Here is a 144,179-nt window from a genome sequence, read left to right as displayed (position 1 = left end):
GTGTGATGTCTCCATGGTTGTTTAATTTGTTTATGAATGGGGTTGTTAGGGAGGTGAATGCAAGACTTTTGGAAAGAGGGGCAAGTATGAAGTCTGTTGGGGATGAGAGAGCTTGGGAAGTGAGTCAGTTGTTGTTCGCTGATGATACAGCGCTGGTGGCTGATTCATGTGAGAAACTGCAGAATCTGGTGACTGAGTTTGGTAAAGTGTGTGAAAGAAGAAAGGTAAGAGTAAATGTGAATAAGAGCAAAAAGGTTATTAGGTACAGTAGGGTCGAGGGTCAAGTCAATTGGGAGGTAAGTTTGAATGGAGAAAAACTGGAGGAAGTAAAGTGTTTTAGATATCTGGGAGTGGATCTGGCAGCGGATAGAACCATGGAAGCGGAAGTGGATCATAGGGTGGGGGAGGGGGCGAAAATTCTGGGAGCCTTGAAGAATGTGTGGAAGTCGAGAACATTATCTCGGAAAGCAAAAATGGGTATGTTTGAAGGAATAGTGGTTCCAACAATGTTGTGTGGTTGCGAGGCGTGGGCTATGGATAGAGTTGTGCGCAGGAGGATGGATGTGCTGGAAATGAGATGTTTGAGGACAATGTGAGGTGTGAGGAGGTTTGATCGAGTAAGTAACGTAAGGGTAAGAGAGATGTGTGGAAATAAAAAGAGCGTGGCTGAGAGAGCAGAGAGGGTGTTTTGAAATGGTTTGGGCACATGGAGAGAATGAGTGAGGAAAGATTGACCAAGAGGATATATGTGTCGGAGGTGGAGGGAACGAGGAGAAGTGGGAGACCAAATTGGAGGTGGAAAAATGGAGTGAAAATAATTTTGTGTGATCGGGGCCTGAACATGCAGGAGGGTGAAAGGAGGGCAAGGAATAGAGTGAATTGGATCGATGTGGTATACCGGGGTTGACGTGCTGTCAGTGGATTGAATCAGGACATGTGAAGCGTCTGGGGTAAACCATGGAAAGCTGTGTAGGTATGTATATTTGCGTGTGTGGACGTATGTATATACATGTGTATGGGAGTGGGTTGGGCCATTTCTTTCGTCTGTTTCCTTGCGCTACCTCGCAAACGCGGGAGACAGCGACAAAAAAAATAAAAAAAAAATGTATATATATATATATATATATATATATATATATATATATATATATATATATATATATATATATATATATATATATATATATATATATTAATATATATATATATATATATATATATATATATATATATATATATATATATATGTGTGTGTGTGTGTGTGTGTGTGTGTGTGTAGGTGAAATCGCACTTCAGTAAGAGCTCATACAATTTTACTTAACATGTAATTTTTCTATACATGTGGCACGACGTTTCGTGGAGACAATCCACCTCATCAGGTGCCAGTACTTAACAAAGTTATCTAATTCCAAACATTGCACGTGGTTCCCGCCGTACAACACCAATCCATCCAGGCCAAGCACTGTCTACTGTCTGGTCGTAATCTATATAAGGGAGAGTTATTAAGAAGGGTCAGGTGGCGGAGGTTGACCTAGGTAGCTGGGTGTGTCATGAACATCTTCTGTTTTCATGACACGCTTCCATAACATACCTAGCTCTCCTATCTTTACATTCTAGTTAAATCCACACACATTTTCACACCCTAGTCTGAGCCTTCGATGAGGATGAACACCCGCTTGGCTCTTTTTTTCTGTTCCATCTTTTGAAAATTGAACAAGTGGAGGGCTTCCAGCCCTCCGCTCCCACCCCCTTTCGTCTCCTCCTACGACACGCTGTGAATAAGAAGGTAAAATTCTTCCTCTCAACCCCAGGGTGATACATTATATATATATATATTTTTTTTTTTTTTTCATACTATTCGCCATTTCCCGCATTAGCAAGGTAGCGTTAAGAACAGAGGACTGGGCCTTTGAGGGAATATCCTCACCTTGCCCCCTTCTCTGTTCCTTCTTTTGGAAAAAAAAAAATAATGAGAGGGGAGGATTTCCAGCCCCCCGCTCCCTTCCCTTTTAGTCGCCTTCTACGACACGCAGGGAATACGTGGGAAGTATTCTTTCTCCCCTATCCCCAGGGAGGACATTATATATATATTCTTTTTCTTTCTTTTAAACTATTCGCCATTTCCCGCGTTAGCGAGGTAGCATTAAGAACAGAGGACTGGGCCTTTGAGGGAATACCCTCACCTGGCCCCCTTCTCTGTTCCGTCTTTTGGAAAATTAAAAAAAAAAACGAGAGGGGAGGATTTCCAGCCCCCCGCTCCCACCCCTTTTAGTCGCCTTCTACGACACGCAGGGAATACGTGGGAAGTATTCTTAATCCCCTATCCCCAGGGATAGGGGATTTTATATATATATATATATATATATATATATATATATATATATATATATATATATATATATATATATATATATATATCCCTGGGGATAGGGGACAAAGAATACTTCCCACGTATTCCCTGCGTGTCGTAAAAGGCGACTAAAAGGGAAGGGAGCGGGGGGCTGGAAATCCTCCCCTCTCAATTTTTTTTTCTTTTTTATTTTCCAAAAGAAGGAACAGAGAAGGGGGCCTGGTGAGGATATTCCCTAAAAGGCCCAGTCCTCTGTTCTTAACGCTACCTCGCTAATGCGGGAAATGGCGAATAGTATGAAAAAAAAAAAAGAAAAGAATATATATATATATATATATATATATATATATATATATATATATATATATATAGATATATATATCACCATTTCTCGCATTAGCGAGGTTACGTCAACAACAGAGGACTGAGCCTTAGAGGGAGAATCCTCACCTGGCCCCCTTCTCTGTTCCTTCTTCTGTAAAAGTAAAAATTGGAGGGAGGATTTCTAGCCCCGTCTACCACTACTTTTGGTCGCTTTCTACGACACGCAGGGAATAAGTGGGAAGTATTCTTTCTCCCCTATCCTCAGGGATATATTTTTCTCTGAAGATGGCAAGGAAATCATTTTATAGTGTTAAACCCAAACCTCCCCTTGACACCAAGAACCTTTTAGTTCTCTCTTTTGATAATGATTTACTTTGCTTCCCATGTTGCTTAAATCCTTTAATGTAAATGTAGCCTTCAGCAACAACAGTACTATAAAAACATCTTAATTAGAAACTCAACAGAAAGCTCTGCAGGGTGCGTTTGTAGAGTACCATGTAAAAATTGATACGTTTTATGTTGACTAGACTGGTATGGATCTTCATTTTAGACTTAAGCAACATAAATATAGTTTAAGAACACGACAAGAATATAATGCCTTGTTTAATCATGTTCAAAATCATGATCACTGTACTACCTGGAGTAATGCCATATCAGTTATCAACTCCAACTCTTGCACCACCAGAAGTATCACAAAATCTTCTATTAGTAGATATACAAAAAATTCTAACGTTAATATTAGTGAAGGTTTATACAAATGGGATAGCTTTATTGTTGATGAAATTTCTTGTCCACATGATTAATTTTATGATACGCATGTTGCCAGATCTGAACGCACCCAATCTCCATTCGGGTAGTCAACTGTTTACCAAAAGGCGTCCTAGCTACGTCTCTTCGATGTATATCAGCTGACTTCATATTTCTTTCTTGATCATTACACGAATGTGCACTTGGGAACTTATCGTTTCATTTCCATGTGGTACGAAAGGAATATTATATATATATATATATATATATATATATATATATATATATATATATATATATATATATATATATATATATTATCCCTGGGGATAGGGGAGAAAGAATACTTCCCACGTATTCCCTGCGTGTCGTAGAAGGCGACTAAAAGGGGAGGGAGCGGGTGGCTGGAAATCCTCCCATCTCGTTTTTTTTTTTTTTAATTTTCCAAAAGAAGGAACAGAGAAGTGGGCCAGGTGAGGATTTTCCCCTCTAAGGCCCAGTCCTCTGTTCTTAACGCTACCTCGCAAACGCGGGAAATTGCGAATATGAAAATATATATATATATATATATATATATATATATATATATATATATATATATATATATATATATATATACAGAACGATGCACTGTCGCGAATTTATTTGTAAATAAAACCAAAACCCACAGATCTTGGAAACTTGATTTTGTTCTTCCGACACTTTTGGCCCATCACGGACCCTTCCCAGCTGGGAATAACGATGACAAAGAGAGCAAGAAATTTATATACATGGTCAGGTAACCTGGCATTTGACTAGCATGTGGCTTGAAAAACCTATAATGACTACAGCAGCTTAACTGACAGATTAAGGGCATGACTATACCCATTTTATTTCCCTTCGTGCTTCAACAATTATTCAATCTTTTTTAACTATTCTGTTGAAAAAGAATCGTCCATCTGATGAAATATAGAACCGAGCTAATGGGACGAGGTTCAACAGCTCTTCGTTTAACATTATTTAACAGTAAACTGAAAGCCATTGAAATTACTGAACGATGCTTCTTTTTTTATATAAGAAATAAAGGCAAGAATATGTTACACTTTGATCAGATATCAGTCACGGTTGTATAGATGTAAGATATTCCTCCTTTGTCTACAAAGACGACGAGGAACAGATCAGAAAGCTTGGTCGTATACGTACCTACCTACCTACCTCTTCCTGCACCAGAGTTGGTCGTACACCTACCTACTCACCAAGCCTCATACTGCACCATCGGGAACGTAGCATAAACCATTACCGACCTTATCTCTCAGACTAGGCTATAAGACCCGTCATCACCATCACTGTTACAAAGACCACTGTCATCACCATCATCACCACTGTTACAAAGACCACTGTCATCACCATCATCATCTCCACTGTTACAAAGACCACAGTCATCACCATCATCATCACCACTGTCACAAAGACCACTGTCATTACCATCATCATCACCACCACTGTTACAAAGACCACTGTCATCGCCACCATCACCACCACTGTTACAAAGACCACTGTCATCACCATCATCACCACCACTGTTACAAAGACCACTGTCATCACCACCACTGTTACAAAGACCACTGTCATCACCATCATCACCACCACCATCAGCAATGACTCCACCACCATAGCCACTTCGCCTACCACCTCCAGCACCATCATCACGCATCAGTCAACACAACAGATGCTCAACCACTCCCCTCACATCGACCAACCATAACTCAAGACTAGACCGCTGAACTCCTCACTCCTCAACCCAGCCCGACCCATCGCTAACTTGACATCCTATAGCACGCCTGGATCAGCCCCCTTTTATCCACCATAGCCCCTGTTATCATCACCGTCCTGGCTGCCTACAAGCCTAACATTATGGTACAAAGACTCCGGCATCAGTCGTCCAGCAGCGATAGAGTGTTGCGTGTCCCTCTGGTTCACAGAATAGCCTCACCTCCTTCACTTTTCCACGGGCGTCTCTAATGCCCCGTCTCCCCTTCTCTAGCTCGGCTAAAAAATGTGCACGTAACTAGCTTCCCGCTGGCAGGCAGGCAGGACGCAAGCCGCTTTACCTGCAGCAGCAGCAGCAGCTTACCCGACGTTAGTGTTGCTTAAATCATCAGGGACGTGTGTGTGTGTGTGTGTGTGTGTGTGTGTGTGTGTGTGTGTTAACGTCTAACGTGTTATTGATAAGAGAGACGTACTACTGTTTGAAAGTGTGCTGCGCAGTGCGCGATTATCCTTTCTTTCCCGGATGAATGTTTCGTACGACAGTGAGCCTTTACGCAAAGCGCAAACGCCTCGAGAATTACGCGAGTAGTTAATAAGATTAAACGCCAGTAAGCTGGACACTTGGGAAGGCCTGTATTTATTATACTATTTTGTAGGAAATACTTGATACTGTGGTTTACATGAATGATACTTGCAAACCTATTTTGATTTGTTATTTGTAAATCCTATTCTGTGTTGAAATCAGTCTTTAAATAAGCGATATACAAGCTATCATATCACTGGACCACGCACTTCGTCAGAGTTCCTGTTTCAAAAGAGCCTTACTACTTTCCATGCTCCAGCAGTGTCCTGTAACTATGCCAGAGTGTGGGTCACACCCAACCATCTTACATCATCACATCCTGTTCCCGTTAGACTCGCTATATTCCCTTAAACTGTTCCCGTTAGACTCGCTATATTCCCTTAAACTGTTCCCGTTAGACTCGCTATATTCCCTTAAACTGTTCCCGTTAGACTCGCTATATTCCCTTAAACTGTTCCCGTTAGACTCGCTATATTCCCTTAAACTGTTCCCGTTAGACTCGCTATATTCCCTTAAACTGTTCCCGTTAGACTCGCTATATTCCCTTAAACTGTTCCCGTTAGAGTCATCTATCCCCTTAAACTGTTCGTTACATACACTATATTCCATGAAAACGTTCCCGTTAGAGTCGTTATATTCCCTTAAACTAATCCAGCCATGGTCGCTATATATAGGTTCACACAGATACTGAATGAACGTCTTGGGCATCTTTGGTTCTCGGATACTGGCGCACTGACTTACGTCATAGCTACGTTGACTATCAGCACATATGGCATGTAATTCAGATATGGCTGCCATCTGTCGCTGCCTCTAATGACTCAGTAGGTACGAAATGGAAGCAGGAAAACGTAACAACTTAACCCCTCGAACATGATGGTGCGGTCTGTGAGTACGGCGGTACGATCCTTGAACACGACGGTGCAACCTTTGAGCACGACGTTACGATCCTTCAACACAACGGTGCGATCTTTAAATACAAAGGCACGATCCTTGAACACGATGGTACGACCCTTGAGCACGACGTTACGATCCTTGAACACAACGGTGCGATCTTTGAATACAAAGGCACGATCCTTGAACACGATGGTACGACCCTTGAGCACGACGGTACGATCCTTGAACCCAACGGTAAACACCCCTGAAGCATGACGGTACGATCCCTGAACACGACGATACGACTTTTGAGTACGACGGTACAATCCATGAACACGATGGTAAATACCCTTAGAGCACGACAGTACGATCCTTGGGTATAAAGGCCTCTTGGCCTTTGAACCTGATATCTTTATGGTTCAGGTCAAAGGCCAAATCATATGTCCAGAGGGTCGAGAAGGGCGTTGTTCGTCAAAGAATCATACCTTTCCCTGCTCCAGTGTGTCAGATTCATCAGCGTATGTAATACTTCATGACACATTACGCTAAGGTGAACTCCACCTTTAAAGGCCCGGGACGCTGGTCGGCCTCCTCCAGGGGAGAGAGGGAGAGAGAGAGAGAGAGAGAGAGAGAGAGAGAGAGAGAGAGAGAGAGAGAGAGGGAGGGGAAAAAGAGGAAAGCTTGGGAAGAAAAGATGTTTTTATCATTTTATTTATCCTGTTGTTGCCAGCACACGAGGCAAGCTGGCGGGTCTCGTTCCCAGCTATATAACTCTATCTGAGGCTCGATACTGGGCTTGGTAGTGCACCTGGGTACCTCTCTCTCTCTCTCTCTCTCTCTCTCTCTCTCTCTCTCTCTCTCTCTCTGTTGTGTTTGCCACGGCGGCGCGAAGCGCTACATAAAAAAGAAGTAACCGATTCACTCAGTCTAATCACATTTTTTATTGTTGTTTCTCTTAACTTGTTACTAGATTTAGCTGGAGATAAACAGTCTAAAGTAACTCCACAGACACGATCACATGAGGTGGAAGGTACACGCTATTCATCTGGGTTGGTTATCTCAGCTGCTGTGGCTCCTTAGAGTTACGTATGGGCTTCACTGTTTGACCCCGGAGCACGACGGTACGACCCTTTAGCATCACGTTACGACCCTTGAGCATAACGTTACGACCCTTGAGCATAACGGTACGACCCTTGAACACGACGGTGCGACCCTTGAGCACAACGGTACGACCCTTGAGCATGACGGTACGACCCTTGAGCACACCAGTGCGATCCATGAGCACAACGGTACGACCACTGTGCTTACGGATCAGGAGGGCATATCGGAGGGTCGTACCGTCATGCCTTAGGGGTTAGTTAACCTGAACGACCAGCCAGAATATTAGCGACCCCTCGACACACTGCGACAGGGTAGACCTGGTTTAAGGAATGATAAACGCATTATCTTAAATATCTGAAAATAACATATGAGGTCTACTATGATCACTTATATCAACAGTATCCCTAAGTAAATCTATAAAAAGGTAAATGACTTATGGTACCCGAAAAAATGTTTTCCTGAATAAGAGTAGAAATGATAAACGTAACAGAAAGAATATCAAGAAAAAGGGAAGATGTTGAAGTCTTCTATCCAAGCCCAAGAGAGCGAGAAGTGCATGAAGGTAAGCTAAAGGATAATTTCTGAAACATACGTTATCTCCAATGCTGAGATAAGGATGCGAATCTTGGATTGGTCAGCGATTTAGATAAAGGGTCACTTCTCAGCTACGGAGTCAAACCCGCTCAGAGCAATGACTAAAGACGAGAAATAAGCTGAGACAGAATGAACAATGTCGAAGTTAGAGCAGAGATGAGACAGAACGAGACGTAGGGATACCAGCTGAAGCAGCTGGTACACACGGAAAGAAAGAACTCAAACTACGTAGGGATGTTGGTGGCGAGGGATTCGAGACTAGGAGGCCTATTGCCAGGTGTAAGGAGAGACGGAGGTATGAAGCAGAGGGGTTATTGGTTAAGTTCTCGATGTCTCGTTAAGGAAAACGTAATCTAAGTAGACGTTTACTACACATGTGTGCTTGAAGAAGTTGATTCCAGTGATGCAGACTACGTGGGGGAAGAGGAAGTAAGAATTCTCACGTGAGTTAGGAACACTGACTGGTGCTGGTAATTGACTAAACTAATAATTGCCTCACATGAGTCTACTGTTTCCTACATCGCTCATTTCTGCATGAAAATAGAGTGAAAACTGGTCATGTTTAGTTGTCACTCAGCACTATGTAGAAACGTGTGTGTGTGTGTGTGTGTGTGTGTGTGTGTGTGTGCGTGTGTGTGTGCGTGTGTGTGTATTCTCTATTTGTAAGAATATTTAGCCATCAACACTCATCCTCACTTCATGGTCTGCCTTCGGAAAGTCCTCCTGATGTAAGTTATATCCTTAATTTTTTCTCCTAACCTCACAGTTTCCTTTCATTTCACAACATCAGAGTCTCATCATCACAACTTCACCTTCAGTCCCTTGTCTAACACGTAAGAAACTATTTCTCTCCCATAACCCTTGACCATTAGGGGTCAACTTCTCGTTATAATGGCTTGGCCTTTGATCCGAGTCTTACAGGTCAGAAAACAAAAGACCATACCGCCGTACCCGAGAGCCGTACCGTCGTACCTGAAGGTCGTACCTCCGTGCTCAAGAGGCCACAGCACTACGCTCCATTGCGATGTGGGTCACCGTACACCCCAAAGTCGAGATGTGGTCCGTCGTGGTGAGGTGGTCACACACTCACTTTGCAACGCAGTGTTCGAGTTCCCTTCCCCCCCACAGTTCCCTGCAGTCTAATGAACGACGCTTGGCCTCCCCTCTCCCGGCTCTGGGTAATCGACCCTGCCCTGTGACTGGCCTAATGACCCCGCTCGCTGATAGTCTCTCGTCTTGGGAGCCGGAGCCTAGACGGCTGTGGCTGCGAGAGAACTGTTGTATGGATATCTATGTCGTGTAGCTCAAGAGAGCTGCTGCTGTTGTACCTGGAGACCTAAGCTGCTGGAAGCTGTGTCGTTGACAGTTCTAATACCCTGGAGTCGGTATTATTAAAAGCTTTAGCTTGGAGACCTGAAACCTGGACAGCTCTAACAAGGAGACTGTAAACGAGAGCTGTAACCTATTAATCTGTGGTTGCTTTGAATGATCCGGGCCTGGACATGCAGATGGGTTTAAGACGTGCATGAGATATAGTGAAGTGGAGCGATTTCGTGTATCGGAAGCGACTAACTGCAAATGGTCTGAAACAAGGCATACAAAGCGGTCGGGAAGACCACAGAAAAGTCTGTGCTGCTTCTGTTTGGATCTGGAGAGCGTCTGGTTTTGGTGACTTATACATGGCAGGTAGGGAGTGAATATGACCATGTGAGGCCATTGTCTTAAGAGCTGTCACCCTTAAAGCTGTACCTGGAAAGCTGTGATATGGTTTCTCACTTTCCCGTTTTATATGTATGTATGTATGTAGGTAGGTATGTATCCATCTATCTATCTTTAGACCTGGAACAGAAGAATGGCCTCATATGGCCTTATATGACTTTATACAATGGTCTTCCGAAGACATTCCGCCAATCTCAGCACCTCACCTTGAATCACACATACAATGAAAATCCTCGCTAACCAACCATCCACTTGCATGAAAACTTCAACTGCCATCTCATCCACTCCAGTCGCTTTGCCTCACTTTTTTCACGAAAGGATCTCACCACTTCCTGTCTCTTCACCAAACCACTTTCCACAACTCTCTCACTTTGCATACCTCCACGTCCCAAACACACTCACATCTGCCACCCTATCATCTGCCACATTCAACAGTCCTTCACAATGCTCACCCTTTCTTTGCCTGTTACCATTTCCCCATCTGTCCCTTCGCTGATGTTCCCTTCAGTTCTCGTCTTCTGAATACTAATTCACCTACAAAACCGACGTTTTTTCTTTCTCTCACTCTCTCCTGGTACTGAATGGAGGAGCAGGCCTAGTGTACAAACAATACATCACACCTTCGTTTAAACGCACGAGCTAATGTGAACGATGTATATGCCAACCCTTTTTGTTTTCACTTTGCCATCCGACAGTAATGGGTTGGCATTCCAAGTGCAGCCACCAGAAAAACGCTGCCTTGACTACAGTGTGTGTGTGTGTGTGTGTGTGTGTGTGTGGTTTCGGTGCATTACACATGACAGCTCTAGAATGGATGTGAGCGAACGAGGCCTCTTCTTGTCTATTCCTGGCGCTTCCCCGCTAACGCGAGACAAGACGACGAACAAATATGAAATATATAATATATAATATATATATATATATATATATATATATATATATATATATATATATATATATATATATATAAGTCCTTAAGCTCTAAGAGAGCTGCTGCTGTTGTACCTGGAGACCTAAGCTGCTAAAGCCATGTTGCTTTGACAGTTCTAATACCCTGGAGTCGTATTATAAAAGCTTAGCTTGAACCAAACCGCGACAGCTCTAACAAGAGACCTGAAAGAGAGTGACCTATTATCTTGGTGCTGAATGATCGGGCCTGACAGCAGGTTTAAACGTGCAGAAATTGAATGGACGATTTCTGTATCGAAGGATACTGCAAATGGTCTGAAACAAGCATACAAGCGGTCGGAAGACACAGAAAAGCTGTCTGCTTCTGTTTGGATCGAGCCGTCTGATTTTGGTGACTCTATCATGGCAGGTAGTAGTGACATCACCATTGAGCATTGCTTAAGGCGGTTCCATTAAAGACTGCAGGAACAGTGGATATGGTTAAGTTTCGTGTATAGTATGAATGTATTAGGTAGGTATGTACCATCTATTATCTTAGACTGGATCAGAAGATGCCTATATGGGCCTTATTGAATTTATACAATGGTTGAAGGACATTCCGCCAATCTTGCAGCACCTCCTGGAATCACCATAATGAAGAATCCTCGCTAACAACAGTCGGCACTTGCATGAAAATTTTGAACTGCCTCATATCCATCGTGTTTGCCTCACTTTTTCACGAAAGACTACCACTTCCTGGATCTTTCCAACACTTTCCAAATCTTCATGGCATGACTCCACGTCCAAATGCCAGGTATCATTGCCTGGAATGCAATCTTGAGACATTGCTCTTACAATGGTTACACTTTATATCCGAGTTACCCCATTGTCATTCAAGCGTGTTCCTAGCAGTTGTCGGTTTCTGAATGATTTGCACTAAACCGACGTTTTTTCATGTCAGACTCTTCCTGGTACGAAGGAGGAGTCGGCCAGTGAGAAACGAAAAAGAACCATTCGTTGAAACAAGTAATGTAAAGATTGTTGATCCGACCCTTTGTTATCACTTGGCCATCGACAAGGATATATATATATATATATATATATATATATATATATATATATACACATAACATAGTTGTAGGAATGTATACATGGGTAGGTACGTCACCGGTGTATAAATGAAAGACAGACATGAAACTGTTTTTTTTTTTTCTCTTCCTTCCTTCGTCGAAGGTTCCAGTTAAGGACAAGAGCTGTCACAGGAGGAATATTAACGACAGTGTAAGAGAAAGGAAAGGAATGACGGAGAATCATCTGGACGTTATAGAAGAGGTGGGAAACCTGACCTTTAACGAGGGCAAGTCACAGATGTGAGAAATAGATAACGTGAGAAGGGGCGAGCAACACTGCAAAACTCAGCGGCGTAGGGAAAGAAAAGAGCATCACATTGGTCCATCCTTTGAGCTGCTGACGGCCACGTAGTCGCAGTGGCTTGCAGAGGAGTGTGTGTGGTCTAAGCTAGGGGGACACACAAGTAGGCACCTAGTAGCAGAAACGACACCAATCCCCATAAACGAGGGGAAAGAGAATCAATATTATGGCGTAGTGGGTCAACTTCTCAAGCCAGACTGAGTTGACAAGTCATATCACTTGAGACTCAACTCTTTGTGGTACGTATGTAGAGCTAGAACCTCCCCAGATGTGAACACATGGGAGTACATGGGAAAGACAGAGAGCAGGAGACCTGACCGTCTATGATGAGGTTATCTGCGGTTACATTATTAACTGCGGTAGAAACTGAGCAGATCCGAATAGTAAAAGAGGAGGCAATAAGTGTATATCTTCTATCCTCATGAGGCGTCTGCAGCACCCAGGAAGCTGGCCAGGTCCACCGCTCAGGAACACAGGTCACAATATTAACTGTGTTAGAAACTGAGCAGAACCGAATAGTAAGATAGAAGGCAATAAGTGTACATTCGCTTCCTGCCCTAGGAAACCCTTCTATCCTTATGAGGCTCCTACAGCCCTCAGGACGCTGGCTGCGTCCACCGGTCACAAAGTGTTGTGATGGCGTGTCTGGGTCTACTTGCAGAGAGTGCATGGCACTTGCATCGTGGGCATGAAGGGGTCTTGGGATAAGGGTGACACGGACGTTTATATGTAGATTAAAGTACACCCACGTCAGGAGAGGCGCGAGCACGCTTACACGTCTTGGTACACACACACACACACATACACCCACACGCTACACACACACACACCCACACGCTACGCACACACACACCACACACACACACACACACTGATGTCCAGAGTGTTATGGTCATAGAGTTGGGGTGACCATAACCCGCGTTGGACGGACGATCTTCATTACTGATGACTTCCTGGATGGCTATGGTGGCGGGAGGATATTCTCTTTAACTTCTTATATTCGGCTGCTCAGGGTTAGAGGAAGGGGGAAGAGGTAGAGGAGGAGGGAGGGAAGAAAAGAAAGTGCCGAATAAAGCGAATTAGAACTAGTAATGCGTGTTAGATTGTCTGAAAAATCATAGGGGGTGAGTCTTTTTTACCCGCCAAAGGGAACAATGGCGATAGAATTACTGAGAGAGTCTGGTTGTATGAAGATGAAAATGGATGGTACACTCGGGACACAGAAGGAAACAGGGACGCAAGCAGGAGAGAGAGAGAGAGAGAGAGAGAGAGAGAGAGAGAGAGAGAGAGAGAGAGAGAGAGAGAGAGAGAGAGAGAGAGAGAGAGATTACAAGCGATATAAAATTGATCAAAGATGTAATGCGAGACAAGATGACAAATACATAACAGTGTTAATCTGTAATGATCGTTAAGTTTCCAGTCTAAGCTCTAACTAACGGTGGATATAAAAGATCTTTTCTAAGTATATTAGTAAAATCGTGCGCTATTGCATTTATACTTAGTATATCTCCCTCCATTTTCCCTGATCACTACATACACACACACACACACACACACACACACACACACACACACACACACATAGCTTCTCTCATATACAAAATCGAGCACAATATATTTCCTAAAATATATGGATGGGTTGGTGGGCTATTCATTCCGAGAATGGAAAGAAAGCCTTTGATACTGCCACAGAAAACTTATAAGGAAGTTATGTACTGAAGCTCATGTGTTTGGGACTACGTAGATGGGTCTATGGATCACTAGATGAAACACAGCAAAAAACCCATGAGAGGGAAACCATCACTAGTGGAGACTGAGTATCACTTGGGGTCATTCAGGAGTCTGGGTCAGTACGCTATTGTTCCTCATGAAATGGTGGTACTCCGTGAAATCAGATCATACCTGAATATGTTTTACGATGATATCAAAATCATGAATGAAACGTGAAGCAACAACGAGTCTTATATGTTGCAACGAGACGAAAAAAAAAAAGTGGGGTCAGGGCAATGGCTAGTGGTAGAAATAACATACAAGAATCCATGTGGGAAAGAGACCTTAGGGCTGAGATCATCAGGTGAAACTGTGAAAAAAAAACTATTTATTAGTCACTGTCAAAATTGCCCTGATATATACGGACAGAGAAATATTCAAAGAAGATATTCAAAATATAATTTTGACCCAAGATGGAATTTGCTTCTCTGAAATTTGCTTCTCCTATCAGCAGTAACGCGGAGGAGGTGAGGCACAATGCAACTAGCAGAAATGGAGTGAAATGAGTTATGAAGGGAGGTGGGAAGTCCTCCATCTGTGTTCACTGGATCCGGGAATGTTACCGACCAGTACTTTGATTTGGGAAGGAACTTCATGACCAAAGGATGAAGATGGATGACGGCATCAAGGAGGAGAAGTGGGTAGATAATGATAGGAAGAGAAATTGATAAAAGACGAGAAGAAAGGGTGAGTAATGAAAATAAGGAGAGGATTGAATAAAAGATAAGGGAGAGAAGAAGGTGTGGAAAAGATAAGGAAGATGAAGAGGAAAGGGTAAGAGGATTGGGAGGGAATATAAAAGGAAAAAGAAGAGTAATGATATCAAATAGGGCGGTACGGGAGGAGGATGGTGAAGAAAATTACTGAGTAATAAGACGAAAGATGAGGAGCGCTGGAAAAGAGGAAGAAGTTAAGTGAGGAGGAAGGAGAGATGCAAGGCAACTGATGGAGACAGAAAATTGTGTATATATATATATATATATATATATATATATATATATATATATATATATATGTATAAGGAAAAGGACGTGAAACATATTGGGGACAGGATGGAGGAGGAGAAGAGGAAGAAGCCAGGCGAAGACAGATGAGTGGCAAGGCTCACATCGATAGGTTATCCTTCTCTCGGCCATAATGGCTGACTTTGCCTGCCTGACCCCGGTGCTGGCGCTGGCTGGTCGCTGGCCCGGGGTCGGGAGGAGCGCAGGAGTGGGCCTGAAGAGGGACCGGGAGGGACCGGCGTAAAGGAAGAGGAGTTAATGAAGAGGAGAGTAAGTGGAATAGGGAAAGCGACAGTTAAGATGATCAAAAGAAGTATGAGAAAAAGTGGAGGGCAAGATAGGCTGAAAATAGAAAGAGATAACATGGGAGAAGAGAATAGACAAGGGGGAGAAAGGTAAGAAAGCAGAAATATCATATTTGTTGTTTCACCTGATCTGAAATACGACACTGTCGTCGTGCCAGAGACAATTCAACATCAGTAGGGTACAGTTCAGTGCAGTGCAGGATTTCTGAAAGTCTACCATCATGAACGTTTCTGAAACCAAAGCGTGACACTCGAAGAGAGTTAAGGAATGGCACAGGTGCAGGTGACTGGAGATATAGAGGCATGTCTCTCGAATGTCGATTGTGGGAACGGGATTCTAGACAACGAAGGCTTTGTGAGGGTTTTACGGAACCGTTTTGGCGATATTTAAAGGGTTCTTGAGAGTATGGTAATCAAGAGAGGGTTAACAACATGAAAGAAATTCAAGAGAATAACAGATCCTCGAGGATTAAGGTAATGTCAAGTAATCAAGTAAAATGTGGATGTTGCCACTGCACTTTGCTTCTCGCTTTCCTTATGAGCTAAAAGACAGTGGTCAGCGGTGTGGAACCCTGTCATGGTTGAGTTTGGGTCTAAGTTTAAGGTGGAAAAGAACGAAACCACGGCAATGATGTCCTATGATCATGATGCGAGGATCACATACGGAAATGCGTGAAGTATCTTAGTGGACATGAGGAATTTTCTCCTGCATTTTCTTCTTCTTTTGGATGAGGACGTGACTTTTGTAGATGTATGCAGCCATTCCATAATTCTTTCAAATATTTTGATGGCAGTACAGGCTGATTTTACAACTATATGGACTACATTCACGTCTGTGTATGAAGAATATTTACGTTTCTGTGGCTCTATTATCTATGTATCATTATATATCTCTACCAACATTCTTTCTAGCTATATAATCTATATTCATGCCTATTTTCATCCCTGGGGAAAAGGAAGAAAGAATACTGCCCTTGTATTTCCCAGAAAGGTAGTGGAGAGTGGGAAACCTTCCCTTCCTCGTATTGTAATTTCTTAAAATTGGAACAGAAGAAAGAATTAGGCCAGGAGTGCCTATACCTTAGATTGATGAGGGCGAAAATAAAGATAATGGAAGGAGGGTGATAATGCTTATGCACCTGGTAGCGACAGGAGAGAGGAAAAGAGGCGAGGATATTGGTAGGAAGTGAGTGAGTGCATCAGCAAATCCAAATTAAGCAATAGAGATGGATCACTTAAATGCAAGGTTGATTAGCGTGGAACTTACTGGTATCACTGGGGGTCACAGAATACCCATTGTGAATGAAAATGGTGAACAGCCTCTGCTGAAAATGGACTGGTGACTGGGGATACCTGGTGTAGGAAAACGAGTCATGCATAAATAAACTTGAGTGATTGGGGTTCATTGTGAGAGGGTTATGCTGGATTCTGAGCTAATTGACAGATGTGTTAATGAGAGACTTTTAGATGTAAACGTAAAGGGAGAGGCAGCTGACGTGGTGTCTGATCAATTCTTAGTGAAGGCGAAGGTGAACGTTTACAGAAGTTTCAAGAAAAAAGGAAACGGCATAAGTAGGAGGAGCATGGTTTGAAATGAGTGAGTTTCGTAAAGAGGCCTGTGTGGGGAGATGCCAAGAGAAACAGAAAAGTATGGCAAAAGGCGAGTGATAAGCAAAAAAAAAAAAGGGGGAGTATGTGAGGAGTTGAGTGTATTTAAGAAAACAGTGCTTACATGTGCGGGAAAAGTGTGTGGCCTGAGAAAGTTGGAATGCGGGAGTGTGAGAAAAGATAGGGAAGTGAATCGTATGATTAAGTTATGTCACTAGTGAAAGATAAAAGTGAGAGAGTTATGCTGCTAGTGAAATATGAGAGTGAGGTTGTTACATGAAAGCTGGGAGTGCGAGTGATGTACAAGAGGAAGGTACAGAGGCTGAAAGAGGGGGGCAAATGAGAAATGGTTGAGAGAGTTTCGGAAAGCTTCCTTGTGAATAAGAAAATTTTCTTGAAGGAGGTGAATAGCTTGAAGAGAAAAGAGAAAACTAAGCATCAGTGAGAGGAACATATGAGTAAGTGGTAACAGGCGAAAAGGAGGGGAAAAGGAGATAGAATGAGCGTTATGAAGGACTGTTCACTGTGTTAGATGACGAGGTGCATGGAGGTATCTGGAGCAAGAGTGGCCTGGCAAATGGTTTGGTGAAACAAGAGGAGGTGGTAAACCTTGCATAAGATGAGGCGTGGGAAAGTGGTTGAAGAGGATGTGACTGTAGTTGAATATTTCAAGAAACGGGGTGACACTATTGTTGACTGGCTATTCAGGATTTCCAACGTATGTAAAAATGAAGGCGAGATGCCTGAGAAATAGCGGAATGCCTGAATTGTGGCACTTTATGAAGGTAAAGGGGACAAAAGTTGCCTTAGATTTCTACAAGAGCGAGCTCTTCCTTAGAAAAAGTGAAGCCTGGGAGGATTGCTTGATCTGGACCGCCAAAATCCATTTGCCAATGCACCATACGAGATACTAGAATAAGAGGCTGGATCACAAGGCAGGAATCGGGGGATATGCTTTCCAATGTACGGAAGATTACCTCACTAAAAGGGAGGAAAGGACGCATGTCTGAAGAGCCTTCTCCAAACGGGCCAAGATGATGGGGTTCTGTTGACACTTCCTCAAACTATGGATTCCTACCTGAATTATTCTGCAGGTGATGCAAAGGTGAAGTGGCAAGTGGAAGTTAGGAGGACTGTATCAGCTTACAAGGGGACCTAAACATACTCCAAAACTGATCCGATACAAGGCTGATAAACTTCAACCAGAGCAGATGTAATGAGGATGGGGCAAAGTGAAACAAGGCTTCAATATGGTTATTATCCAGCAGGAAATCAGCTTCAGGACTTAGGTGTTGATATCGTTCCACAATCTGTCGCCGGAGTACCATAGCAAGAGGATGGTTGAGGAGACAAATTGTTTCCTGGCAAATATCAGAATGGCTTTCAAGTCCATGGATAAGTGAGTATCTGGCAAGATTCTCATATCCAGTTTAGCGTCAAAATTTGAACATCCTTGTCAAGTTTCGTCACCGCGCCGAGAGAAGCACAAAGAGCTAGAAGAGGTCAAGACGATGGCGAAAAAGATGAAATTGAAAAGAGCTGAGGTACAGGGAAATTTTGCCCGCTATGGGGTAGAAAGGAGTGAGGGTTAACCTGATCAAAACATTTCCGTTTTTAACACAACTCGATGACGTGGACAGTGAACAGTTCTCCAAGAGACTCAGGGACAGAGCAACAACAGGACATAACATATAATCAAACAAGTAGCTTGTTAAAAAAAGAAAAAAACATTGTAAGAAGCACTTCCATAGTGTAAAACTGGTGGATAAATGGAGCAGAATGACCGAGGACATGGTTAATGACAGGGAATATTCGAGAGCCCTACGAGTATTAAACTTCCTCACCGTACAGCAGAAATAGGTAATTACACACACACACACACACACACACACACACACACACACACACACACACACACACCAGACCGTGAGGGTCTTGGAGAGAAGGGAGGAACATGTTAAGGTGTACACCGGTCGATGGACCGTCGTAAAAGGATTTTGCTGGCAGTCCTCACGTTTCCTTTATACAAAACAACTGCATGTGTCTTCCTCACCTTTTTTTTTCCCCTCTTTCGCTCTTTCTACCTTCCTTTCTCCCTCCTACCATTAACCTCTCTTCTCTCCCTCTCCCGCTGTTTACGTATTCCTCTATCCCTCACCCGTCTCTCTCTCTCTCTCTCTCTCTCTCTCTCTCTCTCTCTCTCTCTCTCTCTCTCTCCCCCTACCTCTCCATGCCCTCCCTTTCTGGCCTCTCTCCTCCACGTCTCCCGAGAGCCTCCCAACAAACCTAGCTTGTAGCCCCAACGACGGGCGACTACACCTTTCCCGACCAATAACTTAGCCAGGACGAGGAGAGTTCCCTAACTAAAGTTGAGTCGCCGTGCATGAGTCTACTGCCAATAGCGCTCCCTTAGGTAAATTCCCCAGCCTCTCCAATATCTCTGAGTACCTTTTCATCTCACTTTAGTATTCAGATCTTCTTAAAAGGGACAAGAATAGAATACTCCATTTCAAAGACTGCTCGTGGCATTTAACTGGTTATTTAGAGGTTTCTGGTGTCTGTTTAAGCTGGTATTGTCCTTGAAAGAATGGCAATGGACGTCTGACGTGGAGGACGTAACTAGACGTCGGAGACGAAATTCACAAGGATGTTAAATTACGAGTTCAGTCAATGGGACTGTGTGTGTGTGTGTGTGTGTAACAGAGAAAGTAGATAGATACAAAAACTGATCCAAAATCAAAGAAAAAGATAATAGACACAGCAGGTAAAGGATATGGCACACAAATTGAGAAACATATAATCCTGGTGACAGAAGAGCTCACCGAACAGAGACAACAGACTAGCATATACCTGTATAAAGATATAATATATAATGCTTTATATATGCATATAATACTGCACTGCCCTGTTATAAAACATGGCAGAATATCTAGGCTTGTCGTGTCTGACGTCCACAGAAGCAATCTGTGAGAGTTATTAAGAAATCTGATCCAACAGGTGTCAGGCATTATAGGATCCAACTCTCCACTCGCACCTGAGCACCGACGACATGGTGCAGGGTTGGGGGTCAACACAATGAGATCGCTTCCATTGATATTACAGCTTATAGGAATGAGGTCTGCTCAATGAAATGCTAAACCCAATAAAATTCTGCGAAATAAAACGTGTCCGAACGGAGTTTATCATGGCCGTGCTTTGTGTAAAATGATAAAAGTAAAGTGCAGTTCGACATGGTGTGTATTCAAACGAAGTGTTGTGTGATACACAGCATTGCAAAATCTATCATATTTGGGACACTGAGGTTTAAAACACAACGCAGCGCTTTACAGAACGCTGGAAGTAGTTTCAGTCTTTGACAATAAAACTGAATGTAGTAAACAAAACGGAAAGATAAATCTTTTTTATTATTTTTTATGATACTTGAGACGGCAAGGATAAATAAATGTTCAAATCATGGCAATATATATATATATATATATATATATATATATATATATATATATATATATATATATATATATATATAATATTTTTTTTTTTTTTTTTTTTTTTTGGCTTTCTCGCTGTCTCCCGCGTTTGCGAGGAAGCGCAAGGAAACAAACGAAAGAAATGGCCCAACCCACACCCATACAACATGTATATACATACGTCCACACACGCAAATATACATACCTACACAGCTTTCCATGGTTTACCCCAGACGCTTCACATGCCCTGATTCAATCCACTGACAGCACGTCAACCCCGGTATACCACATCGATCCAATTCACTCTATTCCTTGCCCTCCTTTCACCCTCCTGCATGTTCAGGCCCCGATCACACAATATCTTTTTCACTCTATCTTTCCACCTGCAATTTGGTCTCCCACTTCTCCTCGTTCCCTCCACCTCCGACACATATATCCTCTTGGTCAATCTTTCCTCACTCATTCTCTCCATGTGCCCAAACCATTTCAAAACACCCTCTTCTGCTCTCTCAACCACGCTCTTTTTATTTCCACACATCTCTCTTACCCTTACGTTACTTACTCGATCAAACCACCTCACACCACACATTGTCCTCAAACATCTCATTTCCAGCACATCCATCCTCCTGCGCACAACTCTATCCATAGCCCACGCCTCGCAACCATACAACATTGTTGGAACCACTATTCCTTCAAACATACCCATTTTTGCTTTCCGAGATAATGTTCTCGACTTCCACACATTCTTCAAGGCTCCCAGGATTTTCGCCCCCTCCCCCACCCTATGATCCACTTCCGCTTCCATGGTTCCATCCGCTGCCAGATCCACTCCCAGATATCTAAAACACTTTACTTCCTCCAGTTTTTCTCCATTCAAACTTACCTCCCAATTGACTTGACCCTCAACCCTACTGTACCTAATAACCTTGCTCTTATTCACATTTACTCTTAACTCTCCTCTTTTACACACTTTACCAAACTCAGTCACCAGCTTCTGCAGTTTCTCACATGAATCAGCCACCAGCGCTGTATCATCAGCGAACAACAACTGACTCACTTCCCAAGCTCTCTCATCCCCAACAGACTTCATACTAGCCCCTCTTTCCAAAACTCTTGCATTCACCTCCCTAACAACCCCATCCATAAACAAATTAAACAACCACGGAGACATCACACACCCCTGCCGCAAACCTACATTCACTGAGAACCAATCACTTTCCTCTCTTCCTACACGTACACATGCCTTACATCCTCGATAAAAACTTTTCACTGCTTCTAACAACTTGCCTCCCACACCATATATTCTTAATACCTTCCACAGAGCATCTCTATCAACTCTATCATATGCCTTCTCCAATACATAAATGCTACATACAAATCCATTTGCTTTTCTAAGTATTTCTCACATACATTCTTCAAAGCAAACACCTGATCCACACATCCTCTACCACTTCTGAAACCACACTGCTCTTCCCAATCTGATGCTCTGTACATGCCTTCACCCTCTCAATCAATACCCTCCCATATGATTTACCAGGAATACTCAACAAACTTATACCTCTGTAATTTGAGCACTCACTCTTATCCCCTTTGCCTTTGTACAATGGCACTATGCACGTATTCCGCCAATCCTCAGGCACCTCACCATGAGTCATACATACATTAAATAACCTTACCAACCAGTCAATAATACAGTCACCCCCTTTTTTAATAAATATATATATATATATATATATATATATATATATATATATATATATATATATATATATATATATATATATATGTGTGTGTGTGTGTGTGTGTGTGTGTGTGTGTTACAGGACAGTGACTGTCCCTCGGTAAGCTTATTCACCAGATGTAGTTATCAAACCAACATTCAAGAAATACAATTTGCTTGACTCTTGTAGTTCTCTGTCATGTGATTCAGTTTATGTGTAGCTTCTCAGTTGGAGCAGAGTGGGTGAGGCGTGGTATGATTTCCCCTCTCTCGAGACAGAGTAACATCTGTAAGGTGTGCATAGCGCTTCATCTGAGAGAACGCCACTCCCCTGGTCTAACACACTCTCCCCACTCATCCTCTGGTCTCACATACTCTCCCCACTCATCCTCTGGTCTCACACACTCTTCCCACTCATCCTCTGGTCTCACACACTCTCCCCACTCATCATCTGGTCTCACACACTCTCCCCACTCATTTTCTGGTCACACACACTCCCCGGACTCCGCACTCCGCACTCAAGGTTTATCTTTAGCTTCAGATCTGTCTAAGAAATACATCCTTACATCGCTACCTCAGCTGTAGGATCATCACCTTGCATCACTCTGATATGTCAAGGGCGACAGAGACAACACCGTATGCATGCCCAACACGCCGGCAAACGTCCCCGGCCAAGCAACTGTCTCCACTCTGTCCTGACAGCCAGTGTTGTTGCCGTAGGGCCGAAACACACTCCCCATTACACGAGATCCTCCTCCCATTACCACGGGGGGGGGGGGGGGGGGGTATCGGGGCGGAAGCGGAGAGTGATCGGTACGTACGTACGTACGCTCTCTCTCTCTCTCTCTCTCTCTCTCTCTCTCTCTCTCTCTCTCTCTCTCTCTCTCTCTCTCTTTGACATCACAGGACTGTGACACTCGCGTGTTTAACAGGATCCTCCACTCGATGAGAGTTTGCTTAATTCTCCTGTAACTGTTGTTATCGAGAGCGAGGGAGGGGAGGGGAATTAATCATAAGCTCTAGTTGACATTTCCCTTCGTCCTACTGGGAGGAGGCGGGTCCATAATGAACAATGGTCTCTCTAGAATCCTAACAACATGGAACCACCTGGTATATCAGGTGTCTTTGGAGTGGTGATCGGCCCGGACACTGCCCGCTGTTCGTCCCCCCTTAAAGCCACAGGGAAGTATTCCAAAAGCTTTTCATGATGAAATGGTTCACTCGATGTCACTTTCTATAGTCTCCTCTGGTGGTGGTGTTGGGAACCTTCGCGAATTGGATTCACACTTCAAATTCCACAACGAAGACAATTCTAGAATCGACTGGTATCAACCCTAAATGTAATGTTATCAGTTCTAGTAATGAGATAACACTAAAAGGTACGCATAGTTCTGTTTTTTTTTTTACGGAAATGAAATGGTATTCATAAATGCAACTGATGTAGAGATTATCAATTAAACTTAAAAGCTACGTCATTCAAGCCATTCAGCAATTCGTCGACTGTACCTTGCAGAAAATGATTAGTTATATGTGGGATATGTGAGAGCGATGAGGACAAGATGTTCCCTTCTTGGTGTTACACGAAAAGTTCTGGAAGTGAGCCCGGAGGGTAACCAGTTATCCGGAAAGTAGTCCAGTAACCCGGAAAATATCCGGATCGCTGGTGTGTAACCGTGTCCAGCAAGTGAACATAAAAGGGAGGCGCTCTACCTCCGTTACGTTTGTTTGTCTGTTTGACCCATTCTCTTTTACTTTCTCTATCTCTATCTAATTATCTCTCTATCTGTATGTCTGTCTGTGCATATATATATATATATATATATATATATATATATATATATATATATATATATATATATATATATATATATATTTCTTTTCTTTTTTCTTTCAAACTATTCGCCATTTCCCGCATTAGCGAGGTAGCGTTAAGAACAGAGGACTGGGCCTTTGAGGGAATACCCTCACCTGGCCCAATTCTCTGTTTCATCTTTTGGAAAATTAAAAAAAAACGAGAGGGGAGGATTTCCAGCCCCCCGCTCCCTCCCCTTTTAGTCGCCTTCTACGACACGCAGGGAATACGTGGGAAGTATTCTTTCTCCCCATCCCCAGGGAATGTATAAATATATATATATATATATATATATATATATATATATATATATATATATATATATAGAGAGAGAGAGAGAGAGAGAGAGAGAGAGAGAGAGAGAGAGAGAGAGAGAGAGAATCTCTTCTTCATTCAGGCTACTGTGGTTGTAAATCCACCAATGTATCGGTCATTCTACCTATACGTGTTCATCTGTCTGCCATTCACATTAACTTAAGCGGGTTAAGTCCTAAGGCAAGCACTCTGGAACCTGTCTGCGTGGCATTCCAAGACAATTCACTCTTCTCGGGGGACCCTGAGCGCTGCTGGCGTAAGGCAAGTGTACATATTCTCCACACCCCAACACTCCACTTCTTTCGTTTCTCGCCATTCACTTGCTCCCCTCCTATTCATCTTGGCCGCCACTCTCCCTCCCTATCTCTCTCCCTCGTCTCACTCTATTTAACGCCCATTCAGTCGCCCTCTTCCCCGATAATCACTTTACAACTCCAGCACTTCAAATCATTTTCACTCACCCAATCAAGGGACACTGGATTTTCGTGCGACATCGCTCTCTCTCTCTCTCTCTCTCTCTCTCTCTCTCTCTCTCTCTCTCTCTCTCTCTCTCTCTCCTTCCCCCCCCCCCCAACTGTGTCCTCTATACTATGCATACACCCCTAACCTTCTCCTGTAACCCTCCCCTTCCGTCAGTCCCAACCATGTGTGTAAAATCCTTCCCATTACTCTTCCCTATCTCCTCATCTCTCTGATTTATGAGTGCACTTCTTTCGGCTCCATTTTTGCCAAAGTCGTCTGTCATCCTGTGAACGTTGTACTATGTATTTTATGAAGGTAAATGTAAATCATGCCTTGAGCAAGCTCAACCAGTGGAAAGATATTGTAACAACTGTATTGTAAATGATTGGATGAATTCAGTCTCCAAAGTCAAGTTTTTTTCCCTCAAGTCTTATGCTTTCTTCTATCGTCTTTTTTCGTAACTAATTTTCTAGTCTTCGCTCACCTTATTCCCCTGTTATTTTTCTATCTTAATAATTATCTCTCCTACACGTTCATCTTTACCATTATCTCTCGTATCAAGTTACGCTAATTTCCCCTTCACAGCCCTCTGTCAATCATCGTTTTCTTTCTCTTTCACTCTCCATCGTCTCCCTTGAAGAGCCTCAGACTCTCTCTTTTTCTGTCCATTATACACTCTTTTATATTTTCGTTTCTCGTCTTTACTCCTTTTTTTATTCTCGAACTTAATCTCCTTACATAAGCTCTCTGGCCATCCTCTGTCGGTATCATCTCTCCACAGTTTTCTTCCTTCCCTTCGCTCCTCATCTCTGTCTCCCCTGCTTACCACTTCTCTCCCCACCACCGTCTCCCATGCTTCCTATCTCTCTCCCCATCACCGTCTCCCCTGCTTCCTATCTCTCTCCCCACCACTGGCTCCCCTGCTTCCTATCTCTGTCCCCTGCCTCACGATTCCTTCTCTAACCACTGTCTCTATCATATCCCCCCCGCCTTCCTCCCCAATACTGTCTCTCACCTCCCTCCCCACCACTGTCTCCCCTGCTTCCCACCTCCCTCCCTACCAATGTCACCCCTGCCTTCCGCCTCCCTCCCTAACCCTACCTCCTACCTCTTTCCTCACCCCTGCCTCCCGCCTCCCTCCGCACCCCAGCCTCCTGCCTGTCTCCCGACCCCAGCCACCCTCCGGGTCGTGGTCACCCTGACAGCTTTAGTACGAGGAGTTCCGGCCGCTGGTCAGCCCTGGGTGACACATCGCCTCTCCTTCCAGTCCGCTGATTTTCATACGTTACCCTCTCTCTCTCTCTCTCTCTCTCTCTCTCTCTCTCTCTCTCTCTCTCTCTCTCTCTATGTATACATGTATCTTTCTATCTGTCACTTAATCTATCTATAAATGGATAGAGAGATTGACAAAATACATAGAGACAGATAGATAGGTTAAGCCCCCTTGCTAACCAGTCTCTCTTCAGAAACAACAACTGCTCCTTACACATCTCTGTAAAAATAACGGAGAGTTGTATGGGTCTAGAGAGCAGCGTGTCCATAATGGGAGAGTTCTCTCTACCACCAGTGACCTGCTGACCACATTTGAGAAACTAGACACACACACACACACACACACACACACACACACACACACACACACACGATGATCCTATGGTCAAACCATGATCCCATATCCATGACCTAATCCAATAGCCATCAAATTATCACATAGCCATTCTTCCGTGGTCTCATGGCCATAGTAATCCAGCTGTTTGAAGTCGTTCTCCTCATCCTCTGGATTACGATGGCACAACCTTTGAGCACATCAACGCAACGACCCTCTGGGATGATCTTGTAACCTCTAACTTGACCATTAAAGGTCAGGTCAGAGCTCAGGCCCATCATACCAAATAGCCGTAGCTTCATGGTCAAGGGAGAAAAAAAAAATGATCACACAAGCGACGCTCATCTGCAAGACAAAGTGGTTCATGCATTTGTGGATGGCTGAAACACGGAATAATACACGAAGTTTCAAAACAACTTGTTGGCAGTGATTTCGACTCTTCTCTTTCAAAGAGATGTTGACAGAGAGAAAAAAAAAAATTCATTTTACATCGCAGCTTCCCATAACAACACTTCATGATTTTAAACATGTGATCCTCGCGGTATCATTCATGCACTTAGCATGGATGGTCGCGATATGTTCAAGTTTTACTCAATTAACGAGGAGTTCTTGGGATATATTGAGGTCATCTTTAATCAACGATAGGTTGATGCGATATATTGAAGGTCATGCTTAACGATGGATTGTTACGATACTTTGAGGTCATGCTTGATTAACGATGGGTTGCTACGATAGAATGAGATCATGCTTAATCAAAAAATGGGTTGTAGCGATATAATGAGGTCACGCAGTTTGATTAATGAGGAGTTGTCGCGATAGAGTGAGGTCATGTTTGATTTGGGACAGATGGTCGTGACATCTGATGGTCTTAATTTTCTAAGGTCAGACTATTGATTTTTGAATGCAATGATGTAGTGAAGCCACACCTGTAACATCTAGTAACAATGATATACCGAGGACACACACACACACACACACACACACACACACACACACCTGTAACAACCGACAGTAACGAGACATTAAGGTCAAACCTGTAACGTCTGTCAGTAGCAATATACTGAAGTAACGCCTGTAACACATGGGAGTAATGATACAATAAGGCCACCCTTGCAACACGTGGCGGTAACGATACACTGTGGCCACACTTGTAACACGTGGTGTTAACGATACACTGAGGACACACTTGTAACACGTGGTGGCAACGATACACTGAGGCCACTCTTGTAACACGTGGTGGTAACGATACACTGAGGCTACACTTGTAAGACATAGTAGTATCGATACACTGAGGCCACACTTGTAACACGTGGTAGTAACGAGACACTGAGGACACACTTGTAACACGTGGTGATAACGATACACTGAGGCTACACTTGTAGCACTTAGTAGTAACGATACACTGAGGCTACACTTGTAGCACTTAGTAGTAACGATACATCGAGGCCACACTTGTAACACGTGGTAGTAACGATACATCGAGGCCACACTTGTAACACGTGGTAGTAACGATACACTGAGGCTACACTTGTAACACGTGGTAGTAACGATACACTGAGGCTACACTTGTAACACGTGGTAGTAACGATACACTGAGGCTACACTTGTAACACGTGGTAGTAACGATACACTGAGGACACTTGTAACACGTGGTGGTAACGATACACTGAGGCCACACTTGTAACACGTGGTGGTAACGATACACTGAGGACACACTTGTAACACGTGGTAGTAACGATACACTGAGGCCACACTTGTAACACGTGGTGGTAACGATACACTGAGGCCACACTTGTAACACGTGGTAGTAACGATACACTGAGGACACACTTGTAACACGTGGTAGTAACGATACACTGAGGCTACACTTGTAACACGCGGTAGTAACGATACACTGAGGACACACTTGTAACACATGGTTGTAACGATACACTGAGGACACACCTGTAACACGTGGTGGTAACGATACACTTAGGACACTTGTAACTCCTGGTAGTAACGATACACTGAAGCCATACTTGTAACACGTGGTAGTAACGATACACTGAGGACACACTTGTAACACGTGGTAGTAACGATACAATGAGGACACTTGTAACACGTGGTGGTAACGATACACTGAGGCCACACGTGTAACACGTGGTAGTAACGATACACTGAGGCCACACTTGTAACACGTGGTAGTAACGATACACTTAGGACACACTTGTAACACGTGGCAGTAACGATACACTGAGGCCACACTTGTAACACGTAGTAGTAACGATACACTGAGGCCACACTTGTAACACGTAGTAGTAACGATACAGTGAGGACACACTTGTAACACGTGGTAGTAACGATACACTGAGGACACTTGTAACACGTGGTAGTAACGATACATCGAGGCCACACTTGTAACACGTAGTAGAACGATACACTGAGGACACTTGTAACACCTGGTAGTAACGATACACTGAGGACACTTGTAACACCTGGTAGTAACGATACATCGAGGCCAGACTTGTAACACCTGGTAGTAACGATACATCGAAGCCACACTTGTAACACGTAGTAGTAACGATACACTGAGGCCACACTTGTAACACATGGTAGTAACGATACATCGAGGCCACACTTGCAACAAGTTGGCTTCGGTTTATTCAAAGAGCCACTTCTTGGCGCTTCCCATTTATGATCAACAATACCATAAAAAAACCTAAAAAAAAAAAAAAATTCTTCCAAAACCTTTAGATATATTCTCCCATGCCATCATCACCTTTGGACTAATTCCATCACTAATAGGGCGCCGGGCAGGATCATGTGTAAAATATCGCCAAAATTTACGTAAAATATGTGCGTCTGGTGTGTGAATCAGGGCAGGCAGTGTTGGCAAATTAATGGGGACCCACACCGTGAGTGTGGCTTACAGCAGGTGTCCTGGGCTTAAAATGTGGTCGTCGTCCATAATGTATATACGACGAAAGTCGCTTGTTCATCCTGGGTTTTATTATGTACACCAGACGGAACGGAACATGTGGAAAACATCATGATAGCCTTCACACATCTGGAGGACACACTGCTAGGCGATACATTTGGTGAACATTATGATATGTTAGAACATTAAATCAAGCTTCACGTCTGGAGAACATTATACCATGCGCTACATTTGGCGAACGTTATACCATGAGTTACATTTGGTGAATATTAAACCATGCTTTACATTTCGTGAACAATACATCACGCGTTACATCTGGCGAATAACAAACAGTGAAATACATTTGGCGAATAACAAACCGTGAATTACGTTTGGCGAATAACAAACCGTGAATTACATTTGGCGAATAACAAACCGTGAATTACATTTGGCGAATAACAAACCGTGAATTACATTTGGCGAACAACACGCCATGCGTTACATTTGGCGATTATGAAACCATGTGGTACATATGTCGAACAATACACCATACGTTACATTTGGCGATTATGAAACCATGTGATACATATGGCGAACAATACAACATACGTTACATTTGGCGATTATGAAACCATGTGATACATAGGGCGAACAATACAACATACGTTACATTTGGCGAACATTGTACCATGCGCTACATATGGCGAAAGATAAACTAAGCGTTACATATGGATGAAGGTTATATATATCACGCGTTACATTTGGCGAACAATACATAATGCATTTATTTGGCGCATATCATACCATGCTTAACATTTGAGAACATTATTATTGAATCATTAAATTCAGACTACAAATGGAATTGAAATCTACATAAGGATTAAGTAGTCCATCACCTGAACACTATATCTCCATTTGCGTTAATCGTCCCGGCTGTGAACTATGCGTCCTGGCCCATAGCTGATTGGCTGGTTATTTCGGATTTAGGTCAATCGACGGCCAAGGTCGTTAATCAAGGCCACCAGGGTCGCCATGACCACCAGTCGGAAAAAGACTCGAGCGTCAACTCCAGGTCTTCAAGATGAACAAACCCGAAGACCATGTACACGTATGGTCTTCCTCCATAAGGCGTTGTGTGTGTGTGTGTGTGTGTGTGTGTGTGTGTGTGGAGTCGGTATGTGAGATATATTCTGAGTGGCAATATTTCTCCCCATAATTACTCAAAAAGATACGTGTGAAACAAAAAAAGCTTTATTCGTATCTTAACAACGGAAGTCAGGATAATGATCAATTCTTCGAAGTCATCCAGACAGTACTATATCCTGCTTATATGGGTCGGGAGTAACTTTATGAACGTTATCATAGCCCGAAGTGGAATATCGTGAATTCAAGTGTTGCTTCAAATAGCGTGATACATTCTAATGTTACTCCAAATAATGTAGTGTATGATGTCTTACCTCTGACAACACGAAACAAGTCAGCATTACCACAGATATCTTAAAGGCGAACCGGTTATAATTCAGATATAATAATATACTTCAGCTTCCCAGATAAGCTTCTCTTGCGTCCAAATCACTCAAAACTGTATCACACTATATATGATTCTCCCAATAGATAAAAAAAAAACATCATTATCGTTCAAAATTGATATATGATTTCTATTGTTTATATATTAGGCTACGCGTCAGACTCGTTTTCTCTTTCGTGGTCATAGCGAACGAGGAGCAAAATAGAGAGAACGAGAAAGAAAAAAACATGAGGAAGCGATTGCTGTGAGCCCCACAGGAGTTTGTAGACCCGACTCCTCAAGGCGATAAGGTTGTGGGGAGAGGGAGAGACGGAACCCTTGGGAATAGACGGGAGGAGGAAGAGAACTCCATGACTTCGCTGCTGCTCAAGGAAAGAAGATACAATATCCTACCCGTCAATATGCGTCGTTACTGCTCTAAGTACCTTATCATATGTCAATACAGCTTCAGGCACTGTCATATACTTCTGTCCTGTTCCCTTTACCGCAGTCTTCAAAAATAGCGTGGGTCATGCTATTTGCATTACCTAAAACATTATTATATTAATTACAAGTACTGTGAAAAATCATGTCCAGTGGAGCTCATATGACATTAATGATTACGTCAGTTTCACTGCAGGAGACGTAATATGCCACGTCATATATCGTGATCAGGAAGGAGAAGTGTCTACACAGCGTACAACGCAGTTTCCACACCGTACAAAGCATGCGTAATATAAATGCAAAGACAGCTATCTATATATACGTAAACGTATCAGTAAACATGACATAACATTTTCCATCGCTAACTCCAACTGATGTAAACATTTCATGAATATGCCTGGATGTATATAGTCTTGGCTGTTTACATAACTATCGCGATTTAATATTCATATAAAACCCAAGAAACCATCTATGAGGCGCCTGCAGCTTCCGTGTTGCGATACAATCAGAAGCAGGGAAAAAGATGAGACTCTTTTGAATCGAGAAGTCACTTTCGCCAACAGCTTCGCTGAAGATGAGTCCGGTAGCAACTTCATATTCATTTATTTCATTAATGATTACCCCAGAAACAATGTCTATGAAAGAGTGATAGTGTACCCTAAGACCTTTCTTAAGGCTCCTGCAGCCAAATGATACGCTGCTTCCAGCAGTTGGGAAATGTGGACGCCTTTTGAGTGAGAAGTTCTTTCTCTCGTGACAGTACCCCTAAGAACACAGCCTCGCGAAAGATGACTTTCAATCGCGATGTAACCTCGAACAGGCGGAGGTCGGTAACACCTAACGGTTATATATATATATATATATATATATATATATATATATATATATATATATATATATATATATATCATTACTGACGTCTGATAAACTTTCTCATCCAAAGGTAAACAAACATACTGTAGATATGACCACGACAATCAGAAATATTACTTGGAGTGCACAAGCAAACTGGGTGACATGAGGGATAAATACCTTGTTAATTACTAACCAGTTCTTAACCTATCGTGTGGCCTCGGTAACTCAAGGGTGGGCCGTTTTAATACCTGTTTCTTTCCCTACATGTCGAAGCTTTGGAACTCTCTATCTTCCCCTGTCTTTCCCAATAACTATAACTTGGGACAGTTCAAAAGACAGGTCTTTCACGTCCTCAAAAATTCTTAAATACTTTCCCTTGTCTTTTCTTTTTCCGCTTCATAATTCTCTCCTGATTTCAACAAATGCTCGGCCTTGATGTGGACTTTTGCCCGTGACTGGAGCCTTCAACATAAAAAAAAAATATCCCCTGGGGGACTGCATATTGAATATATTAAACTGGGTATTAGATGTTATATGCATGATAGATATTGGGGGTGCTTCTCACGCATACAATATTGACTGGGGAATGGAAATCCATAGGATATGTGAACTATACGTGACATTGATCCTAACAAAACACTGTCTCTTATCGTTTTAAAGGAGACCATAAGTCACTACTACTGCGTGTAGGGCAGCCACACTCGAGACACATTTTTGTTACTTTAGTTTCTCATTTAGGCACAAGAAAAAGAGGCAATGTGTCACGTGTAGGCAGTGAGGTTACACACTACAGACACACACACACACTACACATATACACACACACACACACACTCTATAGCACGACGGAAGGACCCTTGGCACGACCTTAAAAGTGTCAGGTACAAAGGCTCTGGCATCATAACGTAAGGTCCTTACCGCCGTCCTCAACGGGGTCATCGATTAACAAGATTTGTGCTTGAACGAAAAAGAAGAAAGAAAGAGGGAAAGTTTCTGATACTCTGGCTGGAGTAGGCTATATCCTCATACACACTCACAACCCGTCGTGTTACATGTCCCATCGAGTTCTACTAATACCAGAACTTTGTACTTTACAGAAAAGCCAAAGAACTATAACTCATATCGTATAGTTAAAAGCTTGTACCTGCTAAGTTGGATTTGATTATAAACTAACTCATATCGTACAGATAAAAGCTTGTAACCTGCTTAACCTGATTTGATTATCAAGTTCTTATATTCACATTGCACCGGGATCTCTCCAAATGATTTGGACGGGGGAGTAAAGACCATGTCTGCATTGAAGGGTCTGGAGATCGTCCAGTTCCTGGACCGCACATCGTCCCGTGACATCTCACCACTTGTCATCTCTCAGAGATTCTAAACATATATACAGATCAAACAGTGATGTTGCCGGACTCCATCTGCTCGAAATTACACCGCGAGTGAAAAAAAAAAAAAAGGTCACCTTTGGCAAGGCTGAATCAGCGGGAGTACATTGTCATCATCAGAGAACTTCTTAGGTCAAAGGAATCAACATTTCCCTGCCGACGGAACGAGCGCAGGCTAGGGCTACAGGAGCTATTAGGAAGATCCTGGACAACGCCATGACTCCTTCATAGATGTAAGTCCTGAGTTAATTATAAACATAAACTAATAAAAATAAACGAACCTTAATCATATCAAGGGTTTTAGAAGTATGTATTTGTACTGACGAATATCAAATCCTTGTGTTTTAGAATTATTTATCTGTACTGGAGGTTACTGAAGTTCTTCCTCTGGCAGGAGCTGATGTCATTAATTAAGGTGTTTTTGTCAAACGTGTCGGCAACGTGAATATTTGCCCTGTACGACAAGGGCCTCAAGAATAAGGTTTCCTCTTGATCTGAGAGCAGGTGGCGTCATTGAGGCTGGCACAAGAATTTCCTGGTGATGAAGGTTTGCTCCCGGTGACCTGACTGCTCTCCTTGTCTTAAAGAAGTGAATATCTCACTCCGTCTTAAAAGTGAGGGAGGGAGGGAGGGAGGGAAGGACGACGCGAATGCCCTCGTCGTCTCACAAAAGAGAACGACCGACTCTGCCCCTTTGTGAACTAACCGACCGAACGAACCACTCGACTCCCATCAACTATTTTCTGACGCATATTTTTCGGGCCATCATTCAAGGTCTATGATTTGGATCAGCTTTTCATCCGGACTTTCACTCCTCGTCTGCTCCAGCGGCATAGCTTCACTGCTTGGGGTGTGAGTCATACTGGGTTAAACGCTGTGAAGGCATGTGTATATGCATAGATGAATGCTGCTTTATGTCTACACGTACATGTGTAACTAAAAACGCATACTTGCACTAATACATACATACATATGATGATGAGATACATGTATGTATATATGAATGAATATGTACTTACACGAAAAAAAAAATCATACCTTCACTTATACATATATATAGACTTAAATATGATGATTAAATATATGTATGCATATGAATGAATATGTACTTACACGGAAAAAAATCATACCTTCACTTATACATACATACAGACTTAAATATGATGATTAGATACACGTTATATATGAATGAATATGTATTTGCACGAAAAAAATCATACCTTCACTTATACATACATACAAACTTAAATATGATTATTAGATATATGTAGGTATTTATGAATGAATATGTACGTACACGCAAGTAAAAAAAAATCATACCTTCACTTATACATATATACAGACTTTAATATAACGATTAGATATATATATATATATATATATATATATATATATATATATATATATATATATATATATATATATATATGGTGACTGAGTTTGGTAAAGTGTGTGAAAGAAGAAAGTTGAGTAAATGTGAATAAGAGCAAGGTAATTAGGTACAGTAGGGTTGAGGGTCAAGTCAATTGGGAGGTAAGTTTGAATGGAGAAAAACTGGAGGAAGTAAAGTGTTTTAGATATCTGGGAGTGGATCTGGCAGTGGATGGAACCATGGAAGCGGAAGTGGATCATAGGGTGGGGGAGGGGGCGAAAATTCTGGGAGCCTTGAAGAATGTGTGGAAGTCGAGAACATTATCTCGGAAAGCAAAAATGGGTATGTTTGAAGGAATAGTGGTTCCAACAATGTTGTTTGGTTGCGAGGCGTGGGCTATAGATAGAGTTGTGCGCAGGAGGATGGATGTGCTGGAAATGAGATGTTTGAGGACAATGTGTGGTGTGAGGTGGTTTGATCGAGTAAGTAACGTAAGGGTAAGAGAGATGTGTGGAAATAAAAAGAGCGTGGTTGAGAGAGCAGAAGAGGGTGTTTTGAAATGGTTTGGTCACATGGAGAGAGTGAGTGAGGAAAGATTGACCAAGAAGATATATGTGTCGGAGGTGGAGGGAACGAGGAAAAGTGGGAGACCAAATTGGAGGTGGAAAGATGGAGTGAAAAAGATTTTGTGTGATCGGGGCCTGAACATGCAGGAGGGTGAAAGGAGGGCAAGGAATAGAGTGAATTGGATCGATGTGGTATACCGGGGTTGACGTGCTGTCAGTGGATTGAATCAGGATATGTGAAGCGTCTTGGGTAAACCATGGAAAGCTGTATAGGTATGTACATTTGCGTGTGTGGACGTATGTATATACATGTGTATGGGGGTGGGTTGGGCCATTTCTTTCGTCTGTTTCCTTGCGCTACCTCGCAAACGCGGGAGACAGCGACAAAGAAAAAAAATATATATATATAAATGAATATGTACTTACACGAAAAAAAAATCATACCTTCACTTATACATATATACAGACTTTAATATGACGACTAGATATACGTATATATATATATATATATATATATATATATATATATATATATATATATATATGAATATGTACTTACACGGAAAAAAAAATCATACCTTCACTTATACATACATACAGACTTAAATATGAAGACAGATATATGTATGTATATATATAAACAGATACGCACTTACACGGTAAAATGCAAAAGAATCTTGAAACGTTCCCAACGGCACGTTGGCACTGTTTCTTCTATACAAGCAAAGCTTGCCTCTCTTTTATGAGAGGTGAGATAACAGGCGATGTTTATATAATCCTCTCTCTCTCTTTGTAAAGCTGCACGACACATGTGAAAGGAAAACACGAGCAGGAGGGGGAAATAACACGTACGTATATCCAGGGACATGTACCCGAACTCATGCGCGTGCATCTTTGTATCCACATGTCACATCTGCACATTCACACTGACAAACGCAAGCCTAAACATACATGATTCATTACATGCGTTACATCGCAGTATTGGCGTTACACGTGTATGCAGACGTAACGATGTTTCCCATACCATAAATTGGCATACGTCGCACAAGAAACTTTGTCTAAAAACCAGAAAATGAATCAGCTTAAGCGCCCTTTGTACAGGCTACGGCACTAAGATACAAATACGTACATCAGAACTTGCTCACAAACGTACAGAGGAGTCGAAAGACTTTACTTAAAACCAACCCAGGTGTTCCGTCTCCTCTCGGAGCTGGTCGATAAATGGGTACCTAGCTTAGCCTTGGGTGTGTTTGTGTGTGCGCCTACAAACTTGGTAAATATCTACAAGGTTAAGAGACGGGGCAACAGGAGTGTAATACCCCCTCCACGTAACACACAAAGAGTAATAACACACACACAGCTGGCCTAAGCTGGGATGTGTGTGTATACACATGGGAGTAAGGACACCTTTCCACACATACTCAGGCGCTGTTCAGTGTAAGATGCTAAAAAGCGGAGGAGCTTAGCGATGCGCTATAGAAAAGATACAAGAAACACAATAGTTAGTCTGCACTTGAAAGGCATAAGAGAGCAAGAAAAGAGTATAGCTGGATTAGAGAGGAGGAACAAAAATAAACTTTGAAGAGAATATTGTGGCGAAGGCAGGAGATGATAATCCAACACTTTTCTTGAGATTCATCAGAAATAAACTGTCATCAGTCAAAGAGCAGGTAGTAAGGCTAAATGATTAAGGGGAAGAGCTGTGGAGGATGATAGAAAAGTATGCGAGGAATGGAATGAAAAGTTCAAAGGTCTTTTCACAGTGGATGATACTCCGGCTCCAACACCAACGAGATGGAATGGGGAGGAGGTCTTGGAAACCATTGAAATAACATTCTCATGATTCTGATTAAATTCTTTCCATATGTCTTCAAGTTGTGTGCAGGAACACTTGACAAACCACTTGAAATATTGTTCAAGATGTCATTAGAGAAAACTAGAGTGCCTTGACAGTTATAAATGGCGTGCATCATACCTGTCTTTAAGAAAGGAGACTGGGAGGATGAAGTGTCCCCGGGGTGAGTGGTTTATAAGGCACTGGATATGCTTATTGGAAAACGTATAGTTGAGCACTTGCATATGAGGAACTCCCTATGCGAGAGAGAACGCAGTTTCAGGGACCGCAGGTCATGTGTGTGGAACCTCTTAGATTTCTACGTCAGTGAGCTTCGTTTTAGACATATGAAGCGGCTGGGTGGACTGTCAGCATCTGGGATGCCAGAAAGCATTTGACACTGTGCCATACAGGAGGCCGGTATTAAAGTTGGATCTCCAAGTCGGATGGCTCCTTCGATGGATAGAATATACTATCATTGTGGAAAGGAACAAAGCACGCATGTCAGATGAACTGGCCTACACCCAACCCAGGTGTTCATTTTCCCCTCGAGGTTGTTGAGAAATGGGTACCTGGCTAAGCCTGGGGTGTGTGTGTATGTGTGTGTGTGTGCTTACATATACAGAGGTAAAGACATTATACATATATACAAGGTTAAGCGACGACACGAGTGCAAAACTCTTTCCTCGTAACGGATAAATGGTAATCACACACACACACACACACACACACACACACACACATATACTGTTTCTATACATATACTCATATATACGCAGATATATCCTGACATTTAGACGTATCCATATTTCAGCCAAATACATGCCAGTACACATTTCTACACCAAGTGTAGGCACATAGGATCGCATAAAAGTTACTTCAAATATACTGTATAACGGGACAAGTTAATTAGATTTATATATGTAATCTACTCTGTGCATACAGACACCATTCTGTGCAGTGGTATAGCCAGTTACGCAATTCATCTTGCTAAACTCAGCAACACGGTCATCTACATGGCAAAACCACATTAGCACAATGAGATGGCCATGGATTAGGGTATTCATTTGGCCGTATCGTCTTAGCTACCTTAAGAAAAAAAACTGCTATATACGCTCAGGAAAAAAAAAAAAAACCAAAGCACGTCTAATGTATCCAGACACATTCATATATACAAAAATAAACACTATATACATTCAGAATTATCATAATACACACAGGAAAAAAAAATCAGGCCAAATACAGTCAATAACTGTAGTAAAACTTAAAAAAGATACATTGAATGCACAAAATATAGATAAATATACTTCTACTATCTGTACACACGAGCCCAAACTAGACGAGCACATCGTAACTACCCAGAATTAAGCCAATGTAATCCCTTAACAAAGCATAAACTTTGGCAAATCCCACGTTCATGACAGAAGGATTTTTCGCTAGTAAACCAAGCAGGACCACAAGAGCTCAGGATACCTGACCACAACCATGTATACTGCCACGAACAGTTGGCCTCGGTGTATGTACCATTGTCCAGCTCCTGTCAATACTGTGTCATATGGAAGGAATAAAAGGAAAATTCTACTTAACTGATATTTAAGCTTATGATTACGTTTCTCCTGACACTGGAAAACGCATAGGAATCCGTCTTGAAGAGAATAAAGAGAGATACTCGCTTGGCTCTTTCTTCTGTCCCTTCTTCTGGAAAGCAATAGTATAGGAGTGGAGGATTTCCAGCCTCTGGCTCAGACCCCTTGTAGTCTTCTTTATACTCCCTAAATACTGGTAATTACCACAGGACCTCTTCTATCAAGAGTTGCTGCAACATGAAAATGATGGACTCTGTACAGAGAAGTTCTTCGCAGACCTTCGACACCATCCAGTGATACAGCCTTGTCGAAGGTGTCTTTTCACTCGAGGCAAGTGGAGTTCAGTAATGTATATATATATATATATATATATATATATATATATATATATATATATATATATATATATATATTCCTCATCTTCCATACCCTTTACGGTTTCTCCCTCTCCTCGAACCTCCCTTCTTCCCATGTTCTTCCTTGCCCTCCTCTGCTTTCCTCGGCAGTGGTACTTAGCCCCTTGGAACCCACGACAACAAACATTTTATCGAAAAATATCCGCTAAACGACCAATTCGCATAGATTTTTATTATGGTGAGTGGCTGCTTTTTTTCCCTCAAATTTACCTCTGTACACAGAAAAATGGGTAAGGAATTCCAATACATATTTTTTTCTTTTATTTGTATCGCGTCGGAGGAGAGTATTTGGAGCTGTTCAGTGCAGAAAAAAAAATCTTATTTTTCCAGTGATGCATTCTAGTCAACGGATGAAATTATGAAGGACTAAAGATTGACGAAGTTAAATTCAGTATTGAGAGGAGAGAGATATTCAGGCCTGTACGCATATCTTACATGAAATTCCTTTGTTTGAAGACTAAGACATGACATTCAGCTTAGAAGTTTTCAGGTAAGTTGGGGTGTTTTTTCCTACTCCTACCACATAGATCGCTCTGTTCCTGATTTCCTCCCACTATCACAAACAGCTTCGAAAGGACCCAGAGGTCTGTCGCCTTTGTCCTCAGGAAGAAATCTTTCCAAGGATTAGGACTACTTAAAGGTCGACTTTTAAAAAATATAAACATGACATAGCTGATATACCCGAGACGGTTATGTGAGGAGGTAACATAAGGTCAATAAAGTTCTGCATGAGGTAGAGGTCGAGTGATTATACAGTAGACCAAATGGAATTAACATTTCAGATGTCACACTTGGTGTAGTGATTACTGATTAGCTTTTTTTCTTAACGTTTGCTGAGATGGCACGGGTAACTGAATGCCCTAATCAGGGCCATCTCGTTACCACTATATGCATATATCTACCATAGCCTAAACCAAGTACCTAATTTATGCGCTCGATCTGAGATGGGCAGTCAACACGTCACGATAAGTTCTACGTTGAGCAAGTGTGATACTGGTACAAGAAACCCAAGATTGTGTATCTAGACTCATGACAATATGATGATCAACTATGCGACATTTGTGAGGAACGAAAATACTTCGTTTTGTTTGGCACATTATTTCAAACATAGGCCAAAAGGCTATATGTGATGGATATACTGATATAACCAAGAGAATATACTAACCTGATATGACTAAGTCCTTCTCGAGTCAGTGGTATACCCTTTGGCGGTATGACAGTTGCAGGGTATATCTTGGATATGAATATGTCCTGGCCTCTACCTTGTATTACCACCAGTACTAATATCACTGCTTTCTATATCCCAAAGGCACATTCAAGATCCTACGGCTTGCTCAGATACAGCCTGCCATCTGTGCCACCTTGCTGTGTCAATACCCAGTGTTCGCTCCATGATTGCCTACACCCACCCCTGCTCGATGTCCTTCGCCTTCACACACACACTACCTCAGACAGGCTCTCTCTATGTAGACTTACACGAATGAAACCCTTAAAATGATCGATTGAGAAGACTGTGATATTCTTTTTCCTTCCTCCGTCTTCCATCAATCCATTAAGATGATGAGGCTGCATTTAGCTTCGCTCTTCATAGAACTTTACAACGGCAGAGCAATTCAGATCAACGGATTAAAGTTCCAAGGTTTAATTTTCACTCCAGACTCCTTGATCTAAACTTTCGAGGAGAGATTATCGCCTTGAAGGAGTTGGGACCCTTGGTCCTCAGCTTTCCCGCTCTGAGAAGGTCTTTTCTTTTTTTACTGCTGTTGTAAAGCCAATGTTCAGCTTGGTCTACTGTGAACTTCTACGCAGACCATACTTACGCTCAGTACTTTCCTCAAGTCTGTGTTGCATCACAGAGCAGGAGACTCCCCACCCCCCAAAAAAGTTTTTCCACGAGCGACCCAGAAATCCAGTGAGGGTTCCCTAGCTATGGAATAAAATCTCAGAGAGAGAGAAAGAGAGAGAGCGAGAGAGAGAAAGAGAGAATCTAACGACTAGGCGTCCACGCAAAGAAACACCTCATTCTTGGGAAAATTAATATTTGTTTCCTTATCCTTGGGTACGGGGATGAGTATGATTAATGGAAGAAGATAAAAGACTGGATGTGATCACCAGGGAGGGGGAGGTGTGATCAAGACGAATGGCGGTGGTGGTCGCCATGTACCAGGTAATGATCAACCAAGTACCTGGTTTCACACCTGTCAGCTCATGACCCCCTAGTCTTCAGCAATCACAAACACCTGTGAAAACTCGTAAATACTAATGGAAGCGAATAGTATTATAAAGCAATCCAAATTTGTGATAGAACTGCCCTATATTTGCATTGTGTTAATCAGCTATACCACTTTGCAGTTATCTCCGCCAGAATACATAAATTCTATGTAAAATGTTGCTGAAATGAGTACACGTCATCGTAATCAGTATCTCTACATTAACTGGTATAGTTGGGCTTTGGGCCCGTCGACTGTAACTGGATCACTGAGGCTGTCAAGTTGTGAAGTTAAGACACCAGCAGAATAATCATTATCACCTGCAGGTGATTAAGACAATTCTTAAGACTATACACACTCTCACTGCCATTGGTGGACTGGTGATTTTGCTATCAGGGTCAGTAAGGCCCTCAGGATCAAGTTACGACCACCACCTGTGGCATTACCAACACCTTCAGGTGTTATGGATAACTCTAAGGCTCTGTACATTCTCGCTCTCTATGCGGTCCCTCAGTCGAAGACTCTCTGGCTTCCCACAGATAACCTCGGTGAAGAATATCATCATGACTTGCCACAAGTGATTACAAAAATAGTTCGTTCTTTATTGGGATGGCCTGACCTTTGACCTGACCTTCCAGGGTGTGGTGTGAGGAAATCTCATCATATCATCCAGATAAGATATAAGAGCACCCCTCTTCCATTTTTGCTAATTGCCTATCAAACAGCTTTTTATATATATATATATATATATATATATATATATATATATATATATATATATATATATATATATATATATGCATATATTACTTGACGTAACCATATCCATGGACATCTTATCCATGGACATCTTATCCATGGCGTTTTGAAAGACAGTGAAAGATTCTGACGACGACCAGTGTCAAAGTCCAGGCTCTGACCTCCCCAGGTGGCAGCCTTCTTTGCTTCACCTACCCCGCTAAATTGGCCAGCTGCCTGACCTGTGTGGGCGTGGAGCTCGGAGACGCCGGCTGAGAGAGGAAAATCCCAGGGTTAAAACAGCGGGAGAATGGCGCAGGACTGGACTGGGGGATCTCAAAAGAGAAAGAGAGAGAAGGGAAGTTGCAAGGGAAAGTTTTAACATGATATTTTCACGTGTTTAGTAATAGGTGAGATAATTTCTTCTTTGTATATATATATATATATATATATATATATATTTATATATATATATATATATATATATATTTTTCTTTTTTTTTTTTTATACTTTGTCGCTGTCTCCCGCGTTTGCGAGGTAGCGCAAGGAAACAGACGAAAGAAATGGCCCAACCCCCCCCCCCCATACACATGTACATACACACGTCCACACACGCAAATATACATACCTACACAGCTTTCCATGGTTTACCCCAGACGCTTCACATGCCTTGCTTCAATCCACTGACAGCACGTCAACCCCTGTATACCACATGACTCCAATTCACTCTATTCTTGCCCTCCTTTCACCCTCCTGCATGTTCAGGCCCCGATCACACAAAATCTTTTTCACTCCATCTTTCCACCTCCAATTTGGTCTCCCTCTTCTCCTCGTTCCCTCCACCTCCGACACATATATCCTCTTGGTCAATCTCTCCTCACTCATTCTCTCCATGTGCCCAAACCATTTCAAAACACCCTCTTCTGCTCTCTCAACCACGCTCTTTTTATTTCCACACATCTCTCTTACCCTTACGTTACTTACTCGATCAAACCACCTCACACCACACATTGTCCTCAAACATCTCATTTCCAGCACATCCATCCTCCTGCGCACATCTCTATCCATAGCCCACGCCTCGCAACCATACAACATTGTTGGAACCACTAGTCCCTCAAACATACCCATTTTTGCTTTCCGAGATAATGTTCTCGACTTCCACACATTTTTCAAGGCTCCCAAAATTTTCGCCCCCTCCCCCACCCTATGATCCACTTCCGCTTCCATGGTTCCATCCGCTGACAGATCCACTCCCAGATATCTAAAACACTTCACTTCCTCCAGTTTTTCTCCATTCAAACTCACCTCCCAATTGACTTGACCCTCACCCCTACTGTACCTAATAACCTTGCTCTTATTCACATTTACTCTCAACTTTCTTCTTCCACACACTTTACCAAACTCAGTCACCAGCTTCTGCAGTTTCTCACATGAATCAGCCACCAGCGCTGTATCATCAGCGAACAACAACTGACTCACTTCCCAAGCTCTCTCATCCCCAACAGACTTCATACTTGCCCCTCTTTCCAGGACTCTTGCATTTACCTCCCTTACAACCCCATCCATAAACAAATTAAACAACCATGGAGACATCACACATCCCTGCCGCAAACCTACATTCACTGAGAACCAATCACTTTCCTCTCTTCCTACACGTACACATGCCTTACATCCTCGATAAAAACTTTTCACTGCTTCTAACAACTTGCCTCCCACACCATATATTCTTAATACCTTCCACAGAGCATCTCTATCAACTCTATCATATGCCTTCTCCAGATCCATAAATGCTACATACAAATCCATTTGCTTTTCTAAGTATTTCTCACATACATTCTTCAAAGCAAACACCTGATCCACACATCCTCTACCACTTCTGAAACCGCACTGCTCTTCCCCAATCTGATGCTCTGTACAGCATATATATATATATATATATATATGAGGCATTTACATCATATGTTTTAATCTAATGAAAGTATTTTCCTTATTTTCAGTAATTTAAGAATATTTTTATGGTACACATGAATTGATGTATATGACTGTGTACATATATATATATATATATATATATATATATATATATATATATATATATATATATACATATATATGTGTGTGTGTATATATATATATATATATATATATATATATATATATATATATATATATATATATATATATATATATATATATATATATAATCCCTGGGGATAGGAGAGAAAGAATACTTCCCACGCATTCCGCACATGTCGTAGAAGGCGACCAAACGAGACGGGAGCGGGGGGCTAGAGGACTGAGCTTTGGAGGGAATATCCTCCCTTGGCCCCCTTTTCTGTTCCTTTTTTTAGGAAAAGTAAAAACAGAAGGGGAGGATTTCCAGCTCCGTCGCTTTCTCCGACACGCAGGGAATACTTGGGAAGTATTTTTCTCCACTATACCCAAAGATATATATATATATATATATATATATATATATATATATATATATATATATATATATATATATATATATATATATATATATATATTTCCAGCTGGAAATCCTGGAAATGAGATGTTTGAGGACAATGTGTGGTGTGAGGTGGTTTGATCGAGTAAGTAACGTAAGGGTAAGAGAGATGTGTGGAAATAAAAAGAGCGTGGTTGAGAGAGCAGAAGAGGGTGTTTTGAAATGGTTTGGGCACATGGAGAGAATGAGTGAGGAAAGATTGACCAAGAGGATATATGTGTCGGAGGTGGAGGGAACGAGGAGAAGTGGGAGACCAAATTGGAGGTGGAAAGATGGCGTGAAAAAGATTTTGTGTGATCGGGGCCTGAACATGCAGGAGGGTGAAAGGAGGGCAAGGAATAGAGTGAATTGGATCGATGTGGTATACCGGGGTTGACGTGCTGTCAGTGGATTGAATCAGGGCATATGAAGCGTCTGGGGTAAACCATGGAAAGCTGTGTAGGTATGTATATTTGCTTGTGTGGACGTATGTATATACATGTGTATGGGGGTGGGTTGGGCCATTTCTTTCGTCTGTTTCCTTGCGCTACCTCGCAAACGCGGGAGACAGCGACAAAGCAAAAAAAAAAAAAAAATATATATATATATATATATATATATATATATATATATATATATATATATATATATATATATGTTGGCTATTTTCTGAAAAGAAAGGTATCGTCGCGTCCAGAACAGATGACAGCCTTAAAGTATAAAAGCTCTTTCCCCTGTTTCGTCTTTTGAAAAGTAACACAGGAGGGGAAGATTTCCAGCCCCCTAACCCGATCCCCTTCTGTGTGTGTGTGTGTGTGTGTGTGTGTGTGTGTGTGTGTGTGTGTGTGTGTGTGTGTAAAATCCATCATTATCTCACGGTCACAATAAAATCATCATTAAGTATCCCTTTGAATCTGAACTCCTCTGTAGTGGTCCACAAACAGATATTATCTGGCGAGGTCTATATCATTCTTTTATTCCCCCTGTAAACTCGGCCGCTGTGAGGTAACTTACAGAGCACGAAATGTTTATTGTATCAATAAGATATGATAACGATACGGTCAACAGAAACGTGTGTTCTAAACATGGCCTCATAGGAACCACAAATCTCATGCAAAGACATTCTATATAGTACAGTGTAAGGGATAAAGATAATAATATTAGCATCTTAAAACTTAACATTTGTCATACGAGAGAAATCATAAGGTCTCCAGAAGTTCAAAGCTGAGATAAGTTAAGAGCCAGGAATGGATCTCTCAACTTTTACGATGTTTGTGGATTCCTCAATACCGAGAATAAATATATATGCGACGGATAATTATTCTTGTCAGTCGTCGGGAGGTGTACCTTCCCCCAGCAGGAAGTAAGAAAGCATCAGTACGAACATTATCGTTATATACGACGACGTCCTGAATGTTGTGATGGTCGATGTTCCTGTTGCGAGAAGGAGGGAAAGTGCACTTTACCTGAACCTCTCAACACTCACGGGTCTGTCATTGAGGCGTCTGTTTTCTTGCTGAAATTTCTTTTCCGTGCAGCGTCTTATATATATATATATATATATATATATATATATATATATATATATATATATATATATATATATATATATATATATATGATATATATATAAATATATGATATATATATAATTTTCCAAAAGAAGGAACAGAGAACGAGGCCAGGTGAGGATATTCCCTCAGAGGCCCAGTCCTCTGTTCTTAACGCTACCTTGCTAACGCAGGAAATGGCGAATAGTATGAAAGAAAAAGATATATAGATATATATATATATATATATATATATATATATATATATATATATATATATATATATATATATATATGAAAAGTTTTTATCGAGGATGTAAGGCATGTGTACGTGTAGGAAGAGAGGAAAGTGATTGGTTCTCAGTGAATGTAGGTTTGCGGCAGGGGTGTGTGATGTCTCCATGGTTGTTTAATTTGTTTATGGATGGGGTTGTTAGGGAGGTAAATGCAAGAGTTTTGGAAAGAGGGGCAAGAATAAAGTCTGTTGTGGATGAGAGAGCTTGGGAAGTGAGTCAGTTCTTGTTCGCTGATGATACAGCGCTGGTGGCTGATTCATGTGAGAAACTGCAGAAGCTGGTGACTGACTTTGGTAAAGTGTGTGAAAGAAGAAAGTTAAGAGTAAATGTGAATAAGAACAAGGTTATTAGGTACAGTAGGGTTGAGGGTCAAGTCAATTGGGAGGTAAGTTCGAATGGAGAAAAACTGGAGGAAGTAAAGTGTTTTAGATATCTGGGAGTGGATCTTGCGGATGGAACCATGGAAGCGGAAGTGAATCATAGGGTGGGGGAGGGGGCGAAAATCCTGGGAGCCTTGAAGAATGTGTGGAAGTCGAGAACATTATCTCGGAAAGCAAAAATGGGTATGTTTGAAGGAATAGTGGTTCCAACAATGTTGTATGGTTGCGGGGCGTGGGCTATGGATAGAGTTGTGCGCAGGAGGATGGATGTGCTGGAAATGAGATGTTTGAGGACAATGTGTGGTGTGAGTTGGTTTGATCGAGTAAGTAATGTAAGGGTAAGAGAGATGTGTGGAAATAAAAAGAGCGTGGTTGAGAGAGCAGAAGAGGGTGTTTTGAAATGGTTTGGGCACATGGAGAGAATGAGTGAGGAAAGATTGACCAAGAGGATATATGTGTCGGAGGTGGAGGGAACGAGGAGAAGTGGGAGACCAAATTGGAGGTGGAAAGATGGAGTGAAAAAGATTTTGAGTGATCGGGGCCTGAACATGCAGGAGGGTGAAAGGCGGGCAAGGAATAGAGTGAATTGGATCGATGTGGTATACCGGGGCTGACGTGCTGTCAGTGGATTGAATCAGGGCATGTGAAGCGTCTGGGGTTAAACATGGAAAGCTGTGTGGGGCCTGGATGTGGAAAGGGAGCTGTAGTTTCGGGCATTATTGCATGACAGCTAGAGACTGAGTGTGAACGAATGAGGCCTTTGTTGTCTTTTCCTAGCGCTACCCCGCACACATGAGGGGGGAGGGGGATGGTATTCCATGTGTTGTGAGGTGGCGATGGGAATGAATAAAGGCAGACAGTGTGAATTTTGTGCTTGGGTATATATGTATGTGTCTGTGTACATTGAGATGTATAGGTATGTATATTTGCGTGTGTGGACGTGTGTGTGTGTATATACATGTGTATGGGGGTGGGTTGGGCCATTTCTTTCGTCTGTTTCCTTGCGCTACCTCGCAAACGCGGGAGACAGCGACAAAGCAAAATATAATATATATATATATATATATATATATATATATATATATCTAGATAGATAGATAGATAGATAGATAGATAGATAATCGCTGTGTCCCGCGACAGCAAGGTACCGCCACGAAACAGACGAAGAATGGCCCATCCACTCATATACACATATGTACATAAACGCCCACATACGCATATATTCATACATCTACATACATATACATAAACACATGCAGACATTACATACATACACTTATACATATTCATACTTGCTTACCTTCATCCATTCCTGTCGCTACTACACCCTCCAGGAAAACAGCATTGCTATCCCCTGCTTCAGCGAGGTAGAGCCAGAAATACAGACATTCGTTCTCATTTAGTCTCTAGCTGTCATGTGTAATGCACCGAAACCACAGCTCCTTATCCACATCTAGGCCACACAGACCTTTTCATGGTTTACCCCAGAGGCTTCACATGTCCTGGTTCAGTCCACTGAGAGCACGCCCAATCCGGTATACTACATCGTTCCAATTCACTCTATTCCTTGCATGCCTCTCACCCTCCTGTATGTTCAGTCCCCGATCGCTCAAAATATTTTTCACTCCATCCTTCCACCTCCAATTTGGTCTACCACTTCTTGTTCCCTCCACCTCTGACACATATATCCTCTTTGTCAATCTTTCCTCAGTCATTCTCTCCACGTGCCCAAACCATTTCAACACACCCTCTTCAGACGAATATACATACACACAACCACACTATTCAGACGAGGAAGACAGAGGCCACACCTTATTTCATACCTCACGACACCTTCATAATCCTTCTCCTTGAAACTAAGCTGCCTGGTGGAGCAGACGAAACATTTCCTTGCAGAATGAATTCAAGATTTACAAGAATTTCCGGCCAGGAAGCATCGAGCACAGCGGGTAGCCAAACGAACTGTGTGGCGACGGTGAAGTACATATATACAGACCTTGGTAAGTGTCTTTACTGCTTGTTTTAGATATATATATATATATATATATATATATATATATATATATATATATATATATATATATATATATATATTTTTTTTTTTTGCTTTGTCGCTGTCTCCCGCGTTTGCGAGGTAGCGCAAGGAAACAGACGAAAGAAATGGCCCAACCCACCCCCATACACATGTATATACACACGTCCACACACGCAAATATACATACCTACACAGCTTTCCATGGTTTACCCCAGACGCTTCACATGCCTTGATTCAATCTACTGACAGCACGTCAACCCCGGTATACCACATCGCTCCAATTCACTCTATTCCTTGCCCTCCTTTCACCCTCCTGCATGTTCAGGCCCCGATCACACAAAATCTTTTTCACTCCATCTTTCCACCTCCAATTTGGTCTCCCTCTTCTCCTCGTTCCCTCCACCTCCGACACATATATTCTCTTGGTCAATCTTTCCTCACTCATTCTCTCCATGTGCCCGAACCATTTCAAAACACCCTCTTCTGCTCTCTCAACCACACTCTTTTTATTTCCACACATCTCTCTTACCCTTACGTTACTTACTCGATCAAACCACCTCACACCACACATTGTCCTCAAACATCTCATTTCCAGCACATCCATCCTCCTGCGCACAACTCTATCCATAGCCCACGCCTCGCAACCATACAACATTGTTGTAATCACTATTCCTTCAAACATACCCATTTTTGCTTTCTGAGATAATGTTCTCGACTTCCACACATTCTTCAAGGCTCCCAGAATTTTCGCCCCCTCCCCCACCCTATGATCCACTTCCGCTTCCATGGTTCCATCCGTTGCCAGATCCACTCCCAGATATCTAAAACACTTCACTTCCTCCAGTTTTTCTCCATTTAAACTCACCTCCCAATTGACTTGACCCTCAACCCTACTGTACCTAATAACCTTGCTCTTATTCACATTTACTCTTAACTTTCTTCTTTCACACACTTTACCAAACTCAGTCACCAGCTTCTGCAGTTTCTCACATGAATCAGCCACCAGCGCTGTATCATCAGCGAACAACAACTGACTCACTTCCCAAGCTCTCTCATCCCCAACAGACTGCATATTTGCCCCTCTTTCCAAAACTCTTGCATTCACCTCCTTAACAATCCCATCCATAAACAAATTAAACAACCATGGAGACATCACACACCCCTGTCGCAAACCTACATTCACTGAGAACCAATCACTTTCCTCTCTTCCTACACGTACACATGCCTTACATCCTCGATAAAAACTTTTCACTGCTTCTAACAACTTGCCTCCCACACCATATATTCTTAATACCTTCCACAGAGCATCTCTATCAACTCTATCATATGCCTTCTCCAGATCCATAAATGCTACATACAAATCCATTTGCTTTTCTAAGTATTTCTCACATACATTCTTCAAAGCAAACACCTGATCCACACATCCTCTACCACTTCTGAAACCACACTGCTCTTCCCCAATCTGATGCTCTGTACATGCCTTCACCCTCTCAATTAATATCCTCCCATATAATTTACCAGGAATACTCAACAAACTTATACCTCTGTAATTTGAGCACTCACTCTTATCCCCTTTGCCTTTGTACAATGGCACTATGCACGCATTCCGCCAATCCTCAGGCACCTCACCATGAGTCATACATACATTAAATAACCTTACCAACCAGTCAACAATACAGTCACCCCCTTTTTTAATAAATTCCACTGCAATACCATCCAAACCCGCTGCCTTGCCGGCTTTCATCTTCCGCAAAGCTTTTACTACCTCTTCTCTGTTTACCAACTCATTTTCCCTAACCCTCTCACTTTGCACACCACCTCGATAGGGGAGGAAGAATACTTCCCACGTATTCCCTGAGTGTCGTAGAAGGCGATTAAAGGGGTAGGGAGTAGGGGGCTGGAAATCCTCCCCTCTCGTTTTTAATTTTCCAAAAGGAACAGAGAAGGGGCCAAGTGAGGATATTCCTTCTAAGGCTCAGTCCTTTGTTCATAACGCTACCTAGCTAACGCGGGAAACGGCGAATATGTATAAAAGAAAAAGATATATATATATATATATATATATATATATATATATATATATATGATCATTGTATTGACTTGAGTAATGCCACCTCAGTTATTAACTCTAACTCCAGTGCCACGAGAAACATCATTGAATCTTCTATTATCAAATGCACAAAGAATTATAATCTTAATATTAGTGATGGTCTATATACATTGGATAACTTTATTGTTGATAAAATTTGTAAACAATTCACCTTCTTGTCCACATAATAGTTTATGATACGCTCGTTGTCTATCTTGGACAATAGCATGTTTACCAAATGGCGTCCAAGCTGCGTCTCTTCGTTGTATATCAACTGACTTATATTTCTCTCTTGCGTCTCCCCTGATGATGTGATTATTACACGAAAGTGCACTCGGGAACTTATCGTGTTTCATTTTCCCCGTGGACTCATAGAAATATATATATATATATATATATATATATATATATATATATATATATATATATATATATCCTAGGCCATGTATTTTCTTTTAAATCATATACTAATAAGCATTTGATAAAACCATATTCTGTTTATCAATAATCCATATCGAAACCCGGAAATCAGTCAAAAAAAATAAAATATAAGCAATATATGTATGCAGAAGTACGTATAAAGATTGAAGACAGAAAATTATCAAATATGTAGAACATAGAAATATGTATATCTGTACACTAACTGGGAATGAAAATATATGAACATATATAAAAAAAAAAAAAAAAATCACAGCGTTGGAGAATCAGATTAAATGAAAAATTAATCAAATCCTCCTTCCACCTTCATCTTGTCCTCACCAACACAGCTCTACAGCCGCTCGAGGCTGTAGAGGTCTCCACTGTTAACCCTGCAGGTATTCACATCTATTTATTCTGGCGGCGTCGCTCGGCGCACACACCTACATATATTTCCCTCCCTCCCAGTCACCTGTTTTTCCCTGCCTCATCACTCAGGCTGACAAACTGCTCCCTCTTCCTGCGCCTCTTCTTAACTGTCGCCCGCAAAGATTGTGACATCTCAATTAGCTTTCCTGGTGACGTTTTTATGAGGCTCCGCCAGCATCCCTTCCTCTTCCAACCCGACCCCACGTCTCTCTAGTCCTCCGCTCCCGATCTTAGCCGTACCTTCCACGCCCCTTTGCCCTCGCCCACGTCTTCTCCTCTTCTCTTCCCTCCTTCCTGCCTCCACCCCTCCCTCCCTTGCCTCCCAACCTACCTACCTACCTCCACATACCTCTTCCCTGGGAATGGACTATCGGCTTTACGCGAGAAACAAGTGGAGGGAAAGAGATAATGATGGATAGGTGGGAGGTGTGAGGCAGTGATGGGAGAGAGAGAGAGAGAGAGAGAGAGAGAGAGAGAGAGAGAGAGAGAGAGAGAGAGAGAGAGAAATACATGATGAATAGGGGAAGCCACGGTAGTAGAAAAGAGGAGGGGAAAAAGAAGAGGAGCAAGAATCATTATGAAAATGATACTATAGAGGAACTGAAGAAAGCCAGATGAAAAAGAAGGACCATGCATCCACCTTGACTGTGCCTCCCCTTCAAGCATCACACGTCACATGAAGCTAAGATTACATGGGATATGATGAATGATGACTGGCCGAGCTAACATATGATGTTGGATGGTAGTGATGGTAATGACATCCTTTGAAGGTACGGGGTCCAGTCAGCTGGCAAATTGTGGCGATATTTCTAGCCGGTTAATAAGGGTTTACCCAGCCCAGCCCAGCCCAGCCCAGCCCAACGCACTCCCGAGGGAATTTACATTCGTGCTAGATTAATGAGAGTAATAGAATATGAGAAGGTGACGTAAAGAGTCAGATATGTCTGGTTGCTGTGGCTCTTACAGGTGACGTGCTGGTGAGGATGTCGCTCGGGGCGGGGAGGTTGGAGATGGGGGCCTTCTGGATAAGGTGCAACGCACTGGGATGTACACAGTGTGTGTCCTTACAAATAATAATATCAAATCTTAAACGCCCGTAGACCTTTATTGTAACCGAAATTTCTTAGTTCATCATCGTACTCTTGAACACTTTGAAAACACTTACACACCTGCTGTGTCTAAGTGACTTTTGTATTAGTGAGGAATGAGAGAGGAATACGGAAACACGAGTAAAAACACTTGTGCTTCATTGGGTAAACACGGGATTCACGTGGCTCTGGGCAAGCTGCTGCAGAAGGTGCAGGGTTAGGATATATGACGAGGTAAGGCGAGAAGGTGCAGGAAGACGTGGCAAAAGTTCTACGACTAACTTGGGGCAAGTGTGGCAGGAGTCCCATACCGGAGGTGCATCGATATCTGGGTCTTGTGGCGAAGTTACAGGAGATCTGGCGTGCCAAGGTACCAGAGCCGTGCAGATGAAGTGAGGAGTTACTATAGACCTGTAGCTTTGCGACTGGTGCAGTAAAAGGGATGAAGCTGACGTTCGTTAGTTTGAAAAGCGTGTTGTGGTTGTCGGGTTTGAGTCTGTGCCGCAGAAGACGGCGTTGATGAAGTTATACGGGTGCCGTGCTGGAGGAGGCGATGAAAGATGAGGTACCAAAGGGCTGGAGAGTGAAAGACCAGGAGTTACATGGTTGATATTGCCAAGCATAAGCGTGCCTAGGTACTAGACAGCAAGTAGACTAACTGACCGCTCATAGTGAAGGACAAGTATATGTAAAACAAGGTGGGTCATTAACGACGATGAGTGAGGACGCAAAGTCCATTACTTGGAGGATTATCGGCAGAGGTCTGACACCGGGTGAAAATCACACAGTGAAGGTCAGCGTCATCTGTCCGCTCAGTACCTTGGCGTACGACGTAGCCAGGGGCATATAAGGTCACACGCGGTTAAAAAAGACGATAACCTGATAACTGGTTAGGTGTCAGACATGCCTCGAGAATATGGCTTCATCACGACCAAGTGGGAATGACGAGTTATGCAGCATCATCGAGAGGAAGCAGACTAATGATGATACAATGTTCACCTTCTTCCTAATTAGGACGGCGGTGAGGTAGATACTGCAGTTGGCTGGACGTCCACTGATGGCAGATAACGGCTATGAAAACACGAAGTAAATAACACGTTGCCTTATTAGCTTAGTGCGGAAGTGACGCAGCATTAGTCAGGCTGCTACAAGCACTGTAAGATTAGGTAAGACGCTGACGTGAACTGAGGCCATTGTCTGGGTCTCGCGGTGCAGCTACAGGAGAGGCGGATGCCAAGGGCAGCAGAAGGGAGAAGGAGTTACCGAAGTCCTGAGGTTCTGCAGACGACAAAGTAGAAGGAAAGTGGTTGAAATTCACTTGTACGGTAGTGGCTGGGTTGGTGTTTGTGCTGCAAGGAAAGACGCATCGCTAAGATTCTGTAGAGAAGGCGGAATTGATGATGTTACTTGGGGTCGTGCTGAAGGAGACCGTAAGGGATGAAGTACCACAGATCCTGTACTGGAGAATAATACACCAGGAATGACATGGTGAATAGTTCCAGGTGTAGGGGACCTTCGGTGTTTAAAAGGGCCAATGAGCTGGCTCGCTGCCCTCAGTGAAACACGGTTATATATGAAACAAGATGGATCAGCCACGCTGACAGCGTTAATTGTGTTGGCATGGCCGCCAAGTCCATTTACGTAAGCCACTGGAGAATTATAGAGGATCGTTGATTGGAAAGAGTCAGACTTAGGTGGACCTCCCGCTGTGAAGGTACCTGACTGGTACCTTAGACAAAGACATTACCCAGGTCACACGAAGTTAATGACAAATGATGGCTAATTAGATGTCGGGCGGGCCGTGGGAAAAAGGCAGTGATAATCCAACATTCGGAAATGATCGGAGATTTGTAGCGTAGCTCGTGGTGCAACATGCCTCTTGGATGCCGCGCAAAGAAACGGAAAAACAAACAAACAAAAGTCGAAGGAGAAATAGAATGCGAAACGTCTCATCTATTCTCAACCCTTTGAGCATGATAATACCAGCCCTTAACAACGACGATGTGAACCTTGAGCACGGTGGTACAAAGCTTGGGTATGATGGCTGGGTCTTCGACCAAGAGGGTCATGTTAATGCCATACCATCATATCCAAGGGTCGTGTCTTCGTACTCTGGAGCCGTACACCGCCGTGCTCAAGGGTCACACTTTTATATACTCAAGAGAGCTGAGGCAATTTCTCGCCTCTTTCACGGTGATCAGGCACAAGCCACCGTGAATGCATCAAGGAAATCCGGTGAATCCGAACAACAAATTAGGACCGGAACATCAAACACCGCCTGAGATAAGGGGAAAGAAACTTGTTTTTCTCAGGATGAACTAAGTGGCGTGGACTCATTATCTTTTTCCCAACAATACGAACGATTTGTAAACATCAGACCGAATTTCGTCTGATTACATTATGTAAAGTATACTCAATGCCATTGTATTACTTTCTAAAATCTTCTCTGAACTGTATAATGAAATAAGAAAACCTCCCTACTAGGAAATAATCTCAGACCAAGATGGCAGTTCGCCAGCCAGCCACCACACAGGCTGGGGACCAATATAAATAACTCTCCAGCTGATATTTTGTCCTCTTCGTTAGCGGAGGCTGAGCTCTGGGTGTTTGTGGGGTTGGAAGCTTTCCGTAATCATGTATTTCTATGTACAGTAAGTTTTATTTTGTTTGTAAGGGGTATTCAAATGTTACCTATGATGGTAGGCGTGTTTTTCCTCGATTCTTATTTCATGGCTTTAGCTATTGATTATAAATAAACGTAAGCTTCTGAATGATAGATTAATAGAAGGATAACAAAACAAAGGTCAGACAGAAGTAATACACGGATATAAGAAGGCGACAAGAAGGCTAAAAGTGGCCTCAGATAAACAAAGGATTCTCATGCCGTCGGAAAACGGGACAAGCAGTGATATTGGCACTGGTGAAAATAGGGTCCGATTGCAGAACACGTCACAACATACAGAATATACAGCGAGTTACAAAACCACTGGATGAAATGGTATACAGAGACAAGGGCGTTTGACATGACACACACATAACGTTATTAGTATCAATGAAATGGCCAGAAACATCGCTATACCTCAGGCTCTTAAGGCTTGAAGTAAGATTTTAGGTTCCTCACCATTATGATGTACGAGCGTGTGTGTGTCTACTTGGTATAGAGCACTTGGAGTGCTGAGGGTCGCGCTTTACCATACAGTAACGTGTCTGATATACATGTGCAGTGTGATAATAACAGCTACACATGCTGCCTGGTGTACATATGTTGTTCCCTATCTTCATGTTCTGTCTACTTAAACTCGTTACGACGTTTAATGCAACCGCTTACAGTTGAATGAGGTTGTTAGCGGTTGCGCTTCTCCGAGAACGTAATGAGTGGATGGGAAAATGTGTAAACACCAAAGAATTCTATGTTACACTAAATACTCATGTGCCATGATACCGTCAAATACATGATAAACAAAAAAGCCTCCATTTTAATGTCTACTGCCACAGCAACAGTGCCAACAGTGTCTACTGCCACAGCAACAGTATCAGCAGTGCCTACTTCTACAGCAGCAGTGCCAGCGGTGTCTATTGCTGCTCAGTAGCAGCAGTATCTACTGCCACAGCAACAGTGCCAGCAGTATCTACTACTACAGTAATAGTGCCAGCAGTCTCTAGTACTTCAACAACAGTGACAGCAGTGTCCACTGCTACAGCAACAGTGCCAACAGAATCTACTACGACAACAACAGAGCCAGCAGTGTCTACCATTACAGCAACAATGCCACCAGTGTCTACTATTACAACGACAGTGCCAGTGGTATCTACTGTTACAGCAACAGTGCTAGCAGTGCCTACTGCTACAACAGTAGAGCCAGCAGGAGTTATTATCAGAGTAACAGTACGAGCAGTGTCTTCTACCTTTCAATTAAAAGATGGCATGGATGGGCCGGAAATCCGAGGAGAATACAGTCTTTCGGGTTAATAGAATAAACTATCGGTTGTCCCTAGGGTGGAGATGACGGTCTCACACCTGGAGAGGTTAAGGAAGAGGTATCGCGGTTCCTGAAGCTCTTTCTTAAGCAAAGGGGAACTCTGTAGTGCCTGCCAAGATGTCATCATCCAAGAACGAAATGCTCTACTCGTGTATCGTTATCATATATAATCCTAGGGACTCTGATCTTTGAGCTTTTGCAACTTCAAGATTTGCTGCACTCTACGCGAGAGCAGGATAGGATGATGGGCTCTTCTGAGGCGAGGAGTTCCTTGATGATGCTGTACTCTTTCCTGCCGCTGGCGATTATGAAATGTAGTTGCATCTTTGACTCTCTCTCTCTCTCTCTCTCTCTCTCTCATGATATATATATATATATATATATATATATATATATATATATATATATATATATATATATATATAAAATTATTTAAAAACATCTGACATACCTCTCGAGTTCGAAACTCACCTTTATCCCCCTACCACAATAGCACTATACATGAATTCCGTCAGATACGTCTCCATGATCTATACATACAAAAAAGAATCCCAAATAGCAAATCATCAACACAGCAAATCTGATATCAACACGGTTAGCCCTTTTCTTAAACAAATGAACAGCAATGATATTCACTACAGCCATCTTGCCACATTTCATCCTTCGTAAAGCTTTCACCACCTCTTTTCTCATCAACAAACAACTCTCCATGACTCTCACTATGCGTACTAACCCGACCAAAACACCCCCATCAAACATTCAACAGTCCTTCAAAATACTCTGCCCGCTTCCTCCTTACTTTATCACTACTTGTAACCACTTCCCATTTGGTCGCCTTCACCAATGTCCCTATTTGTTTTATTATCTTTCAGACATTCTTGACGCCTTTTCAAGACATCTTATTATCCCTAAAGTTTACTAATACTCGTTCACCCCAACTCTCATTTGCTCTCTTTTTCAGCCCCTTCACCTTCCTCTTGATTTCAATCATTTGCATTCCCTTTCTGTAAGTACTGCCCACAAGCCTCGCTTTTCTCTTTCACTACCAACTTTACTTCGTTCCACCACTCACTACCCTTTCTAATATACCCACCTCCCATTTTTCACATGCCACATGCACCTCGCGCACTATATATGTGTGTATATATATATATATATATATATATATATATATATATATATATATATATATATATATATATATATATATATATATATATATATATATATAATCTGCCACAGACCTGGTCACAGAAAACAGGGTAGAGTTGACTGGGGTGGACGATGGGGAGGTGGGGTTCGAGGCCGCTGCCACCGACGACGCTCTGGCATAATGTATGAGCTTTTTCCTCAACCTTCCCGGAGGCGCAGTATGGAGGCAGCTGAGCAAGACGGTATATTCCGCCTGCCACGACCACTGTGGGCTGCTGAGGTAGATGGAAGGGCCAATCCGTCTAGACCTGGATGGCAGGGAAATTTTATTCTGAATTCTCAGGTAAACGAAACGGCCAGTTCGTCTAAAGCGGGATGATGAGGGGGAAAATGGAAAAGGCGGCATTTTATGGTTATATTCATCATGTCCTCAGGTTATCTCGCGAGTATAAACGTATCGATACGAATGATGGGGCTGGCTATACATACCCCGGGATGAAGGCTGGTACGGTATGTGCTCGGAGAAGTTCGCCGAGTGAGATATGGAAAAATGGTTTTATGGTCCGTTTCGCAAAGCTTGGGATGTCTATCAGGTGATGTGTTCCTTGTTCGTCTGTTCCTCCTATATTTCATTGTTCTGCAGATGGCATATAATATGATGAGGCTCGCTCTTAGAATGGCCGAACTCAAGTCTTATATAAACTAGAGGATATAATATATTACAAAAAAGAATCTGCGTTTAGGAATATACATTGTTGAAATGGAATAGTGCTCGAAAAGAATTTGGAGAATTTTGATATTCATATCAATCTAACTCCGCGAAGAGTCTGATAAATATAACAGATAATTCATATAAAGCAATACACACACACACACACACACACACACACACACACACACACACACACACACACACACACACGAGCTTACGTCAGTTATACATTTACTGAATAACCGCGAAGGGAGGATGAAGAGTTGGGTTGGTTGTTTGCCGAGTGCCACGCCCAGGGTTCGAACCAGGGCAGGCTGGGGGAATAGTAGAGGATGACGTGTGTTTTCAGCATCACTTTCAAGTGCCACTGATAACCAACATTTTTTCTTTTGTCTTCCTAAATCAAAATAGCAAATACAATTTCATAGCTTTTAATACGTAGAAAACACAACTATGCTAATCCATAATCACCTATATACACAAATGTCTCATATGAATAAGCAACGTTCTTGTTCAAACGTAGTTGTACTGAAATTAAACAGATCATACAGGAGAAAGTTTATAATATACCTCGGTAACAAAATGTGTTCATCGGAACAATTCATATCGTGTTTCTCAATGAACGCTATATCACTGATTATTCGATGACGTATGATTAATAAGGCAAGTCTGTGCCAATCACTGACTATTCAATGTAATATGATTAATAAGGCAAGTCTGTGCCAATCAGCTGATGATTTCTAATCAGTACATTTGAAGGTGCGAGTTGCGAAATTCATGATTCATGACCTTAAAATAGGCTAAAGATAAAACTCTGTGTGGCTGTACACTTTAAACATTCAAAAACGCTTACGTAAATATGAAGTATCTACCTTCGTTCTAGAAATAAAAGTTCCGTGTCTCTTGATCCTCAACTTTATAGTTACTCGCGAAGACATAACTTCCCTCACAAAGGACCCTTAACGTCACTTATAATGACAGGGTTTGCCATTTCCATCAGCACCGTTTTGGTTAAATCACCGATATTTACGAACGATACGATATATCTTTCCTGCATAATATCACACGTCCCTCCCTCTCCTTCACGAACCACGACCGCACACACAAAAAAAGTGAACATTAACTTTACGAACGAGTTTCATGCCCCATTAAACTGTGGAGTAAATAAGGTGGTCACATCATATCGTAAATATCATTAATTTATCGTCGAGGGAAAATATTTGCAGAGTAAATTTATACAAGAGCGTCAGTAGTACTTATCTGAATATCATATCATGGTAAACACTTCGTTAGTATCTTAAGCATGATCATTTCCATCGGTGATATGAACCTCTAGTAAGATTCACAACCTGTTTTCCAGGGTTTGAGACGTCTCATTGCTAGTCCCCACTCAGAACTAAGGCGTCTTGAACGTTAGAGTTCGAAATATATCTTTAAAAGACCGGAAAACTCACATTCACTGTCCCATATGCCGGTGTTCGAAACCTCTACGAAAAATCCCTAGTCAGCCGCTGGGTATGTTGTAGTTTGTGCCTGACAAACACACAACGTCGACCGTTGTACCATGGCCAACTCGGACCCAAAGTGATTCATGAGAATCACTGAACTAGCTCTAAAGTATTCGAAGCGTCACATGGAAATCCTTATACAATTACCTACATATATCATTAAACAGACACTGATATGTATGAACACAAGGCTATACATTCTAATGTCAGTGTTCGAAGCGCACCACGGTTGTCCTTCAACCAGCTGATACATATTCATTCAATAAGACTTCGAAACGTACCGAAACCGAACCCGAATTCAGAGCATTAATATACCAGCAGCCGGGAAGTCCCATGAACCAGCATCACCGAACAAATAGAACTGTTGTTCATGGCGCAGCACATCAAATAAACAAATTAGGGGTCCGCCCATCACTGAGAATGGCAGCTCCTTGGGATGAGGCGAAGCGAAGATTTGTGGCGTTGAAAGGACGCTTAGAATAGTATGTCAAATGTCGAAGCTTCGGTGATACGAGGAAGTGTGTGGTGTGGATAATGTCCTAATTGTGTGGTGCGATGGGGTACGCTTTCTCTCGTCCTGAGGTTCTCCAGTTTGATGGTAATGTGCCTTGTGTCCTGACTGTAGTATATGCACTGTTATGTATGGCATGATTCCAGCGGAATCAGAATATGCTGAGCTACAGACACTGCTCTTGTGCCATCACGGCTGAGCAATAGATTTTGTTTAGCGTGCATTACAATAAATCAAAGACTGGGGTTCAGAGGGAAACAGACAGTCATAAATAGAGGAAAATGCAATTTTCTTACCGATGATTGTGCACAGATGGCATTGGATTATTTATACCCAGCGTTGCACTGCAAGGAACTATAAAGTAGCCAGTTAATAACAGTCGACTAATGGTAGCGAATGTGATGAATTTCGGTATGTGTCACAATTCACATTAAACTTAGATATGAAATAACCTTAGGTCTTGAGATTTTTTGATATGAAGGACTTAAGCGACCTGGGAAGTAATGTAAAATTATCACAAAGGGAAAACTAAAAGATTCTTGGTATCAAGGGAAGGTTTGACTATAAAATGATTTTTTGCTAATATAAGGGATTTACAAATGAAAGTGCACTTGGGAACTCATCGTGATTCATTTTCCTCGAGGCTTTATGCATATATATATATATATATATATATATATATATATATATATATATATATATATATATATATATATATTCTGCAGTTTCTCACATGAATCAGCCACCAGCGCTGTATCATCAGCGAACAACAACTGACTCACCTCCCAAGCTCTCTCATCCCCAACAGACTTCATACTTGCCCCTCTTTCCAAAACTCTTGCATTCACCTCCCTAACAACCCCATCCATAAACAAATTAAACAACCATGGAGACATCACACACCCCTGCCGTAAACCTACATTCACTGAGAACCAATCACTTTTCTCTCTTCCTACACGTACACATGCCTTACATCCTCGATAAAAACTTTTCACTGCTTCTAGCAACTTGCCTCCCACACCATATATTCTTAATACCTTCCACAGAGCATCTCTATCAACTCTATCATATGCCTTCTCCAGATCCATAAATGCTACATACAAATCCATTTGCTTTTCTAAGTATTTCTCACATACATTCTTCAAAGCAAACACCTGATCCACACATCCTCTACCACTTCTGAAACCACACTGCTCTTCCCCAATCTGATGCTCTGTACAAGCCTTCACCCTCTCAATCAATACCCTCCCATATAATTTACCAGGAATACTCAACAAACATATACCTCTGTAATTTGAGCACTCACTCTCATCCCCTTTGCCTTTGTACGATGGCACTATGCACGCATTCCGCCAATCCTCAGGCACCTCACCATGAGTCATACATACATTAAATAACCTTACCAACCAGTCAACAATACAGTCACCCCCTTTTTTAATAAATTCCACTGCAATACCATCCAAACCTGCTGCCTTGCCGGCTTTCATCTTCCGCAAAGCTTTTACTACCTCTTCTCTGTTTACCAAATCATTTTCCCTAACCCTCTCACTTTGCACACCACCTCGACCAAAACACCCTATATCTGCCACTCTATCATCAAACACATTCAACAAACCTTCAAAATACTCACTCCACCTCCTTCTCACATCACCACTACTTGTTATCACCTCCCCATTTGCGCCCTTCACTGAAGTTCCCATTTGCTCCCTTGTCTTACGCACTTTATTTACCTCCTTCCAGAACATCTTTTTATTCTCCCTAAAATTTAATGGTACTCTCTCACCCCAACTCTCATTTGCCCTCTTTTTCACCTCTTGCACCTTTCTCTTGACCTCTTGCAGAAGCTGATGACTGAGTTTGGTAAAGTGTGTGAAAGAAGAAAGTTAAGAGTAAATGTGAATAAGAGCAAGGTTATTAGGTACAGTAGGGTTGAGGGTCAAGTCAACTGGGAGGTAAGTTTGAATGGAGAAAAACTGGAGGAAGTAAAGTGTTTTAGATATCTGGGAGTGGATCTGGCAGCGGATGGAACCATGGAAGCGGAAGTGGATCATAGGGTGGGGGAGGGGGCGAAAATCCTGGGAGCCTTGAAGAATGTGTGGAAGTCGAGAACATTATCTCGGAAAGCAAAAATGGGTATGTTTGAAGGAATAGTGATTCCAACAATGTTGCATGGTTGCGAGGCGTGGGTTATGGATAGAGTTGTGAGCAGGAGGATGGATGTGCTGGAAATGAGATGTTTGAGGACAATGTGTGGTGTGAGGTGGTTTGATCGAGTAAGTAACGTAAGGGTAAGAGAGATGTGTGGAAATAAAAAGAGCGTGGTTGAGAGAGCAGAAGAGGGTGTTTTGAAATGGTTTGGGCACATGGAGAGAATGAGTGAGGAAAGATTGACCAAGAGGATATATGTGTCGGAGGTGGAGGGAACGAGGAGAAGTGGGAGACCAAATTGGAGGTGGAAAGATGGAGTGAAAAAGATTGTGTGATCGGGGCCTGAACATGCAGGAGGGTGAAAGGAGGGCAAGGAATAGAGTGAATTGGATCGATGTGGTATACCGGGGTTGACGTGCTGTCAGTGGATTGAATCAGGGCATGTGAAGCGTCTGGGGTAAACCATGGAAAGCGGTGTAGGTATGTATATTTGCGTGTGTGGACGTATGTATACACATGTGTATGGGGGTGGGTTGGGCCATTTCATTCGTCTGTTTCCTTGCGCTACCTAGCAAACGCGGGAGACAGCGACAAAGCAAAAAAAAAAAAGAAAAAAAATATATATATATATATTTATTTATATATTTTATGAATCAGCCACCAGCGCTGTATCATCAGCGAACAACAACTGACTCACTTCCCAAGCTCTCTCATCCCCAACAGACTTCATACTTGCCCCTCTTTCCAAAACTCTTGCATTTACCTCCCTAACAACCCCATCCATAAACAAATTAAACAACCATGGAGACATCACACACCCCTGCCGCAAACCTACATTCACTGAGAACCAATCACTTTCCTCTCTTCCTACACGTACACATATATATATATATATATATATATATATGTGTGTTTGTGTGTGTGTGTGTGTGTGTGTGTAAACACAACCAGTACTGTACAGTGGTATTTATGGTTAATCATAATTTTGAGACAAAACCAGAAGGAAAGTTAGTGATATTATGATTTTCATGAATTTGACAAATAATCTACGATAAAGTTTACGACGAATTCATAAATAAGATAATCTTTGCAGGAGAGAGGCTTGAGGAGAGTCTTAAAGGAATATATGAACAAAGAGGGAAAGAATGTTAAGGTGTGAAGGATCAGATAAAGCATGACCGATAGTTGAAAGGGAGAATGAGGAAAAAGTCTGACGTAAAGTTTTTGTCCCATCTAGACTCATGCGCCAGATTAAGCTACGCACCGCGAGATACACCTTTATCTCCTCTAATTTCACAGTGCACGAGAATTCACCTTTCAGCTGCCAACACGAGCCAGCAAAAACCCTCACAAATCAGCATATCTAGACCCTAAGAACGCCAAGAGAGTCTGACGTGCGCCTCGTCTTCTTCAAGAGCGCTTCACACCTGTTGGTCCGGGAGGCCTCTAAAGTCCCGGTCTGTAAACATTCCGAGGAGGTGAGGCGTGAGGTGTGTGGAGGAGCAGTAGCCTCCCTCACCAGCCTCGAGGTATTTACGACTCGGGGTCCCGGTAATTCCGAGTTTAATTTCTTTACTCGTGGCGTTTATTACCCCGAGAAAATGCTCGTCGGATTAGAGGTGAAGAGCTGGAGTAATTGAAACATATGTTACGGGGTCGTCAATAACGCTTTTGGTAGGTTGCTGGTATGAGCGTTGCCAGGTGAAAATGTGGCAACGGTTTGAACGCGTTTCGTCTGTTACTTTCGGGATTAGAATTAAACGACCCAACGACGTAAGATTCCACTTACGGTGAGATGTATATGGAGGATACGTCACGTGCGGGTTGTTCGAAGGTCATCGAATTGCTCAAGTAGTTGCCGCTCTCTAGAACAACAACAACACTTTCAGGACGACAGTTCGACCCCCAGTGAGCACGATGGTTCGTCCCCTGGGTATGATGGCATGCCCTTTGACCCGACACCCTAACAAGTGTTTGTTGGAAGGCCATGCTGTATCATACCCAAGGGTCGTGCCATCGTCCTCAAGAGTACTTAAGCGGCGGAAGAGCACAGAGAGAGAGAGAGAGAGAGAGAGAGAGAGAGAGAGAGAGAGAGAGAGAGAGAGAGAGGAATACTGAAAAGTGAATATTGACTTACAAACCGATCACTATAAGTTCCAATACTACAAGTGTATCTCCACCATGACACGTAACATTTATCATCACAAAGAATATAATACTCGAGTACACCAAGATAGACTTAAAGATGCTACAAAAGGCTTATATATGAGGTTTTCGTGAGCTAAAACAACTACGAAAGACTGAGATGTGCGGTTTTCGTGAGGTAAACAAAGAGAATAAATATACCACTTCTCAAGCAAAATGCATCAAATATTCTACAAAAGACGTAAATTTCCGCTTCTGGTGAAGCACATCAAGACAGACTAAATATTCTACTAAAGACGTAGATTTCCTTCGACTGTCTCCCTCTGAAATTCCTGGTCGGATAAGCGCCGCCTTTTTTTTTATTGGACATCCAATTAGTTGTTATCTTTACTGGCCAGCTTTCCTGTTGGCGGCAGAAGAGAGAGAGAGAGAGAGAGAGAGAGAGAGAGAGAGAGAGAGAGAGAGAGAGAGAGAGAGAGAGAGAGAGAGACAGAGAGAGAGAGAGAGAGAGAGAGAGAGAGAGAGGTATTTACGTTCTTCTAACGATAAACTCGACGGTCGACTTCGGTCTTATCTGACGAACGCTGTCGGTCTTTCCCCTCCGAGGCTGATGGTTTGAAGGGTCTTTCCTACCAGTAGTCCTTTTAATCAGGTCGTTATGTATAATCTCTGAGCTTTAACGACCCTTTCTCAGTGCGCCTCTCGCCTGCCGCGACAGTCAAATATGCTCCTAAAAAATCTTCTTTTAAACTTCGTAAAAGACACGACACCTAACCCCACCAAGCCAGTAAGACGTGGTAACCTTCACATTTCTGTCTCTCTCCCTCTCTCCTCCTCCTCTTCCACCGTCTCCTTTCCCTCCCCACCGCAGCCAGAGGAGGAGTATGCAATTAATCATCCTTTATGATATGGTGGGATACATTTCCGTGACGTCTTAATGAAAGGCACAGGCGAGGAGGGAACAGCCCCCTCACAGTGATGACGAAAACATGTGGTACCTTATTATTCGTTATTATCTTTTTTTCGTAGAAGGACGCAAAGGGTGAAGGACTGGCTGTGACGATCGTCTTTAGGGAAAGAAAGTCTTGGTGGCTGATTGTAAGGGTATGATAAGGGTCTTGGAGGGTAACGTCCGGAGTCTTTGCATATCAGTATTCTCCAGCTCAATCGTTTCCAAACGTAAACATAGATGTACACTACCAGTTGTACATAGGAGCATAAAGCCTCAGATTATACACACACACACACACACACACACACACACACACACACATCATATATATATATATATATATATATATATATATATATATATATATATACAACCAGAATTTCCAGCTCTTTATTTCTTATGTACATAGTCAGATAGCGAGTCCCTTGCGACATGGTGCACATGAATAGCGAAGTACACAGCTGTTTGTCAGAGCGCGGGTGTAAAGAAGAGTAATCTCTTCAAGGCTTAATTTATGGATGGTGGGACATGTGGTTACAGGCGTGTTATAGTAATTTATCCAAGTGTTCGCAATGCAGAACATAAGTGTGAGCTTCTCTTTCCCAGTCCCTCTGCCTGTCTGCCAGTTAGTCTGTCTTAGTGTTTCTCTGTCTATTTCTCTGTCTATGCCTCGAAAATGTCCCCTCCAAAAGAGAGAGAAATCTTAACACATAATGGAAACGCACTGATATACTACAGACAAAAATAGATTCAGAAGACCAACTGGAAACTTTCATTAATCCTCTTACCTCTGGGATCGATCTCTTCGTCAATGGCAGATATACCGAGTATAAGGCATCCGGACATTGTTCGTCAAATGATACAAAATTACAGAGAAAGAAAGAAAGAAGATTGTTTTAATCTTATAATACCCACAACTCGAAGACGGCCATGGCATCCAGTATGTTCTTCACTTGAGATATATAAATCATTCAGTTTGGCTCAATGAGTAGGAAGTGCCATACACACAATAAGAGTGTATATAGCCTGATCATGATATGGTACACATGTAGAGCATCCATGTCTTCAAGCTTAGTCATCCCTCTGGTGGTCGTAACTTGAGGGATGATGGATGGCACTTGATGCCCCTCCTTGCCAACCTCTAGGCACACGAGGCCCAAATTACCACCCGACCGACCGACCGACCTGAAGGCGCGGGTTCTAGTGGCTCTTGTAGAGGAACTCGTCACCACTGAGCTTCTGCTGGTGGTGAGCCCATTTTCCCTCTACCCGAGGTGGTATGGTATCAGTCGACAGTCGGTCTTCATACTAGGCTGGCTTCCACAAACGATGAAAAATACCGACTCGTATTTTAGAAAATATGGCTTTATTCACTGACCGACAGCCAGGACATCCAACAGCATAGAATATTTTTCGACATAATGGAGTCCTTACTTGTAATCGAGGTGGATTCTCATTACCATTACCACCAGAGAGTACAAGGGTGTTGAGTTCGACTTTCTCTTATTTCTTGAATCTATGGAACGCGTGTTAAGTCCTCCAAGTTATGTTTGTGTTTATTCATTTCTATTGTGTTGATGAGGGTCTGTGAGCATACATCATAGGATCAGATGTTGAGTTGTTCAGCGTTGTTGGTTTTTCAAAACGTTCTCCACATTGCGCACTCAGTGTTGCCGGGTGTAGGTAGCCCTGCATAAGTGCAGAGATGTATGAGGATTCGAATGTTCTCCAGAGTCAGCATTCACAAGGATGCTAAATCTACTCATGTCACAATGGATTTTGAATATCCATAAATGTTACTATGATTATACAAATGATAATATCTTTGTTCATGTCTTCCTTCAGGTTGCTCATCATGCATATAGCTGACATGGATGGTACCGATTCTGACGTGCTGACCTCTAATTATTGTCATCAGCTGTTAAGTCCAACTACACACAAGCGCACTGCTTCAGAAATGGTCAAAAGAAATCGAGAATCATTAACTTTATGGTTTGTTTTTTAAACCTTGCCGTCGATAAACAGTTGCAAGTCTTATATATATATATATATATATATATATATATATATATATATATATATATATATATATTCCTGAGTCCACGGGGAAATGAAACGCGATAAGTTACCGAGTGCACTTTCGTATAATAATCACATCATCAGGGGAGATGCAACAAAGAAATATAAGTCAGTTGATATACAACGAAGAGACGTAGCTAGGACGCGCGATATTGTGATCCTTTCCAATATCATATATATATATATATATATATATATATATATATATATATATATATATATATATATACTAATGATACTTTGGACAAACAAACATACTTCTGCGTTCCACCAAACATTTCGACAAATAACTAGAGCCTGCAAGATCAATGTATTTGTTTATCCTACCCGCGTCCTTCGTCAGCGTCTCTTAACCAAACATACGGCAGGAGTGAGGTTTTGTCTCGAGACCAACACACACCTCGGCCAGTCGTCACCAGCTCGTGTCAACAAACTGGTGCCAAATGGTACCGAGGGGAGGAGGGCTTTCCCTCGCCTCATCAGTGCGCGCGCGGTGCCCTTGCCCGCCGGCAATGTTGCCCAGTGAAGGTGGCTGGGTAAGATGTATTCTTGTCTTATGGAAAAAAAAAAAATGTTCAACGTGGAAGATGGGGAAAAATAAATAATGTAGAAGAAAGTCAACCCTACTAAAATTTGCAGTTGTTATTTCAGAACTGTAGATAAACATTTGTCTGGTAAATGAAATTGTTGTCTGTTTATTGACATAATACACACACACACACACACACACACACACACACACACACACACACAAAGGATGTTGACGATGTTCAGGAGATAGGTCTCCCACGAGTACAAAGCTCCCTCCCCACATAGTACAAATTTGTAATTAGAGAGAGAGAGAGAGAGAGAGAGAGAGAGAGAGAGAGAGAGAGAGAGAGAGAGAGGGAGGGAGAGAGAGAGAGAGACAGACAGACAGACAGACAGACAGAGCGTGATGTAAGCCCTATTTGACAATTCTTGATTAACACATGCGTTTTCAAAGTCCTGGTCAGGTACTTACTGATTCTGAGGGAGTGTCAGAAAGTTTTTTTATTTTCTTTTTTACTCCACAGTGAGTGACGTGATAAGAATAGTGGCTGCTTCTGTAGATGTGAAGAAAGGTAGGGGAAAAAAAAAACTATTTTGAATCCCACTTTGGTCAACTGCTGCTAAACTCTTCAAAAATGAGCGAAGGGACTCGCTCGATCGCTCTGTGGGTATTGATCAAAAGAATGTGTTGGATATGAAATGTGTTTGAGGACACAATATGTGGTGTGAGGTGGTTTGATCGAGTAAGTAATGAAAGGGTAAGAGAGGTGCGTGGTAATAAAAAAAAAAGTGAGTGGTTGAGAGAGCTGAAGAGGGTTTGCTGAAATATTCAGGAAATATGGAGAGAATGAGTGACGAAAGGTTGACAAAGAGGATACGTGCGTCAAAAGTGAAGGGGACAAGGAGAATGGGGGGGGGGGGCAAACTGAAGGGAAGGATGGCGCGAAAAAGATTATTGAGTGATCGAGTCCTAAACATGCAATAAGGTGAAAGGCGTCCATGGAATAGAGTTAAGTGGAACAATGTTGTATACTGGGGTCGACGTGCTTTCAGTGGACTAAACCAAGACATGTAAAGCGTCCGGAGTAAATCGTGGAAGATTCTGTGAGCCTGGTTGTGGTTTCATTGCATAAGACATGACAGCAAGAGAACAGACGTGAGCGGATGCGGCCTTCTTTATCTGTTTTAGGCGCTACCTCGCTAGAGCGGAAAACGGTGACAAAGTATATATATATATATATATATATATATATATATATATATATTTTATCCCTGGGGATAGGGGATTAAGAATACTTCCCACGTATTCCCTGCGTGTCGTAGAAGGCGACTAAAAGGGGAGGGAGCGGGTGGCTGGAAATCCTCCCCTCTCTCTCTTTTTTTTTTTTTAATTTTCCAAAAGAAGGAAGAGAGGGGGTCAGGTGAGGATATTCCAAAAAAGGCCCAGTCCTCTGTTCTTAACGCTACCTCGCTAACGCGGGAAATGGCGAATAGTTTGAAAAAAAAAAAAGAAAAAAAAAAAATATATATATATATATATATATATATATATATATATATATATATATATATATATATATATATATATATATATATATGAAACCTAATTGTTTGCTGATATATTAAACTTCTAGCGAAGTTATTTTTCTTCCATGGTGATAACCTCCTTATGATTAATAAGAGAGATAAATGAGTGTTAATTATAAAATTAAGAGCCAAAAATAATTGATCGCTCGTATAGTGCGAGAAACATTATTCTGTATATATGTCTTAACTCGATTACTGTTTGATGATGGTCCTTCGTCAAGGAAATATGTGGGGATAATACTTGAAAAATAAATGGTCTTCACCGATGGAAAATCCTTGTCTTCGTTTCCCTCCACCTCGAGCCAGAGTGTACGTCAAGTTAGAGAGAGAGAGAGAGAGAGAGAGAGAGAGAGAGAGAGAGAGAGAGAGAGAGAGAGAGAGAGAGAGGCCATTGGTAGTATAGTGAGTCTGGTTATGTCCTTGTGAATATTTTTATAGATTGCTCCCCAGCTAATGGTAGGTGGAAACCAGGAGGGCGAGGAAGATGAGAACACTATATCAATATGGCGAGCAGTTAGGATATTGTAAAATAGTTGATTGATAAGTACCCTCCACCTACAATATTTTTTGTTTCATATTTGACTGAATATTCGTTTTCTTTATAAATTTTTTTTTTTCACAAGAGCACAAGAAGTACCCGGAGGAAATATCTGGAGTCTGCCAATATCCACTACCATGTGAGTATTTCCGAGATTCTCTTACAGATGTTTGTCTGATATAACGTCGTTGAGAACCCACCATCTTCATGCAGGTAAACTGTAATCAGCACAGGTGATCATGTGACTCGTCCTTCTTCTTCTTCCCGCCCGTACACCAGACAGCCGAGCCTCAGACGTTTTTGTGGGTAACTCTTAAATTCTTTCTCCTCCTCACTACCAAACATTACGAGACCGTAAACATTAATACTTCCCATATCTTCTGTTTTTCATACCTTTCTCGTCTTTTTTTTCTAATACTGATACTTTACTGTCCATCTAGACCATAAAACAGAAGTAAAAAAAAAAAAAAACAGTGGTTGCCAAACTATATCGTGCGTTGGCCTGGATGTGTGAGCAAGTGAACTCCTATAAGGACGTGAACACATATCTTATGTATTGTTGTGTATCATCACTATAATAGAAATAAATAATAACGATAATAAATGATTATCATCATATTCATACGTGGTAAGGATAAGTGTTTTTGGGTCTGTTTTCAAGATACTGTGTTATCTTTCCTTGCTGCTTCTGTTTCCCATTTTCCCTCTTTAACATTGGGTTGCCTTCTACTTTTCTCATCCCAAGTTCTGAGTTTTCTCATATGTAATTCTTCCCTTACGCTGATTTCCCTGCAGCATATTTCCCTTTTAACACTGTGTTTTCTCGAAACTCTTATGCCTATTTCTAAGTTTCCTCCTAACCCTTCTCTATGACATTGTGTCTTCGACATTTCCGTTCCTAATTGTGTGTCTCCTCCATTTCCCCTTAATACTGTGTCTCGTTATGCATTCCTTACCTAATGCGGTTTTTCTTTATCTTTCTTTCAAGATCCCATTCAATATTCTCTTTTTATTAGACCTCTCTTTCCCTCAGCCTTCATGAGCTTATGACCCTGAGTTTATTATGCTTCACCTCCTTATAAAATCTTGTGCCTTATCTCCATCCCTGGCATGAGCTCGATACCTCCTCCTTCAGGAACATATATCCTGCCTTCCTTTCCACTAAGTATGCCTACCACTCTTTCCCACCTTAGTCTCCTCACTCTTCCTCCCTCCTAAGTCTTCTGACTTTAAATCTTTCGCGGGCTGCCAAACATTCCCTCCCTCCTCAATCTCCCATTCCCATTCCCCTCATCTTCCATCCCTTCTGCCATTATCCTGCTAAACTCCCATTTCTACTACAAATAAAGTTATGAACTGCAGATGACCTCTTCATGAGTCCTCAGGCTCTCCTGTTATCTGTCCATCCCACGTACTCGCAAATTTCCTTCACCTTTTTTACTACCATTCTTAAGTTTTCCTTTTCTCGAGCGCCTCTTACCTTCTCTTCCCTCATACGTCTTTTACATACGTCCAGCTTTCTTATCACCTACTCATACTTTCCCTTTTCCTACCACCAAGCAGTAGGCGTCCTCCCTCACATGCTGCATAAATCTTTCCTCTCTTATCTTGCCCTACGGACCGTACACAGCCGAGGTAGTCTCACAGAGGCAGTACCTTGGGAGGCAGTACCTGGCGTGGGTGTCAGAGCAGGCACCTCCTGTATCATCCGTAGCACAGGCGGGCGTAGCGCCGCTTCCATCAGCATACATACGGTACTAGACTGAGGGATGCATTGTTAGCACGTTCCTCCGTCTGCACAGCCGAGATAGAAATACGTATGAATAGCGACCGTGAAAGATGATAATCTCTGAATGTTTCCTTAGTCTACAAAAGTCATTGATCCGCGGCTCAAACAACGATGTGCGCGCGTCTGATGGTTTGCATTAACATACTTTTACGAATGATTTCACGTGTTCTTACACACGCACTCTCGCAAGCACGCACGCACACACGCATGCATGCACACGCACACATACAGCACCAGCAGCATCCCGACCATCCAAGAAGGTGGCATGATGGTAAACCTTTAGATTTAAAATAGATCGAACGAATCAAGTTCGAACGATCGTCAGTCTAGCACAACACTCCCTTGACAATTTTCTCACACGTACGTTTCCTTATCCTACCTTCCCCCTGACAGACCACCACGCATTTCTGTTCATCCCCTGACACGAGCCTTCCTCATCGCCTACCTGTTTATACCGTCCGTGTCTCCTTGCTAAGCACGTTCCCTCCACCGTGACGACGTCTCCCTGCTCCTCCCTCCCACAGACGCTCCGACTACTTTATATTCGTGAGTCGTCACTGTAGACCCTCACTGCCCCATACCTTATGCTTGTCGCAGTCTTCTCCTCGCTACCTACTCTCTCTCTCTCTCTCTCTCTCTCTCTCTCTCTCTCTCTCTCTCTCTCTCTCTCTCTCTCTCTCTCCTGCCCGACTCCCCATTACTCACAGTAATGTTCTCTCCTCCTGGCAAGCTTTGTGGCACTGTGGCAGACATCCCAGCGTTGTGGCAAGCTGGGTGACACTGCAGCAGGCTACCCAGCGTTGGGGCAAGCTGAGTGACACTGCGGAAGGCTATCCAGCACTGTGGCAAGCTGAGTGACACAGTAGCAGGCTATCCAGCGTTGTGGCAAGCTGGTTGACACCATACCATGCTACCCAGTGTTGTGGCAGGCTAAGTAATATTGTGGCACGTTATCCAGCACTGTGGCATGCTACCTAGCACTGTGGTACGCTACCCAGCACTGTGGTATGCTACCTAGCACTGTGGTACGCTATCCAGCACTGTGGTACGCTATCCAGCACTGTGGTACGCTATCCAGCACTGTGGTACGCTATCCAGCACTGTGGGATGCTACCTAGCACTGTGATATGCTACCTAGCACTGTGGTTCGGTACACAGTACTGTGGCACGCTACCCAGCACTGTGGCACGCTACTTAGCACTGTGGCACGCTACCTAGCACTAATGACATAGGTCCTTCAATATAAAGAAAGGAGGATAGCAAAGCCAAGGTACTGGAGACCAGTTACGGTGATGAATTATTCTTTAAATGTGTTTGTATGTGTTGAGGAGCAAGAAGGACAATCCATCCCTTCACAGCACAGATGGTGACCAGCATGATAAGATCCTAGACGTCATCGAAGGCGTAGAGAATGTTGATGTTATTTACGCCCACCTCCAAGACCTGTGGTAAATGTGATCATAGCGTTGAACGCTGGCCAGTAGTGTGACACGCTATCCAGTAATGTGGCACGCTACCCAGCACTGTTGCACGCTAGCCAGTAATGTAACACGCTACCCGCTATTGCTACACACTACGCAGAGCGTTACCCAGCACTGTAGCTTGCTAACCAGGACTGTGACACGCTAAGTCAGCACTGTGACATGCTACTCATCACTGTAGCAGGTTCCTCAGCATTGGGGTATGCTGCTCAGCATTATGACACCCTGCCTAGCAGTATGGTAAGCTGCCTAGCACTATGGTGAGCTACGCTACCCTGTTCTGTGGTACGCTACCCAGCTGTATGGCACGGCAGACAACATTTTGGCGCGGAACCCAGCAGTGTGGTATGTTGCTCAGCACTATGACACGCTACTTAGAACTGTGCCACGCTACCCAACACTGTATCACGCTACCCAGACTGTGGCGCTCTACCCAGCACTGTGTCGCGCTACACAGCTCTGTGGGAGGCAGTGCCGAGCTATGGCGTTGCGAACAGGTCTGTGGCAAAGTGCCCAGGGGAGCGGCACCGCTCAGCTCAGGTGGCGTGAGGCCAGGTGAGTTTCATCACCTCTGCCTTACCTCACGGTTCCCTCATGTAACACTTCATACCTCCCCTCACACACAGACACACACATAGACACACACACACACACACACACACACACACACACACACACACACAAACTAAACTAAACTATGCTTCTCAAGTTTGTTCATCGCGCTTAAAGAAGGACTAAGAACTAGTAGAGAAGGCCCCAGAGGTGGGCGAGAAGGTTCGTACCAGATTTAAGACAGCTTAGTTACAATGACAGGCTAGGAGCCATAAATATTTCCATCAAGGAAGAGAGAAGAGTAAGAGAACACTTCCACGAAAGATGCTAACATGAAGCCAGTTATCAAGCAAAAACACTTGTTCAAAAATCTGTAAAGACGTAGTATTGTAGAGAAAGAGTAGTGGTGGGTTGGGTAGACACATCAAACTATGTGGTAGAACTGTGAATGCCGACGCCACACGAAAGTTTAAAATGTTGTATGATAGAAGGAAAAGTTTCGTGAGATGGAGTGGAAGGCCCACAAGCGTAGAATTCCTCCCATTTGGTTTAATAGACATAGGTAATTACAATTAGGCAATTACAACGTCTTAAAATATAGCCTAATAACATATCTCAGGCAATAAACATATGTAACACTGGAAGGCAAAACGACGTAATGTAAAAAGTATATTTACATTAACCATCTTTAAAAAAAAAAACCCACTTAACATGAACCACTTAATATATTACCAAGTTAATCTTACCCTTCTGGCATAAAACAGAAAAAAAAAGAACGCACATAAGATGGCTTATTTTTCTTAATATTTTTCCCCACAAGAAGCCAAGTAATTAGCTTACCTCCCTCACGAAACGAACCCTCGCTGCGCTAGAGTAAATATTTTCTCTCTTTGCACTACCTCTATCTGTCTTAAGTGATCGGACTAATTTAAGAGCCTCACGTCTAATAAATCTAGTGAGTCTAAACGAAGAGGTAAATGGCGAAAATAGAAAAAAAATCTATCCCGAACAGTTATTTTTGGCTCATGACGGAATATTTTACACCTATGCCCTCAAATGTATAACAGCATTATATGAAGGATGAAATTCTATTCATTTTTTACACGAAATCACAAATATGCATATATATATATATATATATATATATATATATATATATATATATATATATATATATATATGCAAATTACATTGGTTTATTACCGCTCATCCTCTATGTTAAATCATCAGTTAACATACAGTAAAGGAAAATAACGCATTTCACTATACAAACTAATCATAAAATGTCAGGGACATGTTCAAGACAGCCGTCAGGGACATGTACAACACATCCGTCAGGGACAAGTCCAAGACAGCCATAAGGGACGTGTACAACACGGTCGTCACTCAAGGTAATGTACAAGATAGCCGCCAGGATCAGTGTTACCAGCTAGCCTGCCCGGTCCCTCGCTGCTGCTACACTTTGGTTCTTTGATGTTGAGCAATATGTGTCAAATAACTTTTTCACTACTTCACTATACAAATATTCCCTCCCCCCCTTCCCCCCACTTGATCGCCGTTTCCAGCGTTAGCGAGAAAGCGCCAGGAACAGACGAAGAAAGGCCACATCTACTAAGTCATTCTCTAGCTGTCATGTGTAATGCACCGAAACCACAGCTCCCTATCCACATCCAGGCCCTACAACCTTTCCATGGTTTACCCCAGACGTTTCACATGCCCTGGTTCAGTCCACGGACAGGACGTCAACCCGTGTATACCACAATCGTCCAATTCACCCTTTCCCGTGCACGTCTTTCACCATCCTGCATGCTCAGGCCTGGATCGCTCAAAATCTTTTTTCATTCCATCCTATCATCTCCCATCAGAACATTAGAAGACTAAGGAGGGAGGAAAACTGAGGGGACCAAGGTGGGAAGGAGTGGTAGGCAGTGTCTTGGGAACAACACAGAGAGAGGAGGGAAGGCAAGATGAATGTTCCTGAAGGAGGCAGCATCGAGCTCAAGCCAGGGGTGAAGATAAGGCACAAGATTTTATAAAGAGGCGAAGCATAAACTCAGGGTCGTAACTCACTGAAGGCTGGGGGAAAAGAGAGATTTCATAAAAAAGAGAAGAGAGATTTGGGATCTTTAAAGGAAGATGTGAAATCTCGCGTTAGGTAAGGAATGTATAATGAGACCAAGTATTAAAGAAGGAGGAATGTAGAAGACTAAATGAGGATAGGAAATGTCGGAGAAAACACATAATTAGAGAGAAGAGCTAGGAAAGCTCAGAACTATTCATCAGAGTCTGGAGGAAACACAGTATTAGAGGAAATATACAGCAGGGAAATCAGAGTTAGGGAAGAATCACATATGAGGAGGAAGAAGGCTACCCAGAGTTTAAGAGAGAAAATGGGATACAGCAGCAAGGGATGATGACACGATACTTTGAAAACAGATCCAAAAATCACTCATCTTAACCAATTAGAAAAGACAGATCTCAGATCAGTGTTTCAGAGAGATACTGGGACGCATAACACATGTATTAAGCGAGAGAATGTCGGGAAGGCTAATATTAAGGAAAGATGATTAAACTGGAGTCCAGTTGGTCCTGATGGTCTGTGACGAGAGGGTGTTTTCTGCTGGAGAGTAACAGTGACCTAAAATTTCCGTTTTAGACAGATGGGGACGAGAGAGTAAAAGAAGTGTGGACAGGTTGGTGGTAGAGACGAGGAGGCAACGGTAGACCACTGAATCCAGAAGGAATGAAGAATATCGTAAGGGACACAGTATTAGCAAGGGAGGGTTTGCATCTTAAAGAGCTGAGGTGGGAAGGCTGACAACACCAGGTCAGTAGAACACACAAGGGGAGGGAGTGAAGGTGGAGGAATCTCTCTTAGAAAGTATAAGGAATGAAGGTTGAATAATAAGTGATAAGTACGTAGAACACCTCGTACATTATTAGAATGATGATGGGGAACTTACAACGTTAGAGCATACATTAGACAGAATGATATGCATCTCCCAAGTTATCAATTTTCTCTTCCATAATAATAATAATAATAATAATAATAATAATAATAATAATAATAGTAATAATAATATAAATAATAATAATAATAATAATAATAATGATAACAATAATGACAATGATAATAATAATCCCTTACTGACCATCAAGACAATACACACCAGAGTGCAGACATGTGATAAGAACTGGCTCCTTGTGGTCACACATCCAGGCCAACGTACGATATAGTTTGGTAACCACCGCTTTTTTTTTTTTTTTCCACTTCTGATTTATGGTCTAGATGGACAGTAAAGTATCAATAATAGAAAAAAGAAGAGAAAGACATGAAAAGCAGAAGATATGGGATGTATTAATGTTTACAGTCTCGTAATGTTTGGTGAGGAGGAGGAGAAAGAATTTAAGAGTTACCCACAAAAACGTCTGAGGCTCGGCTGTCTGGTGTACGGGCGGGAAGAAGATGGACGAGTCACATGATCACCTGTGCTGATTACAGTTTACCTGCATGAAGATGGTGGGTTCTCAATGACGTTATATCAGACTAACATCTGTAAGAGAATCTCGGAAATACTCACATGGTGGCGGATATTGGCAGACTCCAGATATTTCCTCCGGGTACTTCCTGTACTCTTATGAAGGAAATATTATGAAGAAAACGATTATTCTGCCAAATATGAAAAAAAAAAAATCATATGGAGGATGCTCTCTAAACAACTATTCTATAATATCCTAACTGTTCGTAATATTGATATATTGTTCTCATCTTCCTCGTCCACCTGAGGTTTCCACCTATCAGTAGATGGAGAGCAAATCTTAAAGGAAAATATTTACAAGGACATAACCAGACTCGCTACACTTTCAAAGTCCTTTGTTAACAAAGGCTTTCCAGTTTCTCTCTCTCTCTCTCTCTCTCTCTCTCTCTCTCTCTCTCTCTCTCTCTCTCTCTCTCTCTCTTGTACAAAAACCTCCTTTTACAAAAGAGTATGCATTAGTTCGTTACACCTGTAGCTGGATAATCGTGCAATTCTTTTTTACGCAAAAGAATCTCTCCAAAGAAGCTGCCAGCCAACGTTTGTTTGTATATTAACCTCATTTATAAAAATGCCTCGTCATTCGGGACTGATGAATCGCGTTAACTCAAAGACATTTCTATTTAATAACAAAGATCTGCGTGATCAACAGAGGTTTCAGAGAAGACGGCCATCAAAAAGATATATTTCCAGTACGATAAAGTCCTCCTCTGGAGTGTCCAAGTGTTGGAGACCCACACGTGAAGGTTGTTGCGAATAGATTCGTGATATAAAGGAGATTCATTTCTGCAGATGACACTGTCATGTGTGCACGAAGAATCTAAGCGCGCAATCTCCACTGCAGGGTGATGCAGATGACCTGCCGATATATACTGTATCCCAATATAAAATACTACCATATATATATATATATATATATATATATATATATTCCTATGAGTCCACAGGGAAAATGAAACGCGTTAAGTTCCCAAGCGCACTTTCGTGTAATAATCACATCATCAGGGGAGACAGAAGAGAGAAATATAACAGTCAGTTGATATACAACGAAGAGACGTAGCTAGGACGTCATTTGGTAAACATGCGATTGTCCAAGACAATCGGTAGTATCCAAGACCATCAAAAGTACCAGGGTTCGATGCCGTTGATCATAATGGTGATCAACGTGATTAATATTTCATCACTATTACGAATGTCATCATCATGATTCATCCCCATGGTTTCCATAACGTAAATGACCGCCTTCATCAATATCATATCTCTTAATAGCATCAATTTTATCAAGATCATCAAAATCATCACTGCTGTTATCATCATCAATAATAATACCTTTATAATCAATGTCATCATAATCATCATCATCATTATTGTCATCATCGCTTTCATCACCTTTATCATCATTATCGTCAGCATCTTCATCATACTATCATCATCATCAGCCTCACTATTACCACATTAACTAACATCAATCGTCATCATCATCATCATACTCCATGACAGTCATCATCCTCACCATCATCACTGATTTCATGAAAGAGACAGACTCATGGAGGGAGAGAGAGAGAGAGAGAGAGAGAGTCAGTCGACGTCGCGACAGGATACCACGAGAACCAGCAAGGGGTATACCTCACATCCCCTGCCCAAGGCCTCTTCTTGTCTGGCCTTCGTCTTTGATGGCAACATTTCTCCTCACCAACTAAAGTCCACCGTCTTCGCCGATCAAACAGCCGGAGGAATTAAAACAAAACCTGGCGTAAAGCGCAACGGAGAGGGGACTGTGAGCAGGTGTTGGGGGGGGGGGGGGGGGAGCGAGCGAGAGATAACGGACAGATGAACAATGGATGGAAGCAATGGGATGGGGGAAGATTAAGTGGGAAGACAATGACGATGGGAGTGGGATGGCGGGCTATGTAATAAGTAATGACATGGGGAAGTAGACGTTGAAATGGGATACTGGTGAAGGAATAGTCGGTAAAGGATAATAAGAAAGAGATACTGGTTTAGGGATAATAAGTAAGGGATACTAATTAAGAGATAAGTAAGGGATGCTGGTCAAAGGATGATGAGGGCTATGGGCGAAAGGACGATACACATCAGTTAAGGGAAATAGTATGGGAGGCATAGTAGAAGATAAGCAAAGGATAGTGAATAACAGGGAAGGGACCGTAGCAGATGTTGAGCAACAGCTGAAGGATAATGGTCGAGAGAGAGAGAGAGAGAGAGAGAGAGAGAGAGAGAGAGAGAGAGAGAGAGAGAGAGAGAGAGAGAAGGCATCTGACAGTAGAAAAGAGGGGGAAATAACGTCCACTCTGCGTCACCAAGACTTCACCATCTCATTTCCCAGTTCATCTTACGAAGTATTTTCTTAACTGCATGCTTAAGTTATGCGTATTTTCCTGCGCGTTATGAACTTCTTCTTCTCCATGATAAACATTCGCGACGTGAGAAGCATCTCACCTGACATCAATTCAGAGCTGGGGATGTCCTCACATTTACCCCTCGCGACCGAAGGTGTGCAGGTCATGCATGGATAAAGTCCCACGACGCTCAACCTGGTTTACCTTGGTAACTGATGTAATTACGTCCCGCCTGCCACGCATCCCAGGTACCTCCTGGTAACAGAAATTATTAACCCTTGCTTGAAATCCTCCCAGACATTTTCCTGGTGAAGGATGTTATTAAACCTTCATCCTGGCTCCTCCTAAGTACTTTCTAGTAACTGATGTTATTAACATCTTCGCTTTAACTCCTCCCGGGTCATTTTGATAGTCCAAAATTACTGAAGCAAACAAATGGGCATTTCTGTAGGGTTTACAATCCCCGTTAATGCCCCATATCTCCGGGTCTTTCTAGCGATCACTCTCCTGAGCTGCCTCTGAACACATTTTCCTTTTTCATAACACAGCTCCCGGAAGGCTAACCTCGCCGGATTTTTAGCATGATACTCTCCCCAGACCTGATGTACCTTTAGGTTTCTTGTGTAATTCTCTCCACCTGGAACACTCTCAGTTTGGATTTTCTCCTAGATTGCAGAACCACGAACCCTCGTCCCTCAGGGAGGGGATCTCGCCTAACTCGTTGCAGAGACCAATCCCGACGCCTAACAGCCGTTCAATTAGCAGTTACGTTTCTGATTGGCTGGCGCTGACTGCTGTAACACCTCATTGATACCTATTGCACGGGTAAAGGTCCGTAGGTCTGCACGTACACGACCGTTTCTATAGGTTGTTGTGGTCGTGTACATAACCGTCTGCCAGTGAGGGGTCACACATGTTGCAGACAGTTGCTCCATTCTGTCTGCGGATGATTACATATCTGTCTTTCTGTCTGTGGATGATTACATGTTTGTCTTTCTGTCTGCGGATGATTACATATCTGTCTTTCTGTCTGCGGATGATTACATGTTTGTCTTTCTGTCTGCGGATGATTATATATCTGTCTTTCTGTCTGCGGATGATTACATATCTGTCTTTCTGTCTGTGGATGATTACATGTCTGTCTTTCTGTCTGCGGATGATTACATATCTGTCTTTCTGTCTGCGGATGATTACATGTCTGTCTTTCTGTCTGAGGATGATTACATGTCTGTCTCTCTGTCTGCGGATGATTACATATTTGTCTTTCTGTCTGCGGATGATTACATGTTTGTCTCTCTGTCTGCGGATGATTACATGTTTGTCTTTCTGTCTGTGGATGATTACATGTCTATCTTTCTGTCTGTGGGCCACTAACTGTGTTCTTTAATGTGTCTGTTGATATATATGTGTCAGGGGGAGTTATCTTTCCATATGTACATTACATACATTTCTGTGTACGTGGAGGTTGGCGGTGTAGCTGTACATGTACGTATACCTGCGAGTATCTCCTTGTATTTCTTGAGTGTTTGTGAACGGCTGTTTCAGTATTCCTAGAAAGCTGTCTGTACGTCTGTAGGTGGCTGTCTGAATGTCTTTAACTGGGTGTTTAAATGTCTTTAGCTGGGTATGTCAATATCTGTACATGCAGTCATTCTATTAATGGTTATAAACACACACACACACACACACACACACACACACACACACACATTATCAAGTATTTCAACATCCAGCACCCTATCCCTCTCCCACACACACACACACATGCCTACACCACATTCAAACAGTCATGATATTTTGGACGTTTCCAGTGCCTTATCTTTCAACCTGGTGGGTAATGCTGTGGTGTGTCAGGGATGGGAAGGGTGGTGTGTGTGTGTGGTGTGTGTGTGTGTGTGTGGTGCGTCAACACTGTAATTTGTGAACGTATATGTGTGGGAGGCAGTCTGTATCATTAGGTGGGAGGTAGAGAGTGTAGGATGTGAGAATATCAATCATTATGTATGAGTGAGAAATGTAATATGCAGCAACGTAGGTGAGGACAGGCATAATTATTATGTCAATCACTTCCTCTGGTTCGCTAGGGTCATGATAGCCGCTATGGTTCACATCTCAGTTATTCAGGAGCTGCATATGGCCCAGATGATGATAATGATAATAACAATGATAAATAGAATAATAATAATAATAATAATAATAATAATAATAATAATAATAATAATAATAATGATAATATGAATATGAATATGAATAATAAAGGTAATAATAAATAATAATAATGGTGATAAGAATGATAATATAATAATAATAATAGTAATGATAATAATGATATTAATGATAATAATGATATTAATGATGATAATAGTAATAATGAGTACTGATATAACGATGACATGATTCCTAACAAAGGAATTGGTTTACGGATGATCTATTTCTTCTTTTGGGCGAGGAATTAGTGCGTCAGTCTCGTGAGGAATTAGTGCGTCATTATCGTGAGGAATTAGTGCGTCATTATCGTGAGGATTAGTGCGTCATTATCGTGAGGAATTAGTGCGTCAGTATCGTGAGGATTAGTGCGTCATTATCGTGAGGAATTAGTGCGTCAGTATCGTGAGGATTAGTGCGTCATTATCGTGAGGAATTAGTGCGTCAGTATCGTGAGGATTAGTGCGTCAGTATCGTGAGGAATTAATGCGTCAGTATCGTGAGGATTGGTGCGTCATTATCGTGAGGAATTAGTGCGTCAGTATCGTGAGGATTAGTGCGTCATTATCGTGAGGAATTAATGCGTCAGTATCGTGAGGATTAGTGCGTCATTATCGTGAGGAATTAGTGCGTCAGTATCGTGAGGATTAGTGCGTCAGTATCGTGAGGAATTAGTGCGTCAGTATCGTGAGAATAGTGCGTCAGTATCGTGAGGATTAGTGCGTCAGTATCGTGAGGATTAGTGCGTCATTATCGTGAGGAATTAATGCGTCAGTATCGTGAGGATTAGTGCGTCATTATCGTGAGGAATTAGTGCGTCAGTATCGTGAGGATTAGTGCGTCATTATCGTGAGGAATTAGTGCGTCAGTATCGTGAGGATTAGTGCGTCATTATCGTGAGGAATTAGTGCGTCAGTATCGTGAGGATTAGTGCGTCAGTATCGTGAGGAATTAATGCGTCAGTATCGTGAGGATTGGTGCGTCATTATCGTGAGGAATTAGTGCGTCAGTATCGTGAGGATTAGTGCGTCATTATCGTGAGGAATTAATGCGTCAGTATCGTGAGGATTAGTGCGTCATTATCGTGAGGAATTAGTGCGTCAGTATCGTGAGGATTAGTGCGTCATTATCGTGAGGAATTAGTGCGTCAGTATCGTGAGGATTAGTGCGTCAGTATCGTGAGGATTAGTGCGTCATTATCGTGAGGAATTAATGCGTCAGTATCGTGAGGATTAGTGCGTCATTATCGTGAGGAATTAATGCGTCAGTATCGTGAGGTTAGTGCGTCATTATCGTGAGGAATTAGTGCGTCAGTATCGTGAGGATTAGTGCGTCATTATCGTGAGGAATTAATGCGTCAGTATCGTGAGGATTAGTGCGTCAGTCTCGTGAGGAATTAGTGCGTCAGTCTCGTGAGGAATTAGTGCGTCAGTCTCGTGAGGAATTAGTGCGTCAGTCTCGTGAGGAATTAGTGCGTCAGTCTCGTGAGGAATTAGTGCGTCAGTCTCGTGAGGAATTAGTGCGTCAGTCTCGTGAGGAATTAGTGCGTCAGTCTCGTGAGGAATTAGTGCGTCAGTCTCGTGAGGAAATAGTGCGTCAGTCTCGTGAGGAATTAGTGCGTCAGTACCGTGAGGAATTAGTGCGTCAGCACCGTGAGGATTAGTGCGTCAGTATCGTGAGGATTAGTGCGTCAGTATCGTGAGGAATTAGTGCGTCAGTATCGTGAGGAATTAGTGCGTCAGTATCGTGAGGAATTAGTGCGTCAGTCTCGTGAGGATTAGTGCGTCAGTATTGTGAGGATTAGTGCGTCAGTATCGTGTGGAATTAGTGCGTCAGTATCGTGAGGAATTAGTGCGTCAGTATCGTGAGGAATTAGTGCGTCAGTATCGTGAGGAATTAGTGCGTCAGTATCGTGAGGAATTAGTGCGTCAGTATCGTGAGGAATTAGTGCGTCAGTATCGTGAGGAATTAGTGCGTCAGTATCGTGAGGAATTAGTGCGTCAGTATCGTGAGGAATTAGTGCGTCAGTATCGTGAGGAATTAGTGCGTCAGTATCGTGAGGAATTAGTGCGTCAGTATCGTGAGGAATTAGTGCGTCAGTATCGTGAGGAATTAGTGCGTCAGTATCGTGAGGAATTAGTGCGTCAGTATCGTGAGGAATTAGTGCGTCAGTATCGTGAGGAATTAGTGCGTCAGTATCGTGAGGAATTAGTGCGTCAGTATCGTGAGGATTAGTGCGTCAGTATCGTGAGGATTAGTGCGTCAGTATCGTGAGGAATTAGTGCGTCAGTATCGTGAGGAATTAGTGCGTCAGTCTCGTGAGGAATTAGTGCGTCAGTCTCGTGAGGAATTAGTGCGTCAGTCTCGTGAGGAATTAGTGCGTCAGTCTCGTGAGGAATTAGTGCGTCAGTCTCGTGAGGGTCGCGTAATGCCTGGGAGTTGCTGTGTGTGTGTGTGTGTGTGTTGCTGGTAATGCCTGGGAGTTGCTGTGTGTGTGTGTGTGTTGCTGGTAATGCCTGGGAGTTGCTGTGTGTGTGTGTGTTGCTGGTAATGCCTGGGAGTTGCTGTGTGTGTGTGTGTTGCTGGTATTGCCTGGGAGTTGCTGAGTGTGTGTTGCTGGTAATGCCTGGGAGTTGCTGTGTGTGTGTGTGTTGCTGGTAATGCCTGGGAGTTGCTGTGTGTGTGTGTGTGTGTGTGTGTTGCTGGTAATGCCTGGGAGTTGCTGTGTGTGTGTGTTGCTGGTAATGCCTGGGAGTTGCTGTGTGTGTGTGTTGCTGGTAATGCCTGGGAGTGGCTGTGTGTGTGTGTGTTGCTGGTAATGCCTGGGAGTTGCTGTGTGTGTGTGTTGCTGGTAATGCCTGGGAGTTGCTGTGTGTGTGTGTGTTGCTGGTAATGCCTGGGAGTTGCTGTGTGTGTGTGTTGCTGGTAATGCCTGGGAGTTGCTGAGTGTGTGTTGCTGGTAATGCCTGGGAGTTGCTGTGTGTGTATTGCTGGTAATGCCTGGGAGTTGCTGTGTGTGTGTTGCTGGTAATGCCTGGGAGTTGCTGTGTGTGTGTGTGTTGCTGGTAATGCCTGGGAGTTGCTGTGTGTGTGTGTTGCTGGTAATGCCTGGGAGTGGCTGTGTATGTGTGTGTTGCTGGTAATGCCTGGGAGTTGCTGTGTGTGTGTGTGTTGCTGGTAATGCCTGGGAGTTGCAGTGTGTGTGTTGCTGGTAATGCCTGGCTGTGTCGACGCCTGGACTTGGACGAAAAAAAATATATATATCAGGAACGAATTTCCTTGTTTTTCGGGTGAGAATTTGCGGTACAACTAATCTGCAGCGAATTTGGCTGTCACATGTTGTGGTACTGGAAGGGAGAACTGAAAACGGTGGTTCACATCGATAAATATAGTACCAAACATTTCCTACTGAGTGATCATCCTGACTTGCTATACCAGGTTGATTTTTTTCAAGGGAGGGAGAGGGACGAAGAGCGAAACTGGAGTATCATGGGGTTGAGATGGAGGCTTTTGGACGCGGTTGAGATGGAGGCTTTTGGACGCGACACGAGGCCTCTTACGGGGGAATAATTGGCGATTTTGAGGGCAAAATGACGGTCTTGTTAAAATCCATTGGTCCCGCGAGAAATTAAGGACAAAATTGTATAACCCACGAGCGGAACTCTCTGCGTTAAAGAGAGGAACAGATACTGTCCACGAGCGCAGCAGAGAGGGACTCTGTCTGTCTGAGAAGGAAGTGATCGCAGGAGGAAATGAGGACGTGTTGGTGGTGACGATTCTCCAGGGCAGTACGTCATCCCAGCTCGCATTATCAGTAATGTCTCTACCATCATCATCATCAGTATCATCATTATCATCATCATCAGTATCATCATTATCATTATCATCAACACTAACAGCGGTAGAAGCAGCACTAATTTCATCTTCATCAAAAGACTGACAACATAACTATCGTTATATTCATCATCATCATCACCATCATTTACCCATTAGAATCATCATCATTTACCCATCATTATCATAATCATCATCATTTACCCATCATTATCATAATCATCATCATTTACCCATCATTATCAGCCCCACTGTCTCAGGCACCAGGATTATTCATCAGTGTGTACTCACCATGACCACAATTATATCTCATTACCATCATCACCAGCGATGACTCCATCCCAATCATCATCATCATGAGTATTACCATCATCATCATGGTCATAATCATCACCTTCACCATCATCATCATGCAGTCATCACCGCCACTATCATTAGCATGACTACCATGATCATTATGGTCATCATTGTCAACCACCATGATCATAATGGTCATTATTGTCATCCAAACCACCATGATCATCATAGTCATCATTAAGACTATCATGCTCGTCATGGTCGTAATCACCATCACCAAGACCAGGATCCTAATAACTCATTAAACCAACATCCTAACTTGCCATCACCAGCATCATCATCTTCAACATTCCTAACAATTTCATTAGAATAATAAGAGCCAGCAACCTCAGTGTGACCATATTTTGCCAGCAGTTACTTCATCTATATTCAAATGAAGACGTGACCTAAATACTGTTTTCGAGTGTAATTACCAGATGAAAACAGATGGTCGTCCAAATTATCAAGAGGAGGAGGAGTGAAGCCAATTTCATGTGCATGGAACGAGAAGGAAAGTGTGGAGGAAGCACCTTGAAGGAGGAACAGGAGGACAGGCAAAAAATGAGGAGGAGGAGTCTAAGAGGAAGAGAGGAGGAAGACAAAGAGAAGAATAGTGGTGATGCGACGGAGGCTGATAAAATACAAAGAGCGATGGGTAGAAATAATGTGTTATGAAATAGTGAAGAATCAAGAGTTGAGAAAGACTATGAAGGAGTCACGGCACATTAACTGGAAAGGAACAGAGAGGAGATAATAAATTTTCTGAAGCTTATTTTCGTTCGCGGTTTCCCGCGTTGGAGAGGTAGCGTATAGCCAAAGAAGTGGCACTCATTCCCCCACATCCATTCTCTAGCTGTCATGTATAATGCACCAGAGCTTCCGTATCCACAACCAAACTCCACAGTCCATGACCGATTCATCTGGCCTGGTTCAGTCCACGGATAACGCGTGTAACACATCTTTCCAATTAGCTCTATCCCGTGCGTACCTCACACCCTCATGCATGTTCAGGCCCCGATAACTCAAAGCGTCTTTCACTCCAACTTTACATCTTTTCCTTTGTCTCCACCTAGCGTCCTAGCTACGTCTCTTCGTTGTATATCAAGTGACTGTTATATTTCTCTCTTGTGTCCTGATGATGTGATTATTACAAGAAAGTGCACTTGGGAACTTAACGTGTTTCATTTTCCCCGTGGACTCATAGGTGTATATATATATATATATATATATATATATATATATATATATATATATATATATATATATATATATATATATATATATCCTCTTAGTCACTTTCTCTTCCCTCATCCTCTCCAAATGTCCATACCATTTTAATACACCTTACTCAGTCCTCTGAAACTTACTCCACTTACTGGTATACCTCTTTCTTGCCTTATTCATCCTCAATTCACTTATAATGAATCTAAGATCCCTTTCTGAAAGGGTTCCAGCGTTACACCAAGAGACAACAGTGTCTAAATTACCGCTAGAAAAGAGGACCGATATTCCCTCCTCCAGGTAGAGGCTCCTAATTGATGGTCCGCGTACATTGAAAAGGGACCTGTCTACACTTTTACGCTGAGGAATGTTAGATAATGTACTTGACACAAGTTCATCTGTGCCAAGTAACGCCATATGCGTCAAATCTATTCGTTTCACGTATTGACACAAGTTCATCTGTGCGAAGTAACGCCATATGCGTCAAATCTATTCGTTTCACGTATATCATTTTGTTACACAGAGGTTTTACATGTAACGTGATATCGAAAGTAGGAGAGAGACAGGTTAGTGGTGGCCTGGAACCTCTGTTTTGGAAGTACCAGAGAGGCGTCACCTCCCTGCCCTACAGAGAGAGCCACATCACCAGACAGACAAACAACCCTCTCTCATTTTTCACAGTAGAAATAACACAGGGAGATTATCCTCCCTCCTCTCCCACACTCGCTTGCCTCCCTACGAGACCAACAGACAGCCATTCCATCCTCCCTTCCCCTCACACACATGCCGCAGGACCACAGACAAACAATAACCTCCGTAACCGTAAAATACAATTCAACCCACTTTACTCTCGAGAGTTAAACACATTCCCAAAAATACCCGAAGTCACTGTAATTTAACGTCCCTGACAAAATCATTCCACACTGCAAGGGTTCACACAGTGCAATTACAGATTAGGGAGGGAAGACCAGGGTGGGGTGAGGTAAAACAGGAGCGTGTGAATTAAGATACACTTAAGGATTGTGATTAGAAATGCAAATGGAAATTAGAAGCAGTTCAGGTACAATTACAGAGACTTAACGAACTCCTAAGGGACATTAAGGTACTTCTATACGTAAAGAGTGCTCCAGGTGAATTTCGACACTACGTGAGAAATAATTTAGAGAGAAAAGGATAGTGAAAATGTAATGAATGAATGACAAACGAGAATTCTTTTTCATGAAAAGTGTAAGAAAATTTAAGGCAACTTAGTGTTCAGTTATGGCCCTAGACGGTATGCTGAGGAGTAAGGTGTTCAAAGCTTGTATGAGCTGAGGCAGTGAAGAAACTGAAGGCAGAACAAAGGAAGGCGCAGCAGAGTCAAGGCGCAAGGTATTCCAGGGGGGAGAGGGGGGCCACATTGCCGGGACAATGAGAATTGATTTGCAAAGGGAGATTGAAGCTACTGCCGAAGGATCTAATTAGAAGCGGTATGAAGTTAACATCGAAATTGTTTGCGAGACAGCTGATGGAAATTTGGGGGTGAGGTGCTTTTCCCTGCGACTGAAACCTGAACTGAAGGGCAAGTTGCATGATAAAGTACAGAAGGAAAACGTGGCTTCAGTGGAGAACTGCCTTCCTTAAGATGAAAGATGGATTTGATTTGGTAAAATCTGCTCTTTTTACATTTTCTTTGTTGAAAAGTCTAAAGAAAACGATGCATCTTATCATTTCAGCTTCAGTTAATGCTCGTAATGTTCACGCACACACACACACACACACACACACACACACACACACACACACACACACACACACACACATTTCCAAGGTGGAGTGATTTGCGTCACTGACCTGTGATTCACTTAAGGGACTGCCCCGCTTCGAATCCCGGGTGCCAACCCGGCTTAGGCTATGGCATGCATGTCTGTGTACACATAAGAGTATACACAAATACCTCACACACACACACACACACACACACACACACACACACACACACTCGCCGCAGTACAGAACGAATTGTTCGGTGACCAAAGCTTGTAAACACATTGCTACCAATAGTATCATAATGTCCTGCATAATGCACAGGACGGGTCTGCTGGCTGTAGCAAGAACTACACCCCTCAGGTGCGGCTTAAAGGTGATGACGAGGAGGATGATGAACCCTTCAAGCCTATCCTCTATACCACTCGATCTCCATTTTCTACCTATCAGTCTGATCAACCATCTACTGCATCACCTGTCTTCTTATATGCATTCATTATAACGACAATGGCAAGAAAGCGCCATCTGTCTCACCGATACACTGTCTACAACCAGTCTTACGACATTCTACGTACATGTTATATCTTCTCCACTCACTGTTTATATATATGTACATTTCCCTCAGCATCATCTTGTCATGTAGTAGTTTAGTACATGTAATACATTAGCCTAGACGTTTGAGTCACTCGAGGTGTATCTTTGACTTATGGATATATATATATATATATATATATATATATATATATATATATATATATATATATATATACATATATATATATATTTTATTTTAATTTTGCTTTGTCGGTGTCTGCCGGGTTAGCGAGGTAGCGTAAGAAAACAGACGAAAGAATGGCCCAACCCACGCACATACACATGTATATACATACACGTCCACACACGCAAATATACATACCTATACATCTCAATGTATACTTATATATACACACACAGACATGCATATATACACGTTATAATTCATATTATCTGCCCTTATTCATTCCCATCGCCACCCCGCCACACATGGAATATCATCCCCCTCCCCCCTCATGTGTGTGAGGTAGCGCTAGGAAAAGACAACAAAGGCCACATTAGTTCACACTCAGTTTCTAGCTGTCATGTAATAATGCCCGAAACCACAACTCCCTTTCCACATCCAGGCCCCACACAACTTTCCATGGTTTACCCCAGACGCTTCACATGCCCTGGTTTAATCCATTGACAGCACGTCGACCCCGGTATACCACATCGTTCCAATTCACTCTATTCCTTGCACGCCTTTCACCCTCCTGCATGTTCAGGGCCCGATCACTCAAAATCTTTTTCACTCCATCTTTCCACCTCCAATTTCGTCTCCCACTTCTCCTCGTTCCCTCCACCTCTGACACATATCCTCTTGGTCAGACTTTCCTCACTCATTCTCTCCATGTGACCAAACCATTTTAAAATACCCTCTTCTGCTCTCTCTCAACCACACTCTTTATATTACCTCACATCTCTCTTACCTTAATATTATTTACTCGATCAAACCATCTCACACCACATATTGTCCTCAAACATTTCATTTCCAGCACATCCACCCTCCTGCGCACAACTCTATCCATAGCCCATGCCTCGCAACCATACAACATTGTTGGAACCACTATTCCTTCAAACATACCCATTTTTGCTTTCCGAGATAATGTTCTCGACTCCCACACATTCTTCAACGCTCCCAGAATTCTCGCCCCCTCCCCCACCCTATGATTCACTTCCGCTTCCATGGTTCCATCCGCTGCCAAATCCACTCCCAGATATCTAAAACACTTCACTTTCTCCAGTTTTTCTCCATTCAAACTTACCTCCCAATTGACTTGACCCTCAACCCTACTGTACCTAATAACTTTGCTCTAATTCACATTTACTCTCAACTTTCTTCTTTCACACACTTTACCAAACTCAGTCACCAGCTTGGGCAGTTTCTCACATGAATCCGCCACCAGCGCTGTAACATCAGCGAACAACAACTGACTCACTTCCCAAGCTCTCTTATCCACAACAGACTGTATATTTGCCTCTCTTTCCAAAACTCTTGCACTCACCTCCCTAACAACCCCATCCATATACAAATTAAACAACCATGGAGACATCACACACCCCTGCCGCAAACATACATTCACTGAGAACCAATCACTTTCCTCTCTTCCTACACGTACACATGCCTTACATCCTCGATAAAAACTTTTCACTGCTTCTAACAACTTGCCTCCCACACCATATAATCTTAATACCTTCCACAAAGCATCGCTATCAACTCTATCATATGCCTTCTCCAGATCCATAAATGCTACATACAAATCCATTTGCTTTTCTAAGTATTTCTCACATACATTCTTCAAAGCAAACACCTGATCCACACATCCTCTACCACTTCTGAAACCACACTGCTCTTCCCCAATCTGATGCTCTGTACATGCTTCACCCTCTCAATCAATACCCTCCCATATAATTTACCAGGAATACTCAACAAACTTATACCTCTGTAATTTGAGTACTCACTCTTATCCCCTTTGCCTTTGTACAATGGCGCTATGCAAGCATTCCACCAATCCTCAGGCACCTCACCATGAATCATACATACATTAAATAACCTTACCAACCAGTCAACAATACAGTCACCCCCTTTTCTAATAAATTCCACTGCAATACCATCCAAACCCGCTGCCTTACCGGCTTATCTTCCGCAAAGCTTTTACTAACGCTTCTCTGTTTACCAAATCATTTTCCCTTACCCTCTCACTTTGCACACCACCTCGACCAAAACACCCTATATCTGCCACTCTATCATCAAACACATTCAACAAACCTTCCAAATACTCACTCCATCTAATCCTCACATCACCACTACTTGTTATCACCTCGCCATTAGCCCCCTTTCACTGAAGTTCCCATTTGTTCCCTTGTCTTACGCACTTTATTTACCTCCTTCCAAAACATATTTTTACTCTCCCTAAAATTTAATGATACTCTTTCACCCCAACTCTCAAGGTATATATATATATATATATATATATATATATATATATATATATATATATATATATATATATATATATATATATATTGGGAGGTGAGTTTGAATGGAGAAAAACTGGAGGAAGTGAAGTGTTTTAGATATCTGGGAGTGGATCTGGCAGCGGATGGAACCATGGAAGCGGAAGTGGATCATACGGTGGGGGAGGGGGCGAGAATTCTGGGCGCCTTGAAGAATGTGTGGAAGTCGAGAACATTATCTCGGAAAGCAAAAATGGGTATGTTTGAAGGAATAGTGGTTCCAACAATGCTGTATGGTTGCGAGGCGTGGGCTATGGATAGAGTTGTGCGCAGGAGGATGGATGTGCTGGAAATGAGATGTTTGAGGACAATGTGTGGTGTGAGGTGGTTTGATCGAGTGAGTAACGTAAGGGTAAGAGAGACGTGTGGAAATAAAAAGAGCGTGGTTGATAGAGCAGAAGAGGGTGTTTTGAAGTGGTTTGGGCACATGGAGAGAATGAGTGAGGAAAGATTGACCAAGAGGATATATGTGTCGGAGGTGGAGGGAACGAGGAGAAGAGGGAGACCAAATTGGAGGTGGAAAGATGGAGTGAAAAAGATTTTGTGTGATCGGGGCCTGAACATGCAGGAGGGTGAAAGGAGGGCAAGGAATAGAGTGAATTGGAGCGATGTGGTGTACCGGGGTTGACGTGCTGTCAGTGGATTGAATCAAGGCATGTGAAGCGTCTGGGGTAAACCATGGAAAGCTGTGTAGGTATGTATATTTGTGTGTGTGGACGTATGTATATACATGTGTATGGGGGGGGGTTGGGCCATTTCTTTCGTCTGTTTCCTTGCGCTACCTCGCAAACGCGGGAGACAGCGACAAAGTATAATAAAATAATAAATAAATATATATATATATATACCTTGAGGAAATGTTTCAAAATGATCTACAACTCTGTGTAAAGGCTCTTAATAAGCTGTACAAGATCGTTGCAGTCTACAACTGCTTGTCTTCTCTCAATATAGTGATTAGCAATATATATTTCTCTACACCCTCTACAAGTCAAATCACTTCACAAACACTTTCCCCTCTCCTACATCTTGTACATTACCCATCTGACTTCTCGTTACTCTGTCTCCCATCTACATCACCTACAACGGCCACCCGTCTCCCTTCTTAACCGTCTACAGCTAGAGATCTTACTCTTGACACCATCTACAAACCCTATACACCGTTTGAACCACCAGTGAATCCCTTGAAAGAGATAGAACACGTATCCTATTTGCAGTGTCTATAACCATCTACCACTCGATTACATGTCTGTAACCTCCTATCTTTTTTCTACACCTCTCACAACTATCTGTCTTCCTTCGACATGGCTTACACTCATACATTTCCTCTACTCTGTATACAAGCATCTGTTTTCCCTCTCCACCTTTCGAATGAGTCTTTCTTCCCCTCTACATTGCCCACAACACCTGTCTCTTGTTTACACCAACTGTAAAAAAAATTCACCGCATAAATGACCCATATTCCTTATACGTTTATACGTTGTCTAGAACAAGCTGTCTCACATCTACACCGTTAACAATACCTGTCTCCCCTCTAGACTAGATGCGCCTCAGACATCACTGTTCACCGTTACATCTCCCCAAACGTCTGAGCCGTCAGCAACACATGCCTCCCTTCTGCACCATCTACAACCACTTGTATACCCTCTACGCACACAGTCTCAAACCAACTGTCCTCAACTTCATCTACAGCATCTTATCCTCCCTACGCACCATCTGTTTCATTCCCTTGTCTCCCCTGTGTAATGGATGCATCCATCTGCCTCACTTTATACATCTACAACAGTGTATCCATCTTTACACTGCCTACACTACGCTCCTCCTCTCTGCACCATCTGCAGCCACCTGTCTCTCCTCTCCGCCGTCTATAACCAGTCGCATTCCCTCTATATCATCTACAATTCTTGTCGTTCCTCTGCTTCACCTGCACTAGCCTATCGACACCGCCCACACCCGTCTTTCTTCTACAACAACCTGTGTTCCCTCTACTTCAGCCACGTTTCCATTCGTCTCACAACTTAGCCACCTTATTTTCAGCAACTCACGAGGGGTTTCCCACTCACACACACACACACTACGTGAAAATATATACGAGCATATGTCCCCGGAAACGCGTTTAGAGAAGATTGTGCTTTAAGTGCATCTGTAGCGCCTCGAGCTGCAGAATATCTTATGCTCACATAATGGCTGAGCATATTTTTAAGGTCTTGATGTTTCACTCGAAATGGTGTTGGGAGACTGTGAGGGGAAAAGTACAGAGGATGGTGCAGGGAAGAAAAAGAAGAGGACAGGAAGGATTTGAACTAAATAAGAGACAGTGGCAACACAAATGCAAGGAAGAAATTGGAATAAGAAAAGAACTTATGTATATTGAAATGGCGAAGGGAAAGAAAAGGTCTGAAGGTAAGACCAGAGACAGATATATATGGGTAAGGAGACGATTACTTTAATGACGTAATTACGTCTATTGTATATGACCCTAAAAAAAAAATGTCAGTTCAATTACAGTGGCAGACCGTTGAAGCCAACCTGTCACAGTGCTTGGAAACGCTGATAATTCAGTCACAGAGGAGAATACGAGAATGAACACTGAGGCAATATTACACACAGCAGCCTTTGTGGGCATAGGGGACAGAATGTGTGAAATATCGGGTGATGGAGAGGAAGCTGGGAAAGGACTTAAAACTTTGAATAAACATTTGGTCAGAACACTTAGCACGGCCGTTGGGATGGAGGTCCCAGATAGGAGAGGGTTGATGAAAGGCAGCCAAGTGGCAGCGTCCCGAGGAAACTAATGAAAGGAAAATAAGTGAGCATCAGCTGCGAGGCAGGATCAACGCAGCTCCTTGTTAATTATGCAGGTGAAACAGTTCACAGTGGAAGGCGAATCCTCTGCTGGTACATAAGGAAAAAAAAAATAAATGTATGACTTTACATGAATACGATCGAAGGTGTCACTTTTTTTTTTTTCTTAAGTTTTTGATAGAAGTTAAGGGGTGGTACAATACATGGCCACGTAAGGGAGATGTATGTGGAGCAAGTAAATACAAGAAGACGTCTGAGTGAGGTGAGCCGGATAGTGACTCAGGTGGAGGGGAAGGTGGAGCAGCAGGTGTGGGGGTGGGAAGGTGCAGCAGCAGGTGGAGGGAAGGTGAAGCAGCAGTGGAAAAGATACATTCACAAGAGAGTGGTCAGGTGAACTGGCTGAGGGCGAGACTGTAGCTACATCGCGAAGGATTAGATAAAAAAAAAAAACATCAGATCCAGAGTGTTAGGAAAGCGGTGGTCATAACGGTCAGGATTGTGGAAGGGATGGGCGATGATTTGCTCTAGATAATAATAGAGAATCAAAAGCGTGAGGGAGTTCAATCCCCTAAACACCCCATTAGGATTTACACACAGGGTCTATATTAGAAGAGTAATCAGGAAACGCGTGGATGGCGTTCCATCACAGTCCAGAATCCATGATAATATCCTGTCCTCCTCACAGATCGATTCTCAGTCCATAATACAGTACGAATGACTTTAAATACATTCAGATTCCCATTCGGCTTTTTCCAATGCCGTCGGTCAGTCGAGTTGAAAGCATCCGTGGTTCTGCTTTTAATTTCCTCCGATACGACTCTAAGTTGCCTCCCTCACCCGTTTCCTCACATTCACGCTGCAGTGACTCGTCCAGGAACAGTAGATATCCCCCTGACGCTCATTCCACTTCATGCGTATAACACTCACCCATATTCCAGTTCCATGCCTCCTTCTACATCAATACCTTTTCAATACAGAGCAGTACTCTTCCCTCTTCCTTTTTCTTTTATTATGGTTTTCACTCCTTTTTTTCTCGTTTCCAGTTCCTCTTATTCTCACCTCTGCTCTCTCGACCTCCCTTTCATGCCCAGTAGTTGAGGTCACACGTAGCTACTCGTACATCCTTCTAGCCAAGATTCTCATGCTCCTCTTCACTCGACCAGTTCTTTCGAATGTTACTCACTCTCGTCTCCAGACGCCCTCGCTCACGCTTCAACTATCACGTCCGCTACCTCTTGCTCCTTAGTTTGAGGTCAGATGTTGCAGTTTTCTCATAGTCCGTTCCACGTTCCCTGCCCAGGTCCCACTTCCTTTTATTCTGGGTCACATCACTCCCGTTGCGTCTGTGGAAGGTTTCAAGAATTGTGATGATAATTCGGTAATGCACCTTTACGTCTGCAGCCCCAGGGATCTTGGGAATTATTGACAATTCCCGGTACATTCCTGTCAGCCTCCTGGCCAGGATTTTCTCTTGCAAATTCCATCTTCTGGGAATTCACTTAAAAGAGAGTGTGTTTTCCTCGAAATTTTCGCTCTTTATCTATCAGTCTATCTTATTAGCTACATCTCTCTGTTTGTCTGTCTGTTTGTATAAATAGGTACCCTTCTATCATTGTATCAGTTTCTATGTATATTCATCTGCCTTTTGAGCCATTCATTCTGTCTTCTCTGTTTCATTCTTTACATAAAAGGAACTCTTTACGGGTCCAGACTTCCATAGCAGGTTCGGTGTTCATACATTCACCGCAAGACTGTATCATGGGGAAGTACTGTCTCATCAAAGAACTTCTCATTCTAAAGGAGACTGCATTTCCCTGCCGCTGGAAGTAGCGCAGCCTTAGGGTCAAGAAGCCTTAAGAACGGTCCTCGAGTAATAGAATATATATATATATATATATATATATATATATATATATATATATATATATATATATATATATATATATATATTCCTATGAGTCCACGGGGAAAATGAAACACGATAAGTTCCCAAGTGCACTTTCATGTAATAATTACATCATCAGGGAAGATACAAGAAAGAAAATAAGTCAGCTGATGTACCTGGAATATATGGAATAGGAAGAATGCTACTAGAACCAGTGAGAAGTTTTTTGAAGGAGGTAAGGTTCTAAGTAAAGGCTGGTCTGCGGCAGGGGTGCGGGATGTTACCATGGTTGTTTAATTTGTTTATGTACTGGGTGGTGAGTGAGGTAAATAAGGAGTCTCGGAGGGAGGGGCAATTATGAGTATGCAGGTGATAAGGGAACCAAGGAAGCGAGTCAATAGTCTTTTGCTGATGACATAACAATGGTGGTTGATTCGAGTGAGAAACTGTAGAAGCTGGTGACTGAATTTGGAAGAGCGCAGGAAAGGAAGAGCTTGAAAGTAAATATGAATAAAAGCAAGGTTATTAGGCTTAGTAGGGCAGAGGGATAGGTTAGCCGAGTTGTGAGAAAGAATGGAGGAAATTTGAAAGAAGTGAATAGTTTTAGATACTTGGAGTGGACATGACAGCGAATGGAATCATCGGAGCGGAAGTGAGACAATGTGCGTTTGAAGGCGAAAGTTATTTGATCATTGAATAATATGTGGTTATACCTGCACACACACATACACACACAATATATATATACATATGCGCCAAAGAACTGAGAACTGAGTACGATAATTCATTTTGCAAGGTCGTCTGGATGAGGTATCAAGATAATAATCACTTAATATAACAGCCAGTTATCTTTGTAACTAGTTCTGTGTATATGAGACTGACCTAGTTCTCCCCTAACCCTTCCTCCTCACCTAATCAAAACAGGAAAAAAAAAAATATTACAGAACCTCCCTCCTCAGGCAACCACAGTCGTGACATTTGTCGGCCACATATTCGATAATGAACTCCGTAGGGACTGACGGAGGCACGGGGGACTAGACCTCCCTTTCCTCCTTCACTCACTCATCCCCAGTCTCTCCTGGTAACCTTCCTGCCCTTTCTCGTCATCTCCCGGACCAATATAACTCACGCCCCAGAGAAGCCCCTGGTGCTCTTGTCCTCCCCTTCTGTGGCCTGCATGCCTTCTCATCACCTTAAGAGAGGGTCCCCGAGCTGCGATCCTCTCGTCTTAGAATTTTCTACCCTGCCGCAGTACCGCATGGTATATCGCACCTCCTCGTTATCCCGGAGCCACGAAACTCTTACTCACTTTACAAAGTAAGCTTGCCAAACCCTCCTCCCCAGCCCCTTTGCCTTTAAAACTGAAACCTCCCAGGATCAGGGTCTCAATCCGCCCTCACCCCCCCCCCCCCCCACACACACACACACACACACACACACGTACGTACGTACGTACACCCATCCACACATACACGGACAGAAGAAATATGAATGAAAAGAAAGCAGTATAGCTATGACAATGGAAAGGGATTTATGCAGGTTGTTTACGGCGTACGACCCACCATAAATCTCCATGTTGTGGGTGTGTGTCGAAGGTCCTACGGTAACGCTTCCAACATTTGCCAGATGGCCTTTTTAAGGGGAGAAGCTTCTCAGAGGATCTTGGTACAGTGGCCAAACATGTAAAGTAATCCTGACGATTTTCTTGAGACGTTTGTGTATGTGTGTGTGTGTGTGTGTGTGTGTGTGTGTGTGTTGATATGGTGTAGTTTGCTTCGTCTGGATGAAGTCTTGGTACAGTTTACGTATGATGTGGGAATTCAGTTGTATATGATATCATTCCCTATCACAGCTCTCCTTCGCATTTACCCATAGTCGCCAACTTCACTGAAAATTCGTGCACCTACGTTCAAGGAGATTCAAAATCTTTCCTTTAAATGTCCATAATCTTCAACGAAAACCTTCCGTCAGCAGGCCTAGTGATCTCACAGTTCCTTAATGCGAGTTGAAAGTCCAGCTATCGACAGCTGTTCGATGTCTCACGTTCAGCATCCATGAGAGGTCGTTTAATCCCAGTACAAGGATCCCAGTGCAATAAACCAGTAGCCATAAAACGCACGACACCTGTGTCTGAATGTAAACCAGTGTCTGCATTTCATAAAACTTTGTGGTTCTGGTAGTGTTGGACTCTTGTTCCTTATAGCAGGCCATTAATAAAATACTAATTACCATTTTGTGATTTCAAAAGGCTCTCTCTCCACAGACAGCAATTGGTCAGCATCCCTTCTTCCCTTCCATCATTTATACAAATGTCTGTATGTGTCTCTCTCTCTCTCTCTCTCTCTCTCTCTCTCTCTCTCTCTCTCTCTCTCTCTCTCTCTCTCTCTCTCTCTCTCAGGTAATGGTAAGTAGGTACGCAATCCCTCCCAACTTTATTTCCTATCTTTGTTTTTTCATTCGAAATTCTCTCTCTCTCTCTCTCTCTCTCTCTCTCTCTCTCTCTCTCTCTCTCTCTCTCTCTCTCTCTCCTCCAATATCTCCCACTGATGTCTGGTAATTAGCCAATGACTCGATACTATCTCTGACGTTTTAATCACCAGTGACACGAAGAACGGGCGGGAAGATCTTTGATTATTGAGAAGTGTCTTTCCTGTCCTTCATTCCGTCAGGGAAGATGTGGGTCGAGTAAGTCTGAAACAGGGTGTGATATGGTAGGGAAAAAAGGAAATGTTTGGAGTGAGGGAAGAGACAGAACAAGATCGTTGAGGAAAATGTCATCACACAACTTCACATAAATATCCACAACCCACTGGTTGGGGGCGAGTGGTAAAAATGAACTTCGTGGTAATAATCACCGAAGGAGCACTTGTTCAGGTGGAAGTGTTGGGTATTAAGACGTTGCTAATATACTTCACTGGTATCATGTATTGTCCTATCATAAGGTAGTATTTTGGTATATAATACTTCAAAGTATTTGGTATTATTGCAGCTATATTTGTAATCATCAAATATCTGAAGATTATCGGATTTTGTCGCAATGTAAAGTAATTTAAAAGTATCAAGCGCCAAAATGGTATCTGGTATCGTAACTGTGTCAAACTTCCAACGGCAAATACTTTTTGTTTTAGATACTGTATTGAGTACTATTCACAGCAGGTTTACTGTATCGGTATACTGTGTCCGGAAAAAAAAAAAAACCTTGTCCGCTCCCCTTCGTCTACCATTTATTTTCAAAGGTGATGCATGGCTAAGGCATGTTGTGGGTAGAAGCATATGACGTTCTCAGGATGAAATCATCGTACATCTGGCTGCTGACCAGTTTCTAACGGTGTGAACACCAGCAACCTCCTTAGCGTGCCTCAGGCTATCTTTAAGGAAGGGTGTTCTCTCTTTACTCTTCCTGCCTGCCAGTTCATTCTGGGAATTTCGATTTTGGGTGCTGTATTTTTTCCACCAGTGCTTCAAGATGACTGGCTCTTACTTTTTTGAGGAGGAGAATGCCCGAACTCTCGCCTGTCGTAATATAATACCATACCATATCTTACCATCTTTCACCACACAGTATCGTAACTTGATGAAAACATGATGCTCTGTGCCTTGTGGTTCAGATCAAGAACCTATTGAACAATAAAGAATAATCTAACAGTATGTCATGGAGATAAAGTCAACATCATTATTTTCGATTCTGAGGCTTTTGAATTTTCTTACAATCTGCGTCTTTGTCTTCCCTTTACTCCATGTTTTACACTGATACACAAGTCAAGACTTTTTACACATTGTTTTTTTCTTATGCAAGTACTGTCCAGCTTGTATCTCACAATTTACATTTACAGTCTCGTTCTCCTCTCTTATCTGTCATTCCAAGCTAAACATGTAGAGATACTAAACCTTCCCTTGTTAAATTTCAGAGTTCTCCTCTTTCTTCCATTCCTTTATTGACACAAAACAACTCTTTAAGATCTTTCAGAATTTACAGACGCCGACAAAAATGAATCTGACGTGACTTAAGAGATAGGGGGAAGAAAAAAAGTCTCCGAAAACCTTGTGTGTGTCCTTTTGGTTCAGCTTGGTGCCGAAGAGAGTCGTTAGGACGCCGTCACTTTTCTTTTCCCACGATTCGTTTCTTTCGGCGTCTCTCGGGAGTCGCCTCGAGTATGCCTTGATGACGTCCTTCATCACCCTGGCCCCGCGTCCTAAACCCGAGACATCACTCTGTGATGACACAGGAAGGAGCCCAGGGACCCTCTGGTCGCTTGAGGAGGAGGAATAGGAGGAGGAACAGGAGGAAGTGGCTGCGGAACGTTGAGGATGTTAGTATAGGAGGGAATTATTGAACGCTGGAGGAGGAGAGGACGAGGGACGTTGTGGACGCTGCAGGTAGGGAAGGGAATTATTGGAATGCTGGAGCAAGAGAAACTGAGAGAGGCAGCTGAAATTGCCGCTGGAGGGAGAATCACTGTTGGAGATATACGCTAGTGAGGGATAGGACAGGAGAAGAACCTGAGATAATGCTGCAAGACGCTGTGGAAACTTTATTTTGAGAAGTTAAAGGACGAGGAAAACTAGACAGCGAGATAATAGTGAGATGAGGATGAGGGAGAGACTGAAGTGAATGATGATGTAACGATACAGAGAAAGGTGAGGGACGTATGCAAATTAGATGGAGACAAAATTGAGAGGTAGATAAATGAAACACTCCCAGCAAGAGTAGGGATGGAGTTAAGTAAAGTTAAAACTGTAGTGGAGTCCCTGATCCATCCTGCTTGTTGGGAGAGAGAGAGAAGTCTAGTGGTAAGAGACCTCTAAGACAGGTTGAAAGGTGGTGTCTTCACCCTGTAGAGTCCACTCGGAGGTGTGGGTGTCTGTGGGAGGAACAAAAAAGAATCCTCATTTCCGTCTTGCACACATCAAGACAGAGAAAGAAGGAGAGAGAGAGAGAGAAGGGGGGAGGGGAGGCTGGAGAAGAAGCATTAGCATCATCCTTACCTTCCCGGTCAGTGGGACGGTGGAGGCGGTGGGAGGAAGAAGGTAGCACAGGGAAAATCTCATCATGACGCTGGAGGCAAGAAAGGGTAAAAAAAAAAAAAAAAAAAAAAAAAAAAAAAAAAAAAAAGAAGGTGAAGGAGGCTTTGGATGAAATGTTAGCATCGTTCTGGATACAAGAACACTTGCAGAGGGAGACACGAGGAACGATGCGAAGCAGGGAATCCTGAACCTTTTGCAGCACCACAAGGGAGAAAGGGGGCAAGATAGACGGCTGGGCAGAGAGCGTTACTAACCTCTTCATCATCCCAGACACAGGCACGCTCTAGAAGGAAGCAACGAACTGGCAGAAGAGGGAATAGCTCTTCCCTACCGTGAGGAATGCGGGCGTGTCTGAGAGCAGGAAGAATGTCGTCTCACAACCTTCTGAACGCTAGCTAGATGTTGTCTATAAGACGATTTCGTGTTGGTGTGTTCCCTGGAGAGACCAGATTGTAGCATGAATAATAAATGGAAAACTTTTAATGCCGTTCTCAACGCTGGCAGCAAATGCTAACATCAAAAGGATGATGGAGTCTTAAGTTTCGACTCGCAGGACTGACGGGAATAAAATGAGGAAAAAAGACGAATAAACAGGAATATTCAGGTACTATAAACTTCTTGAGTACGATGGTACGACCCTGAAGCGCGACGGTATAACCCTTAGGTATGATAGCACGATCTTGGACCTAACCCTTGAGGGTTCCAATCAAAAGCCAGGCCACAATACCAAAAGGGTCCTACTGGATCTTAAAATTGGAATTAGAGGAGATTACTTTGATGGATAGAAGATTATCCCAGCGGATGGGAACAAGGGACGCATATCAAGGAGAGCCTTCTCGAAAAAGGCTGAAGTTACCAGTGGCGTGCCACAGGTGTTCTCTTCCTAGGACCAATTTTCTTCTTGATCTACGTAAATGACATGTTAGAAGAACTGGACTCCTTCCTGAATAAGTGTGTGGACGATGCCAAGCTCATGAGAGAAGTAAAAGGTTAAGAGGATTGTATCAACCTACAAGGGGTCATAAGCAGGATTATATCAACTCACAAGGGGTCATAAGCAGGATTGTATCAACCTGCAAGGGGTCATAAGCAGGATTATATCAACTCACAAGGGATCATAAGCAGGATTGTATCAACCTGCAAGGGGTCATAAGTAAATCCAAAGCTGGTCTGATACATGGATGATGAAATTCAACACGATTAAATGTAAAGTATCATCGAGCAAGAAAAAATCGGCAGCATTTGGGCTGTAATAGAAGCTTAGAAGTAAGTATCGTCCCTAACCTGTCGCCAGAGTGCCAAATCAGGAGACAAAATGTCTGCTGCAAATTTTAGAACTGGATGTGGATAAAGAAAAATTCAGCTACTGTTTAAATCTACATTTGGCCAAAACTGTATATGCTTCTCAAGTTCAGTCATCGCAGCTAAAGAGACAAGAACTGAAAAAGAAGGTGCAGAGGAGGGCAACAGAGATAGTATCAGAATTAAGACAGCTGATTTACAGGGAATTGGTTAAAGGCACAAGGTTTTTTCCTGTATGGAAGGAAGAAGAGTAAGAGGTGACATGATCACAATCTTTAAAACTTCAAACCACCTTGATGATGTCAAAGGACAACATTTCTTCAAAAGGTGCGAGTAGGATGAAACAACCACAAACTGTGACGGGGAAATTAAGCAAGGAAATCAATATAGAACACTATAAAGAAGAACTATTATACCATACGAGTAGTTAGTGAGCTTCGTGGAATAAACTGAGTTACGAGACTGTGAATGTGGAAAAGCATGGTGGGGTTTAAAATGTTGTATGATAATACAGAAAAAAAATTTAAGGGATGGGGCCCCCACGAATATAGAGCATCCTACCTCTACAGTTTAAATTGGCAAGTACAAACAACGCTCAAAACACACACACACACACACACACACACACACACACACACACACACACACACACACTTATCTAACGAGCAGATTACGAACAAAAATGTCTAAGTTCGAGAAAAGAGATGTAGTGAAGATCTTCAGTTTTGCAACGTATTTACTTCCATAGCCAAGCACTCACGCACCTGGGACGGTTGCCTACCGCACGCATCAATCTCATTTCGTCCTTCACTTGCCCTCTGGAAACTGGAACCTTCACTTTGTCCTCAGGTGACTCGGCCAACTCTGTTATTACTCCGCCTCTGGGTCTGTGTCGTAAAACTCGAGCACAAACGACGAGCTCTTTGACGGCTGGGTGATGGGGGGGAAAAAAAAGGACAGATTCTCTTACTGTGAATATTATTCATATTCAATGTTTGAGGGAAACTACGGAAGGGTCTCTCTCTCTCTCTCTCTCTCTCTCTCTCTCTCTCTCTCTCTCTCTCTCTCTCTCTCTCTCTCTCTCTCAGCACGTCGGGTGAAAAGTACTCTTTGGGGATAAAAACGACACGACCTTTTAACCTGATTCTTGTTTTGGTTCAACGAGCAGGACATCGTACTACCCAAGGAGTCGCACTGATCAAGTAGGGTGTTGATTTTGAATGTCTTCAGAGCTGAGAGACAATACAGCAAGACACTGAACCATACGCCTAACACCTACCCAGCTGGTCTTGCAACAAGCGGCGTATCTACGCTGCACTATCAAGTGCCACGGGAATCCCTATGTTGCAAAGAATGGTGTAGAATGCCCCCCATTACAGTGAATATTGCAGACGTACGTCGGATGGACAGACACCAGAAGATCTAACGTTCTGTGACGAAGTTGTCAGCTGGAGGACAGTAATACATGGGAGTCCAGAGGAAACACGTATACTAGAAGACATGACGGTTTTCTGACCGTCTATGAAGAGTTTCTCTGCTGGGCAACAGTACTGGTAACTTACATACTTAAGCTTATATATAGCTGGAGATGAAGACAACACGGGAGTGCTTACGTGAAGGTATCTCAGTCTTTCCACTTCGAGAAACAACCGCAGGAAGATGAGGGAGCTGCGTGTGCATATCAACTCGATCTATCCACTTGAAGTATACATATCATGACCTTAAGAGAATATCATATATCTGGAAAGACTTGCGCTATTGTATCCGAGAGATCTACGAAGATATACATTCACGTGAAAACCAGACAGCTCTAGTGGTCAGAGGGATATCTACGTCGATAACTTGGACATACGAGGGGAAGTTGGTGAGAGTTTAGCCTTCCAGCCCAGACAAGCAACGCTGGCTGAAGAGATCAAACGTGGAACTGGATATCATCTGTAGTTAGACAGGTGCCAAGGGTTAGAGAAGGAGGTGAAGATATAACTTTTAAGTGGACAGGATCGTACTAAAGATAAGCTATGGCATTGGATACCCTCGGCTGATGCACAGGAAGATGTAAAAGGTATGCCAAGGTATATATACAAGAGGAGGATGAACACTTAGGTTGGGTGGAGGCCGACTGCTAGGCCCGGGATTCGAGCCCATGCAGACTCGACTATGAGCTGGCCCGAGCTGATTCATAGGCAGTAATGCTAACCACTATATGAAGGAAGTCTGTGTGTGTGTGTGTGTGTGTGTGTGTGTGTGTGTGTGTGTGTGTGTGTGTGTGTGTTTTACAAGGAAGGAGTTTGTTTCCTAACCTTGTATACCCATCGACCAAACCCGAAAAGAGGATGAACAGCTGGGACTGGTTGTGGGCCGACTTGCCGCGCCCAGGATTAGAACCAACGCGGGTCCGACCCAAACTGGCCCATACTGACTAACGATGAGCAACACTAACCACTACACCACGGAGGCCCGTTTGTGTGTGTGTGTGTGTGTGTGTGTGTGTGTGTGTGTCGCACGTCACTGCTGGCGTCTACAGGTTGCCATGACAACGTACTTCACTTGGCTTGCGGCAAGTGTGAATACAAGTAGAGTTTTGCGATGAACAGAGTGGTAATTCGAGCACTTGCAGCTTATTGTTACGGCTGCCGCCCCGAGCGATAGTTAGCGCTCTCTCTCTCTCTCTCTCTCTCTCTCTCTCTCTCTAACACACACATACACACACACACACACACACACACACACACACACAACCCACATTTATAAACTGAATTTGAAATCCTGTGGAACATTTATTCTAATTTAAAAGAACTTACGTCAGTTATTTTTTCATAACTAAAGTTCATAACTATTGTAAAACCCAATTAAAGAAGACATGTTTATCGTATACTGAATCAGAGAAAACTTCACTTATTGCAGACTAGTTTAGAAAACTCCTTTATTGTAAACTGAATCAGAAAAGAGATTTGATGTAAACTAGATTTATTGTACACTAAATGAGAGAACACTGATTTACTGCAAGATGAATTAGAGAACACATTCATTGCAAATTGAGTTAGAGAACTTATATTCATTGCAAACAGAATTAGAAAACGCACTCATCGTAAATTGAATTACGGGAACTCGTATATATCAGAAACATTCGGAGAACGAAACGTGTTGAACACATGTAATAACTTTATGAAATGTGATCATAGTGTGAAAAATTACCCTGTGATGTGATGATGCACCGGTCCTAACTCCTGTTTTTTTTATTTTCATTTGAAATTAAGGTACAGAACAAATATATCCATTTAATGTAGTGACGAACTAACGTAAATATTTCATTTCTTTTTTTTTTTTTAATTATCATACTTTTATCACTTTGTAATCTCTTAAGCACCACGACCCTGAGTTATGATAGCGTCACCTTTGACCTGATCCTTAAGAGTCAGGTCAAAGGTCACGCCACCATTTTCCTTCCCCCTTGGGTTTCGCCACCTTGCTCAAGGGTCGTACCGTTGCACTAAAGGGTCGTACCTTCGTACTCAAGGATCGTACCGTCGTGCCCAAGGATCGTACCGTCGTGCCCAAGGATCGTACCGTCGTGCCCAAGGATCGTAGCGTCGTGCTCAAGGATCGTACCGTCGTGCCCAAGGATCGTACCGTCGTGCCCAAGGATCGTACCGTCGTGCCCAAGGATCGTACCGTCGTGCCCAAGGATCGTACCGTCGTGCCCAAGGATCGTACCGTCGTGCTCAAGGATCGTACCGTCGTGCCCAAGGATCGTACCGTCGTGCCCAATGATCGTACCGTCGTGCTCAAGGCGTTGGATAACTACAGAGGTCGATGGTTAACCTTTCCTTCATAATAATGAAATATTTATTCTGGGAAAAAAATAAATTGCAACAGTCTCTGGGAGACAAAAAGAAGAAAAAAATATTACTGGCCATATATCAACGTCTTATTTTGGATGAGGTGATTTAAAAACTTTCTTAATATCGAGACCAAATTTTTCGTAAGAGGGTGGAAAAAAAAAGGAAAGCTTAATGATTTAGAGGACTATATAAGTTGCAAATTGTCATAAGAATAAAACCAATGCATGGAAACACGAAGAGGAGGGAGCCTTGGTACATTAGGAACATGGAAAGGACTGAGCTCTGATATATTTGGATCAGGGAAAGGACCGAGTTTTGACACACCAGAAACATGGAAAGGACCGAGGTTTTATGCACCGGAAACATGGAAAGGACTGAGTACTGATACACCTGAAACATGGAAAGGAATGAGGTCTTATACGTTTAAAAACAAGGAAAGGACAGAGCCCTAGCACACAAGAAACATGGAAAGGACTCGGCTTTGACAAACCAAAAACATGGGAAGGACTGAGTTTTAATACACTAAACACGTGGACAGGACTTTTATTCGCCAGAGACATGGAAAAGAACTAAGCTTTGATAATCTAGAAACACAGTCTAGAGGGCTAATGCACAGAGAGGGCTAATACACAGAGATGGCTAATACACGTCGAGGGCTAATCTTCGTTACTAACTCACGAGGAAAAATGGTAAGGGTCTGAGCTTTAATAATAAAACATGAAGTATCTACCTTGATTACATTTCTGCTTTTCATTTCTGTTCTGAGAATGTCATGTATTTTTTCAAAATATAATATGATATATATATATATATATATATATATATATATATATATATATATATATATATATATATATGTGTGTGTGTGTGTGTGTGCGTGTAATTACTTTTTCTAAGCTATAGGGAGGGAGATTTTCATTAGTTGGGGAGGGCCTCATCTGTTAAAACTGTAATACACAGATTTAACTTTAAGTATGCTGTCCGCAACTACAGTTTCAGATTTCACTTTAGTCCATCCATCCACGATAGTTATACTGCAAAAGTACTTCTTTACGTCTCTTCTGATAAGTTTTTCGATTGATTTCATATTGTGGCTTGTGATTTTTACATCTTTGCATCTTCCGAAGTATTGTCCCCTATTAACTTGATATTAAGCTGGGTTGAAAACGTAATAGTTGTGGTCAAGTCACCTCATTACTCCTCCCTTTCAATGATAGTCATGTTTATGGCCTCTAACTCTGCCTGCAACTCATCTCACATAATTCTGTTACCATCTTCGTCGCCCTCCTCTAAACCTTCTGCTTTATTAGTTCATTTTTCTTTTTTTCAGGTGTGCAGTGACCAAACTTGAGAAATATATTCTAGTTTTGGCCTATTATACTAAGTGAACAGCTTTCTGAATACCTTCTGTCGCATGTATATTACTTGATTGCTACTTTGATATGTGCCAGCAGACAGTTTGACTCCTTTAATGATCTACAGCGAGACTGGGGGTACAGGTTAGGGACGATGTTGACTCCTAGGTCCCTCTCGCTCACAGATTCCTATTTCCTGCAAAGCAATAGTAGTGTCCTCCTTTCTCTATATCCCATCCTCATTGCTTCGGGTTGGATTTCATCAACAAAGCACTGAACCAAGTTTGCAGTTCATTCAAGTCCACTTTTAAGGTGATGCTATCTTTCTTAGTCTCTACTTCTCCCTAGAGCTAAGCATTATCCGGAAACATATTGAAGTAAGAGTCCAAACCTTCTGGCAAGATATGTACACAGATGAAGTAAAGCAAAAACCCTGCGGCACTCCACTGTTGACCCCAGACCATGTGTCGTTTGTTCCCTTCCACAAAGACAATCTTCTATTCGTAAAGAAGCTTCCTCTTATTCCTGCTTAACGACACAGCTTCTCGTTTTTTCTCCTTACCAATCAGAGTAAAATGCTCTACGGCAGTCCAAATGCACACAACCCACCCACTGCCGAGCCACTATCTAGGCACTGCTGAGCTAAACTCCAGCCACTGCTGAGCCTTCATCTTAGCAGTGAGAGGGGTACTGACAACGCACTATTGAGGTACCAGATCTGGGAGAAGAATTAACTTCAGACAACATCATTCACCCTGATGGGGAGCAACAACACCACTGGAGGAGGAATACTTAACTCTTGAAGCACCATTAGTCAGCCTCAGGTACAAAGGAGTAACAGGACTATTGGAGGAAGAGTGTTCCACCTGTAGGACCACCAGTTCGCCTTAAACTCAGGGAACTGCCAACACCCGTACGCTGCACCTTAGGCAACACCAGTCAGCCTCAGATGTCAGGGACTATCTGCACCAGTGGAGGAGAGGTGTCTGTACCTGAGGCACCATCAGCCAGCCTCAGGACTCGGGGATGCAATAAACCATCAGTTCCAAGGTTCCAGGGGCTCTGGCACACGACAGCCACACCACAAGTGGTCTGGGCAGTTCAACATCCCACACTGTTGTGTGCACTCAGTCCTTGGTGGGAAGTGTGTGTGTGTGTGTGTGTGTGTGTGTGTGTGTGCGTGTAGAGCCTCACCAGGAGCTATCGTCGGGTCTAGAAATAGAGGCGTCAGATCGATAAATCACTCCCCGCCAACACATCTTCGCAAAGGTGAATATTTGATAGAATACGATGGCATACATAACCATCCCACACACCACGGGGAATATAAACTCATTTCTAATATATTGAACGTTGCCTCCTTAAGTAATTTGAAGTATCGTGTCCAAGGCTCCCCAACTTCACCACCCTGAGGCTAAATGTGTCGTAAAGTTTGCACCGCTCCGTACATGTTGTGAACTTACCAAGGTTTGTGCCGGCAAGGGAGGGGTAGGAGGACGGAAGGTATGGCAGATTGAACCTCTCTCGCTTAATTTACTTTTCCCTCTCCTGCATAATTGATCTCTTAGGTCCCCCTCCTCCACCACCACCACCGGCCAGCAGTTTCTATATACCCAACCTGTCCACTAACCACTTGTCTCTATTACCCCCACCTGTTTCCCACCTCCTCATCCTCCCGTCTCTGCAGCCCATCGTCTCCTCCTCCTCCTCCTCACCGCTAGCCTGTCCCTTGCTCTTGGGGAAAATATGATAATGATGTAAAATCACACAGTAGAGGGCTATATGGACGCTCCCGCCGAGCTCTTACGAAAGCTGGTGACTGGATGAAGGAGATGGAGGACAAAGAGGCAGAAAGGGGAGTGGAGGGGACACGCACACAGGTCCTTCTCGGCAGTTAACTAGGCGTGGAGGGAAGGCTTGTGTGTGGGAGATGGATGGAGGAGATGTGAGGGTGTGGCTCTTGTGTGTGCAGAAGGAAGGCGCTGTAGTCTTTTCTTTTTTACTTATGTGGGACGTATAAATGGAAGTGGATGTATGTTTGTATGCGTGTGTATGTCTATCCATCCGTACGCATGTGAGTATGCATATGCCTACATAACATAACATGCTTGCTATCTATGATTACTGTGTATTACGAGCAGAGAGTTTAAGACTGGTGCTATCTCGTCTCTCAACCTCATGGAAAAATTAGCACGGAAGCTATGACTTTCGATTGTACTTCAAGGCATTTTGAAAGATACAGAATCAACATGAACAAGAGAATATGTACAATACCAGCCAGCACCACAGCTGAGGAAACAAAGGAACACTTGATCCGACAAACATGGAAAGGTTAACCAAAACGGCAAAATTACCCGTCCCTCTACCTGAGTAAGGATCTCAGGTCCGCTATTGGTTTCTTAATGTGACATTTTAACAAAGAAATTTCATCGATATATCATGATTATCTAAATCACATATTCCAACAAAGAAATTTCATCGATATATCATGATTATGTAATTCACATATTCCTTCATTTATGTTCATGATGGTTAAGTTTGATAACAGAGGATGCAGCAACACACCCCATCTATAAGTGACACACAAAGGTAAACAATAATTCTGTTTTTCTGTTCCTATCTCTTCACCCTACCATATTGTTTCTTGTTTTCCTACATCTCATGAATGCTGGTGGCGGGAATGTCACTCACAGCTTCATGACAGCACATCACGAAGCTCCTTCGCTCTTTGACATTTTTCATTTAACCAATCCTCCCTCTTTGTCAACATTCCCTTCGAATGTGAGGTTAGTGGTACGTACCTACGTTTCTAAACCATCATCATAAGCAACTGATCTTCATATCTCAGTTTATGTTGCCACAGGAATTGTTTCGTTCTGTGTAATATCCACACTTGGATCTTCTCCCTGAGTCTGATCGCCTCTCTGCTGTTTCAAAATAATCACGCACCATATAAGCAACCCCAAGCATTACGTGCTCACTTTTTCGAACATGTGTATCATATATGATGTGATCAGTCTTCATGCTACTGTGTATCAAGATAAGATCTTGTAACGATGATATATCAGTAGTTCCTCTCACCCTAACCTGTTGATTGGCATACTGGTATAGGAAAGGTGCGTCTCAATGACTCTCTATCTCCATCAGAGTCCACTTTCCTACAGTTTGTTTGTTTCTTTCTAATTACAATCTCTCCATCAGTAGCATTTTACCGTTTCTGAGAAGTGGGTGTTCTACTACTTCAAGCACCATGCCTGTTGTTCCCTCACTGTTATCATTGTATAAAACGTGTTCTGGTTCGTGAATCTACGGCGGATTTTACATTAAGAAAATCTCAATATACTTTTTCCCCACAGATACCTTTCCCATCATACATAATCTTATTGAGTCATTTTAAACTATTTCCTTAAACTTAAGGCTGTTTCCAATCAAGAGGGCCAATCCTCCCCTTACTTTATCATTCTCTTTCCCTTCCTCTTATCATATAACACTCTGGACAGAACACGTGAACCCTTACCTCTCTCGTCACTTTTAGTTTTACATCTGACACAATATCAGGTGCAGAGTCCCTTATGCGAGCCATGAATTCCAGCTTTTTGCTATTCACTCCTCGTCCACCTCCATTTAGACACGTAACCTTCAGTCTCGTGTTTCCACCACTGAATATGCCTGAGATCTCTGATGCAATGACTGGGGTACTCCGTCCTCTTGCCTCATTTGACGACTCCCGCTTTTTGCCTCCTGAATGCTCTCTCTCTCTCTCTCTCTCTCTCTCTCTCTCTCTCTCTCTCTCTCTCTCTCTCCTCTGCTGAAGACCCTACATGAATCCTCCACTCCAGGTGTCATGTATGATGCACCGAAACTATAGCTCTCTAACCATGACTTAAGACCCACAGACCTATCTCTGGTTTCCTCTGACCGTTTCATAAGCTTTGGTTCGGCCCACTGCCAACACGTCACCCATCTTATACCGTATTGTTCCATTTTCTTGTTCCACACACAACCCTCGTACCTTCCTAGAAATTCAAGCCGTGAGCCCTCGGAACATCTTTCACTTAATCCTTCTTACACACAAACACACACACACTATATATATATATATATATATATATATATATATATATATATATATATATATATATATATATATATATATATATTTATTCATTCACACATATATATATATATATATATATATATATATATATATATATATATATATATATTTTTTTTTTTTTGCTTTGTCGCTGTCTCCCTCGTTTGCGAGGTAGCGCAAGGAAACAGACGAAAGAAATGGCCCAACCCACCCCCATACACATGTATATACATACGTCCACACACGCAAATATACATACCTACACAGCTTTCCATGGTTTACTCCAGACGCTTCACATGCCCTGATTCAATCCACTGACAGCACGTCAACCCCGGTATACCACATCGATCCAATTCACTCTATTCCTTGCCCTCCTTTCACCCTCCTGCATGTTCAGGCCCCGATCACACAAAATCTTTTTCACTTCATCTTTCCACCTCCAATTTGGTCTCCCACTTCTCCTCGTTCCCTCCACCTCCGACACATATATCCTCTTGGTCAATCATTCCTCACTCATTCTCTCCATGTGCCCAAACCATTTCAAAACACCCTCTTCTGCTCTCTCAACTACGCTCTTTTTATTTCCACACATCTCTCTTACCCTTACGTTACTTACTCGATCAAACCACCTCACACCACACATTGTCCTCAAACATCTCATTTCCAGCACATCCATCCTCCTGCGCACAACTCTATCCATAGCCCACGCCTCGCAACCATACAACATTGTTGAAACCACTATTCCTTCAAACATACCCATTTTTGCTTTCCGAGATAATGTTCTCGACTTCCACACATTCTTCAAGGCTCCCAGGATTTTCGCCCCCTCCCCCACCCTATGATCCACTTCCGCTTCCATGGTTCCATCCGTTGCCAGATCCACTCCCAGATATCTAAAACACTTTACTTCCTCCAGTTTTTCTCCATTCAAACTTACCTCCCAATTGACTTGACCCTCAACCCTACTGTACCTAATTACCTTGCTCTTATTCACATTTACTCTTAACTTTCTTCTTTCACACACTTTACCAAACTCAGTCACCAGCTTCTGCAGTTTCTCACATGAATCAGCCACCAGCGTTGTATCATCAGCGAACAACAACTGACTCACTTCCCAAGCTCTCTCATCCCCAACAGACTTCATACTTGCCCCTCTTTCCAAAACTCTTGCATATATATATATATATATATATATATATATATATATATTTTTTTTTTTTTTTTTTTTTTTTTTATACTTTGTCGCTGTCTCCCGCGTTTGCGAGGTAGCGCAAGGAAACAGACGAAAGAAATTGCCCAACCCCCCCCCCCATACACATGTACATACACACGTCCACACACGCAAATATACATACCTACACAGCTTTCCATGGTTTACCCCAGACGCTTCACATGCCTTGCTTCAATCCACTGACAGCACGTCAACCCCTGTATACCACATGACTCCAATTCACTCTATTTCTTGCCCTCCTTTCACCCTCCTGCATGTTCAGGCCCCGATCACACAAAATCTTTTTCACTCCATCTTTCCACCTCCAATTTGGTCTCCCTCTTCTCCTCGTTCCCTCCACCTCCGACACATATATCCTCTTGGTCAATCTCTCCTCACTCATTCTCTCCATGTGCCCAAACCATTTCAAAACACCCTCTTCTGCTCTCTCAACCACGCTCTTTTTATTTCCACACATCTCTCTTACCCTTACGTTACTTACTCGATCAAACCACCTCACACCACACATTGTCCTCAAACATCTCATTTCCAGCACATCCATCCTCCTGCGCACATCTCTATCCATAGCCCACGCCTCGCAACCATACAGCATTGTTGGAACCACTATTCCCTCAAACATACCCATTTTTGCTTTCCGAGATAATGTTCTCGACTTCCACACATTTTTCAAGGCTCCCAAAATTTTCGCCCCCTCCCCCACCCTATGATCCACTTCCGCTTCCATGGTTCCATCCGCTGACAGATCCACTCCCAGATATCTAAAACACTTCACTTCCTCCAGTTTTTCTCCATTCAAACTCACCTCCCAATTGACTTGACCCTCACCCCTACTGTACCTAATAACCTTGCTCTTATTCACATTTACTCTCAACTTTCTTCTTCCACACACTTTACCAAACTCAGTCACCAGCTTCTGCAGTTTCTCACATGAATCAGCCACCAGCGCTGTATCATCAGCGAACAACAATTGACTCACTTCCCAAGCTCTCTCATCCCCAACAGACTTCATACTTGCCCCTCTTTCCAGGACTCTTGCATTTGCCTCCTTTACAACCCCATCCATAAACAAATTAAACAACCATGGAGACATCACACACCCCTGCCGCAAACCTACATTCACTGAGAACCAATCACTTTCCTCTCTTCCTACACGTACACATGCCTTACATCCTCGATAAAAACTTTTCACTGCTTCTAACAACTTGCCTCCCACACCATATATTCTTAATACCTTCCACAGAGCATCTCTATCAACTCTATCATATGCCTTCTCCAGATCCATAAATGCTACATACAAATCCATTTGCTTTTCTAAGTATTTCTCACATACATTCTTCAAAGCAAACACCTGATCCACACATCCTCTACCACTTCTGAAACCGCACTGCTCTTCCCCAATCTGATGCTCTGTACATGCCTTCACCCTCTCAATCAATACCCTCCCATATAATTTACCAGGAATACTCAACAAACTTATACCTCTGTAATTTGAGCACTCACTCTTATCCCCTTTGCCTTTGTACAATGGCACTATGCACGCATTCCGCCAATCCTCAGGCACCTCACCATGAGTCATACATACATTAAATAACCTTACCAACCAGTCAACAATACAGTCACCCCCTTTCTTAATAAATTCCACTGCAATACCATCCAAACCTGCTGCCTTGCCGGCTTTCATCTTCCGCAAAGCTTTTACTACCTCTTCTCTGTTTACCAAATCATTTTCCCTAACCCTCTCACTTTGCACACCACCTCGACCAAAACACCCTATATCTGCCACTCTGTCATCAGACACATTCAACAAACCTTCAAAATACTCATTCCATCTCCTTCTCACATCACCGCTACTTGTTATCACCTCCCCATTTACGCCCTTCACTGAAGTTCCCATTTGCTCCCTTGTCTTACGCACCCTATTTACCTCCTTCCAGAACATCTTTTTATTCTCCCTAAAATTTACTGATAGTCTCTCACCCCAACTCTCATTTGCCCTTTTTTTCACCTCTTGCACCTTTCTCTTGACCTCCTGTCTCTTTCTTTTATACTTCTCCCACTCAATTGCATTTTTTCCCTGCAAAAATCGTCCAAATGCTGTCTCCCGTGTTTGTATATATATATATATATATATATATATATATATATATATATATATATATATATATAGATATATATATATATATATATATATATATATATATATATATATATATATATATATGTATCGGGGCCTGAACATACAAGAGGGTGAAAAGCGTGCAAGGCATAGAGTGTATTGGAACGAAATGGTATACCGGGGTCGACGTGCTGTCAATGGATTGAACCAGGGCATGTGAAGCGTGTGGGGGTAAACCATGGAAAGTTTTGTGGGGCCTGGATGTGGAAAGGGAGCTGTGGTTTCGGTGCATTACACATGACAGCTAGAGACAGAGTGTGAACGAATGTGGCCTTTGTTTTCCTTTCCAAGCATTATCTCGCACGCGCGCGTGGGAAGGGGGGTGCCTTTTCATGTGTGGCGGGGTGGCGACGAAAATGGATGAAGGCAGCAAGTATGAATATGTGCATGTGTATGTCTGTGTACGTATATGTACGTATACGCTGAAATGTAAAGGTAGGTATATGTGCGGGTGTGGACGTTTATATACATGAGAATGTGGGTGGGTTGGGCCATTCTTTCGACTGTTTCCTTGCGCTACTTCGCTAATGCGGGAGACAGCGACAAAGTATAATAAATAAATATATATACTCGCGACATGGTCTACAGTCGGCGTGTGTGTGTGTGTGTTGGTGGTATGTCGGTTACTGTTTGTTGATGACGCGGTGCTGGTGGCAGATTCAAGTGAAAAAATTGCTGAACCGTATTTCTGAATCTGGGCGAGTGCGTGAAAGCGGACAGTGTCGAGCATATGTGAATAAAAACAACTTTATTACGTTCACAAGTGGAAAGAAGTAAACAATTTGAAGTGTGAGTTCGAATATAGAGAAGTTGGAGGAAGTGGAGTTTCAGATACCTCGAAGTGGAACTCGCTGTAAATGGGACCAGGTATGCAGAAGTAAGCCACAAGTGGGTAAAGGGATAGAGATCCTGGGTAGAGTGAGAAGTCAAACAGAAAGCTTATCAAACCTGAACATCTCAGAAGGTAACCAAGTTGATTATCTAACCTCATAAGTAGCTTAATAAACATTCTATGACACTACGAACGACACAGAGAAGCCATCACGTAACAATGAAATGGTTCAACGAAGGGAAGGGATGATGATATAACAAAGAAATTATTTGACATTTAGAATGAAGTAGAATAGCTGAAATTGGATTCACTCGTTGATAATAGAACGACTTTGTCAAAAATAATTAAAATATAGATCCTCGAAATGAACCGAAGCGCCAGACTCGACCAAAAATTTGAGAACAATTAGAGAATAAAGAGAAAACAATATATATATATATATATATATATATATATATATATATATATATATATATATATATATATATATTATACTTAGTCGCTGTCTCCCGCGTTAGCGAGGTAGAGGAAGGAAACAGAAGAAAGAATGGCCCAACCCACACACATGTATATCCATAAACGCCCACTCACGCACATATACATACCTATACATTTCAACGTGTACATACATATACATACACACATATACATATATACACATGTACATATTCATACTTGCTGCCTTCGTCCATTCTCGTCGCCACCCCGCCATTGACAGCACGTTGACCCCGGTATACCACATCGTTCCAATTCCCTATTCCTTGCACGCCTTTCACCCTCCTGCATGTTCAGGCCCCGATCGCTCAAAATCTTTTTCACTCCATCCTTCCACCTGCAATTTGGTCTCCCACTTCTCCTCGTTCCCTCCACCTCTGACACACGTATCTTCTTTGTCAATCTTTCCTCACTCATTCTCTCCATGTGACCAAACCATTTCAATACACCCTCTTCTGCTCTCTCAACCACACTCTTTTTAGTACCACACATCTCTGTTACCCTTTCATTACTTACATTACACATATTGTCCTCAAACATTTCATTTCCAACACATCCACCTTCTTCCGCACAACCTTATCTATAGCCCATACCTCGCAACCATATAGCATTGTTGGAACCACTATTCCTTCAAACATACCCATTTTTGCTCTCCGATATATATATATATATATATATATATATATATATATATATATATATATATATATATATATATATATATATACACTTGATCAACTTATAGATCTCACGGATTATCATACTGCCAAAGTATTTCAGTCACTGACGTTGGCCAGCTCTGCCAAAAGCAGATTTTGGCAGCGCTTCACATGGGGGCCAACGAGAGGAAGGGCGTCAGACGTGCATGCAAATAAGACGAGCGAATACGATTACACACGTGAATACAAATGGGCACGATCAATACAGTCACCTGGGATGGACATTTCAATGAAACTGTTTACCAGTGCGAGTGAAAACGGAAAGGCAAATATTATAAATGCACTGCGTTCCACAACCTTGAAATTGAGTTACTGATCTATGCTGCACCATCATGGATTTTATTTTTTTGTTGTTGTTGTTGTTACACGGAGTACAGTGGCGATGAAAGGATCCGTAGTGCTGTTGACTTATGATGCTCAGGTTGTATTCACAACTGCTCGTGTGTTTGGTGAGTTATGGATTACGGGGGAAACCTCCTGCAATCATTATTTTTTCAAAATCCGAACAGGTTATGCGAGATCTTTTAGCTTCCCGATTCTTGCAAAGCGACACTGGTGCGTTTATTCCTCCAAGATATTTAGATTCATGATGAAAAAAAGTAGAATACCTGTACTCATCAGACAGCTGTAAGTGAAGGCAGGGCGTTGCATAAGTGAAAGAAATAGAAAGAAAATGAAAATCTCACGTTCATGCCAAAACTGAGATTTCTGAACCAACAGTGGAATGAATAGCTGGAAGAGATGGCAAAAGGGCAAGAGATGAAAGAGAAGGAATAGAAATGTTGGAAGGAGACAGGGATGAGGAGCGATGGTGGGGAAAGGAAGTGATATGGATGAACGAGCCAGGAATGAGAAAGGAACAAGTTTTTCCTGATCATGGATGAAATGGATGAGGAAATAGAGTTGGCTGACGAAGGGGAAGCAATGAAGACGCCGAGGACAATGGAAATCAGAGTGAGAAACTGGAAAGAGAATAAGGAAAGTAAAGAAATCTAGAAATGGCTTGTCAATTAAAAAATGAGGAAAGAGAACTGGAGACTTTAAGAACAAGATTCTGGAATAAGCTGAAGAAGAATATGGAGAAAGAAAGAGAAGGAGGAGGAGAAGGAGAAGAATAGATTGCACGGCAGCTGGGAGAAGGTGACGAGAGGGTGAGTGGATGGAGGAAAAGTAACAGGAAGGGATATAGTGAATCACGAATATGGATGTGACACGAAGCAGCACAACCTTACGACCCTTGAGCACGACAATACGACCCATGAGCAAGACAATACGACCCATGAGTAAGACAATACGATCCTTGATACTGATGGTCTAGCCTTTGACTAAACCCTTTAAAAGAGTCAGGTCAAAGGTCAGCCTATCATACTCAAGGGATGAATCGTCCCGACTAAGGGCTGTCCCGTTGTGACCAAAGATAATGGAGTTTGGGACTGTGGAAAGTAAACGGATGGGCTTTTGCCATACAAGTATTGGGTGACAGGAAGGATTTGAAACCCTAAGGGATGAGAATGGAGCATTGTGGTGGGTGTGGGGATTGTTTGATGTAGAGACTGGGAAGTATGGGGACTGGTGGGTGTTAGATGTGGGGACTGGTGGGTGCGTGGGCAAGTTCAAGACTTCACGCAAGTCTTGAAATATAAGGCGGCCTGGAAATATCTAAACCTGGTCCACTTACTGAGGACCATCTTGAAACTGAGATGACATTCTTACCTGCCATCTACACAGTGATGAAACATGGGTTGTGAATTATGTTCTGTGTGGAAAAGACTGTTCAAAAGCTCATGAAGATTGCAAGAATATATATATATATATATATATATATATATATATATATATATATATATATATATATATATAAACCTAACTAGAGACAATCGTGGAAACTGCCTCTAAATACCTAGATTCTGGAAAAGAGCTACTTAACCACATCTTCGCTCACAGAGTAACAGCCTCATTCCAGTGTCATTAATACGCGTCAAATCTCTCCGAGGAAGCAGCTCGTAGTAGAAAAAAAAAATATATTCAGAATTACATCAGTGAGAGAGGATGCTATGTCCTCAGCACCACCCTCCTTCGTGAGCCTAAACAAACGTATCAAAAGAACTCTTCAAAGTCCGACAACTTGTTTTCAGAACTCCCGTGCAAAACTTTTCCTTCTCTTGAGTCTAATGGACTCGAGGTCCCTTCTAGAATTTCTAATTAATCGAATTTGTCAGTTTGTGGAGCCCTGTCCCGACTACTGTGTGTAGGAACCTTGCTCTATGTAGCCACTCTGGCTCAGTCAACGTCTTACCTTTTGTATGTCAAGATGTGCGTACGTCATCCGTCCTCTCTCTCTCTCTCTCTCTCTCTGTCTCTCTCTCTCTCTCTCTCTCTCTCTCTCTCTCTCTCTCTCTCCCTACCTACCACCTATCTATCTATCTATCTATCTATCTATCGTTCTGGCTCTATGTCTGTCCGTCTGACACTAAATGTTTGTCTGTAATTACTTATTTGAGATCACCTGCTCGTACTGAACTTTCTCTAAAGAGTCATACAACTTTATCAACATCAGTGTATTGACAGCAATCACAATGTCATATGGCGTATTACATTCATCCATTACGTTTTCTTTTTGTAGTAAGTTTCCTGCATAGTTTCTAGCAATTGCCGTTTCATTACAATGATCTATATTATGGTCATGATCTCGAAAAGAAAAAGGTTTTTAGGTCTGTGTTGTTTCCATTCGATCTCTTTAATCCTGGTTACCTTTCTGATCTTTATATACCCCCTACATCCTCTTTTACTAGGTAATCATACTCAAGCATTGCATGACTGCTTTCAGATCTGATTTTCCAGTCCCTATAATATCATATGTAAAGATAAGATCAGGCAATCATGGTTTATCAAAGTCTCTAACTCTAATCAGTAAATTGACACACTGAACTGGTATTTTTTCCTGCACAAACTCTTAGAACTTACCTCCCCATGACGTTCTTTCCCCATGAGAATCTAATGTCTCCCATTCTATATGTTCATAACTAATATTCCCCATAAGAACATGACCATCTCAAGAGTTGTATACATGTCGTTGCGTCCTGTGGCATCCTTTTTGTTCCTTCATTGTCGCTCTTGTCATTAGAATTCTTGGAAAGATTAGGAATTATCAGTAATTTATACATATCTCTCCCAGAAGACTATCATGTATATCTCTAAACAGACTAGGTCTGGTTTTATGTCCTTAGTCAATTTTGTCTCCATTACTCCAAACAATATTAGGTTTGTCTTCTATATTCTGTCCTTGAAATTTGACCTCTCACCCATACACTACCAACTCAGCTGTATTCGTATACAGTCTTTTTAGTCCGACGTCTGCATCACTGAACATTCTCAAGCAGGAGCAGGACTGTGCTGCTCATTAGCGTCTTGACATAAACCTTTTTTTTTTTTTTTTTGCCTTGTTATTGTATTCCCCGTTTTTTCTGTATTCTTTTGGGTCTGATCACCTCTCATGATTTCTTGCGGCTTCTTAATCTACTTGAGTACTTCCTGCCTACAAACCTCCATACTTAAGATGATCATTTCCGATTATCCCTTCATGTCTAACTTTGCTATATTCATCTCAGACACTGCACTTCACACGTCTATTCTGGGTGTCTCTAGATCAGTATTTCTCCCCTCACGACTCTTTCTTCTCTGGCTGGAACAGGGTCTTCTTTCAGTCCAAAGATCTTCAACAAATCTTCAACAAATAACTCACGTCTATCTACCTCTCGTCTCACCAACGTCCATAGTTTTGGTGCTACCTATTTGTCGGCAAAATCCTACAATGTTGCTTTACCAACCTGGACGTACCTGGACTCTCATAAAATCTCTGACATCCACTGATGTCGAATACTCTGCGGTATTTCCAGACCTTCGTTCGAACATACTATATACTTTCCTATCTCGAACTGAGTAAAGAAAGAAAAGGAATCTTTCTATAGCTCCACTTTGTAATCTACCACGTCCCCTCTGGTCCAATGCCTAGAGCTTTTCCTCACCCTCTGTCACTACTTTGACTTTGTGGTTCAGTTCCCAGAATTTTCTCCTGTTTCCTATTCCCAATTTTCAACAATTCCAGGTCTCTGTGTTATGGACAGTTCCTTTTGGCAGGTCTATCACAGAACACCGAGACAAGACCCTCTCAACCAGTCTTTCTGACGCTTTCTACTAGATTATGTTTTTGTTTCCTTTGGCTTTATTCTTTCAATTGCTCTGATTTTGATATCACATCAGTATATATACTAGTTCTTAACCCTTTAGTTTTTTCCTCCGGTAGATATCATCTCTCATGATCTGATTCGATTCTTCAGTCTCCTAATTTCTTCATCCATTGTTGTAACATCTGAATTGTAACATCTGATTCTCTTTCTTTTCTATTGGGAGCGATGTTTTCGCCTTTTGGCTACAGTTGATTCATTCCTTGATTCTCTGATCTTTCTTCTTAGTTTCGAAATAACAGTGAATTTCCATTCATCAAGCCTCCTTCATACAAGACCCAGTTATCGCTATATGGTCGTACAGATTTACCTCTTATTACTCTATTTCTGTTGGAAATATTTCGCCCCGCTTAATCTAGGCTTATGGTAAAAGATATAATGGAATGGAAATCCTCAGGCCAAAAATCCAGTCTAACCCTCTTCACTTCCTCAACTTTTTAAAAGTTCACAGCCAAACCCATGTATCAAGAATAAAGAGATTAATTGGAAAATTTGCCTTATTGAAGTCAGAACACTGTAAACAGTTAATACACTTGTCAGTTGGTCATTCGTATACAAACCTTTAATGTTTTTCCCCAATGAACTTCTTAATTTACCTCATTTTAAATATTCACTTTATCTCACTGTTAACTATTTTCAAAAGATTTTTTTCCTTTACGTCTCGTCTCTCAGCAGTAATACATACCTGTATCTGCTTAACATTAAACTTTACAAAATTGCATGAACCCACCTTGTATGCCCTGACAGTAACAAAGATAAGAATCATATTCTGTGTGTTGTGCGATGCCCACATCAATCATAGTTCCTGAGAGAGTGTTACCACTTTTCCACTTAGGTTTGAATCACTGTTTATTCACCTATCCAGCGCTCTCATGTGCCTTCATGTGCTCCTCTGGTATCTCCTCACTTCCTTCAATTGTACCAAAGGTCCACTGAGGATGGGCACCGTCTGCATCTTCTCTAAAAATTGAGGTCTGGTCCTGGGTCCTCCTGTTTGTAGCAGGTGCTGGTGTGTGTTTGTGTGTGCGTCTGTCCCTCCCTCTCTCTCTCAACTCAATTTCCATTAAAGACTTAGCACGCCTGCCACTGTTCTCAATACACTGGAACTTTTCTGTTAAGCTTAGTACTTTTGTTATATCCATCCTCTTATCTCATCCGCCTGATACGCCCTGACCTGCTAGTCTATTGAATTTAGTCATCCACATATCAATGTATGATCAATATATATCACTCACACACACACACACACACACACACACACACAGACACACACACAGACACACACACACTTTCAGACATAATCTCCTCACACACGGGGAAGGTATGCAAATCTCTTAGGTGTCGTGAACATTCGACTCGGGAAGTTTTACGACGCTGTCATCAACACCTGTTCTTTCACATCCCACTCTGCCATAAACTCGGGGCATAGACGTTTGCGTATGACACAAGATGCGGGGAAATACCTGAGGAATGTTGATTAAGAGCTGTGATAGCAGCTGACATCACTGGAAGCTTTGCTGTGTCGTGATTTCAAAGTAATAAATACGTTTCTTGTATCAGGTTTCATCAGCGGGGTGTAGTACAGTGAAGGTTAGTACAACCTGTTTCCATATGTTGTACATAGATTGCATTACCCTTCATGATACCGGTAATCTGTTTAGAGTTTTCCGTTACTTTCATGTGCTGTGTTTTTCCGAGTATTTCTATATTTTGTTTGCGTTTCACTTTTCTTATCCAAGTTTTGTGACGTTTTGTCTTTCTTTTTGTACATTCCTGATGATGCCTCTGCGAAGGTGCAAGTTTGAATGTAATAAATGATGGACTACGGACAACTGGTGTTCGAGCACCTACCTAATGGCAGAACAATACTGAGAAAATTAGACAAGAAAGAAGGTCAATAACTAAATATGCTGTCGTATTCAATTCTATGTGCATCAAAGAAAACCTGCTCCCAGCATATACTAATATAAATACAAATATTATATATATATATATATATATATATATATATATATATATATATATATATATATATATATATATATATATATATAAGCAGTGAAAAGTTTTTATCGAGGATGTAAGGCATGTGTACGTGTAGGAAGAGAGGAAAGTGATTGGTTCTCAGTGAATGTAGGTTTGCGGCAGGGGTGTGTGATGTCTCCATGGTTGTTTAATTTGTTTATGGATGGGGTTGTTAGGGAGGTGAATGCAAGAGTTTTGGAAAGAGCGGCAAGTATGAAGTCTGTTGGGGATGAGAGAGCTTGGGAAGTGAGTCAGTTGTTGTTCGCTGATGATACAGCGCTGGTGGCTGATTCATGTGAGAAACTGCAGAAGCTGGTGACTGAGTTTGGTAAAGTGTGTGAAAGAAGAAAGTTAAGAGTAAATGTGAATAAGAGCAAGGTTATTAGGTACAGTAGGGTTGAGGGTCAAGTCAATTGGGAGGTAAGTTTGAATGGAGAAAAACTGGAGGAAGTAAAGTGTTTTAGATATCTGGGAGTGGATCTGGCAGCGGATGGAACCATGGAAGCGGAAGTGGATCATAGGGTGGGGGAGGCGGCGAAAATTCTGGAAGCCTTGAAGAATGTGCGGAAGTCGAGACCATTATCTCGGAAAGCAAAAATGGGTATGTTTGAAGGAATAGTGGTTCCAACAATGTTGTATGGTTGCGAGGCGTGGGCTATGGATAGAGTTGTGCGCAGGAGGATGGATGTGCTGGAAATGAGATGTTTGAGGACAATGTGTGGTGTGAGGTGGTTTGATCGAGTAAGTAACGTAAGGGTAAGAGAGATGTGTGGAAATAAAAAGAGCGTGGTTGAGAGAGCAGAAGAGGGTGTTTTGAAATGGTTTGGGCACATGGAGAGAATGAGCGAGGAAAGATTGACCAAGAGGATATATGTGTCGGAGGTGGAGGGAACGAGGAGAAGTGGGAGACCAAATTGGAGGTGGAAAGATGGAGTGAAAAAGATTTTGTGTGATCTGGGCCTGAACATGCAGGAGGGTGAAAGGAGGGCAAGGAATAGAGTGAATTGGATCGATGTGGTATACCGGGGTTGACGTGCTGTCAGTGGGTTGAATCAGGGCATGTGAAGCGTCTAGGGTAAACCATGGAAAGCTGTGTAGGTATGTATATTTGCGTGTGTGGACGTATGTATATACATGTGTATGGGGGTGGGTTGGACCATTTCTTTCGTCTGTTTCCTTGCGCTACCTCGCAAACGCGGGAGACAGCGACAAAGCAAATAAAAAAGAAAAAAAAAATATATATATATATATATATATATATATATATATATATATATATATCCCTGGGGATAGGGGATTAAGAATACTTCCCACGTATTCCCTGCGTGTCGTAGAAGGCGACTAAAAGGGGAGGGAGCGGGGGGCTGGAAATCCTCCCCTCTCGTTTTTTTTTAATTTTCCAAAAGAAGGAACAGAGAATTGGGCCAGTCAAAGGCCCAGTCCTCTGTTCTTAATGCTACCTCGCTAACGCGGGAAATGGCGAATAGTTTAAAAGAAAGAAAATATAAATTCTATTATAATTTTGCTTTGTCGCTGTCTCCCGCTTTTGCAAGGCAGCGCAAGGAAACAGACAAAAGAATGGCCCAACCCACCCACATACACATGTATATACATACACGTCCACACACGCATATATGCATACCTATACATCTCGATGTATACATATATATACACACACAGACATATACATATATACACATGTACATAATTCATACTGTCTGCCTTTATTCATTCCCATCGCCACCTCGCCACACATGGAATAACAACCCCCTCCCCCCTCATGTGTGTGAGGTAGCGCTAGGAAAAGAAAACAAAGGCCACATTCGTTCACACTCAGTCTCTAGCTGTCAGGTAATAATGCACCGAAACCACAGCTCCCTTTCCACATCCAGGACCCACAGAACTTTCCATGGTTTACCCCAGACGCTTCACATGCCCTGGTTCAATCCACTGACAGCACGTCGACCCGGGTATACCACATCGTTCCAGTTCACTCTATTCCTTGCACGCCTTTCACCCTCCTGCATGTTCAGGCCCCGATCACACAAAATCTTTTTCACTCCATCTTTCCACCTCCAATTTGGTCTCCCACTTCTCCTCGTTCCCTCTACCTCTGACACATATATCCTCTTGGTCAATCTTTCCTCACTCATTCTCTCCATGTGACCAAACCATTTCAAAACACCCTCTTCTGTTCTCTCAACCACACTCTTTTTATTACCTCACATCTCTCTTACCCTATTATTACTTACTCGATCAAACCACCTCTCACCACATTGTCTCAAACACCTCATTTCCAGCACATCCACCCTCCTGCGCACAACTCTATCCATAGCCCACGCCTCGCAACCATACAACATTGTTGGAACCACTATTCCTTCAAACATACCCATTTTTGCTTTCCGAGATAATGTTCTCGACTTCCACACATTCTTCAAGGCTCCCAGAATTTTCGCCCCCTCCCAACCATATGATTCACTTCCGCTTCCATGGTTCTATCCGCTGCCAAATCCACTCCCAGATATCTAAAACACTTCATTTCCTCCAGTTTTTCTCCATTCAAACTTACCTCCCAATTGACTTGACCCTCAACCCTGCTGTACCTAATAACCTTATTCTTATTCATATTTACTCTGGACTTTCTTCTTTCACACACTTTACCAAAGTCAGTCACCAGCTTCTGCAGTTTCTCACATGAATCAGCCACCAGCGCGGTATTATCAGGGAACAAAAATAACTCGCTTCTCAAGCTCTCTCATCCACAACAGACTGCATACTTGCCCCTCTTTCTAAAACTCTTGCATTCACTTCCCTAACAACCCCATCCATAAACAAATCAAACAACCATGGAGACATCACACACCCCTGCCGCAAACCTACATTCACTGAGAACCAATCACTTTCCTCTCTTCCTACACTTATACATGCCTTACATCCTCGATAAAAACTTTTCACTGCTTCTAACTATTTGCCTCCAACACCATATGTTCTTAATACCTTTCACAGAGCATCTCTTTCAACTCTATTGTATGCCTTCTCCAGATCTATAAATGCTACATACATATCCATTTGCTTTTCTAAGTATTTCTCACATATATTCTTCAAAGCAAACTCCTGATCCACACATCCTCCACCACTTCTGAAACCACACTGCTCTTCCCTACTCTGATGCTCTGTACATGCCTTCACCCTCTCAATACCCTCCCATATAATTTTCCAGGAATCCTCAACAAACTTATACCTCTGTAATTTGAGCGCTCACTCTCATACCCTTTGCCTTTGTACAATTAATTTACCTCCCACACCATATATTCTCAGTACCTTCCACAGAGCATCTCTATGAACTCTATCATATACCTTCTCCGGATCCATAAATAATAGATACAAATCCATCTGTTTCTCTAAGTCTATATCACGTACATTCTTCAGAGCAAACACCTGATCCACACATAGCGTTAGGAATATCAGAAGAAATAAAAGACTGGGTATCAGAAGCACAAAATGTTCCAAGGTTGCAATATAACTGCCCTAGGGATAGCCTACTGAAATCTGAGTTTAAGTCGTGACGAGATCTTATATATAATGAGAATGAAAAACAAAGAAAATCCTAAATATTTGCGTACGAATGAATAAGGTTGGTTGCGAGTAATGGCTAATGATCAACAAATGATTGATGGAAAATATAGTAAACCGTGATGGACACTTCTGATAGAAATGATTTAAGAAATTGGCCAACTAGAGTGACCGAGGAAAGGAAATCCGAACATGAGAGCCTCGAGTTCAGACATCTACGCGATGAGGTAGAGGACAACATGAAACTTAGCGAGAGAAGGTTCTCTAAAGATGCAAACAAATTTCTATTCACTGTAAGAGTACTGGAGGAGTTGACCAAGAAACAGTGAATTCATTGAGCCTTAGAGATAGGGAATAATAGCAAGACTGATTAAATATATAACATGGGAGCAATGTGTGTAAAACTCCTTTCCAAGTGGGCAAACAGGTAATCATGCATTTTTCAAGGATCAAAGTATTTTTGTAGATGTAAGTGTAATGCTTGCAGAGTTTGTGTTCATGCGAGTGTATGCACGTATATGATTCTACGTGCATGTATTCTCATGTGCGTATGAGTCCGCACATGTGTGTTTCTCTGCTCGCGTCTGTTTCCGTGAGCAGGCGTCCGCGTGTATGTTTTTCCACGCGACCAATTATTTGCACTTGTAAGTGTATGGGTGCGTATCTAATTACCTGTTTCAGGGTATAGGAGGGAGCTTTTCACTTTTAGGGCCCTACCAAAGAAAGGGTTGACAAATACATGAAGAATATGGTGGAGAGGTTGTGCAAGACAGAAAATAAGACAAACGGTAAACTCAGCAAGCCCTGTATCAGCAAACAACAACTGACTCACTTCCCAAGCTCTCTCATCCACAACAGACTGCATACTTGCCCCTCTTTCCAAAACTCTTGCATTCACCTCCCTAATAACCCTATCCATAAACAAATTAAACCATCGAGACATCACACACCCCTGCCGCAAACCTACATTCACTGAGAACCAATCACTTTCCTCTCTTCCTACACGTACACATGCCTTACATCCTCGATAAAAACTTTTCACTGCTTCTAACAACTTGCCTCCCACACCATATATTCTTAATACCTTCCACAGAGCATCTCTATCAACTCTATCATATGCCTTCTCCAGATCCATAAATGCTACATACAAATCCATTTGCTTTTCTAAGTATTTCTCACATACATTCTTCAAAGCAAACACCTGATCCACACATCCTCTACCACTTCTGAAACCACACTGCTCTTCCCCAATCTGATGCTCTGTACATGCCTTCATCCTCTCAATCAATACCCTCCCATATAATTTCCTAGGAATACTCAACAAACTTATACCTCTGTAGTTTGAGCACTCACTCTTATCCCCTTTGCCTTTGTACAATGGCACTGTGCAAGCATTCCGCCAATCCTCAGGCAACTCACCATGAATCATACATACATTAAATAACCTTACCAACCAGTCAACAATACACTCACCCCCTTTCTTGATAAATTCCACTGCAATTCCATCCAAACCTGCTGCCTTGCCGGCTTTCATCTTCCGCAAAGCTTTTACTACCTCTTCTCTGTTTACCAAATAATTTTCCCCAACCCTCTCACTTTGCATACCACCTCGACCAAAACACCCTATATCTGCCACTCTATCATCAAACACATTCAACAAACCTTCAAAATACTCACTCCATCTCCTTCTCACATCACCACTACTTGTTATCACCTCCCCATTAGCCCCCTTTACTGAAGTTCCCGTTTGTTCCCTTGTCTTACGCACTTTATTTACCTCGTTCCAAAACATATTTTTATTCTCCCTAAAATTTAATGATACTCTCTCACCCCAACTCCCACTTGCCCTCTTTCACCTCTTGCACCTTTCTCTTGACCTCCTGTCTCTTTCTTTTATACATCTCCCACTCATTTGCATTCTTTCCCAGCAAAAATCGTCCAAATGCCTCTCTCTTCTCTTTCACTAATAATCTTACTTCATCCCACCACTCACTACCTTTTCTAATCTGCCCACCTCCCATGCTTCTCATGCCACAAGCATCTTTTGCGCAAGCCATCACTGCTTCCCTAAATACATCCCATTCCTCCCCCACTCCCCTTACGTCCTTTGTTCTCACCTTTTTTCATTCTGTATTCAGTCTCTCCTGGGACTTCCTCACACAAGTCTCCTTCCCACACTCACTCACTCTCACCACTCTCTTACCCCAACATTCTCTCTTCTTTTCTGAAAACCTCTACAAATCTTCACCTTCGCCTCCACAAGATAATGGTCAGACATCCCTCCAGTTGCACCTCTCAGCACATTAACATCCAAAAGTCTCTCTTTCGCGCGCCTATCAATTAACACGTAATCCAATAACGCTCTCTGGCCATCTCTCCTACTTACATACGTATACTTATGTATATCTCTCTTTTTAAACCAGGTATTCCCAATCACCAGCCCTTTTTCAGCACATAAATCTATGAGTCCACAGGGAAAATGAAACACGATAAGTTCCCAAGTGCACTTTCGTGTAATAATCACATCAGCAGGGGAGACACAAGAGAGAAATATAAGTCAGATGATATACATCGAAGAGACGAAGCTAGGACGCCATTTGGTAAACATGCGATTGGATAATCACATGTTTCAATTCACTTTCCCTCCTCTCGTCCTAATACCCGTTCTCTTTCTCGAAATGAACATAATTTCCTTTCTCACTTTGGACTTGTGCAGCAACAGTAACTTAAAAAAAAAATGTAGTAGTGCTAAAATGCATTTCTCAATATAAGACGTTTGTTTCCGTTCAGTCTCAAAATACCACGATTCAGTCTTCTCACAACATAAACATTCTGGGTATAACGAGATCCATTCTATCAAGGAAACTTCCTCATATTCACCACCACAAAGCCTGCCTTGCAAACAGCTGCTTCATATCTGCAGGGGTTGTATTTGCTCTAAGTATAGAGCACTGCTCACAACCCTAGGATATTTCGGCCTCCAACTCACTTTCAGCTGGAATGGAATCACGAGACTTTGTCTCATTCATTCTTCTGACATACCTTTCCCTACGATGCCATGTTGCTGCTGCTGCTGCTTCTCTCTCTCTCTCTCTCTCTCTCTCTCTCTCTCTCTCTCTCTCTCTCTCTCTCTCTCTCTCTCTCTGGCCGCTGTCCTCTTTGAGCTGTATACTCATGCGTCCACGCCCCCCCAAAAAAAGGCTTGGACCCGAGACACGCATCTGGCTGTTGCTTCCCATAATTTGTGTGGGGAAGATCGGTCAGTCGAGACTGGATCGTTAAGATGCCTCCTTCTTCCCTCGAATGGCTAAAGTGTTGCATTCTCCTCCATCTTTCGTTCTTCCCTCCTCCTATAACCATTCCATCTTTAAGACTCAGGTCTACTGACAGATGCTGACTCCTGATTAATTTGTTTTCTTCTTCTCTTACATCATTTCTTCCAGCCAGGTCGGCATTCGCCCCTGTTGTGTCCCTCACTTTATAGAAATAATATTCACTACCATCATCATCTTATTATTCATCACCTCTTATCATTATCAAGTTATCTTTTTTTTTTTTTTACATCTGTATCTTAATCTATTTTCATTTTCTCTTTTTCTATCCTTTTGTCATGCTTTCTACTTTTCTACTTTCCAATGAGCAAGTCTTATTGTTACTTTACACGGAATTTAATAAAAGTGAAATTAAATGTTTTACGGTGCAATTTCACAAACAATTCCAATTTGCATGCTAATACAACTTCAGTGTTAAAGAAATTAGTTACATTCATACAGGCGTGAAATTGGAATATTTAATATAAAACGCAGGAGAGAGAGAGAGAGAGAGAGAGAGAGAGAGAGAGAGAGAGAGAGAGAGAGAGAGAGATTAGATCTGTGTGTGTGTGTGTGTGTGTGTGTGTGTGTGTGTGTGTGTGTGTGTGTGTGTGTGGTTACCAATTTGTAATTATTCATTTTTACTGTCCGGGGAAGGAGTTTTACAAGTGGATCCCCGTCCCATGAGCTAACTTTTTAAACTTCTGTACTCTGTTCATATTGACACTTCCATGATTCAGTGTATTCCATTCCCTCACTATCCTTGTACCACAAGGGGGCTTCTTTGTATCGTTTCTAACAAGCTGCTTGTTGTTAGTTTCGTTTTATGGGCTCGTGTTCTATCATTGCATCTTACTAAGAACTGTTCACCGTTCACATCAAGGTCGTTTTGGAAACTTAAAAGGTTGTGATCAAGTCACCCCATACCCTTCTTTCTTCGATGGTTGTACTGTGATCAAGTCACCCCATACCCTTCTTTCTTCGATGGTTGTACTATGATCAGGTCACCCCATACCCTTCTTTCTTCGATGGTTGTACTGTGATCAAGTCACCTCATACCCTTCTTTCTTCGATGGTTGTACTGTGATCAAGTCACCCCATACCCCTCTTTCTTCGATGGTTGTACTGTGATCAAGTCACCTCATACCCTTCTTTCTTCGATGGTTGTACTGTGATCAAGTCACCTCATACCCTTCTTTCTTCGATGGTTGTACTGTGATCAAGTCACCCCATACCCTTCTTTCTTCGATGGTTGTACTGTGATCAAGTCACCCCATACCCATCTTTCTTCGATGGTCGTACTGTGATCAAGTCACCCCATACCCTTCTTTCTTCGATGGTTGTACTGTGATCAAGTCACCCCATACCCTTCTTTCTTCGATGGTTGTACGAGTTTATGGCCTCCTAAAGCTTTGGATATCATTACCGAGTTGGGGTCGAGGAGGATGATAACATCACTCATGCTACCCTCTTCAGTGTGGGCTTGGCGAGATATCTTCACACCCTGGAGAGATCCCCTTCAAGGATTTATTAATTCCTTTGACTCGACTTTCCGTGCGAGTGGCAACAAAGAGGAAAACGGGTTTGGGAGATGGGGGGGGGGGGAATTGTGGCTCAAGGCACCCAAAGAGTTTAGCGGACTGCGGTAATTGCGCATCCGGGGCTCGAGAAATGTCTGTACACTCATCACAAAAGAAAGTATTGGTAATCACAGCAGCAAAGATGATTGGTTCCCTTGAATCCAAAGATGACAGAGGATGAGGCTTTTACCAAGCTCGTTTTCTTTCAACAAGATTTCTAACTGTTTTCCATATGGATGTATCAGGGGTCACTTTATTGGCCTCTCGACTATTCTCAAAGTAGGTGTACATTTGGCTTGTCTAATGATAGGAATTAGTGTAGTACGGTGCTTCCTGAAGCATACACTACGAGCGCATAAGAGCGAAAAGGGGGAACTGGAGAGTACGTGATGAGGTGGTGAGGCGGAAGAACCACAGGGAAAGTTGCGAGACAAAAATGAGGAGATGAGAGGATGCGTCGAGAGATGGAGGAGGGAGATGAACTGAACGAGATATGGTGAAAAGAAGGAAGGAAAAGAGAATCAGAAAGGACATGGTAACAGAGATCAAGAAGTGGAGAGAACTTGAATTTAATGAGCAAAGACAAGAGTTGTATGGAGATTTGATAAGGGAAGTGTAGGACATGTAATGAGAACAGAAATTAGAGGGAATGTGGTCAGAAGGAGACAAGGAAGAGCAGTTGAAGAGAGCACAGCGACCGGGTGAAGATGAGAAAGTATGGCAGAGACTTGAAGATCACGATGATACAAACCACATTCAAACCCGACATCTGGACCACAGCACAAACATGGAACACCCTTAGTTCCCTCGAAGCCTCAGTCAGAGAGCATCCAGCCCAGTCCATCGATGTACACAATGAACAATGTGTAGGGTATCTTAGCGAATCCCTCTCTCGCAAACCAAGAAACACAACATCAATACATAGACACCCCCGAGCCTAACGTGGGTATATAAATAAGGTACCATAAAAGCTTCCAGAAAATCAGCCACATGCATCCAAACACCATACACCTACCAGTACCACACTTTGACTTTTTCTTCCATTTCAACTTATCCCTTCCCCCGTCTCATCTCTTCGTCCTCTTTTCAAACCATTCCATTACAATGAGCAGAAAAAAACGGAACTAACAAAAAAAAATCGTGAAATATGATTTTTAAAAAAAAATTGAATCTTTTTCAAGTACGTGCTTAGTCTTGTGCGTAGTTTTCAAGAGAAAAAAAGCAAAATTTATAACTCTAAAAGAAGATAAGATGTGGGGAGGAAAAAAAAAAGCAGAAAATCAAGAATTTGACATAAGGAAAATGGAGGATGGGTTTGTTTTCAAACGGCACTGATGATAAATATTGTCCCTTCGGATTTTAGTCTTATAGAAAATGGGAGACGAAAAACATAACATCTTATGGTAGCGCTAAAATAATTACGCCCAGTCTCAGCGAGTCAAAAATACGACTCATAAACACAGTCTTGTGGCAACTCTGTCCAGGAAACAGTGAGACAGTTTGAGAGACTTACTAAATTAGCGCCCGAGGGAGGATTTCTGACGTTATCAGATATTCAGTTGTTGTTTTCATTGAGTTGATGCTCAACCCGAGACGAGAAACGGAAGTGCGTTGAGCAAAGACAGGGAGATTTTTATTTAGCCATAATTTCAAAGTTTTTAAAAAGATTTTCTTTCATTATCGTATCTTATACTATTAATTATCTTGGTAATTATCTTCGCGGCAGCAAAATTGTCCGTTCTTCCTGTGTTTGTTTTCTTATGTGAATAATTCATAGGGTTGGTATCTGGCAGTACGCTTAGGAAAACCATTTCCCAGGCACTTCTTGGAAGACGACCATCTGCGTCTCGTTTTCTGTTGCCTTCCAGAGTTTTCAACTTCTGGTGTTGTAACGTCTGCACATTAAATTGCATCCGCACCACAATTCCTCCGAATTATTTTTCTCTCCCGAAAAAAAAAAAAATGGAAAATACAAGGGTCAAGGCGCAATCTAGAGATGTTTATAAAAACATTTCGTCTCGTAAAAGACTTTCTCATGATTTATTTCCTGGTGTCGGGAAGCAATCTCGTTGTTGCTGATGATGATATTGCGTTTCAACAATGCTAAAGTCACCCAATTTTTTTTTTTTCTTCTTCTTCTTCCCACTTCTCCTCCTGCCACGTTAACCACTCCTTTGTTTTTCAATCTTAGCTCTCTCTCTCTCTCTCTCTCTCTCTCTCTCTCTCTCTCTCTCTCTCTCTCTCTCTCTCGGGGGTCTGGAAATCCTCCCCTCTTTTTTTTTTTTTTTTTAATTTTCCAAAAGGAACAGAGAAGGGGGCCAGGTGAGGATATTCCCTCAAAGGCTCAGTCCTCTGTTCTTAACGCTACCTCGCTATCGCGGGAAATGGCGAATAGTATGAAAGAAAGAAATATATATATATATATATCTCAAACGCATGTCTGTTACGTGTCGACAATACATTATGATCTAAAATTAATATACTAAAAATGAGATGTGGCCATGAGATTAAAAGAAATAATATTGAATGATACAGAAGATATGTACATGACACAGAAGATAATCAAGCAATTGAAAATGAGTCGAACATTATCTTTTTTTATCCTTACCGTCACCATGTTGCTCTCTCTCTTATTGTTCTCCAATCTAGTACAGTTTTACATAATGTATCTAAACAATCAAGTTTCCTCTCCCCGCTACCCATTAGTGCACCTGCATCTATCCCTAGCCAGAGCCAATTCCATTCTGTCATGCAAATGTCCACAGCAATCGAATATGTCAACGTCCAGCGAGCTGAGCTTTAAGCACGGCAGATCTCATCAGTGAGATGAGTTTACATGAGGATTGGCTTCTTCGGTGAAGTGAGTTTACAGCAGAGTTTGCTTCTTCAGGGAAGTGAATTTACAGCACAGCTCGCTTCTCAGTTAAGAAAAAGCAAACTGTGGTGTAAACCCACTTCTTCAGTGAAGTGAGTTTACAGCACAGTTCGCTTCCTCAGTGAAGCGAGTTACAGCACCTTCCAGTACCGGCTCACGACACGACACACCTTCCAGTGCCACAGACCTTACGATCATCAACACTTCTGAAAATCATTAAGAAAAAAAAAGAATAAAATGTACTGACCACTATCGACTTAATCAAAATGGTAGGAAATTTCAGACTCAAATCCCCGACTCTATTCTCTTATTTCAGGGATCATCTTTATTGCTCTCCTTTAGACCTCCTCTATACCATCTCTTTTTATGTTTTCAAACGTCTTGTGACCTAACTTGAGAATCATGTGCTCAAATGAGTCTCATACGTATCGTGCACTGATTACCGAACACTTCCTTAACCATGTGCTTGAGAGGAATGTTTTGATATTTGCAACCCGACTGTCTGACACTTTTGAAAAGTCTCCTAACGTGACGATCTAGCGAGAGGTTACCTTCTGTGACAACCCCTTGTAAGTCTCTCTCTCTCTCTCTCTCTCTCTCTCTCTCTCTCTCTCTCTCTCTCTCTCTCTCTCTCTCTCTCTCTCTCTCTCACCCAAATTCCTGTGGTTTGCTTCTTGCTATAGTGTATATAAATAATATTGGTATCGAAGCTTTTTTTTTTTTACACTATGCCCCAGCTTGATCAATTTGCATTGACCTGGAATGAATATCCTCAGCCATGTAACAGAACAGCTTTAAATTTGTCCAAGTCCCTTTTTTTCTTTTCAGTTAACGCAATCTTGGGTTGGGTGTATACAGACTTCCACGCCCAGGATTCGATCCCATACGGGTCCGAACCTGGGCTGGCCCGTCCTGACTCATGTCAGTATCTCTAAACGCTACACCACGTAGGCCCATTATGTGTGTGTGTGTTTTGCCTGATCCTGTGTACTTTAATGTCCGTATGATGGCCTCTGGGTCTGTGATGCGCGTCTGTGTGTGAGAGAGAGAGAGAGAGAGAGAGAGAGAGAGAGAGAGAGAGAGAGCACTGCCACTTTCTTTCGTCCCCTCCCATCCTGCCTCCTCCTCCTCTCCCTCTCATCCCAGCTCCCCACACAGTCCCAGTCTTTCTCTTTCTCTCCCTCTCCTCCGTTTCCACGTTATCCCTTCCTCATTTACCACATCCCACTGTCTTCATTCACCACTTTCCCACCTCCTCTCCTCCATCTCCTTTCCAGGCCCCTACTCTCCCCTAAGCAACTCCCCTCACACGTCCCCTCACACACAGCTGCCTCATTCCTCCCTTTCCCACCCTCGCCCTCCCCCCCCCTCCCAACCTTCGAACTCCCTTGTACTCCCTAGTGCTCCTAACGTCCCTCCCTTCATCCTTCACCTCCAGCCCAGGCTCAAATGGGAGACCGTGTGAGGTGGTTATGGTGGGGGAGGGGTAGTTGATTATCGGTGCGAAATAGAAGGGGAGGAAGAGGAGGAGGAGGAGGAGGAGGAGGAGGAGGAGGAGGAGGAGGACCTAAGAATTCATCTCCGATTTTTGCATCATTCTGGTCGACGTTTCTAAGACCTTCAAGGCATAATTGTTCCCCTCGAAGTTCGTCCTTTAATGTCTTTTATTGACCTTGTCTTCTCGGCCGTGTTAAGCCATGTTTCTTTCCCTCTAACTTTGCCACCAGATATTTCCATGAGCGAAAGAACTTTTGGCAAACGTTTTATTCGCTTTACGTTACGGATGTAGGTACTATTAGTGTTCTGCATTCCGATTAATCTGAAAGAATTACGCATTTCTCTTTTTTTTCCCCCGTCTTCGATCGCCTGGATCTAGAAGTGATCAGAGACACAAAATGAATTATATTTGCAGAGTCAAACCCGATACAATATTAATACGGTTACATGACTGACCTTGATACCCTCACGTACTATTGCTGGATGTTAAATATTAGCAAACAGTAAAGGAGCCACATCAACCAATATACTGAAGGATGTGAACTGATAAATCCCCAAGGAAGAACAATGAAACAATACCATGTTTCTGCACTAACAGGTGAACATTACTCGTACAAACAGTGAAAAGCAAAACATTACAATAATCATTATCTAAGAATGCTATTCAGGTAAACGGTGATATCACTGAACCGGCTACATGTCAGTGAACGAAGATTTCTGAATGATAATCCTACAGTCATAGTTCTATACACTCCCACAAAGCAACCTGAGCAAACGCTAGAGGAGCCATGCTGTACTGGGCGAAGGCAACTATAGTGAACCAGTTAAACAGTATCAGTTGGAGAAACAATTCTCAACACAGATACGTAACGAAAACTGTCGAGGCACAGCCTGGTTAAGCAACCTTAATAAACTCTCTCTCATCATAGGATCTAAAGAAACCCCCTCCCCCCAAACACACACACACACACACACACACACGCACACACACACTGGTCTACTTCGTGTAATGGTTTGCGTTACTGACCATAAGTTCAGCACGAGCCAGCCCAGGGTGTGACCCGCATAGGTTCGAATCCTGGGAGTGGCAGTCAGCTTACACAGAACCTAAGTATTTATCCTCCCCACGGGAGTGGTCGAAAATGGGATGGTGTGTGTGTGTGTGTGTGCATTTACCTCAAAAACCCTCATAAAATAATGATAATATAGAAAATGTTGCGATACACATACGTTTAGCATCAAGTTCAAAGTTCAGGCTGAAGGACCCAGCAACCAAGCCAATGAATAAAGATTCTTTTTTTTTTTTTTACCTATGAAAGGACGATCCACAGTGAAACCAACAATTTGCGAAAGGATAGCTCGGGCGAACCTTAAAGCCATCATGAACAAAAATCTGGGAGCGCTGTATACACTTCTACAAAAGACCTTCTGGTACACTCAAAAAGTCAGGATAACAGACAAACCCCACAGAAGCCATGTTGGGACAGCCTCAGTGTACCACCATCAACATAGCAAAACACAAACCCCACAGAAGCCATGTTGGGACAGCCTCAGTGTACCACCATCAACATAGCAAAACACAAACCCCACAGAAGCCATGTTGGGACAGCCTCAGTGTACCACCATCAACATAGCAAAACACAAACCCCACAGAAGCCATGTTGGGACAGCCTCAATGTACCACCATTAACATAGCAAAACACAAACCCCACAGAAGCCATGTTGGGACAGCCTCAGTGTACCACCATCAACATAGCAAAACACAAACCCCACAGAAGCCATGTTGGGACAGCCTCAGTGTACCACCATCAACATAGCAAAACACAAACCCCACAGAAGCCATGTTGGGACAGCCTCAATGTACCACCATCAACATAGCAAAACACAAACCCCACAGAAGCCATGTTGGGACAGCCTCAGTGTACCACCATCAACATAGCAAAACACAAACCCCACAGAAGCCATGTTGGGACAGCCTCAATGTACCACCATCAACATAGCAAAACACAAACCCCACAGAAGCCATGTTGGGACAGCCTCAGTGTACCACCATCAACATAGCAAAACACAAACCCCACAGAAGCCATGTTGGGACAGCCTCAGTGTACCACCATCAACATAGCAAAACACAAACCCCACAGAAGCCATGTTGGGACAGCCTCAATGTACCACCATCAACATAGCAAAACACAAACCCCACAGAAGCCAGGTTGGGACAGCCTCAGTGTACCACCATCAACATAGCAAAACACAAACCCCACAGAAGCCATGTTGGGACAGCCTCAATGTACCACCATCAACATAGCAAAACACAAACCCCACAGAAGCCATGTTGGGACAGCCTCAATGTACCACCATCAACATAGCAAAACACAAACCCCACAGAAGCCAGGTTGGGACAGCCTCAGTGTACCACCATCAACATAGCAAAACACAAACCCCACAGAAGCCATGTTGGGACAGCCTCAATGTACCACCATCAACATAGCAAAACACAAACCCCACAGAAGCCATGCTGGGACAGCCTCAGCGTACCACCATCAACATAGCAAAACACAAACCCCACAGAAGCCATGCTGGGACAGCCTCAGCGTACCGCCGCAACAGAGCAAAACACTCGGCTCTCACAGACTGAGAGACCGCCAGTAGCGAGTCCCAGGCGGTGTCGGCGAGGATTACTCAGTGGCTGACGCGAACAAGACGGATCACGCCAACTTTGACCCCCCTCCTCCTCCTCCTCGCTACTGCTCTGTGTGAACCCGCGCCACCTACCTGCTGCTGCTGCTAGCACCATTGCTGGTGTGGAGGATCATGGGTGAACAGGGAAGGAGGGGGGTTACATTTCTTGATAAAGGGCGACGCTACTGGAGTGGAGGATCATGTCACTGAAGCAAGGTTTATTGCTGCCTGCAAAAGTAATCATTCAGATGAGTAACTGTTGTCTTGTGGTTGTAAGGGTATTGGGCCGAGTGATACAGTGGGGAATGTTACCCATGAAAGACCACATGTTACTGGAGTACCTGCAGTTGTGAGTCGTTTTTCGGGGTGGTTATTATTGATGTCCTCAACACGGGCACTGCTGCCAGAGGAGGAGCGTGTTATTGTTCTGGTGACTGTATCGATGCTGGCGTCATGGTGGATTCGAAACTGTGATCGTTGATGCTGTCAGAGTAAGTAATACTGTCCTCCGAGTAGGTGAGCTGCAGTGTAATAGGGTGAGTTTTGTCGTTCTAGGTGTCTGTCACTGCTGTGTTAGGAACGTTACAGAAAAGAAAGCACATTAGTTGTCGTTTTGGGGGGGAGGCAGAGGATGTTGTGGGGTGATGCTGTCCAAGCGATGATATGCTGTTACTGTTACTTGAGCAAAGGCGTCGCTGTTAGGGCCACGGCGTGGTGTTACCTTGGAGCATGGCATGTTGCCTATACAGCACAGTAGTTGCTGTTGGTTCATATCAAGGCTTCTCAAACTGTGGCTCACGGGTCATATACGGGCCACGATGGTCTCTGATGCACGTTGTATCCCTCTAGGACACTCGGTTCCCTCGATGGTGCATACCCGGGTCGCAACACGTAATGACTTGTGAAAAGTCAGATGAAAAGTCTCACTGAACAAAAGCTCGAAAAGGTCCTGTTTCCCATTTTCCATTATCATGGCTATTCATTTCATTATCTTTTATTGTCATACACAAGAAAGTAATAACGGTTACTTTGCAAACATTACAATAAAAACAGCGAGAACTTGACAGCTTTAACAAGGCGGCGGATCACAAGCTGTCCTGAACAGACTCATTAGACACAGACTTCAGGAGCCCCTGGTACTAGAGATGCTCGCTCCTTCTGGAATATAACACACTGATGCTGATGGTGAGCACGCTGTTGCTGCTGTTGGAGTGAAGCATGTTGCCTCTAGAGGAAGGCAACTTACCGGTGGAGTACGGTATGTTACTGCTGCTGCTGGAGTAAGGCTTGTTCCTCTTGAAATAGGGAATGTTATTGCTGCTTGGGTAGGGTGTGACAGCTGCTGTTTCTGCTGAGGTAAGGCACGTTGCCTCCGGGTTAGACCATGATGCCTCTGAAGAAGGGCATGTTGTCTCTGCTTCTGCTGGAATAAGGCACACTGCCTCTGCTACTTCTGAAGTAAGGTATACTGCCTCTGCTGCTGCTTCTTCAGTAAAGCATCTTGCCTCTGTTTCAGTTGGAGTGGAACACGTTGCCTCAACTCCTTGTGGAGTAGGTTAGGTTCCTGCTGGATTCGGGCACGTTGCTAATAGGGTAAGTGATGAAGTCGACAAAGATGATTTGTACTGATGCTTGTTGTAACTGCTAGGGGAGATGTGGGATAGAATGTTGATGGAAGGGATGGTTTAGGATAGAAGGATGAAAAATACTGCCTTTTCCAGGAACATCATTTTTCTTGGCTGATGGCAAGGCTAATTTACCTAGAGTTAGACAAGTTGGGAATTTTTCTTTTTCGTTTTTTTTGCTGTTTAGGGTAACTAATGAGCCAGTTAAGATGGACCGGCTACTTTTACTGCATTAGTTGAGATGGTTAGGCTACTGTTTGGTAGGACTGCATAAAGCAGGCAAAAACTGTGACAATGGTGGCAAAATTAATAGCCAAATAAATACTGGCGAAGAATCTCTTAACTCTGCCCTAATACAATTTGCTGAGAAATCTATTTACGACGTGAGCATATGAAACCAAGTTCAAGCAACACAGGAGGATCTTGTTTATGTAGTTGTGTTAGAAGAGAGTGTTACAAACTTTCACCAACAGATCATTTTCCCGCAGCTTTCATCACAGCTCGTGATGCTGGTCAACACAGTAGTGTATTAATACCTAATTGTAGTCTTGCATGTTTTTGTTGCTCTTCACGTTGCTCTGAAAGGATGGGCCGGATGACATTGTCACTGAAAGCTATATGGACATACAGCTGGGATAGCTTGGATAGCTTCAGTCAGAGATTCATAGCAGTAGAGGGAGGATATATGACCATGTGGAACAGAAGAGTCATTTTCCAGAACTAAACCAAAATGGTGGAATAAGGAAACAACGAACTGCTCAATGTCTCGGAATATAACACACAAGAAACTCACAGAGCAAAAACCAGCATGACAGAGTATGTTTAGTGGATTTGCGTAGAAAAATTAGGCAGAAAAAAAGAACTTGTGCGTTAAAGTAAGCACCAATATGACGCATATCTTAATAAGAATAGCGAAAGGAGCTCCCTCATTTTTCTAAGTTATGTCAAAAGTATGAAAGTTAATGACTAGTCAACTGGATCATTAATAAACGGTTAATGGTGACTTAGCTCAAGACTATGATGAACCCATGACAAAAACCTTGAATACCTTCATCAGTGGTTGCTACTGAAGACACAGGTCTTGTTCCAGATTCAGTCACACCGCTAACAGAGAAGAACATTTTTGCATCATACTGAAATCCACTGTTGAGATATGTTGTCAGCGTTAAATATAAAGCAAACAAAATGCTAGGTTCTGATAAGTTTTATCCGAGAACAGTAATAAATGCTAAAATTGTGAGAGTTAAGCCATTGACTTTCTTTTTTAATAAATCAAATGCTCCTAGAACAGTTCTAGAGAACTGGATGTTTGCCATTGCAACTCAGATATCCAAAAAAGGGAATAAGTACCTAGAGGATATTATCGCCAAGTTAGCTTTATTTCTATGGATTGATACTTAGGGAAACCATCAATCAAGACAAGACTGTAGATCATTTTGAGAATCGCCACATAATCAACGATTCCTAGCATGGTTTTCGATGAGACAGTTCATGTGTAACATACATGTTTGATTTCTTTTGTGTTACTGTCAACGTGCATGATGCAAGCATAGAAGTTAATGTTATACTTTAGATTTTTAGAAATTATTCGATAAATTTTCTCATTAAAAACAAAAGTCGCATGGTATAGGTCGGAATTCTACTTCGGTGGTCAGAAAACTGGGTGTCTGGTCGTAAAGAGAATGGTTAGACGTAACAATTGGTGTGCTACAGGGAGAAGTACTGGGACCAATTCCCCTTCTCATGACATTAACGACTTTGATAATGGATTCTGTTGTAAGATATGAACATTCACAAACGAAAGTAAGCTTATAGATAAAGAAGCAATATACATGAAGTCCTTAAATCTGCAAGTTGACGTAGAAAAACTGATAGACTGGGTTCACAAGTGGCAAATTAATATTGTTATTTACAACTGCTGTTCTACACAATTGACAGTAAAAATAGAAGGCAACCTGCTT

This window comes from Panulirus ornatus, chromosome 2 (genome assembly GCF_036320965.1).
Source record: "Panulirus ornatus isolate Po-2019 chromosome 2, ASM3632096v1, whole genome shotgun sequence".
NCBI classification, from domain to species: domain Eukaryota; kingdom Metazoa; phylum Arthropoda; class Malacostraca; order Decapoda; family Palinuridae; genus Panulirus; species Panulirus ornatus.
This window is presented reverse-complemented; position numbering follows the sequence as displayed.